This window comes from Bufo bufo, chromosome 3, assembly GCF_905171765.1.
Source record: "Bufo bufo chromosome 3, aBufBuf1.1, whole genome shotgun sequence".
In the NCBI taxonomy this organism is placed as follows: Eukaryota; Metazoa; Chordata; class Amphibia; order Anura; family Bufonidae; genus Bufo; species Bufo bufo.
The window spans coordinates 486,652,053-486,796,231 of NC_053391.1; positions in this window are offsets into that span (position 1 = coordinate 486,652,053).

A 144,179-nucleotide genomic window follows, 5' to 3' on the forward strand; every position below is an offset into this window, starting at 1 on the left:
AAGGGGAAAAGGTCACCACCTAGGGTATCCCTAACCCGAGTCCTGACTACTATAAGTATGAACAGACCTTGATGGTAGGAATTTTCATACGCTGGAACCTAAGGCCCTATCTGACCCTAAAGGGCCCTGGAAATAGTGTCAGGACAAGAGATTACCTATTTCTTCCCAGCTAAAGAAATAGGAGACTCACTCAGGCCTAATACCAAAAGGTTGGGGAAAACCACAAACAAGAAATAGGGAAAAGACACTTAACTCCAAGGTATGCAGAAGAGCAGGAACTCAGAGGAGAACCAGACACCAGCTCTTCCCAACCAAAAAGGAGCTTTCAATTGCATAGCATGATGGGTGAGGCCAGACTAAAAAGAGGAGTAGGAATGGCCACTTAAGCTTCACCTGAGACCAGAGGTGTTGTCATACCCAGCAACAACACAGAAGAGTGAAACCAGAGAGGCTGTCAGATCACATCACATCGCATCTTAGATCTTCTGACCCTTGTCACAGGAGAGACCGTCACAATCCAAAGCGTTTGACCCAAGTCATACAGTTTAGGGGCAATGGTACCAAATATTAATGAAATGTATGTAAACTTTTGACTTTGCAAAAAGTAAGAAAAATGCCTTAAAACATTATCTCTCTCTCTCTCTCTCTCTCTCTCTCTCATAATTCTGGCATTTGTCAAATAATAAATAATAATTATGGTAATCCTAATTGACCAAAAACAGTAAAGGTTTATTCTGATTTCATGTCAGATATTGTGAAAAACATGCATATGTGTCTTTTTATATAATGTATGTAAACTACTGGTTTCAACTGTATAAACCTGATTTATGAATGCTCCAAGTCTGGTAAATCAGCCATATATTTAGACTCATAACACAGGTTAAAAAAAAACACTTCTAAAAAGGAACTGCCATAATAAATGACCCCCAAGATGTTTTATGTGCAAGGGCTTAACATGGTCTTTGCAAAAAGAGTATGTTAATAGTCGCCATTGGTGTGAATTGCCCAGTACTCTATTACTGTATAAAATGTCTAAAAAATCAATACAGCCACCACAGGAGCTGTAACTGCTCATAGGTCAGAGATATAGTCCTACAAGGCTACCACCATATGCGAAACCCAAAATCTAAAATGGCAGTAGTAAAATATAACTTTTAATAATCTAAAAAGTCAAATGGCCCAAATTATAACCATGAAGCCACACTAATTAGGCAATAGACATCACAAAATCCATGTCGGACACATGTATATGGATAGGTATACTGTAGTAAATACACAGCTTACCCAGATAGATGTGTAGGTAAAGGTGGGCAGAACCAGTATCCACACCAAATAAATCTCGTCCTCACACACAGATGAATTTGGCTCCAGTTGTCTTCAATCCTCAAACACGTCACCCCCTAGTCATTTACTTTGATGGTGTATGGTGTATCAGAGGACAGTGAAGAGATAGACCCCTATCTGTACTAATTGAAAGGGTGCTAAGGAAACCTACTCACAGGTGCTCAGATAAAGTGAAAAAATGTGTTGGCCCTACGCGTTTCATTTATTTATATAGCCCAAAACTCATCAGGGGACATAGGGCTAATGCAACCTAGAGTGGGAAGCAAAGAAGAAAGCAAAAAATGAATAAATATATATATCTGTTTAAGATAAGAGGTAATCTAGCCACCCATTATCACCATTCAGGGCAGCCGTTAGACCTCTCACTCACGTCTATATGGGATAGTCCAATCCTAGAATAGTCGTCCTGAGGGGGTGTAAGGTCGCACCTCCAGTTATATTCACCAGTAAAAGATGTAGGTGTTGTAACATAGGGTAAGAAGCCACTATGGATGTGTGGCGTCCCCTATCCGATGTGGCGTCATAGCAATCAGGCGCCGAAACGCGCCTTCTTTTCAATACACTCTCCGCCCACCAGTCCTGACGTCATCCCACGTCCGCATGTCACGTCATCGCGCACGTGGGGAACATCACATGGAATTGCAACATGCGTCCAAGGGGGAGGGCGGGAACCTTTTAGGTCAGTTACGTCTAGTCCCGCCTACTCCTAGGTCCTGAAAGATCATTATGCCACCAACCGTCCGTCAGGTGCCGCCCCCTCCCAGGTCCTGGAAGGTCAACACCTCGCCTGTATACACAGATCATGCCGGTACCAATAAGGGGCATACAAATGGCTACCCATATAAGGGATTAGATACATAAAATGCCTCAAAAGGTTATCGTCCCTCAAAGGGACAAACAATCAATAGATACAAGGAACAATTGTAGATAGACATTTAAGGCTGGCTTTTCACCATGTCATATCAAGAAGCACATGACTAAAGAGATATAATATTTTAAATAAAACAACTAAAATTCAGTTGTTCATTGAGGCCGTGGGGGTTAGACATATCAAGCTCAAAGATCCAACGACATTCTTTCTGCAAAATACGTTTATCCCAGTCACCTCCTCCTTTGGGTTTTTCGACTCGTTCAATACCTGTAAATTTGAGCACTATCAATCGTCCACTATGAACCGTGTTTACATGTCTGGCTATCGGCGTGTCTCTGTTATTCCGGACATCACCGAGATGTTCGCCTCCCCGACGGCGCAGTTATCTACCCGTCTTACCCACATACTGTAATCCACTGATGCAGGTGACCAGGTAGACAACCCCCCCGGGATATGAAATCACCCCCGGGATATGAAATCACGTATAACATGTTGTTTCTGTGTATTCGTGCTAGTAAAGTTTTTTCCTGATCTTATAAATTCACAAAAACTGCAATTCCCACATCTAAAACAACCCCAGATCGGGTTCTCCAGCTAGTTGCATGGTCTCTCAAGTGGGACATAGTGGCTATGTACCATATGATCTCTCAGGTTTTTCCCCCTGTACATAATCGCTGGTCAGGGGCTAAGGACCTCTTTGAGATAAGGGTCCATTAGCAATATCTCCCAATGATGACCAAAAATTCTCCTAACCTCATCTGCTGCAGCATCATAGGTCCCTATTACTCTGATTATGTTAGACCTCTCACTTCTAGACTCACTTCTTGGATGTAGTAGTGTTGTGCACGTTTGTGATGTTAAAACGCGACACGTAAAATTCTGTCTGGGTAACCCCGAGCCCGGAATCTATTTCTCAGGTCCCCAGCTTGTTTTTTAAATTCTCTTAGGTCGGTACAATTCAGTCTCAATCTTAGATACTGTCCAGTTGGGATCCCACGCTTCAGTGAAGTTGGATGGTTACTCTCCCACCTGAGTAATGAATTAGTAGCAGTGGGTTTTCGATAGATGGTGGTATTGAGTCCTCCCCGACTATTTTTTTAAATTAAGACATCAAGAAAAGGTAGTTTGTCCTCCACTATTACAGACGTAAAGTGAAGATTGATCTGATTGACATTAAGTTTTGTCACAAGATCTTCAAAATCAGCCTTGGTCCCGCTCCATATGACAAAAATGTCATCTATGAAGCGGGACCACAGGACAACATTCTCCAGTTCTTTTAACGGGGTCTCACCAAAAACTAAAGTCTCCTCCCACCAGCCCAGGAGCAAATTCGCATACGACGGCGCACACAAACTGCCCATCGCTGTGCCCCATAGCTGCTGGAAGTGTTTCTTATTAAAGAGAAATACGTTTCTGGTGAGAATATATCTTAAGAGTTCCAGTACGAATGCATTGTGGGGCAAAAATTGTTGCCCTCTGGCCCTCAAGAAAAATTCCACGGCCATGATGTCGATATCGTGTGGAATCGATGAATAGAGGGCCTCCACATCTATCGAAGCCAAAAAACATTCTGGTTCGACAGATATGCCCTCCAATTTGGTCAAGAGATCCCCCGTATCTCTAATGTATGAGGGTAAACTCTGTACAAATGCACATAAGATCTTATCAATATAGATGCCACAGTTCTGCGACAAACTTCCCACCCCTGATACAATCGGGCGTCCCCTCAGGGTTGTAATGCCCTTATGTACCTTGGGCAGGCAGTAAAATGTCGCGGTGACTTGGTAGCGTGGATACAAAAATTCAAATTCGTCCTCACTAACTAGGATCTCCCTTAACTCTTTCTGAAACTGTACAGTGGGGTCATTAGGTAAAATCTCATAACCCCCTTTATCCTGCAGTATGTCCAGGCACATACAGTTGCAATAAAAAGTATGTGAACCCTTTGGAATGATATGGATTTCTGCACAAATTGGTCATAAAATGTGATCTGATCTTCATCTAAGTCATAGCAATAGACAATTACAGTCTGCTTAAACTAATAACACACAAATAACTAAATGTTACCATGTTTTTATTGAACACACCATGTAAACATTCACAGTGCAGGTGGAAAAAGTATGTGAACCCCTAGACTAATGACATCTCCAAGAGCTAATTGGAGTGAGGTGTCAGCCAACTGGAGTCTAATCAATGAGATGAGATTGGAGGTGTTGGTTAGAGCTGTCCTGCCCTATAAAAAACACACACCAGTTCTGGGTTTGCTTTTCACAAGAAGCATTGCCTGATGTGACTGATGCCTCGCACAAAAGAGCTCTCAGAAGATCTACGATTAAGAATTGTTGACTTGCATGAAGCTGGAAAGGGTTATAAAAGTAGCTCCAAAAGCCTTGCTGTTCATCAGTCCACCGTAAGACAAAATTAAAGAGTACGTGGGCAAAACAACAAGAGAACTAAGGAGGAGGATAGGTGAACATATAGGTGACGTAAAAAATGCTAGGGACACGTCTGTCTCGCGGCATGTCAGATAGGAACATGGAGGGAGGACAGATTGCATCTCATTTATGGGCATTGAGAAGATTAAGCCAGAGGTGAGACGAGGTGTTTTGGACAGGAAAATCCTCCAGTCTGAGGCAAAATGGATCCTTTATCTCAAGACCAACCATCCCTTAGGACTTAATGAGCAGTTGAATTATAGAAGCTTCATTTAAAATAAGGCTGCCTCATCCCCCTTTTCCCCTTGTAATACTTCTATAGGAACGCCTCTTTGTGACACCTGAATGAATGATTATTGACTAATCCTTAGCTGTATATCACAATTAATCGGTATCTTAAAATGTATTCAGCCATTCTGTTCTGTTAAATCCACTTAAGCAATTCTGCGATTATTTACCAGCTGTCAAAACATCATTGGCGGCATACGTGGGCACTGTCTGTACTAGTCGCATTGTTGCTAAGCGGCGGGCGACGCTCACACACAGGTTCCCACCCCATTTCCGGCAACCCGGGATAACATGACTCCTACTTCTGGCACGGTAAAACGCACGCAGATGGCGTGCATTCCAGACGTGGAGCAAGGTGTTTGCGCCACTTGAGCCAGATGAGGTAGGTAATTGGGGGTTGAACTAGCTGGATACAGAGTATATGTAGGAGGGACTGACCATAAACAGTTTCTCTCCCAAACTACCACCAATTGCGGTGAGACATAGGTCTATATGGGACACTTCCCTATACCTAGCATGGATATGAGCCACTGACTATCCATTCATAGAATACGACGGGAAACTTACCTTGGATTCTAGTAAGTAGATACCAACATATAATTTTAGCATTTGCTGTATATAATCCGTCACTCAGGATTGTAAGTGACCAATATTCAGTGTATTTTGTATTTCCCTTTCTACAGGGTGGGCCATTTATATGGATACACCTTAATAAAATGGGAATGGTTGGTGATATTAACTTCTTGTTTGTGGCACATTAGTATATGTGAAGGGAAACTTTTTAAGATGGGTGGTGACCATGGCGGCCATTTTGAAGTCGGCCATTTTGAATCCAACTTTTGTTTTTTCAATAGGAAGAGGGTCATGTGACACATCAAACTTATTGGGAATTTCACACGAAAAACAATGGTGTGCTTGGTTTTAACGTAACTTTATTCTTTCATGAGTTATTTACATGTTTCTCTTTGTTTACAGCTATTGACATGTCGCCGAGGTTAACACGTGAGGAGCGGATAGAAATTGTGTTGATGTCTGGTGAACGCAGTAACAGGGTCATTGCAGCAGATTTTTAATGCAAGACACCCTACGAGACCACCCATCTCCCATGCTACAGTAGGCAAACTGCTTGCTAAGTTTCCTGAAACTGGTTCAGTGTTGGATTTGCCAAAATGTGGACGCATAAAATCTGTCTCTAATGAAGAAACATCAGTGGCTGTCCTAGCTTCATTCAGCAAGAGCCCACAGCGTAGCACTCGCCGCATGTCACTGGAGAGTGGCATTAGTCGAACATCCCTTCGGCGGATATTAGCTACTCACAAATGGCACCCTTACAAACTCCAGCTACTGCAGCATCTCAACGAGGATGACCCAGATCGGCGCACTGAATTTGCAGAATGGGCAAAACAAAAATTGGAACAGGACCCTCAGTTTACGCAGAAGATTTTGTTCAGTGATGAGGCAAACTTTTATATGAAGGGTGAAGTTAACAAACAAAACCACCACTATTGGTCTGACACTAACCCACATTGGATAGATCCCTCTAAGACTGTTGGAACAAAAAAATTGATGGTATGGTGTGGTATATGGGGTACAAAGATAGTGGGGCCATTCTTCATCAATGGAAACCTCAAGGCCACTGGATATGCGAAATTGCTACATGATGATGTGTTTCCCTCTTTATGCACTGAAGCTGGCACGTTCCCTGAGTTTTTCCAGCAAGATGGTGCACCACCACATTATGGGTGTCAGGTCCGAGCATTCCTAGATGAACAGTTTCCTGGAAAGTGGATTGGTCGTCGTGGGCCAGTTGAATTGCTCCCAAGGTCTCCCGATCTGACCCCCTTAGACTTTTATCTTTGGGGTCATCTGAAGGCAATTGTCTATGCTGTGAAGATACAAGATGTGCAGCACCTAAAACTACGGATACTGGAAGCCTGTGCTAGCATTTCTCCTGCGGTGTTGCTATCAGTGTGTGAAGAGTGGGAGAAGAGGGTTGCATTGACAATCCAACACAATGGGCAGCACATTGAACACATTTTATAAGTGGTCAGAAACTTGTAAATAACTCATGAAAGAATAAAGTTACGTTAAAACCAAGCACACCATTGTTTTTCTTGTGAAATTCCCAATAAGTTTGATGTGTCACATGACCCTCTTCCTATTGAAAAAACAAAAGTTGGATTCAAAATGGCCAACTTCAAAATGGCCGCCATGGTCACCACCCATCTTGAAAAGTTTCCCCCCTACTAATGTGCCACAAACAGGAAGTTAATATCACCAACCATTCCCATTTTTTTAAGGTGTATCCATAAAAATGGCCCACCCTCTAGTTAACCCTGAATGTTCTTTGAAGTCCCCTGATGATTTCTGGTAAATCAGAATGAAACATGGCATGTAGGGCTTTATAAACAGGGTACAATTTAGGATTAGGTCCATACTTAGGGAAAGGTTCCGTATGGGGTCGCCCCTGTCGGGGCGGGTGCTCTGTGTTTGATGGGCAGGTAACCAGTTCAGCCCCCTGCCCTCCTTCTAGGTAGGGATTTGTGTGAGGGACGAACAGGAGAACAAATTTATGCCTTAAACACAAGTGTACCGGTCACCAGTGTCCTTCTGCCACCTTACAAAAGGACCAATCGCCACCAGGTGTGGATCTCCCTACAGGACGTGGTAAGATCCACCCAATTATTCTTTTTTCACTTACTTTGTGACATTAGTTAGTGGCACTTCTGTCAAAGTGCGATTTTTGTCTCACAATAATGTGGTGTATTTTATACTTATTTTAACATTATATAGTAAAAGTTATGTTTTAAGATACCCAGTTCACACAATTTATTGACAATAGTTTGGGTTGTGACATTATACCTCCATACATCCAACGTAGTGTGGAGGTATAACCAATATTTGATTACAGCTGTCCTGCCCTATAAAAAACACACACCAGTTCTGGGTTTGCTTTTCACAAGAAGCATTGCCTGATGTGACTGATGCCTCGCACAAAAGAGCTCTCAGAAGACCTACGATTAAGAATTGTTGACTTGCATAAAGCTGGAAAGGGTTATAAAAGTATCTCCAAAAGCCTTGCTGTTTATCAGTCCACAGTAAGACAAAATGTCTATAAATGGAGAAAGTTCAGCACTGCTGCTACTCTCCCTAGGAGTGGCCGTCCTGTAAAGATGACTGCAAGAGCACAGCGCAGACTGTTCAATGAGGTGAAGAAGAATCCTAGAGTGTCAGCTAAAGACTTACAAAAGTCTCTGGCATATGCTAACATCCTGTTAGCAAATCTACGATACGTAAAACACTAAACAAGAATGGATTTCATGGGAGGATACCACAGAGGAAGCCACTGCTGTCCAAAAAAAACATTGCTGCATGTTTACAGTTTGCACAAGAGCACCTGGATGTTCCACAGCAGTACTGGCAAAATATTCTGTGGACAGATGAAACCAAAGTTGAGTTGTTTGGAAGAAACACACAACACTATGTGTGGAGAAAAAGAGGCACAGCACACCAACATCAAAACCTCATCCCAACTGTGAAGTATGGTGGTGAGGGCATCATGGTTTGGGGCTGCCTTGCTGCGTCAGGGCCTGGACGGATTTCTATCATCGAAGGAAAAATGAATTCCCAAGTTTATTAAGACAATTTTGCAGGAGAACTTAAGGCTATCTGTCCACCAGCTGAAGCTCAAAAGAAGATGGGTGTTGCAACAGGACAACGACCCAAAGCATAGAAGTAAATCAACAACAGAATAACTTAAACAATAGAAAATACGCCTTCTGGAGTGGCACAGTCAGAGTCCTGACCTCAACCCGATTGAGATGCTGTGGCATGACCACAAGAAAGCGATTCACACCAAACATCCCAAGAATATTGCTGAACTGAAACAGTTCTGTGAAGAGGAATGGTCAAAAATTACTCTTACCGTTGTGCACGTCTGATCTGCAACTACAGGAAACGTTTGGTTAAAGTTATTTCTGCCAAAGGAGGTTCAACCAGTTATTAAATCCAAGGGTTCACTTACTTTTTCCACCTGCACTGTGAATGTTTATGTGGTGTTTTCAATAAAAACATGGTAACATTTAATTCTTTGTGTGTTATTAGTTTAAGCAGTTGCCACCCCCAACATGTTGCAAGAAAATTTAGACTAAAACCTTCAGGATCACAGGTGCATATCCATGAGTCAAACATAATTACAAAAAACTAAATGGCTGCACACCATTATATATACAAACAATAGAGCTAGGAAATGGGGGTCATACTAGATAAAAGTGGTACAATACCGACTATAAATGAGTATACATGAATAATGGAAGCTCTTAGCGCACATACGTGTCGGGCCCATCTACCAGGCGTCAAGGTGGCTTCCGCAGATGGGTCCCTATCACTAAAGAAACTGCCTTACATTGGACTTACTTAAGCCTACAATATTCAGGGCAGTGTAGGAACCAGCTACAAACATATTCTGCTCAGAAGTCCCAGGTAGATGTGCGTGTCCAGTCTAATAGGGGTGCCACCCCCAACATGTTGCAAGAAAATTTAGACTAAAACCTTCAGGATCACAGGTGCATATCCATGAGGCAAGCATAATTACAAAAAACTAAATGGCTGCACACCATTATATATACAAACAATAGAGCTAGGAAATGGGGGTCATTCTAGATAAAAGTGGTACAATACCGACTATAAATGAGTCTAAATTTTCTTGCAACATGTTGGGGGTGGCACCCCTTTTAGACTGGACACGCCCATCTACCTGGGACTTCTGAGCAGAATATGTTGTAGCTGGTTCCTACACTGCCCTGAATATTGTATGCTTAAGTAAGTCCAAAGTGAGGCAGTTTCTTTAGTGATAGGGACCCATCTGCGGAAGCCACCTTGACGCCTGGTAGATGGGCCCGACACGTATGTGCGCTAAGAGCTTCCATTATTCATGTATACTCATTTATAGTCGGTATTGTACCACTTTTATCTAGAATGACTCCCATTTCCTAGCTCTATTGTTTGTATATATAATGGTGTGCAGCCATTTAGTTTTTTGTAATTATGTTTGCCTCATGGATATGCACCTGTGATCCTGAAGGTTTTAGTTTAAGCAGACTGTGATTGTCTATTGTTGTGACTCAGATGAAGATCAGATCACATTTTATGACCAATTTGTGCAGAAATCCATATCATTCCAAAGGGTTCACATACTTTTTCTTGCAACTGTATTCTTGTACATAGATGAATCCATCACAACAATGTTGCCCCCCTTATCGGAGGGCTTAATTGTGAAGGATTTATCTGCCTCAAGCGTATGAATTGCCTTCCATTCCTCCCTGCTACAATTGAATCTCTTCAAAGTTGGGTTAGTTAAAGCCAAATCAGAGGTAACTTGTTTTACAAACACATCTACATATGGTACATAGCCACTATGTCCCACTTGAGAGACAACTGGCTGGAGAACCCGATCAGGGGTTGTTTTAGATGTGGGAATTGCAGTTTTTGTGAATTTATAAGATCAGGAAAAAACTTTACTAGCACGAATACACAGAAACAACATGTTATACGTGATTTCATATCCCGGACCCGGGGGGTTGTCTACCTGGTCACCTGCATCGGTGGATTACAGTATGTGGGTAAGATGGGTAGAGAACTGCGCCGTCGGGTAGGCGAACATCTCGGTGATGTCGGGAATAATAGAGACACGCCGATAGCCAGACATGTAAACACGGTTCATAGTGGACGATTGATGGTGCTCAAATTTACAGGTGTTGAACGAGTCGAAAAACCCAAAGGAGGAGGTGACTGGGATAGACGTATTTTAGTTGAACAACCGAATTTTAGTTGTTTTATTTAAAATATTATATCTCTTTAGTCATGTGCTTCTTGATATGACATGGTGAAAAGCCAGCCTTAAATGTCTATCTACAATTGTTCCTTGTATCTATTGATTGTTTGTCCCTTTGAGGGACGATAACCTATTGAGGCATTTTATGTAGCTAATCCCTTATATAGGTAGCCATTTGTATGCCCCTTATTGGTACCGGCATGATCTTTGTATACAGGCGAGGTGTTGACCTTCCAGGACCTGGGAGGGGGCGGCACCTGACGGACGGTTGGTGGCATAATGATCTTTGAGGACCTAGGAGTAGGCAGGACTAGACGTAACTGACCTAATAGGTTCCCGCGCTCCCCTTTGGACGCATGTTGCAATTCCATGTGATGTTCCCCACGTGCGCGATAACGTGACATGCGGACGTGGGATGACGTCAGGACTGGTGGGCGGAGAGTGTATTGAAAAGAAGGCGCGCTTCGGCGCCTGATTGCTATGACGCCACATCGGATAGGGGACGCCACACATCCATAGTGGCTTCTTACCCTATGTTACAACACCCACATCTTTTACGGGTAAATATCACTGGAGGTGCGACCTTACACCCCTTCAGGGCGACTATTCTAGGATTGGACTATCCCATTTAGACGTGAGTGAGAGTTTTAACGGCTGCCCTGAATAGTGATAATGGGTGGCTAGATTACCTCTTATCTTAAACAGATATATATATTTATTTATTTTCTGCTTTCTTCTTTGCTTCCCACTCTAGGTTGCATTAGCCCTATGTCCCCTGATGAGTTTTGGGCTATATAAATAAATGAAACGCGTAGGGACAACACATTTTTTCATTTTATCTGAGCAGATAGGGGTCTATATCTTCACTGTCCTCTGATACACCATACACCATCAAAGTAAATGACTAGGGGGTGACGTGTTTGAGGATTGAAGACAACTGGAGCCGAATTCATCTGTGTGTGAGGACAAGATTTATTTGATGTGGATACTGGTTCTGCCCACCTTTACCTACACATCTATCTGGGTAAGCGGTGTAGCTACTACAGTATACCTATCCATATACATGTGTCCGACATGGATTTTGTGATGTCTATTGCCTAAGTAGTGTGGCTTCATGGTTACAATTTGGGCCATTTGACATTTTAGATTAATTATTAAAAGTTATATTTTACTACTACCCTTTTAGATTTTTGTATAAAATGTCTCCATACAAGTAATGCAGTATTGGCAGCAATCAGGCAGCAGGGGAGGATGTGTGAGTGTGGCCAGATGGGGTTAGTAGTTGTGGTAGTAGTAATGGTTCTGATGCTCCATGGGACGGTGTGCAGTGATGGGAAGGGCACACTTTTTCATATCTTTGGGGCACACTCCGGTTCGAGGGTTCTCCTGCCTGAAAATAGTTGGTGCCCTTTGTGTTCATGGTCTTCAGGCGCAAGGCAGGGTCCTGGTTTATGATGCCAACTGCAGTGTAGTTGTGCAGGAAGCAAGGAGGAGGCAGCTGTGTAGCAGAACTTTTCTTTACTGAAGAATTCAAATGCAAACTGATAAGGACAGTTTGTGGTATGCAATGTACTGTTAGTTGTTCACAAATGCACTTTTCCACAGTTCCTTACAGAAGACACAGCTGCACAGAAGGAGTCTGTGCCAATATTCCGCTGGGCCCAATGCTGTTACAGGAACTCTGTTTCAGAGACTATGGAAGACATTTTAAAGAATAATAAGGAATAAGATGTTTTATATGCAAGGGCTTATCACATAGGCGTGCGCACGGGGTGTGCTGGGTGTACCTGGGCACACCCTAATCACACCTCTGTGCTCCTGCACTGCCGCCTGTTGCAGCTGCCTCTTGAACCCCGGCTGCCCCGCACACTCGCACAGCTTCAATGACATCTGCTCGACTGCTCCTTGGGAGTCCTGTGCTCCGTGTCCCGGCGACCGGCTGAGTAACGTCACTCACTCCGACGTCACGCGCCTGCTCCGCCTGCTTCATTAATAAAGTGGGAGGAGCAGGCGCGTGCGGCGTGACGGAGTGAGTGACGTCACGTTACGCTGCCGCCTGCCTAGTTTGAATGTTTGAGAGCCCACCCAGTGCTTGTGTAAATACTAGCTGGAGGGAGTCCACAGTCCCAGTAAGTTAATAATAGTAGTACAACTACAAGTTTACAACACTTTACATAAGGACACAATCCCCAAAATCTCTAATTTAACTTTTAAACGAGCACAAATTCTTAAGAATATCTTAGCCCCTTCATGCCCCAAACTTGGGATTGATCCACAGGGCCCTCCATCTAAACCTAACAAGCGTCTATGCAAATTGGGCTTGCATAATTGTGGGGTAAAAAGATGTATGTGCTGCGATATCATCAACTGTTGTTGCAAGCAAGTCATCCTACCTCCCCCCAGGGAACCAATAACATTACACCATAAAATGAATTGTAGTACTACAAATGTGGTTTACCTGTTACAATGTCCTTGTAATCTTCTATACGTGGGACGTACTACTCAGTCATTAAAAGAACATATGAATGATCATCGTTCCAATATACGATGTAAAGTATGCACACACAGTGTATCCCGATACTATGCTCTCCACCATAAGGGCGACCCCTCATCATTATCAGTCACACCACTAGAATGGGTCTCTTTATCCTTCCAGACACTTTGCAGAAAATAAATGTTCTGGATTTTTTAACTTAATACTCTTTTCCCTTTTGGCCTTAATGAATCCCTTGAATATACGAACTACTAAGATTTCTAAATACAATCTAATAAAACCTCTCCAATTCTTCTAGTATTTTATACATCCCGCATAAAATTCCAGTACAAACTATAAGGCCCCTTTCACACGGGCGAGATTTCCGCGCGGGTGCAATGCATGAGGTGAATGCATTGCACCCGCACTGAATCCGGACCCATTCATTTCTATGGGGCTGTGCACATGAGCGGTGATTTTCACGCATCACTTGTGCGTTGCGTGAAAATCGGAGCATGCTCCTCTTTGTGCGTTTTGCACGTAACGCAGGCCCGATAGAAATGAATGGTGTTGCGTGAAAATCGCAAGCAAGTGCGGATGCGGTGCGATTTTCACGCACGGTTGCTAGGTGACAATCGGGATGGGGACCCGATAATTATTATTTTCCCTTATAACATGGTTATAAGGGAAAATAATAGCATTCTGAATACAGAATGCATAGTAAAATAGGGCGGGAGGGGTTAAAAAATTTTTTTAAAATATTTTAACTCCCCTTAATCCACTTGTTCACGCAGCCGGCATCTCTTCTGTCCTCTTTCTTCAGGACCTGGGTAAAGGACCTGTGGTGACGTCACTGCGCTCATCACATGGTCCATCACATGATCCATCACCATGGTGATGGATCAGGTGAATGACCATGTGATGAGCGTAGTGACGTCATCAAAGGTCCTTTTCCTCACAGATGAAGACAGAAGAGATGCCGGCTGCGCGAACAAGTCGTATAAGGTGAGTTAAAATATATATATATTTTTTTAAACCCCTCCATCCCTATTGTAGTATGCATTCTGTATTCAGAATGCTATTATTTTCCCTTATAACCATGTTACAAGGGAAAATAATACAATCTACACAACCTTGAACCCAAACCTGAATTTCTGTGAAGAAGTTCGGGTCTGGGTACCAATGTCGGTTTTTTATCACGCGCGTGCAAAACACATTGCACCCGCGCGATGAAAACTGAACAACAGAACGCAATCGCTGTCAAAACTGACTGCAATTCCGTACCTACTCGCGCGGGTTTGCCGCAAAGCATCGGGACACATCCGGACCTAATCCGGACACGCTCGTGTGAAAGAGGCCTAATGGGTCATCCTTTCTTTTGTTTAATGACTATCAATAAACAGCAATTCCACCTATTTAAACACAGTTCTTTCTATTTGTGCATCTGTGCGCTAACCTATATATACACTCACCTAAAGAATTATTAGGAACACCTGTTCTATTTCTCATTAATGCAATTATCTAGTCAACCAATCACATGGCAGTTGCTTCAATGCATTTAGGGGTGTGGTCCTGGTCAAGACAATCTCCTGAACTCCAAACTGAATGTCAGAATGGGAAAGAAAGGTGATTTAGGCAATTTTGAGCGTGGCATGGTTGTTGGTGCCAGACGGGCCGGTCTGAATATTAACCAATCTGCTCGGTTACTGGGATTTTCACGCACAACCATTTCTAGGGTTTACAAAGAATGGTGTGAAAAGGGAAAAACATCCAGTATGCGGCCGTCCTGTGGGCAAAAATGCCTTGTGGCTGCTAGAGGTCAGAGGAGAATGGGCTGACTGATTCAAGCTGATAGAAGAGCAACGTTGACTGAAATAACCACTCGTTACAACCGAGGTATGCAGCAAAGCATTTGTGAAGCCACAACACGCACAACCTTGAGGCGGATGGGCTACAAGAGCAGAAGACCCCACCGGGTACCACTCATCTCCACTACAAATAGGAAAAAGAGGCTACAATTTGCACAAGCTCACCAAAATTGGACTGTTGAAGACTGGAAAAATGTTGCCTGGTCTGATGAGTCTCGATTTCTGTTGAGACATTCAAATGGTAGAGTCCGAATTTGGCGTAAACAGAATGAGAACATGTATCCATCCTCTGATGGCTACTTCCAGCAGGATAATGCACCATGTCACAAAGCTCGAATCATTTCAAATTGGTTTCTTGAACATGACAATGAGTTCACTGTACTAAAATGGCCCCCACAGTCACCAGATCTCAACCCAATAGAGCATCTTTGGGATGTGGTGGAACGGGAGCTTCGTGCCCTGGATGTGCATCCCTCAAATCTCCATCAACTGCAAGATGCTATCCTATCAATATGGGCCAACATTTCTAAAGAATGCTATCAGCACCTTGTTGAATTAATGCCACGTAGAATTAAGGCAGTTCTGAAGGCAAAAGGGGGTCCAACACCGTATTAGTATGGTGTTCCTAATAATTCTTTAGGTGAGTGTATGTGTATATATGTATATACATATGTGTATAGTCTCACCACTGACTATCCAGCGGATTTGGCTCTATCTGGTCTCATCTGGTAGATAGCGTACGATGTAGATAGTCATACATATCTATGACTATATAACTAGTATTATAGATTTTAATATATATGTTTCATTACACCAGAACTAGCCTTTTTTTCTATTTATGAACTATTTATGGATCCACTCTATGTCACATATATATATATATATATATATATATATATATATATATATATAGCAAAAATCGGACTGCACTCCAGACGGTTCTTCAGTAAAACAGTGTGTTTTTATTCACCCATTTGGTGGCAAAGAGCGACGTTTCGGCCCATACATGAGCCTTTCTCAAGCCTTTCTCATGTATGAAGAACTGTCTGGAGTGCAGTCTGATTTTTTCTCTATAAAAGTGGGTAAGCACCTGTTACCATACTTGGACATTGCACCCGCTCTTTTCCCTTATATTCTTTTTTTGGGTGGTGCTGACAGTGTTTTTTTTTTTTTTGCTATATACTATATATATATATATATATATATAATATATATTTTTTATATATATGTTTTATTCATCATTTTATTCATGTTTTTCTTCATTTATTGAGCTATTTATCTTGAGATTTATTTATGTCGTACTGACTGTATTTATTTATTGTAGGCTTGTCTTATATTTTCTTTTCTGAGATATGCGATCGATCTTATCGATTTTGCTATTTGCCATCAGCACTTTATATACAGTACATTGTTCTAATCATGCATCTACTGTAAGTCTTCCGAGTGGAACGCATAGTGCCTGACACATGCGCTCCACAGAAGCAAGATCCTCCCCGTGCGATGTCACCTTCGGTGACGCGGACCCCGTTGTGGTCTGTCAGCCCGCACTGCATTGGACTAGTTGGACTTAGCCTCTTCCTACGACGTCCTTCCAGATGTTGACCTGGTGGAGCGCATCTTGCGTTCCACCGGCCCGAGGTTACCGCTTCCGGTGACGTCTATCCGGATGTAGATCCTGTGGAACGCACTTTGCGTTCCACCGGCCCGAGGATGGCATTTCAGGTCGCAGTTCACGCGACCAGTTGTGATTTAATGTTTCTTATTTATATATTCTACATGCTATTATAAGACCTCTTTCACACGAGCGTGTCCGGATTAGGTCCGGATGCCTCCCGGTGCATTGCGGCAAACCCGCGCGAGTAGGTACGGAATTGCAGTCAGTTTTGACTGCGATTGCGTTCCGATGTTCAGTTTTTATCGTGCAGGTGCAATGTGTTTTGCACGCGCGTGATAAAAATCCGACTGTGGTACCCAGACCCGAACTTCTTCACAGAAGTTCAGGTTTGGGTTCAAGGTTGTGTAGATTGTATTATTTCCCCTTATAACATGGTTATAAGGGAAAATAATAGCATTCTGAATACAGAATGCATAGTACAATAGGGCTGGAGGGGTTAAAAAAATAAAAATAAAAAATTTAACTCACCTTAATCCACTTGTTCGCGCAGCTGGCATCTCTTCTGTCTTCATCTGTTAGGAATAGGACCTTTGATGACATCACTGCGTTCATCACATGGTCCATCACATGATCCATCACCATGGTGATGGATCATGTGATGGACCATGTGATGAGCGTAGTGACGTCATCAAAGGTCCTATTCCTCACAGATGAAGACAGAAGAGATGTCGGCTGCGCGAACAAGTGGATTAAGGTGAGTTACATTTTTATTTAATTTTTAACCCCTCCAGCCCTATTTTACGATGCATTCTGTATTCAGAATGCTATTATTTTCCCTTATAACCATGTTATAAGGGGAAATAATAATGATCGGGTCCCCATCCCGATCGTCACCTAGCAACCGTGCGTGAAAATCGCACCGCATCCGCATTTGCTTGCGATTTTCACGCAACCCCATTCATTTCTATGGGGCCTGCGTTACGTGAAAAACGTACAAAGAGGAGCATGCTGCGATTTTCATGCAACGCACAAGTGATGCGTGAAAATCACCGCTTATGTGCACAGCCCCATAGTAATGAATGGGTTTCCGGATTCAGTGCGGGTGCAATGCGTTCACCTCACGCATTGCACCCGCGTGGAAATCTCGCCCGTGTGAAAGGGGCCTAATAGTGTTCGGCCTATATACATTGGCCTACACACAATATATACTTTTTACTATTTAATTATAAAAAGTCACTACTTCAGCCAATATATTGATGTCACTTCCGGTAATCCCACCCACCGTTCATTTGGCGCCAATTTTGCGCCCCCATATGTATTTAAAGTCATTTATTATGTTTAGTGTGCATTCTGCTCCTGAGGAAGGGGGTGTTGTGACCCCTGAAACGCATTGAGCCGTATATTTGAAAATAAAGAGGATTGATGACGTATTTGTGGATATGTGTGCTGAATTACATCTGAGCTGCACATCCAGTGCGTTGCTTCCAACCTCTACCATTCTACAAGCGATCCCGGCCGGGGGGTGACATGCCCCAGGTGTCATGAGTTTATCCTGGTGGCGACCTTCCAGTGAAGTGAGTGGATCAATAAGATATAATTTATTTTAAATAATTAATTTTATTCCATGTATTGAATGTATTGGATGTTCCATCCAGCATTTTATTTATTTATTCATTGATTGCACCCTACTTCTTCTCACTCTCATATGCACTTACTACCCCACACACTATTTTCTTGTGTCTGTGGGTGATATTATTCCATAAGTAAACTTGCATCCGCACTTTACTAGTTATTCCTGAGATTGGCGCTCACCCTCTCAAAAATAAAAAAATTTCACTGTCAATGGTGTGATACTTGGGGTGGTACCCTGCCCCTTGTTATCCACCTTGCTGCTGATTTTCTGTCACATAAGGAATGCGGCGGGGTCTAACAATAGTTGCCAGCCTGAGGCCTCCACCCCCTGTTGGGGGTCACTGTCAGGGACACTGTTATGGGGGGGGGGGGGGGGAATCTGTGGATGATGACACATATATAGCACAAGATGCTGCTATATATGTGTCATCCACAGATCCCTCCCCCGGCCCCCCATAACAGTGCCATCCACAGAACATACAGTTGTAGTATTAGTAATAGTTCTGATGCTCCCTGGGCCGGTGTACAGTGATTGGAAAGGTGCACTTTTTCTTGCCTTTGGGACACACTCTGGTTTTAGGGTTCTTTTGCCTGATGACAGTTGAGGTGCTCTTTGTGTTGATGGTCTTCAGGTGCAAGGCAGGGTCCTGGTTTGTGTAGTAGTGCAGGAGCAATAAAGAGGCAGTTGTTCAGTAGAACTTTTCAGAGCAGTTTAGAACAGTTTGTAGTATGCAATGTACTGGCAGTTGTTCACAAAGGCACTTTTCCACAGTTCCTTACAAAAGACACAGCTGCACAGGTAGTTAATAAGCCAAAGTGTTTCTTTAAAATAGTCTTCCTTACTCTACACTTCACTAGCTGACTTAACTTAAGCACCCAGGAATTGGGTGTATACTTTACATTAGGCAATGCAATGTAACCACAGGGATGTTCCCCCTAACAGCAAAAACTCTGTTCCTTTTTTGAACTAGTTGCTGTACTTAGAGTTCACGTCCACAAAATCCACCTTGGGATGTGGAGATTTCTCACAGTGGACCAAAATGTTATTTAGTATTCTCAGGCACCAGATGCAACTCCTGAACAGATGTGAAATTGACCAGGTGATAGCAATGCCGCCTCCACGTGGTCATGTCAAGAAAACTGTGCAAGCACTTCAGCCACTCTTATCGTGCAAAACAAGCCCTCCTTGAGCTGCAAAGGCAGAATGGTGTTCTCCTACATCTCTTCATATGCAACATTTCCACATGTTGTATGAGAAAAGGAAACCTGTGATGATCTCTTGATGATGCAGACGGACAGAACTACTCCCCAATGTAACTTTGATGTTAGACAGTGGCAGCTCATACGTGACACCTGCCGTTTGCTCAGGCAGTTTGAGGAGGCCACTTTGTTTGTCTGTCGCCAGGACTATGCGATGAATAATGTCATTTCACTCCTTCATATCCTGGAGGGGATGCTGATAAATCGGACTGGTGAGGGGACAGAAGACATGGCCACCAGCTCAATCAGCAGCAACCTAAGTATTGAGCAGCAGCAGGACATGGAGCAGAACCTGAAACAGCAGGTGGTGGTATACCTTAACTGCACCCTGTTACCCCAGATCAAAATCCCATGGACTACTAGGCAGACAAACTTGAATTGTGGCCGCAACTGGCCGAGTTTGCCCAGGGCAAGCTTTTCTGCCCGGCCAGTAGTGTGGCATCAAAGTGGGTGTTTAGTGTGCCGGGTGGCATAGTTACATCAAAGAGAACTCGCCTTTCAACACAAAATGTTGAGAGACTAACCTTTATAAAGATGAATCAGACCTGGATCAACCAGGATTTCCAGACAGTGGTGCCTAATACAACAGACTAAATAATTCTGCCAGTAATGACATGACTATAGTGTGCTGCTACACCAAAACATTGTGACAAGTGGCCTGTTACTTCTGCCCAGGTCCTGCTGCCACTATTCTGATGCTGTCATCCCCCTGATGCCACACACCTGCCGCCTCTGTTGCCATCTGCCCCTAGTGTGATTTGCTATCATCTTGTGCTGTTACTGCCAATGATGTTGCCCCCTCCCCACTCTGTTCTGGGGCCACTATTGTGACTCTTCATGTTGTTGCCACCCACACTAGTCTGTCTCGGGGCCACTATTGTGACTCTTCATTCCATTGCCACCTTCCCCACTCTGTTTCAGGGGACACTATTGTGAGTCTTCATCCTGTTGCCACCCTCACCAGTCTGTTACAGGGCCACTAGTGTCCCTGTTTGGCCATGTTGACATCACCATTTATTTTTCCTTCTTCTGATCCGTTTGAAAAGCAGAAAAATAACTAAAGAAACAGGTCTTGTCAATTCAGCGTCCGGAAGGCCTCTATCATACGGTCAGTATTTTGCATTAGGATTTGATCATGATTTGGAAGCCAAAAGGAGGAGTGAGTCCAAAACACATGCAAATATTTTCATCACATGTTATCTCTGTTTTGGACCCACTCCTGTTTTTGCTTCACCAATACTGATCAAATACTGATGAAAAAAATGGACCAAATACTGACCGTGTGATAGAGGCCAATATAGTCCTGTATGCAGGACTTCTTTTTTACCTGAATAAAGCCGATTTCAGAGAAAAATAACTAAAACTCACTCAAATTGAGCATGAAGCCTCTATCATACGGTCAGTATTTTGCATCAGGATCTGATCATGATTTGGAAGCCAAAAGCAGGAGTGGGTCCAAAACACAGAGGACATGCAAATATTTCAATCACATGTTATCTGTGTTTTGGACTCACTCCTGTTTTTGCATTACCAAAATACTGATCAAATGCTGACCAAATATTAATGGTATGAAGGCAGATGATCAGAAGAACAGAAAAATAAATACTGATGTGAACACACCGTTACTGCTGACACCCTCCACACTGTCATGTGGCCACTGAATTTTGGGCCACTGCACGGCTAAGGGTGCATTCACATCAACGTTTAGCTTACTGTTCTTCTGATCTGTCAGAAGAAGAGAGAGAGAGAAAAAAAAAACAGGATCCTGTTGTATTAGTTAGGGCTCATTCACATGACTGTGGTTTGGTTCCGCAAAAAATGCGGCTCGGGTGCGGACCCATTCACTTCAATGGGGCCGCAAAAGATGCGGACAGCACACTCCGTACTGTGGCCCCGCAAAAATTATAGATCATGTCATATTCTTGTCCGTTTTGCGGACAAGAATAGGCATTTCTATAATAGGCCGTCTGTTCCATTCCGCAAATTGCGGAAGGCACACGGGCGGCATCCGTGTTTTGCGGATCTGCAATTTGCGGACCCCAAAACATGGCACGGTCGTGTGAATGAGCCCTTATGCATACGATCCGTTTTTTTTTTACAGTATCCTGTTAAAAAAAACAGATCCTGTTGCATTAGTTGTCATCCGTTTGAGCCATTTACATCTGAGATCCATTTTTTAGATCGGGGAAAAAAGTGCTGCATGCAGGACTTTGTTTTGATTTTTTTTTTCTCTCTCTCTCTTCTTCTGACAGATCAAAAGATTGGAAAGCTAAACGGCTATGTGAATGCACCCTAAGTCCACACCAATAAATCAGAGCTAATGCTAACATTGACCTGTAAGGTGGAGTTCACTCTTCTATTATTTGGTCAGTTATTTCGATCACTTAGGGCTCATGCACACAAACGTATTTTCTTTCAGTTTCCGTTCCTTTTTTTTTTGCGGACCGTATGCGGAACCATTTATTTCAATGGGTCCGCAAAAAAAACGGAAGTTACTCCATGTGGATACCATTTCCGTATGTCCGTATTTCCGTTCCGCAAAAAAATAGAACATGTCCTATTATTGTCTGCATTACGGACAAGGATAGTACTTTTCTATTAGGGGCCAGCTGTTCCGTTCCGCAAAATACGGACTGCACACAGACGTCATCCGTATTTTTTGCGGATCCATTTTTTGCGGAGTGCAAAATACATACGGTCGTGGGCATGAGGCCCTATTCTGAAGCAAATGCAAGAACCAAGCCTACTCTTGGATTAGGTATCATGAATAGATCTGCACCTGTTCTGTGGGTTCGACCCACACCTGCTTTGGGCTGACAATTACCGACTAAGTGTGAACTAAGCCTAATAGTGACACACAGTCATTCTACATCTAACAGAAGGGATTCAAACACATGTGTTTGCACTGCCATAACATGGATTTCTTTGCAACCCATAGACTTCTACTATGACGGAATGAATAACGGAAGGCCTCTAAAGGCATTCCGATATGCATTCCGTCAAAGAACTGCGTTATAGTCCGTGGCAACGTAATCCATAGCGCAATTCACCTTTAACCAACGAACGAAGTGTGAACGAATTTCAAAATATGAAATTCGCTCATCTTTAAATATAATCATTAGACACAATTTATAACTTTGGGGGTTAGATACATTGACGACCTTCTGGTACTCTTGTCAGGCACTGATATTGATTTTCGGAACTTTGTTTGTGAGCTAAATGTCAACCATATTGGTCTATGCTTCACCCACGAGATTAACAAGTCATCTATTACTTTTCTGGACACCCAGATTACTAAAGTTGATAATATAATTTAGACCACTCTATTTCATAAGGAGACTGTGACTTCTAAAATGGGATGAGTTTCTTCGCTGTTCCCCTTAATAAATTGTACCAGAGGGGTTACCCTAACCGAGTCAGTGGGATCTTGAGAGGCCAACACTACTTACTCCATGTTTTAAAGAGGTAGATCAGAATTGTATTCGGGTAATGGAGTTTTGACACTAAGGCCAGCGAGGTAAGAGATGTTTTAAATAAATGTTGGTCCCTGTGATCTGGATCTCGGTAATGTTGTGACCATAACGGGGAGGTTCTCTTTCATTCTTGCTCCTTTGCTAACTGTAACAGGGTGGTATGCAGAGAGTTTAAAAAAGAAATATTGGAGCACATTGGTGATGTGACAAACAAGCATGACAAACCAGTCTCCAGACATGTGATATCTGACCATGGGGGAAACCCTTTAGTGCTTTTACTTTTTGTGCTTGAAGTTATTAATGTCTCCATAGGGGGGCTATTGATAAAACCCTTAAACAGAATGAGGCACAGTGGATCTATCGATGAACACTGTTAGTCCCAGTGAATTAAATGAATTGATTGATTTTACTTGCTTTATTGAATCCAGAGGAAAAAAAGCTGTCTGGTTTGAAGCTGTTTGGGAGCTGCACTTATACAAGCAGGCAAACAATGTGGGTTTGTGAGCGTTCGCGTGTTTGATTTCAAGTGTGTGTTTGTATTAAGTGTGTGACTTTAGATTACGTGAGGGAGTATCTGTGAGAGCTAAATTATTTGTGTGCATTGCTGAGTGGCTGTGCCTGACTTTATTGTACTCTATACCAAGTTACAGCAGTGTAGTCTAGTTTATACACTGTGACTTGCTTTTGCTGCCAGGTTTATCGCATAGCAGCTGAGAGTACACTGTGATTCCTTTTTTTCCTCTTCTTTCTCCAGGGTTTTGCACAGGTGAGTAATTAGGATGTGGCTTTCTAATTAGGAGAAGTTAAATAGCCAGTCTTGAGGGCAGCTCAGTCCTTTGAATCCAGAGGAAAAAAGCAGTCTGGTTTGAAGCTGTTTGGGAGCTGCACTTATACAAGCAGGCAAACAACGCGAGTTTGTGAGGCGTTCGCGTGTATGATTTCAAGTGTGTGTTTGTATTAAGTGTGTGACTTGAGATTCAGGGACATGAGAGAGATGACTACAGTAAATCAGTTTCTTATCACTGCACTGTATTGTATTTTTTCTCTTTTCTTGCGTAATCCCCAGTTAGTATGTGTTCCATTATTGACAGCGCAGTCCATTGCGCATCTTGTCTAATGTATGCAGTCCTGAAACAGCCGTTTTAGGATGCATATCTTTGTTCAAAATGTAAACAAATTGCCCATTTAGAATCGCACATTGTGTATTTAACTGGGCGAGTTTCAACACTGAGAAGCGTTGGCAATTTGGAACAGAGTTTGCTGCTACTGAGCAGGCACTCTATGGGGTAGAAGAGGGTGGTAGCATGGATGCTCAGGAAGTGAGGTAGCTAGCTGTATAACAGTTAGAAAGCGGGGTAGAGAGAAGAGTGCCAGGGAAGATAGCCCTGATCTGACAAACCCCAACAAGTTTGCAAGGTTGGCAGATGAGGGGGATGTCTGTTCAGGAAGAGCACTGCTGCAGCTGGACACTTCCTCTGCCAGTCAGGGGAATGTCAGCTCCAGTAAGCAGGGGAACAGGAGAGCAGGGCAGGACAGACAGGTTCTGGTAGTGGGAGACTCAATTATTAGGGGCACAGATAGGGCGATCTGTCGCAAAGACCGGGATTGTCGAACGGTGCGTTGTCTTCCTGGCGCTCGAATTCGACACATCGCGGATCAGGCTGACAGATTACTGTGAGGGACTGGAGAAGATCCAGCAGTCATGGTCCAAATCATAACCAATGACAAATTTAGAGGTAGGTGGAGCGTCCTTAAAAATTATTTTAGGCATTTAGATCACAAGCTTAGGGTAAGGACCTCAAAGGTAGTGTTTTCCGAAATACTACCTGTACCATGAGCCACACATAAAAGGCAGCGAGAGATTATTGAGGTTAACAAGTGGCTCAGAAATTGGTATAGGAAGGAGGGGTTTGGGTTCCTGGAGAACTGGGCCGACTTCACTGATGGCTACAGGCTCTATCGTAGGGATGGGCTGCACCTCAATGGGGAAGGGACAGCTGTTTTGGGGGAGAAGATGGCTAGAAGGTTGGAGGAGTGTTTAAACTAAGGACTAGGGGGAGGGTAATTACGTTATAGGAGGGGAAGATAATGCAGATAGAGACCTGGGGCCAGGTAATAGAACTAGGGGAGGAATGGATGGATGGACTAGAACAGTTCATAAGGAAAGGTGTAGGGTAAACATATACATAAACCTCTTAAATGTATGTATACTAATGCCAGAAGCCTGACTAATAAAACTGGTGAACTGGAATTAGTGATGTGTGAGGAGGACTGTGACATAGTGTTAATAACTGAGACATGGCTGGATGATAGCTATGACTGGTCGGTTAACGTACAGGGTTACAGTCTGTTTAGAAAGGATCGCCAAAACCAGAGAGGGGGAGGGGTTTGCCTTTATGTAAAGTCCTGTCTAAAGCCCAAACTCTGGGAAGATATAAGTGAGTTATGGTGCCCGTACGAGGGCAACATTTCCTTGGTGAAATCCCTCAAACAGCAAGGACCCAGAAAAGATGTAGAATGTGGGAATACAAAATGATACAATTTATCACTGTGCAACCTGCCCTGAAAAACCTGGCCTGTGCATAAAGGATTGGTTCATAGTGTACCACTCATCCATGGTGTCCAAATTTTATCCTTTATGTACCCTGTTTTTTTGCCACCTTAATTACCACTCTGATGAACACTGCACAGCTTAGATATTCACTCTTCATCACTCACTGTTCATTCATTTCTGGAAAAGACCTATGGGGTCCAAATAATGGTCACTAAACCCCATAAAAAATTCCTTGAGGATCGTAGTTTCCAAACTTCGGTCACTTCTTGGGGGCTATTTTTTATTTCACATCACAGCCTCAGCAATTGTAAGCCAGTGCTGTGTAAATCACCATATTAGGCCTCTAATGTGCATGGTGCACTTTAAGTTCAGACCCCTGTCGTATATACAGATTACCGGTTAGGGCCACATTTAGGGTGTGTCTACAATCAGAAAACACAGTATAAAAATTACAGAGCAGACTTTTTACAGTGACATGCACTGGGCACAGAAATGGCGTATCTGTGGAAAAATACCGGTAATTTTCATTGTTTACCACTCACTACACCCCTTGAAAATTCCTTGAGTGGTGTAGTTTTTAAAATAGGGTCACTTCTTGGGGGTTTTCACTGTGGGGTCTCTTTAATGACATAGAACCAGAAAACAAAATAAAAACCTCTAAAAGCCATATAGCGCTCCTTCCCTGCAGTGTGCCCATAGAGCAGTTTACAGTCACATGTTAAACACCCAACATTCTTGAGAAAATGGGTAATTTTGGTGTGCTTATTCTCCTGTTACCCATTGTGAAAATTTAAATATTGTGGCTAAAACATCATTTTATAGGAAAAAAATGTAATTTTTCATTTTCAAAGCCAAGTTTTTAGAAATTCTATGAAACGCCTTTTGGGTGAAGTTCACTACATTACTTAAAGAGTAACTAAACTTTTGAATACATTTTTGTCAAAATGTCCCTAATGTCATAAATAGAGTTGAGCGGACACCTGAATGTTCGGGTTCGACGGGTTCAGGCGAACTTCACAAAAAAGTTTGATTTCGGGACCCGAACTTGACCCAGAACCCCGATGAAGTCAATGGGGACCCGAACTTTTGAGCACTAAAATGGCTGTAAAAATGCCATGGAAAGGGCTAGAGGGCTGCAAATTAGGGATCGTCCGATATTATCGGCCGATATACAGGATTTTGACCGTTATCGGTATCGGCATCTATTTTGCCGATATTCCGATAACGTATGGGGAACACAGATCGCGCTGCTCAGTGCTCTCTGTGTTCCCTCAGCAGCACAGGGGAGAAGAAAGCAGTGTCTCCCTCCCCCTGTGATGCTGCTGCCGCTGCCGCCAATGAGAGGAGAGAAAATGAGAGGAGAGAAGACAAGAGGAGGGGAGGGGCTGTGGCCACTGCGCCACCAATGATGTTGACTTACTCATTCATTCAAATTAAACAGGAGGCAGGATCTGGCTGCAGAATCACATAGCCGGCTCCCGACCTCTATGAGCGGTAGTTAACCCCTCAGGTGCCGCGGATCGCAGCTACCGCTCATAGAGGTCGGGAGCCGGCTATGTGATTCTGCAGCCAGCTCCCGCCTCCTGTATATGAATAAATGAGAGATTTATCTTCATTGGTGGCGCAGTGTGGCCCCCCAGTATTAATCATTGGCGGCGCAGTGCGCCCCCACCCCCACCCCCACCCCCGTATTAAAAACATTGGTGGCGCAGTGCACCCCCCACCCAAGCCCCCCCAGTTTTAATCATTGGTGGCAGTGGCCACAGGGTCCCCTCTCCCCTCCTCCTCCGATCGGAGCCCCAGCAGTGTAAGCCTGGGGCTCCAATCGGTTACCATGGCAGCCAGAACGCTATTGAAGCCCTGGCTGCCATGGTAAGCTCCATGCTGCTGTGTGCACAAAGCACAGAGCAGCAGGGACAGTGTATGCTCCTATTCACCCTGATAGAGATCTATTAATGTGAATAGGACAAGGGCTCTAGTCCCTAAGGGGGTTAAAAGTTAGTAAAAAATAAGTACCAAAATATTAAGTATAAATAAAAAAGAAAGATTTACAAAAAAAACAAAACTACACATTAACAATAAAAATATTCATTTTCAGCAGATGTGTGTAGGAATTTTTTTTTTCAAAAATGAAATTTCACAGAATATCGGTATAAATTATCGGCTATCGGCCTGAAAGTTCACAAATTATCGGTATCGGCCCTAAAAAATCTATATCAGTCGATCCCTACGGCAAATGGCAGCAAAATGTGGTTAAGAGCATGGCAAGTGCTCTGCAAACAAAAGTGGATAGGGAAATGACTTTAAATAACATAAAATACGTAAAAATAAAGAATAATTATCGTGATCTAGGAGGATGAGGTCCATATGGAGTAGGAAGTTGAGGAGGCGGTGGATGTGGCGGTGTAGGTGGAAGCGGCGGTGGAGGAGCAAGAGGTAGCCTACACAGTTTTTGGGTTTTAAATTTATTTTTATTTTTTTAAATTCGGGTACACCCCAAAACATTGGGAAATATAACCTGTGATAACCCCCTCCATTCATGCTAAGCACACGATCAGACAATACACTGGCTGCAGGGCAGGCCAACACCTTCAAGGTGTAAAGGGCAAGCTCAGGCCATGTGCCCAATTTGGAGACCCAGAAGTTGCAGGGGGCAGAACCATCAGTCAGTTTGTGTAGGAGTGTGCAAACATACTGCCCCACCATGTCGCACGTCCCCGTGATGTTCACAATCAAATTGGATATCTGCTCTATCAACTTTCGATGTTCTTTTCTGCGCCTACCATGGTGATCACGGTTATCGGCGAATCAGGGTTCCACCCCGGAGAGGGAGCGTGAGAAAGGGAGACCTCATCCAAGGGAGGTCAATGGTCAATGGGATGAAGCGGAAATGTGGGAGAAGCTATTAAAACTGAAGAATTTTGAGGAAATTAGCGGGCGCGCGGCAATTACCCACTCCCGACTTGGGGGGGGTAGTGACGATAAATAACAATACAGGACTCTTAAGATGCCCTGTTATTGGAATGATTAATAAAAACTTATAGTGAATGTCACTGTGGTATTTTGGATTTGGAAATGTTAGCCAGGAAAGGCCCTGCTGCCGCTTTTTTGACTCTAGATAACTTCTGCCTGATCGCACGTCCCTGTGACGTCCACCATCCATTTGGATATCTTCTCTATCAACTTTCGATGTTCTTTTCTGAGCCTACCATATTGATCACGGTTATCGGCGAATCAGGGTTCCACGCCGGAGAGGTAGCGTGAGAAACAGAGATCACATCCAAGGGAGATAAATGGATTACATTTTTTTTTGATCGAGCGAAAATGTGGGAAAAGCTGTTAAAGCGCAAATGTGGGACAAATTATTGAAGCGCAATTGTGGGACAAATTAGTAAAGCGCAATTGTGGGACAAATTATTGAAGCGCAATTGTGGGATAAATTATTGAAGCGCAAATGTGGTACAACTTGTTAAAGTTTAAGCATTGAATGAAAGTAGGTGGCGTGCATCAATTAAAGAAGAATTTCTGAAATTTTATTCCCTGTCACCTATGCAGAGCAGGGGTTTATTCACGTCCAAAATTGTAAAATGTCAACCCAATAATGTAACAGAAAAATTACAGAAATGTATTAACCTGTCTACTTGGTAGAGCAGGGGTCTATGACAGAAAAAAAAATTTAATTGTCACCCGAAAATGTAAAAGAAGAATTATTGAAATTTATTAAGCTGTCAACTAGGTAGAGGAGGGGTATATCACACCCAAAAATTAGTGAATTTCACCCGAAAATGTAACTGACAATTTATTTATTTTTTTACCTGTCTACTAGGTACAGCAGTGGTACATCACACCCAAACATTGGTGAATTTCACCCAAAAATGTAACAGACAATTTTTTTTAATTTTTTTTTACCTGTCTACTAGGTATAGCAGTGGTACATGACACTCAAAAGTTGGTGAATCTCACCCGAAAATGTAACAGACAAAGTAGTGAAATGACATAAAATAAAATACGTACAAATAAAAAAAAAAAATTGATTTATGAGGTGGAGGTCCATATGGAGTAGGAGTTTGAGGAGGCGAGGTAGCCAACACTGGTTTTTGGTTTTAATTTTTTTTTACTTTTTTAATTAGGGTACACTCCAAAAGAGTGTGAAATATGCAATATACAAGAATGAGCAATTGCGCTGTAGTATAACAATGGCTGGTTAAGGACGATATACATGTCTATTCTGCACAAGGTACGGACATGTCCTGTGGGATCCATGCCTGGTTCATTTTAATGAATGGGAGCTTGTCCACATTGGCTGTAGACAGATGGCTGCGCTTGTCTGTGATGACGCTCCCTGCCGTGCTAAACACACGTTCAGATAATACAGTCGTGGCCAAAAGTTTTGAGAATGACACAAATATTAGTTTTCACAAAGTTTGCTGCTAAACTGCTTTTAGATCTTTGTTTCAGTTGTTTCTGTGATGTAGTGAAATATAATTACATGCACTTCATACGTTTCAAAGGCTTTTATCGACAATTACATGACATTTATGCAGAGTCAGTATTTGCAGTGTTGGCCCTTCTTTTTCAGGACCTCTGCAATTCGACTGGGCATGCTCTCAATCAACTTCTGGGCCAATTCCTGACTGATAGCAACCCATTCTTTCATAATCACTTCTTGGAGTTTGTCAGAATTAGTGGGTTTTTGTTTGTTCACCCGCCTCTTGAGGATTGACCACAAGTTCTCAATGGGATTAAGATCTGGGGAGTTTCCAGGCCATGGACCCAAAATGTCAACGTTTTGGTCCCCGAGCCACTTAGTTATCAGTTTTGCCTTATGGCACGGTGCTCCATCGTGCTGGAAAATGCATTGTTCTTCACCAAACTGTTGTTGGATTGTTGGAAGAAGTTGCTGTTGGAGGGTGTTTTGGTACTATTCTTTATTCATGGCTGTGTTTTTGGGCAAAATTGTGAGTGAGCCCACTCCCTTGGATGAGAAGCAACCCCACACATGAATGGTCTCAGGATGCTTTACTGTTGGCATGACACAGGACTGATGGTAGCGCTCACCTTTTCTTCTCCGGACAAGCCTTTTTCCAGATGCCCCAAACAATCGGAAAGAGGCTTCATCGGAGAATATGACTTTGCCCCAGTCCTCAGCAGTCCATTCACCATACTTTCTGCAGAAGATCAATCTGTCCCTGATGTTTTTTTTGGAGAGAAGTGGCTTCTTTGCTGCCCTTCTTGACACCAGGCGATCTTCCAAAAGTTTTTGCCTCACTGTGCGTGCAGATGCGCTCACACCTGCCTGCTCCCATTCCTGAGCAAGCTCTGCACTGGTGGCACTCCGATCCCGCAGCTGAATCCTCTTTAGGAGACGATTCTGGCGCTTGCTGGACTTTCTTGGACGCCCTGAAGCCTTCTTAACAAGAATTGAACCTCTTTCCTTGAAGTTCTTGATGATCCTATAAATTGTTGATTGAGGTGCAATCTTAGTAGCCACAATATCCTTGCCTGTGAAGCCATTTTTATGCAATGCAATGATGGCTGCACGCGTTTCTTTGCAGGTCACCATGGTTAACAATGGAAGAACAATGATTTCAAGAATCACCCTCCTTTTAACATGTCAAGTTTGCCATTTTAACCCAATCAGCCTGACATAATGATCTCCAGCCTTGTGCTCGTCAATAGTGATGAGCGGCAGGGGTAATATTCGAATTCGCAATATTTCGCGAATATTTGGGCGAATATTCGCCATATATTCGAAAATTCGCGAATTCATGATCTCCAGGCATTATTTTCTTGATTGCGAAAATTCGCATAAAATTCGCCTAAAATTTTCGCATAAAAATTCGCATGAACTGGCATTTTAAAAAAAAATCGAATATTCGCGATTTACGAATATATTTAGCGATATTCTAAATATTCGCTAATTCTCGAAGTGCCGATATTCGCGATTAAAATTCGCAATTCGAATATTCGTGATCAACACTACTCGTCAACATTCTCACCTGAGTTAACAATTACGATTACTGAAATGATCTCAGCAGGTCCTTTAATGACAGCAATGAAATGCAGTGGAAAGGTTTTTTTGGGATTAAGTTAATTTTCATGGCAAAGAAGGACTATGTAATTCATCTGATCACTCTTCAGAACATTCTAGAGTATATGCAAATTGCTATTATAAAAACTTAAGCAGCATAAGCTGCACTTAAGCTCGCATAGTCTGGCCAGCATGTGCAAGGTGGAGTTCCAGCTTGTGGGCACGTCGCATATGAGGCGGTGAGCGGGAAGGCCGAAGTTACGCTGCAGCGCTGACAGGCGAGCATCAGCAAGGTGAGAACGCCGAAAGCGCGCACAGACGGCCCGCACTTTATGCAGCAGCTCTGACATGTCGGGGTCATTTTTAAGGAATCTCTGCACCACCAAATTCAGTACATGCGCCAGGCAAGGGATGTGCATCAAACCAGCTAGTCCCAGAGCTGCTACGAGATTTCGCCCATTATCGCATACCACCAGGCCAGGCTTGAGGCTCACTGGCACCAACCACTCATTGGTCTGTTGTTCAAGGCCCGTCCACAGCTCCTGCGTGGTGTGGGGTTTGTCCCCCCAAACAGATAAGTTTTAAAACTGCCTTCTGTCGTTTACCCCTGGCTGTGCTGAAGTTGGTAGTGAAGGTGTTACGCTGGCCGGATGAGGAGCCGGTAGAGGATGAGGAAGCGGAGTAGGAGGAGGAAGCAACAGGAGGCAAACTGAAGCGCCCTGCAATCCTCGGTGGTGGAAAGACATGCGCCAAACTGCTATCCGCCTCAGGCCCAGCCGCCACTGCATTTACCCAGTGTGCTGTTATGGAGATATAATGTCCCTGACCGTGCTTACTGGTCCACGTATCCGTAGTGAGGTGCACCTTGCCACAGATGGCGTTGCGCAGTGCACACCTGATTTTGTCCCCTACTTGGTTGTGCAGGCAAGGGATGGCTCGCCTGGAAAAGTAGTGGCGGCTGGGCACGACGTACTGTTGGACAGCCCCTGCCATAAGGCCTTTAAAACTATCCGTCTCCACCAGACAGAATGACAGCATTTCAAAGGCCAGTAAATTAGAAATGCTGGCATTCAGGGCTAGGGATCGCAGGTGAGTAGGGAAGTACTTCCTCTTCCTCTCCAGTGTTTGGGAGATGGAGAGCTCAACGCTTCCGTGGGACATTGTGGAGATGCTTGGTGACCCAGGTGTTGGTGTTGCTGGCAGATCCTCTGTTTGCGGGGTGGCAGGTGGCACTGTCACTCCAGAGGTGGATGAAGAGGCCGAGACTGCAGCAGAAGAGGAAGCAGGAGGAGCTAGAGACCTTTCTTGGTTTTTAAGGTGTCTACTCCACTGCAGCTCGTGCTTAGCACTTAAATGCCTGGTCATGCAGGTTGTGCTCAGGTTGAGAACGTTTATGCCTCGCTTCAGGCTCTGATTGCACAAACCACTTGTGTCTTGTCGTCAGCACATTGTCTGAAGAACTGCCACGCCAGTGACCTCCTTGGAGCTGGCTTTGGTGTGTTCGGTCCCTTTCTGTGGTGGGCAGTAGCAGGCGTACTGTCTAGAGGATGGCCGCTCCACTTTTGCACCCTGCTCCCTGTTCTGCTGTGCTGGTGGCTCTGTACGACCACCGCCTTTTCCTCCGAACTACATAGGTCACTCGCATGACCTTGAATCCATGTGGGGTCGAGGACCTCATCGTCCTCCACATCATCTTCCACCCAGTCTTCACCCCTGCCCTCCTTGTCGGTCTGCACACTTTCGAAAGCCCCAGCAGTTGGCACCTGTGTTTCGTCATCATCCGAGACGTGCTGCGATGGTCCTCCCATGTTGAAAAATAAGTGGTTGGGCATCAGTGGATGGCCATGGGAAACCCTGCTAACAGAGTCATCAAAAAGTAGAAGAGTCTGCTGCATGACTTGGGGCTCAGACTGCTTGGCTGATTTGCAAGGGGGTGAGGTGAAAGACTGATGGACATCAGCTGAAGGTGCCAACTCTGATCTTTCAGCAGGAAATTGGGTGGGAGACAATGTGAAGGAACTCCAGGCACTGTCAGCAACCCAATCTACTATCGCCTGTACTTGTTCAGGCCTCACCATTCGTAGAGCCGTATTAGGCCCGACCAAATACCGCTGCAGGTTCTGTCGCCTACTCGCACCTGAGAAAGGGGTTTCACTTGTGCGTGTAGTTGGCACAGATCGACCACGTCCTCTCCCTGCAACAGAAGCTCCACCAGCAGCACCACGACCTGGGCCACGTCCCTTATTTGACACTCTCCTCATATTTCTCAAATTTAGGATCTTGCCCTAAATGGGTGTTTAATTAATAGCAGAATAGAACCACAATATGTAAAGGCTGTATCTCACACGCCCTGATCCAGACTAGGCCGCAATTAAAGATTTGTGCCCAAAATGGGTGTTTGTTTAATAACTGAATAGAACCACACTATGTAAAGGCTGTATCTCACAATGACATATGCAGCAAAGGCTGCAAAATAATTTTTTTTTGCCCAAAACAGGTGTTTGTCTAATAACTCAATATGACAGCAGTATATAACCCTTGAATTTCACACGTGCTGATGCTGCAAGGCCAGAAAAATTGTGTATTTTGCCCAAAAAAGGGTGTTTTATTAATAGAAGAATATAACCCCAGTATATAAAGGGTGTATCTCACACGCCCTGATCCACACTAGGCCGCAATTAAAGATTTGTGCCCAAAATGGGTGTTTGTTTAATAACAGAATATGACAGCAGTATATAACTACTGCCGCTCATCCAGGGCCGGCGCTTCCATAGAGGCAAGGGGGGAAATTGCCCCGGGCCCCCGAGTCCTTAGGGGCCCCCCGCGCCGGCCCACAACTAACTATAGGCAGGACAGTAACACGGAGATGTGGAAGCTTCTCATCTCCAGTCATCTGTATCGCCGTCCTCAGGACAGCGATACAGATGGCTGTGCAGCAGGGGAGGGAGAGGTGTGTCCTTTCCCCTTCCTCTGATACTAGGCACTAGGCCAAGAGCCTATCAGAGGCCGGCGCAGGCGGCGCAATGACTTAATCGCGCCGCCTGAGCTCTGAGCCGTACAGCACGGGACACAGGCCGGAAGAGGCCTGCATCACATCGCTGCCAAGGAGGCAAGTATAAGTGTTTTTTTTTTGTCAATACTGGTGGCTACTGGCACATAATGGAGGGCTCTGGCTACTGGGACATGATAGGGGGGTCCTATGGCTACTGGCACATTATAGGGGGGCCTAGGGCTACTGGCACATTATTAGGGGGCCCTCTGGCTACTGGCACATGTTGATGGGGGGCTCAGGCTACTGGCACATGATAGGGGGGGCTATGGCTACTGGCACATGATAAGGGGGGCTCTGGCTACTGGCACATGTTATGGGGGGGCTCTGGCTACTGGCACATTATAGGGGGGGGCCCTATGGCTACTGGCACATGATAGGGGGGCATATGGCTACTGGCACATGGTAGGGGGGGCCTATGGCTACTGGCACATGTTGATGGGGGGGGCTCAGGCTACTGGCACATGATGGAGGGAGGGCTACTGGCACATGATAGGGGGGCCTATGGCTACTGGCACATGTTGATGGGAGGCTCAGGCTACTGGCACATGATAGGGGGGCCTATGGCTACTGGCACACGATGGGGGGCTCTGGCTACTGGCACATTATAGGGGGGGGCTATGGCTACTGGCACATGATGGGGGGGCTCTGGCTACTGGAACATGATAGGGGGGGGGCTCTGGCTACTGGCACATGATATAGGGGGGGCTCTGGCTACTGGCACATGATATAGGGGGGGCTCTGGCTACTGGCACATGATATAGGGGGGGCTCTGGCTACTGGCACTTGAGGGTGGGGGGGCTCTGGCTACTGGCACATTATTGGGGGACATCTATTGGGGCACTTACGGAGGGGGCACTTACGGAGTCACACGGAGATGTGGAAGCGCTCATCTCCAGTCATCTGTATCGCCGTCCTCAGGACAGCGATACAGACGGCTGTGCAGCAAGGCAGGGGAGGGAGAGGTGTGTCCCTTCCCCTTCCTCTGATAGGCTGCAGGCACTAGGCCGGCAGCCTATCAGAGGCCGGCGCAGGCGGCGCGATGACTTCATCGCGCCGCCTGAGCCGTACAGCGCGGGACACAGTCCGGAAGAGGCCTGCATCACATCGCTGCCAAGGAGGTAAGTAAAAGTGTGTTGTTGTTTTTTTTGTCAATACTGGTGGCTACTGGCACATGATGGAGGGCTCTTGCTACTGGGACATGATAGGGGAGGGTCCTATGGCTACTGGCACATTATAGGGGGGCCTATGGCTACTGGCACATTATAGGGGGGCCTATGGCTACTGGCACATGTTGATGGGGGGCTCAGGCTACTGGCACATGATAGGGGGGGCTATTGGCACATGATAAGGGGGGCTCTGGCTACTGGCACATGATATAGGGGGGGCTCTGGCTACTGGCACATGATATAGGGGGGGGCTCTGGCTACTGGCACATGATATAGGGGGGGCTCTGGCTACTGGCACTTTGATGGTGGGGGGGCTCTGGCTACTGGCACATTATTGGGGGACATCTATGGGGGCACTTACGGAGGGGGCACTTACGGAGTCACACAGAGATGTGGAAGCGCTCATCTCCAGTCATCTGTATCGCCGTCCTCAGGACAGCGATACAGACGGCTGTGCAGCAGGGGAGGGAGAGATGTGTCCCTTCCCCTTCCTCTGATAGGCTGCAGGCACTAGGCCGGCAGCCTATCAGAGGCCGCCGGAGCCCTGAGCCGTACAGCGCGGGACACAGGCCGGAAGAGGCCTGCATCACATCGCTGCCAAGGAGGTAAGTAAAAGTGTTTTTTTTTTTTTGTCAATACTGGTGGCTACTGGCACATGATGGAGGGCTCTGGCTACTGGGACATGATAGGGGGGGGGTCCTATGGCTACTGGCACATTATAGGGGGGCCTATGGCTACTGCCACATTATAGGGGGGCCTATGGCTACTGGCACATGTTGATGGGGGGCTCAGGCTACTGGCACATGATAGAGGGGGCTCTGGCTACTGGCACATGATAGGGGGGGCTCTGGCTACTGGCACATGATAGGGGGGGCCTATGGCTACTGGCACATGATAGGGGGGGCCTATGGCTACTGGCACATGATAGGGGGGGCCTATGGCTACTGGCACATGTTGATGGGGGGCTCAGGCTACTGGCACATGATAGGGGGGCCTATGGCTACTGGCACATGATGGAGGGAGGGCTACTGGCACATGATAGGAGGGCCTATGGCTACTGGCACATGTTGATGGAGGGGATCAGGCTACTGGCACATGATAGGGGGGGCTATGGCTACTGGCACATGATGGGGGCTCTGGCTACTGGCACATGATAGGAAGGGCCTATGGCTACTGGCACATGATAGGGGGGGGCTCTGGCTACTGGCACATGATATAGGGGGGGGCTCTGGCTACTGGCACATGATATAGGGGGGGGCTCTGGCTACTGGCACATGATATAGGGGGGGCTCTGGCTACTGGCACATGATATAGGGGGGCTCTTGCTACTGGCACTTGATGGTGGGGGGGCTCTGGCTACTGGCACATTATTGGGGGACATCTATGGGGGCACTTATTACTGGCACATTGGGGGCACTTCTTACTGGCACATTATTGGTGGGCACTATAGGGGCATCTACTGAGGCCACAAAGAATGGTTATTTTATATGGGGGCTCTGTATAGGGGCATTTTATACTGGGACACATTATGGTGGGTACTATGGGGAAGGTGGGAGAGGAGTAATATGGGGTCATCTACGGGGCACTGAGAAGGGGTATTTTATACTTACAAATCATGGGGGACACTGAGGGCATCTACTGGGGCACTATATATGGGGCATTTTATACTGGTACATTATGGGGGGCACTAGGAGGGATAGGGGAGAGGAGCACTATGGGGGCATTTACTGGGGGCACTTTATAGGGGTATTTTATACTGGCACATTATGGGGGCACTATGGGGACATTAGCTCAACTGGGGGCATTACAAGGGGATATTTTTTGCACTGTCACATTATAAGGCCAAATGCACACGGCCGTGTTCCGCGACCGAGAGCGGTCCGTGGTATGCCGGGCTGGATTCCTGTTCAGAGCAGGAGCGCACGGCATCATTGGTTGCTATGACGCTGTGTGCTTCATGCCGTATAGTGTATTACTGTAGTGCAGCGGCGACATGAAGCACGCGGCGTCATAGCAACCAATAATGCTGTGCGCTCCTGCTCTGAACAGGAATCCAGCCCGGCATACTACAGACCGCTCTCGGCCGCGGAACACGCCCGTGTGCATTCGGCCTAAGGAGAATTATTTCTACTGGGGGGGGGGGGGCATTATGGTGGGCTTTATTACTCCCCCATGGTATGAGCCCCCTAGTAGCAGCACCAGCCTCTCTCTGCTCTGCTATCCCTCTGCCCCTTCTCCAAATCCTTATTATAAAATCTTTCTCATTAGGATAAAACACATCAGCTCCGCCGAGCCCCCGGCCAAAGTCTTGAAGTGGTGTCCGAGATCCCCAAGGGCCAAGCCAAGTAATTGTAAGTTTTCATATGAAATATGTTTATGTTATACACATATAGCATACACCATGCCCCACAATATACAGTTTCTTCTGTAAAAGTCATCAAGTGTCATGGGGGGGGGGGGGGGGGCCTTATTGTTTTTCGCCCCAGGGCCCCATTTCACCTAGAACCGGCCCTGCGCTCATCACTAGCATTTAGTAAACCTCTGGGGGTCACGGGCAGCAGCAGCAATGTGTGCTCCTGCCTAAATTCCATGCGTTGCAGCTACATTGAGAAAAAAGATGGTACAGTCTTAGTAGAAACCTCTGAAAGAGACGCCGTGAGGCAATTCTCTCTGCAAAACTCACTCCAACCATTTATTTGCCTTGCTTGCCAATCAATGGTGGGGTTATGTTTAGTGAGCCAGGGTAGCCCCAACACTAGAGGAGTAGGTAATCCGCTTAGGACGAAACGTGACATATCCTCAATATGAGCGTCACCCACAGTCAAACGGATATTGTGAACTATGCCCTTTAACGATCTTTGAGAAAGCTGAGCGGAATCGATAGCAAAAAACAGGTATATCCTTTTCCAAAGTGCATACCTGGAACCCATGCGTTATTGCAAATTGATTATCAATGAGATTGACAGCTGCTCCACTATCTACAAAAATCTCATAAACAATGTTCTTGCTGTCTAGTGCCACCCTGGCAGGTAGGAGAAAACGGGAACTACAAGCAAACGGCAAACCTTCAAGTTCCGCATCAACCTTGCCAATAGTAGCAAATGGAAAGTTTTTTGATTTTTTTTTGTTTTTTTTTATTGCCCTCAGAAAACTCCATGAATTTCCTAAAGGGGCAAACATTAGCCAAATGATTTATTCCCCCACAAACCCAGCTGCATGGCCTCCTCCTCAGAGGGGATTGAGAGAGACTGAGACCCCTGCGCACTGAATGAGACAGCCCCACTGTCCTTGGGCTGAATATGACAGGATGGAGTAGTCTCCTCTCTCTCTAAGACGCCTGTCAATACGAACAGCTAGAGACATGGCAGATTCTAACGAGGCTGGTCTCTCATGTAAAGCAAATGCATCTTTCAATCTTTCTGAAAGACCATGGCAAAATTGACTTCGGAGTGCAGCATCATTCCAACCAGTATCAGATGCCCATCTCCGAAATTCAGAATAATATATCTCTGCGGACTGTTTACCCTGGCATAAAAGATGCAGTTTAGATTCAGCCAGAGCAATACGATCCGGGTCATCATATATCTGCCCCAGGGCTACAAAAAATGAATCCACCGATCGGAGGGGCCGTGCCCCCACCGGCAGCAAAAAGGCCCAAGACTGAGCATTATCCCTGAGCAGCGAGATGATGATCCCCACCCTCTGCTCCTCATCACCAGAGGGATGGGGAAGTAGGCGAAAATGGAGTTTGCAAGCCTCGCTAAAGCGAACAAAATTCTCACTACCCCCGGAGAACGTATCCGGAAGCGAGATCTTAGGCTCGGAACAAACTCCATGAACACCAGCAAAACCGGTCACCTGAAACTGAGACACAGTTTTACGGAGATCTGCTACATCCAGCGAAAGACCTTGCATGCGGTCAATCAAGGCTGAAACCGGATCCATGCTTAAGACGGTTACGGCGGTTTATAATGTCACAGATAATGTTGCAGATAGCTGGAACTTATGAATAAACGTCCAACTGGCTTGATCCCAAACTAAAGAGCATATAGGTGAGCCCTATAAAACCCTAAGAGCTCTCCCTGACTGCTATGCGCATGCAAGGGTCTCAATTGTAGACGATTGCATGCCTACGTACCTAAGACTGTGCGACACCTGAAAACCCTTTAATGAGGGGACACGACCACCGGCTCCCTGCACTTAATACGGACGGAGTCAGGGTCACCTAGAATCAAGCCAGCAAGAAAACACAATACATGAAAAGACTTATCTGAGTAAACAGCAGCAGCAGTCTCCAGCAGTGAACACTTCATCCCGGAAGTAGTATAAACCGCAAAGTGAGACAGTATGGGAGGGAATATAAAGGGAGACGATTAGTCTAAATAGGTGACACCTGGGAGAAGGAAAGGAGATGACAAAGTGAAACCAAAACTAAGAACATCATGCAAGAGGTAGAGAAGGACGTCTGCCAGATCTTCTCACAGAACTGGCGGTGACAAAGCCTCTTTACATGGGTCAGTGATCAGGGCTATTATTCAAAAGGAGTTTTCCCAGAAACGCTCATTGCCAATTGCCCTGTTTAAAGATGCCACTGACCACATGATAAGGGACCAAATGTTTTGGGTGAAAGCATACCTGCTTCAGTCACCTTAAGGCCTCTTTATTTGGGCCAACACAGCAAGCAATTATTGAAATGAACTAATAATTTCCTTTTCATCACAATAATCTCTGTATACGGACGAAAAATTGCTAGAGTGATCATTTGTCCCCATTCACATTCATTGTTTCTGGTCAGCAGATTGCTGTTTTCGCAACACGAGCTGCTGCCCAAAAATGATGTTTTAGGTGACTATAACCAGCAATGCCTTCACTCAGTGAACTAGCATCGGTGGCAAATTTGAACAGGGCAATTATCAGAAATGCGTTTTCATTGGAATGCTCCTTTCTGATAATTTCCCTGATCAATGGCCCGTGTAAAGTAGCCTTAAAGGGGTTGCCTAAGTTATTAAAAACATGGGAAATTCCTGGGCTAAAAAAACTAATGAATGGATACTCACCAGTTTTTTCTGCTGTTTGTTCGAGCTCTGTGCTCCAGTGCTCCTGCTGCTGACGTCATCTTTTTGTCTGCAGTGGAGACTTTAGTGTACACAAGTCACCGCTGCAGCTAATCTCTGGCCTCAGCAGTGCATGGGATGTCTCTGCTGAGACCAGTGATTGGCTGCAGTGGTGACCTTTGTGCACAGAACGGCACCCCAGAAAAGACAGTGGTGACTGTTGACCAGAGCGCATCACAGGTAAAAACTATGGTGAAATCAGTTGGGTATCCATTCATTTGTTATTTTAGGCCATTTACAGGGGTTGCCCGACTTTCTATATAACTTGGACAACACCTTTAAATCATCATTTCTAGGCAGCAGATCATACTGTCTAAACAGCAATCTGCTGTTTAGAAACAAAGATTCCCTATGGGGATGAATGATCATAGCAGCAATCCCTTGTCCCCATACTGCGGAGGTGATAGCAGGTAAATGCAGCTCTCACCTCCTCTGATGAGCAAGCAGTTATTGGGAACAAATGGATTGTGCCTGATAACTGCCTGCTGTGTTATGTAAATGGACCTTAAGGCCTTATTCATACCTGCGTATGTTGCCTCAATATGCAGTCCTATAAATAAAGCCTGGCATCAGAGTCAATGTAATTCTATATGGATATCCACACATTCATATTTCTGAACATTCATATTTCTTCATGCATTCTGCATGTTTCACTATGTAGCATGCTGTAGGATAGTCTGCATCTCCTAGCTGTATTTGCAAACCATCGTGTTTGATGTGGCCTCAGACAGGGCAGCCCAATGTATGATACCCGAAGCTGCTTTGTCCTTTAGGAACCATTCTGATCCCAGCTTCCATATAAAAAAAATGGTAAATGACTGCAACAGCTTGAATTGTTGCTGGGGCACCTTCCACGCTTTTCATCTTTATTAGTCTTGTTAAAAGGGTTGTCCCACTCAAGTTTTGATGTTTCTTGTAAAAAAAAAATGGGCAAGCTTTGCAGAACTTAGACATCGCTTGACTCCAGAGTGGCACTCCATTCTGCTTACTAGAAGAAGCAGCCATAAACAGAGAACTTGCCTCTTTTACATTGATAGGTCCGGAAGGCAAGAGGCCTAAGGGCTGTTTCACACGAGCGGATGCCGTGTGTGACATCCGCTCCGTGAATGATATCCAAGACCCGATGCAGACTGCAGAAGCACGGAGCATTAACATGATTGATAATGCTCCGTGCCTCTCTGTGATCTCTTTACTACGAAATCACAGTGAGATAAAGTTGTCATTGTGATTTCGTAGTAAAGAGGTCACAGAGAGGCACGGAGCATTATCAATCATGTTAATGCTCCGTGCTTCTGCAGTCTGCATCGGGTCTTGGCTGTCATTCACGGAGCGGATGTCACGCACGGCATCCGCTTGTGTAAAACAGCCCTAACTCAGTTGTTAGCATTACAGCGATGGGGTCTTGGGTGCAAATCTTACCAAGGTGAACATCTGCATGGTGTTTGTATGTTCTCTCTGTGCTTGTGTTGGTTTCCTCCAGGTACTCCGGTTTCCTCCCAGACTTCAAAAATATACAACTGGGAGGAAACAACTGTGATTTCGTAGTAAAGAGGTCACAGAGAGGCACGGAGCATTATCAGTCATGTTAATGCTCCGTGCCTCTGCAGTCTGCATCGGGTCTTGGCACTCTTTCACGGAGCGGATGCCACGCACGGCATCCGCTCGTGTGAACCCAGCCTAATAGGTAGATTGACCCTAGTGTGTCTTGCAGTTGAGCACCTACAGTATATGACAGCCACTGACTCCCCAGGGAGTTTCCCCAGCTACACAACTATCCCTGCACTTTAAGTGCCCTTTGTGAAAAAAGCACATTACAAATGTCTGTCATTGTCAAAGGAGTCTACCCTTCACTTATCATAAAGTGATGGTATATCACTTTAAAATATAGAAAACCCTTTTGAATGTCTTTTTCCATTGTGATTAGAGATGAGCGAATCGAAGCTGACAAAGTGAAATTCGATCCGAATTTCAGGAAAAATTTAATTTGCACCGAATCTGAATTTCCTCATGTTTCGTGGTAACGAATCGCATTTTTCCAAAAATGGCTGCTGCACGTGTGAGGGCATGGAGCAAGGAACTCTGGGAAAGGCGGGATCACCCATAATGCCATGCATGCAGCAAATCAGCAGCCAGCCAGCCGTGTGATATCACAGCCCTATAAATAGCCTCAGCCATCTTGGATTCTGCCATTTTCCAGTGTACTTAGTGCAGGGATAGATGTCAGCAGGCACTAGCGACAGTGCTAGAAAAAACTTCATTGTGCTACAAAAACAATTTAGAAGTGCAGGGAAAGATTATTCAAGGTGTAGGGAAAGGATAGGGAGGAATCATTCTACAACATTTATTTTGAACAGGGTTCAGTAGGGGAGGTTACAGCCTGGGTAATAGGAACAATTCTATACAGCTATGTAATTCCAGCAAACCATTCTTGTTATTGGGGTGTCATAGCCATTAACAGGGTTTATTACAAGAAAATATTTCTATGTCTTATTTGCCCTTATGCGGCACAGTTATATGTTCTAAAGCATTTTTTGGCTTGTATTAGTGGGAAAAAAGAGCTTATTCGCCGTTTTGTGGTGAAGTGCTAAAATTACAGCACTTTTTGTCGTGTATAAGTGGCAAAAGAAAAATATATTTGCCGTTCAGCAGAGTAGTTATATGTTCTAAAGCCTTTTGTGGCATGTATTAGTGACAAAAGAAAAATATATTTGCTGTTCAGCGGTGCAGTTATATGTTCTAAAGCCCTTTTTGTCATGTAATAGTGGCAAAAGGAAAATATATTTGCCGTTCAGCAGTCCAGTTATATGTTCTAAAGCCTTTTGTGGTGTTTATTAGTGGCAAAAGAAAAATATATTTGCAGTTCAGCGGTGCAGTTATATGTTCTAAAGCCCTTTTTGTCATGTAATAGTGGCAAAAGGAAAATATATTTGCCGTTTAGCGGTGCAGTTATATGTTCTAAAGCCTTTTGTGACGTGTATTAGTGGTAAAAGAAAAATATATTTTCCGTTCAGCGGTGCAGTTATATGTTCTAAAGCCAATTTTGCTGTGTATTAGAGGCTAAAGTAAAATATATTTGCCATTCAGCGGTGCAGTTATATGTTCTAAAGCCCTTTTTGCTGTGTATTAGTGGCAAAAGTAAAATATATTTGCCGTTCAGCGGTGCAGTTATATGGTCTAAAGCCTTCAGTGGTGTTTCTAAGTGGAAAAAAATAAGGGCCTATTTGCCGTTCAGCGGTGCAGTTATATATTATAAAGCCCTTTTTTGTATGTATTAGTGGAATAAAAGGGCTTATTAGCCTTTGTGTGGTGAAGTGAGAAAATGACAGACTTTTTTGGGGTGTTTTAATTTCCTTTTCATTTATTTATTTATTTATTTGATCTAACAGTATGTCAGACACAGAAAAGTGCTAGGCCCTGCACAGGGGAGTGGCAGAGGCCTAAATGTTTCTGGCACAGGCAGAGGTCACTTTGTGTCGTGTATTAGTGGCAAAAGAAAAATATATTTGCCGTTCAGCAGTGCAGTTATATGTTCTAAACCCTTTTTGTCATGTATTAATGGCAAAATAAAAATATATTTGCCATTCAGCGGTGCAGTTATATGTTCTAAAGCCTTCTGTGGCGTGTATAAGTGGAATAAAATAATGGCCTTTTTGCCATTCAGCGGTGCAGTTATATGTTCTAAAGCCCTTTTTGCTGTGTATTAGTGTCAAAATAAAAATATATTTGCCATTCAGCAGTGCAATTATATGTTCTAAATTCTTTTTGTCATGTATTAGTGGCAAAATAAAAATATATTTGCCATTCAGCGGTGCAGTTATATGTTCTAAAGCCCTTTTTGCAATGTATTAGTGGCAAAAATAAAAATATATTTGCCGTTCAGCGGTGCAGTTATATGTTCTAAAGCTCTTTTTGTTGTGTATTAGTGGCAAAAAATATATATATTTGCCGTTCAGCGGTGCAGTTATATGTTCTAAAGCACTTTTTTGTGTGTATTAGTGTGAAAAAAGGGCTTATTAGCCGTTGTGTGAAAAATTACAGACTTTTTTGGGGTGTTTTAATTTCCTTTTTATTTATTTATTTGATCTAACAGTATGTGAGACAGAGAAGTGCCAAACCCTGCACTGGGGAGTGGCAGAGGCCTACATATTTCTGGTGCAGGCAAAGGTCACAGCAGAGTAAGGGGCCGTGGCAGCAAGGCTCACTTCAAGAGGCCTGAGCTCCCGGTGTCAGCTAGCAGTCGTGTCTTGACCAGCAACTCAGCGGTTCTTGAATGGTTGACTCGATCATCTCTGTTTTGGATCCACTCCTGTTTTTTTTGGCATTAGAAATACTGATGGATTACTGACAGACAGGATTCGTTTTTTGGGGGTTATTGTTCTGATGGATCATAGGAAGGGCAAAATAATCAGTGACATTAACACAAACTTACTGCTGACACCCTGTCCACTCTGTCGGGGGGCTCTACTTGTATAAGCGTTTAATAGAACAGGTCCTGTAGACATCTACGTGGAATGAGCTGATGACGGTTTAAAAGGAGTGCGCTTCTTCTTGTAAGGCCTCATGAACACGACCGTTGTGTGCATCCGTGGCCGTTGTTCCGTTTTCCGCGATTTTCTGCGGACCCATTGACTTTCAATGGGTCCGTTGAAAACTCGGAAATTGCACCGTTGTTCATCCGCGGCCATGATCCGTGTCCGTCAAAAAAATCTGACCTGTCCTATTTTTTTGACAGACAACGGTTCACGGACCCATTCAAGTCAATGGGTCCGTGAAAAAACACGGATGCACACAAGATTGGCATCCGCGTCCGTGATCCGTGGCCGTTGGCAACTTTCACACAGACTGATCGCAGATCCGTCTGCATAAAAGCTTTTTCAGATATGAGTTTTCACTTCGTGAAAACTCATATCCGACAGTATATTCTAACACAGAGGCGTTCCCATAGTGACGGGGACGCTTCAAGTTAGAATATACTGAGAACTGTGTACATGACTGCCCCCTGCTGCCTGCCAGCACCCGATCTTTTACAGGGGGCTGTGATCCGCACAATTAACCCCTCAGGTGCCGCACCTAAAGGGTTAATTGTGTTTATCATAGCCCCCTGTAAGAGATCAGGTGCTGCCAGGCAGGAGGGGGCAGACCCCCTCCCTCCCCAATATTATATTCATTGGTGGCCAGTGCGGCCTCCCCTCTCCCCCCCCTTGTTAAAATCACGTTCCGAATCCCCCATCATTGGTGGCCAGTGCGGCCTCACATCTCCCCCTCCCTTGTTGAAATCACGTTCCGAATCCCCCATCATTGGTGGCCAGTGCGGCCTCACATCTCCCCCCCTTGTTAAAATCACGTTTTGAATCCCCCATCATTGGTGGCCAGTGCGGCCTCACCTCTCCCCCCCCCCCCCCAGTTAAAATCACGTTCCCCCATCATTGGTGGCAGTGGAGAGTTCCGATCGGAGTCCCAGTTTAATCTCTGGGGCTCCGATCGGTAACCATGGCAACCAGCACGCTATTGCAGTCCTGGTTGCCATGGTTACTTAGCCATGGCTACTTATAGTGCACAATACTCGCAGATCTGTAATATAGTTAGAAAACACTTACCTGTACTGTCAACAGATGACCAATGGCGCAGTGTCTTGAAGGGTGGCATCTTGTGCTCAGCCCGTAGAGCGCCCACACTGGGCAACAGACTCTGCCCCTCTTTGTAATCTGAGGGGGCACGAGCTTCTCCAGTGTGGTTGCGGTTTCTCGGAAGCTACAAATGTGGGCATAAAATTTGTACGTGTTGCTCTTATATGCGACCTGGCAAGGAAGTTTTTTCCTATGCCATGAATCAAAGTTTTTCCATCAAACAATACATCAACTGTAACACCACTCATGTGTATTTCATGTACTCTCTGTTCCCTCCAGTATATTGGTTGCACCACCAATGGCCTTAAGGTTAGACTACGCAGGCACCTCTCTGACATTCCTTATTCACATGCCAGGAATGTGTCTGCAGTTAGCCTGCATTTTTCAGTGGTGCATGGTGGCAACACAGAGGGTTTAACAGTGCAAGGCCTGGAAAGGGTTACTCCACCACCTAGGGTGGTAATTACAAGAAGAAGCTTTTGAATCGTGAGTCTTTTTGGATCTTTAAAATGGGGTCCACAACACCTAGTGGACTCAATCGGAAATATTACATTATTGAATTTTTGATCCATGACTTGTGTGTGTTCTTTTGTTTTAATCAACCATGCTTTTTAGCACATGTTGTCAGTTTCATTTGAAGGAGGGGATTGTAGTTAGTGCGTCCACCTGCTTTCAAGTGGAGGCGCTATATATCCAACCCCTTCCTCAGTATGTGTATGTCATGAGGAAGGATCGCTATTGTCTCTGATCCGAAACATGTAGACTGCATTGTAACTGGCTTTTATCTGCACTGAAAAATAAAGGTAACCTTTTTCTCTTTCATCAGGAGCATGCACGCTCCCACCTTCCGGGCGCGCACGGCAGTACGAAGCTACGCCTACCTTCCGGGCGGGAAAGACATTGTGGAGCCGGAGCAAGAAGAAGAGCCGCCCGCAGTGTGCCGGCCGCTTCAGGACTCCACAACCACAGGCAGCCTGAATGAATGAGCGAGAGCGACACTAACACAGTGAGTGACAGTCAGTGTCACAGACCAGTCAGTGTGACAGTCCTCCCTGAGTGTTAGGTGTGGGGTGACCAGGTGGTATATGAAGGGGCAATACTGCCTGGTATTATATGGACAGCAGATATGGCATCCTCTGGGCAGTACTGTCCATGGTCAGTTCATCCTTCACAAGCACCCTGACTGCCACCTGCTTGGCTATCAGTGAGTGACAGTCAGTGTCACAGTGTGACTACTGAGTCACTCCCTGACCCTGAGTGTTAGGTGTGGGGTGAGTCACTGATAGCCAAGCAGCAGGCAGTGAAGTGCCATGAGAGCCAGGCCAAGCAGGTGGCAGTCAGGGTGCTGGTGAAGGATGACCATAGACAGTACTGCCCAGAGGTTGCCATCTCTGCTGTCCATATACCAGGCAGTATTGCCCCTTTAATCATATACCGCCTGCCTGGTCAGGGTGACCAGGCAGGCAGGCGGTATATGAAGGGGTAATACTGGTGGTAGGCCTGGTATTCTGCAGACCATCTGCTTGTAAGTTACATATGACAAAAGCCTGGAAGCGTTCAGGTACAGAACACAACATTTCATTTGTTGGTGACAAAATGCAAATTAACATATTGCTGAATGCTGAGACTATAATAAAGGGGTGCAAAAATAATATAGAATTAATAGACATTCAAGTGAAATAAGAAGAATTGGTCTTTCCTTTTGTGGTGGCTTCCTATTTTAAAGTTTAGTCCACAAACGGGGTTCCGTTCCACCCTCTTATATCTGCAGTTAGGCTTCATACATGTGCCTGTTTTATAATTCCATGTAGGAGGTTGCATTCTGCATGAAAGTTTTTTTCCCCCCAAAGCTCGTTTTTGGAAACCATTTTTTGGTTCCACTTACAGTATAGGAAAGCATTATCGGTAATTAAGAAATATCTACTGTAGCTGTCTATCAAATAAATTATGGAAAATGATCATGGGTGTATGACTAATGTGGTGCATTGAATAATGTTTACATTAAAGGCACACTATAGTCACCAGGTCCAGAACAACTACAGCTTATTATATTAGTTCTGGTGAGTATAATCAGCCCCTTCAAGCTTTTTGCAGTAAACCCTGTGTTTTCAGAGAAAATCCAGCGTTTACATTACTGCCTAGGAATACATCCACTGACCACTCCTCATATGGCAGCTAGAGGTACTTCCTAGGGCAGTGCTGCACATTGTGACTGCAGACTGGAATAAAAGTACGATTTTATCATATATGAGGGGGCAAGGAGGGAGAGGGGAGGCAGAGGAAGCTATAGAGCCAGGGATACAACTTTGTATTCCTGGCACTTATAATATACATTTAAGCTTTTCCATCACGTTGCACAGCTCATGCGTTATTATACTTTGTGATAATGAATATGCCCCTCCCCTTCATTACATTCTCAGAAACAAGCAGAGCATGGATGTCAATAAAATTATGCCCCCCACTGGAAAAATTTCTGCGGACGCCCATGATCAAATCTATGGGTTTGTGCCACAATTAATGGTTTTGATTTAGGCATCAGCCATAGCTTAAATTTGAACAGATGTAATTATAGTACCCCAAACCTGGGGGTACTATTATTGTATTTCTTTAATTGCTGCATATTTTCTTTGATTGCTGCATTCTTGCATGTATTTCAGTGCAATGCTATGTAATGTGAGATGCACTATGTCATTTGATTCAGCAGGGGAGTTAATGGTTGGCAATGGCTGGCTGTAGAGAAAGAAATGAGGGTTAGCACTCTTAGTGTGCAGGTGCACATCGCCAAGCCCCCACTATATTTTACCTCTTTTGGTACCACAATGGCCTCCATTAAAATCAGGGAATGCAGGTTCTTCTTTTATTTACTTTATTATTTGTGCTGTTGCATTGTTTGTTTTTGCTAATTGCTGGTTTTAGCCACCCTGTTCCACCACTCCTGGTAGAGTGGGCTGGTCAGACTTCCTGCCAGGAGGGAGAAATCTAGAGCTAGTTAGTGCAGTCTATAAGTGCAGGACGGAGAAGGGACATGAGAGATCCTATCCTAATAGTGGAGGGCAATTGAGAGGCAGCTTATAAAGCACCAACTCCAGAGTATGGAAGCTGCTCACGGAGCACCAACTCTCGGTAAACACTTTTGTGAGTCAGGATCCAAATACCCCTCTCCTGCCAGAGAGTGGGGAAGTAGCTCTTAGAGAACTGACTCTCAAAAACTGAAGGAAAGACTCAGGTGAAGCTTTGAGATTCCAGACTGCAGAGTGAACTGCAACATCGTTCTTACAGACACAGCTGTGAGGTGAGGGACTACACACCAGACACCCATCACCAGAATACCACTAGGCCAGCAAAATCTAATTGCAGAACTGTAGCCATCCAATCTGCCAACATACCTCCTCAACTGGTGCCAGAGAAGAATTTAATTAAAAGCCTGCTGCTACTGTTATGTGCTTCAAGATCTATGTTGCACTTAGTGAAAAGGACTTTGTTAATTTTAGCTCTTGCCTCATTCTTCAGTACTATAACGTTTACTACAACGGACCCCAGGGAGTAAAAGCCTGGGGTAGGACATTGTGACACTACAACACTACATCAGGGCTATTACCACTCCCATTTATACACCTTTCTTTGGGGGCTGCATAAGCAGCGTATATATTTTTTTTTTACCACCTGACATCCGCCCATAGGATATAAACGTCCTATGGGTGGATGTTTATCTCTGAATGGACGTTCTGGAACGTCCATTCAGAGATGGCAGCTGCACGCTAATTGTGCAGCTGCCGAGTGGGGGGCCGCTGTCAGTGACAGCAGGGCACCCTAGGGAGAAGGCAGGGAAAGTTTCTAGGTGTCCCTGCCTTCTAGATCGCTGTATACACAACGCTATGCTTCCTGTCCCGGCCAGGTGAGTGCAGGAGCTGTAGGGTCTTCCACAGACCTCGATCAGCCCTGCACTGAGGCTGTACAGCATTGTATTCTGCTGTACAGCCTCTCTGGGGGCTGTATTTCTACTGTAACTGGGGCTACTATGTCAGCCCCAGTTACAGGAGAAATCAATAAATAGAGAAAAAAAAGTGAAGTTAAAATTCCCCCAGAGGTCTTGTATGACCTTATGGGGGACCCAAAGTGTAAAATATAAAAAAATAAAATATAAAAAAGTGTTAAAAAATAAAAAAAAAAGGTTTCATATGTAAAAAAAATAATTAAGTAATAAAAAAAAGTTAAAAATAGAAAAAAAAAATAGACATGTTTGGTATTGACGCATCCGTAACGACCAGCTCTATAAATATATAACAAGATCCACCCTGTCCGATAAACACCATAAAAATAAAAAATAAAAACTGTGTCATAAAAAGCAATTTTTGTCACCTTACATCACAAAAAGTGCAACACCAAGTGATCAAAAAGGCGTATGTCCCACAAAATGGTACCAATAAAACTGTCACCTCATCCCACAAAACATTAGCCCCTACATAAGAAAATCGATTAAAGAATAAAAAAACTATAGCTCTCAGAACATGGAGACATTAAAACATCATTTGGTAAAGTGAAATAAAAAAAAAACGTATACATATTAGGTATCACCGTGTCCGTAACAACCAGCTCTATAAAAATATCACATGACCTAACCCCTCAGGTGAACACAGTAATAAATAAAAATAAAAACAGTGCCAAAAAAGCCATTTTTTGTCACTTAACATCACATAAAGTGCAACACCAAGCGATCAAAAAGGTGTATGCCCCCAATATAGTACCAATCAAACTGTCACCTCATACTGCAAAAAATGAGACTAACTAAGACAATCGGTAAAAAAAAAAAAGCTATGGTTCAAAAATGCTATTATTGTGTAAAACTTAAATAAATAAGAAGTATACATATTAAGTATTGCCACGTCCGTAAGGATATGCTCTATAAAAATGTCACATGACCTAACTCCTCAGGTGAATGCTGTAAAAATAAACAAATAAAAAATGTGCTAAAAAAACCGATTTTTTGGTCACCTTGCCCCATAAAGTGTAATAATGAATATTAAAATAATCATATGTATCCAAAAATGGCACCAATAAAAACGTCAACTCTTCCTGCAAAAAACGAGCCACTGCATTTTCTGAACGCCAAATTTTTTTATTTTTCAAAAATGCTTTATTATGTAAAACTGAAACAAAGAAAGTAGACATATTTGATATCATTGCGTCCGTAACAACCTGCTCTATAAAAATAGCACATGATCTACGCTGTCAGATGAATGTTGTAAAAAATAGAAAATAAACAGTGCCAAAACAGCCATTTTTTGGTTATCTTGCCTCACAAAAAACTTACAATAGAACAATTAAAAATCATATATATCCCAAAATAGTACCAATAAAACTGGCACCTTATTTCCTATTTTCCAAAATGGGGTCACTTTTTGGGAGTTTCTACTGTAAGGGTGCATCGGGGGGCTTCAAATGGGACATGGCATCTAAAAACCAGTTCAGCAAAACCTGCCTTTCAAAATCCATACGGTGCTCCTTTTCTTCTGCTCCCTGCCGTGTTCCCTTACATCAGTTTACGTCCACATGTGGGGTGTTTCTGTAAACCGCAGAATCAGGGTAATAAATATTGATTTTTGTTTGGCTGTTAATCCTTGATTCCTTTAATTCTTGTGGAACACCTAATGGGTTAACAAAGTTTGTAAAATCAGTTTTGAGTAACTTTAGGGGTGTAGTTTCTACAATGGGGTTATTTATAGGGGGTTTCTACTATGTAAGCCTCACAAAGTGATTTCAGACCTCAACTGGTCCATAAAAAGTGGGTTTTGGAAGAATTGCTTCTAAAATTCTAAGCCTTCTAACGTCCTAAAAAAATAAAATGACATTTACAAAATGATGCCAACATAAAGTAGACATATGGGGAATGTTAAGTAATAAATATTTTTATTGAAATTTAGAAAATTGCTAATTTTTCAAAAGTTTTTGGAAATTTTTGATTATTTTATAAATAAAGGTGAAATATATCAACTCAAATTTACTACTGTCACAAAGTACAATGTGTCACAAGAAAACTATCCCAGAATGGCTTGGATAAGTAAAAGTGTTCCAAAGTTATTACCACATAAAGTGACACATGTCAGATTTGCAAAATTAGAATCTGTCAGGAAGGGGGTAAATCGCCCGGATATGAAGTAGTTAAAGTGAACATTATTTATGGCATGTCCTGAACAAATTTTCCAGTATGCAGATAAATCAAGCATATTGTCCTGCATTAAGACTACTCAGATACTTCAATTAATACTTGTGTTTCTGCAAAAATACATTCTTGAACAACAATCGGGACAGAAAATCTGTCAGGTCTCTGCTAGGGTAGTTTCAAATTTCTGCTAGCCTAAATAAACTCTCTGTTAGTAGAATAATGTTTAGAATCTGTACTAAGATCTTGTGCTGTGTGCCGATCTGTCACAAATATATTTCTTTCAGAGCTCTATATTGGCAAATAGTCAAACCCCAAGGAGTACCTATTATGTTCATCAACCTCCATACCCTATTGCACACATTAAGGCTCAATTCACACCTGAGCGTTTTACAGCGCGTTCCTACGCGCTGTAAAACGCTCAACAAGGAGAAACCAATGCTTCCCTATGGGAATGGTTCTCACCTGGGCGTTTTACAGCGCGTACGATCGCGCTGTAAAACGCCCGACGCTCACACAAGTACAGGAGCGTTTTTTTGGGCGCTTGTCGCGCGTTCCCGTACATAGACTTTCGGGAACGCGCGACACTGTGTGCACACTTGTCTCTGTATGCGCGCTTGTAAACGTCCGTACAATCGCGCATACAGAGCGCTCCTTTCAGAACGCTCAGGTGTGAATTGAGCCTTAGTGAGTACTTGAGGAAAGCTATAATTTGAGATGAATGAATTTCTTAAAGAGAACCTTTAACCAGTCCTGACATGATCATATAACTAGCTGGCTGTGCAGGGCATAGTGAAGTCATGTTACAGCACTTACTATGTTTCCTATTCGGTGCTACGTTCATCCGCTGTGCCCCCTGTAGTGGTTTCCCTCCTGGTATGGCTGTGATGCTCTCTGCTGCGATTGGGCAGCTCACAGCCAGGGAGAAGGAGACGCCCCTTGAGAAACAGGGCCGTCTGCTCCTCCCTGTACCGATTTTAAGAATTTACATACCAGACAGGAAACCCATACAGGGGGCAGAGTGGGCAAACAGAGCAGTGCATAGATAACATAGTAAGCTCTGTAACATGACTTCACTATGCCCTACCCAGCCAGCTAGTTATATGATCATGTTAGGACCGGTGAAAGATCCTCTTTGAAATTCAATTTTGGTTCTAATTGGCTAAACTGGCCATCCAATTTGATTGGGATCTGAATAAATTTGACCAGAATCACAATCACAAGGGGTAAAGGAAACAGGATACCAATTGGGACCTGTGCATTCACACTTATGTGAAATTAAGAAACCCAGCTTGCCAATCACTGCCAATTAAAGGGATTTTCCGAGTGTTAAAGGGGTTGGCCACTTTCTGGCTACTTTTGACCAATATGTAAGTAGGATAATTATATGACACTTACTAATATAGTCTGTGTTGAGAATCTGTGCCGTTTTCTACATGTCATAAGCCATGTCCCCTTGTTAGGCAGATCTTCCTTGTTGTCCACACAGAAGTGCTGTCCATAAGATGGGCATTGATGCAGAGTCATGTAACCAGGAAAATCACCTCCATGTGATGTCTCCTGCATTCAAACACACTGCACCTGCACTAAAAACCCAACACTGCAAGTACAGATGGCAGGTGCAGTATATTTGAACAGAGGAGACATCACATGGAAGTGATTTGCCTGGTCACACGATCCTCCATCAGCAGCCATTTTATGGACAAGACCTCTATATGGACGGCACAAAAGGTGGCATGCCTTACCAAATATAGAAAATGGTGCAGAATTTCAATTAGTAAGTGCCATATAATCATCTTACAAAGACACTGGTCAACAGTAACCAGAAACTGGTCAACCCCTTTAAATACATATAACCTATTCTCCATACAGTGAATGGCAGAAAGTTTGTGGGTGGTTCATTGTCAACCCACAGCTGGCTTGGTCCCCTTACTTTCTGGGCTCCTAATAGCAGTACCAATGGCACTTTCCTAATAAAGAGTCCAGTGCTTTTCTTAATAAACATACATGAATTGTGAGCATAAAGACAGGCATAGATTATAATATTGTTACCAATGTCATTACAACTAGAGATGGCCTTGCAGTTCGTCCGGCGGTCGTTTTGCAGCAAACTTTGCGCGTTCGAAATTCGCCGAACATGCGAACATATGGCGATGTCCGCCGGCGCCATATTCTTTTGCATTTCGCCGAACTTTGACCCATGACACATCCATCAGGTGGGATAGGACAGCCAATTGAGATGTTTCAGCACATGGACACACCCCCACCCTATAGAAGAACCCGATCTGGCAGCCATTTTACATTCTGTGTTTTCGCAGTGTAGGGAGAGGTTGCCCCAAATAAACAGGGTGGTGTGATAACTGTTGTAACAAAAAAAAAAAATTGAGGGGTTTGATATACCTGCTTCCACAAAATACTGATTAATGGGTTCGATATACCTGTTTCCACCAAATATTGATTGAGGGGTGCGATATACCTGCTTCCAAAAAATACTGATTAAGGGGTTTGATATACCTGCTTCCACAAAATACTGATTGAGGAATGCGATATACCTGCTTCCACAAAATGCTGATTAAGGGGTTTGATATACCTGTTTCCACCAAATATTTATTGAGTCCTGCAATATACCTGCTTTCACAAAATACTGATTAAGGGGTTCGATATACCTGTTTCCACCAAATATTGATTGAGGGGTGCGATATGCCTGCTTCCACAATAATACTTATTAAGGGGTTCGATATGCCTGTTTCCACCAAATATTGATTGAGGCCTGCGATATACCTGCTTCCACAAAATATCGATTAAGTGGTTCGATATATACCTGTTTTTACCAAATATTGATTGAGGCCTGCAATATACCTGCTTCCACAAAATACTGATTAAGGGGTTTGACATACCTGCTTCCACCAAATATTAATTGAAGCCTGCGATATACCTGCTTCCACAAAATACTGATTAAGCGGTTCGATATACCTGTTTCCACTAAATATTAGAAACATAGAATGTGTCGGCAGATAAGAATCATTTGTCCCATCTAGTCTGCCCAATATACTGAGTACTATGGATAGCCCCTGGCCCTATCTTATATGAAGGATGGCCTTATACCTATCCCATGCATGCTTAAACTCCTTCACTGTATTTGCAGCTACCACTTCTGCAGGAAGGCTATTCCACGCATCCACTACTCTTTCAGTAAAGTAATAGTTCCTGATATTACTTTTAAACTTTTGCCCCTCTAATTTAAAACTATGTCCTCTTATAGCAGTTTTTCTTTTAAATATTCTCTCCTCTTTTACCTTGTTGATTCCCTTTATGTATTTAAAAGTTTCTATCATATCCCCTCTGTCTCGTCTTTCTTCCAAGCTATACATGTTAAGGTCCTTTAATCTTTCCTGAGGGCTGCGATAAGTGGTTCGATATATACCTGTTTTTACCAAATATTGATTGAGGCCTGCAATATACCTGCTTCCACAAAATACTGATTAAGGGGTTTGACATACCTGCTTCCACCAAATATTAATCGAGGCATGCGATATACCTGCTTCCACAAAATATTGATTAAGGGGTTTGATATACCTGCTTCCACAAAATACTGACGGAGGGCTGCGATTTACCTGCTTCCACAAAATACTGATTAAGGGGTTTGATATACCTGTTTCTACCAAATATTGATTGAGGCCTGTGATATACCTGCTTACACAAAATACTGATTAAGGGGTTTGATATATCTGCTTCCACAAAATACTGATTGAGGGCTCAGTGGGAGCAACGCCGTCAGAACCCACAAAGCCACACTCCCGGTGCTCCACTTCCTGCCTCTTCTCCTTCTCCTCCCATATGTCCTCCACTCCACCTTCCACCGTGACGTTGTCGCATTCATCTGGCAGAAGGCAGTCTTCCGTGGCCAAAATATTCGAGCGTAAAAAGTTGATGACGTCGGATAACCCTCTTGCCCAACGGCTGACCGCTGGCTTGCCGTAACTGCTAGCCCACCAACTACTGCCATATAAACTGGTGGACTCAGAGGTCTTTGGAAGGTCCCCGGAAGGAAATATTTCTCCCAGAAGGGCATCCCAGAGCTATATGGCCATGTTCATCGACAAGTGAATATATCTCTGGTGTGCGACAACAGTGCCAATCTGCTGAGCGGGCGTTGATAAATACCCTGGGGTCCAGGACGTCTTGGGCCAGGCCAGGAAAATCTCTGGCCATTTTAGAAGATCTTACACGGCCATGGCTCGCCTTGCTGACGTTCAGCGGCGACACCACTTGCCCATCAGACGTCTGATTTGTGACAGACCGACGCGCTGGAACTGCAACTTGTATATGCTTGATAGGCTACTCCAGCAGTTAATGACTACCTGTACGAACTCTGCAGCAGGACAGGTTCTGGGGAGCTTGGTTTCTTTTCACCGTGCCAGTGGCTGCTCATGCGCGACGCATGCAGACTTTTGTGGCCATTTGATGAGATCACCAAACTGGTCAGTCGCAGCCAGGGTGCCATCAGTGACATCGTACCTTATGCCTTTTTTCTGGAGCGTGCTTTGCATCGTGTCATTGATCAAGCCATTGAGGAGCAGGAGCTGGAAGATGAGGAAGTCGCAATGCTGAATGAATTCCCAGGAAGGGCTACTCCATCTGAGACAAGTCAGCAAAAGTCTGGAGGAGTCAGAGGAGAATGGTGGCTGGGGGAGATGGAGGAGGAGCAAGAAGAGCAGGGTTTGAGGGGATCCCTAGTGTTGTCTGTGGCTGGGGGGAGGGGACCGAGGACGACATTCTCCTGGGCGATGAGCAGGAGTCAGGGCACTCCACAGCTTGCAATTTTGTGCAAATGGGGGCCTTCATGCTCCAGTGTTTGAAGAGGGACCCCCGTATAAAAAGCATAATGGGCAAGGACTAGTACTGGGTGGCAACATACTTAGACCCCCATATCAAACACAAAATGGCGGACATGTTACCAGCATCACAGAGGGCTGTCAGAATGCAGCATTTCCAGGCCTTGCTGTGAGAGTTGCTGCATTCTGCTGTTGCGGGCGCTGGCAGAGGAATTTCCACCCACAGCAAAACAGCTCTGAGAAGTGAGGAACCCCTGGTCTACTGGGTGTGCAGGCTTGACCTGTGGTCAGAGCTGGCAAAATTTGCCATGGAACTCTTGGCTTGCCCGTCGAGTGTCCTGTCCGAAAGGACGTTCAGCGCAGCAGGGGGGATCGTGATCGATAAGCGCACTGGCCTAGCTCACGACAGTGTGGACTACCTCACATTTCTAAAAATGAATGAGGCATGAATCTCGTAGAAATTCAACACCTGTGACGACCAAGTGTAATTGAATTTCCTCATGCCTGCCCACACATATCCGCCACCACACAGAACAAAGAATTGTCCTTGTCTTATGTATATACAGCGGCATAAAAGCCTTTTCTGTCAGGTGAATGCCTAATTTTTAGGGCCTGTACTGGCCTACAGTAAAGTTTTTATCCAGTTACTGCCTAATGTACCTCCAGCCACATAATCACAATTTCTTTTCTGTCGGGTGAATGCCTAAATTTTGGGGCCTGTACTCCAGTGGCCTACAGTAAAAATTTTATCCAGTGACCGCCTAATGTACCTCCAGCTACATCATCACAAGTTCTTTTCTGTCAGGTGAATGCCTAATTTTTGTGGCCTGTACTCCCGTGCCTAAAATAAAAAATTTCTAGGCTCCAGCAGGGCACATTTTTGAGAGTTTCCCTTTAAGACGCATAAAAATGGCCCCTGATTAAAATACATATTTTTTGTAGGAATTTTTGCCAATGATCCCCCTCTGGTATGTCGCTGTCCATGTTGTGGTTCAATTTGTGCACTTCTAGTAAGTATTTGGTGGCTGCAAATATGACCTGAAGGTTTTTCAGGTTTGCCTGCCATTAAAGTCAATGGGGGCCCACCGCGAACACACTGTTCGCGAACATTTGATTGTCCCGGCCGATGTTTGTCCATCACTTATTACAACAAAAGAAAATGAGCGAGTCTTATTAGCAGAGGAAAGAGGCATTATAATGTGCTTGTGTGTAATTATGAGAAGCATTTTAATACATAGCTTGCTAAACCATTGCAGACAAATATTATTGTCATTTTACTGACAGCTTAGTTTCCATGGAAATGGCATTTTATATTGGCTGAAATTGACTACAGAAAACACTATTTCTGCTTCTGGTAGATTAGCAGTCCATTAGTAAGATTATCAATCACTGACTGTTAGTAATAGTGACTAGGTTATTAGTTTATCTAGGTAAACCTGCTTTCTCTTGTCTGCATTAAACGGCAACATTTCCCTAACATATTCCCTATTGCCCCATCTATGAGCAGTAGGTCTTGTTACCTCTTGAGTCAAACTGAAGATTTCCATATTCTTGACATTAGAAGAAAATAACAACCAAAAAAACCCCAAAAACTCTGACCACATAAAGCTGTGAATTTATACTGCACATGAAAATAGTCCCCATATTGTGCATTAATATTGGGAGTCATTTACTATACTGAAATATGCCTAAATTAGGCCTGCGCCTCGTCATGATTTCAGATGATCCAACGCCAGCTATGGTCCTTTATTAGGACGGGCGTTTAAAACATCGGACTTAATAAATGTGCCCTATTGTTTTTAAATTCTTTTTTATTTATTACATGATTTTCTTAGACTTTCTACATGAAATATTCTACCTAATTCTAATGTATGAATACAAATTGAAGAATTGAAATAGTACATGCAATGTCCAGATAATGCACAATAATGACCATATAGCTTGATATGCATACAGTACAGTGCCTGAATGTGCTAGTGACCAGAAAATAGCACATACTGTACAGTATCTAGATTATGCCTAGGTGGGGGGGCAGAGCCTGCGCCTGTTCTGAATGGACGTCTGAAGCAGCAGCTCCGTCTGTAAAAACGCCCTGCTAGCCTGTTTTCTTTGCCTGTTCGGTCTCAAAATGGTGAAAATCGGAGGCTCAAAACCTGGAGACACTGGGGGCAAGCCTAAATATTCAACAAATTGCAGTGATATGGAGAAATTCATCCAAAAAGCCGCATCAGCCTACGTGCACAGAGAAACTAAGATGGCGCCGTCCTCACCGCACACAGCCGCCTACAAATCAACAGAGAACCTGTCGGGAGCGCAGGGAGGCGAAGAAGATATAGAGTGCCTAGGTATCTAGATATATATTAAGTTGCCCTAATCTTACCAAATACAATACTCAAAGCATTCGAAGAGGAGTTTGGTCCGAAGTTTAGGAAAACTTTGATTGGCAATGAAACCGAATTTCCTTGCGCTTCATGGTTATGAATCAGGTTTTCCTAAAATGGTGGCTGTACGTGTTAAAAAATTAAAGTATGAATCCCAGGAACGCAAGATCACCCATAATTCCTTGCAGCCAGCCAATCTGCAGGTAGCCATCCCCTGTGATGTCACAGCCCTATAAGTCTCATCCCACGCAGTCTCTGCCATTGTCCTGTGAGCTGAGCATAGGGAGAGACGTGACAAGTACTCATGGGCTAGGGACAGTGTTGCTGCAATGATCCAGTGGCCATGTTTGATCCACCCACCATGTTCTGCCATTTTGTCTTAACCCTAATAATTTAAAAGCAAACCACTAGGTTCATAGTAGCGAGGGATCTAGATGGGATTATAGTCATCCCTGTTATGGATTTCTCTTTTTTTGCTTTGAGGAAGGTTTTCCCGCCTCAATGCTATGTACCATCTCTAGTACCATCACGCAGGAGAACAGGGGCTGCTGCATGCACGCTCCTGGAGGAAGTGGGGGGGATGGAGAACACCCAGATGACCATGGCATCTGAAGTGATAAAATTAGTTTATTAATTAACATTAGTGCTGGGTGTCTGCTCTTTAAAACAACAGAACCCAGCGGCCATGGCGCCCACTGCATGCGCCAGCGGGCACCATTTTTAAATGCCTGTCTGCTGATGTAAATTTACTGTCGGCAGTCAGGAAAGGGTTAACTTCAGAATGAGATTGGGCCACCAAGTGGGAAAAATATGATTAGGCAGGGTGGCCTGGGTATGACTGGTTTATAGATATTCGTGATTAATTTGTAACACATCAAATTTCTTGGCAAACTTAGGTGATGCTGCCAAATCAAATTTTTCAAAACTTCGCTGATCTCTACTTATGACATCCAAATGATGTTATCCAGTGTAAATATTACTTGCAGTTCCTACATAAAAATTGCATGCAGTGTTCACATAGTGGATACTGTGTCCATATATACCGTATAGTGTGCATACAGTGGACATACTGTATAAGCAGTGCATACAGTTCCTATATAAACAGTGCATACAATGTCCATTTGTGCGCCTATATAGTTCCATTCACTGTTCCATTATTCCTATATAGTAGCATTAGGTACCACTAACTTTCCTGTGCTATCTGGATGTGCTGACTGTGGAAAAATATCTGAAAATAATGCACAATAGATGCAAACATTATTTTTGATCAAAATTTGGAGTATATTTTGGGATTATCATTTTTGTGCATTTTTTCCACGCCTATACCACAGGCGACTTTGATTAGGTAGTACATATAGCTGTGCGGGCTCCTCCCCTTATTGGATACTCGATTTCACACAGAGGTAACAAGAAGCCGCACACTAATTGTGCAAGGTCTGCTCTCCTGAGTGTAGATGCCCAATGGCATAGGTAGGTATAGAGTAGGACCTGCCTGACTGAGACCACCTTGGCCCTGGCAGGTGGGCATACATGTGTTTTGATCAAAATATATTGGCTAAGAGTCTCAGATTTTATCATATCAGAAATGAGGGCTTAGTCCATATACAGTCCTGATCAAAAGTTTAAGACCACTTGAAAATGGCAAAAAATCATATTTAGCATGGCTGGATCTTAACAAGGTTACAAGTAGAGCTTCAACATGCAACAAGAAGAAATGGGAATGAGACAAAACATTTTTTGAGCATTCAATTTAATGAAAACAATGAATAAACTGAAACAGGCTGTTTTTCAGCTGATCAAAATTTTAGGACCACATGCGTTTAAAAGGCCAAATCTGTGCAAAGATGTGGATTCATTGTCATTTTCTGTCAGGTAGTCACACGTTGTGATGGCAAAGGCAAAAATACTCTCCCTTTTTGAATGTGGTCGTGTTGTTGAACTGCATAAGCAGGGTCTCTCACAGTGCGCCATCGCTGCTGAGGTGGGACGCAGTAAGACAGTCATTTGGAATTTCTTAAATGATCCTGAGGGTTATGGAACAAAAAAGTCAAGGGGAAGACCCCAAAAAATTTCATCAGCACTGAGCCGGTGGATCCAATTGGCTGTCCGTCAAGACACTGGACGATCCTCGACCCAAATTAAGGCCCTTACTGGTGCTGACTGCAGCCCCATAACCATCAGACGGCATCTGAAACTGAAGGGCTTCAAAAACAAAAAACGTCTTCAAAAACCTCGTCTCCTTGAACGCCACAGAACTGCTCGTTTGGACTTTGCAAGAGAGCACCAAACATGGGACATTCAAAGGTGGAAGAAAGCTTTATTCTCTGATGAGAAAAAATGTAACCTTGATGGTCCTGATGGTTTCCAACGTTACTGGCATGACAAGCAGATCCCACCTGAGATGTTTTCTATGCGCCATAATGGTCTGGGGTACTTTTTCCTTCAGTGGAACAATGGAGCTTCAGGAAGTGCAGGGGCGTCAATCGGCAGCTGGCTATGTCCAGATATTGCAGAGAGCATTACTCATGACTGAGGGCTCTCGTCTGTGTGGTAACGACTGGGTTTTTCAACAGAACAACGCTACAGTACACAATGCCTGCAGGACAAGGGACTTCTTACAGGAGAATAAAATCACTCTTTTGGCCCATCCTGCGTGTTCCCCTGATCTAAATCCAATTGAGAACCTTTGGGGATGGATGGCAAGGGAAGTTTACAAAAATGGACAACAGTTCCAGACAGTAGATGGCCTTCGTGCGGCCGTCTTCACCACGGAGATATGTTCCCACTCACCTCATGGAAACACTTGCATCAAGCATGCCGAAACAAATTTTTGAAGTGATAAACAATAACGGCGGAGCTACTCATTACTGAGTTCATGTTTGGAAGTTGGATTTCTGTTTTGTGGGGGTTTAGTTTTTTTTTGGAGGTGTGGTCCTAAACTTTTGATCAGCTGAAAAACAGCCTGTTTCAGTTTATTCGTTGTTTTCATTAAATTAAATGCTCAAAAAATGTTTTGTCTCACTCCTATTTCTTCTTGTTGCATGTTGAAGCTCTACTTGGAACCCTGTTAAGATCCAGCCATGCTAAATATGATTTTTTGCCATTTTTCAAGTGGTCTTAAACTTTTGATCAGGACTGTATAATGTTTGCATCTATTGTGTTAGTGCATTATTTTCTGTGATTTTTTTCTTTCATAAATGTAGCCATGCACATCTGCATATTCACTTATCATATCATGCAGGATGTTTTGTATCTTTTTCTGTGATTTTTTAGTTTTTTCCTCTACTACTGGACCTATAAAACTAATGCTCAAAAATATGTTTATTTTACATAATGATCTGTGGCTTTTGAGTGCTAAAACATCAGAAATCATTATGTAAAACCAACATATTTATTAGAGTCAGTGGCATAGCGTGGGTTGCCAGCTCCCGGGGCAAGCCATGTATTGCGCACCCCCCCAAACTTGTAAACACGCCCCTTTTTACAGATAATGTAGTAGATATCACTTGTGTCACGGGGTTCCGAAGGTGCACTCGGTCCCCCATTGCCCGCAGAACTGTTGCTTAGCTTTTGGAATGAGGTTCTGTGTTTGACCTCATTCCCAGGGCGGCTTTACTAGCTGGGTGGCTCCCTGCTCCTAGTCTGCCTTGAGCGCCGAGCTGATCACTCGGTGCTCGACTGGTTGGTCTGTCGGTCATGTGACGCTGGCCACGTCACATGACCCTCACTCCCCACTATAAATACAGGCAGCCTGCTGGCTACAGGTTGCCTGTTAATTTCTAGGTTCCTGGCTATTTGTTGGACTACTGAATATTTACCTGATCCTGTTCCCTGACGATCCTCTGCCTGCTCCTCCTGTACTGCGCATACATCCTGGTATTGTGACCTCGGCTCCCACCTGACTACTCTCTTAGGACTCCTCTTGTACTTCGCTACTCTCCTGGTATTTGACCCCGGCTTCTCCTGACCATTCTTTGCTTAATCCGTTGTACTGCGTAGCTCTCTTGGTTCTGACCCGGTCCGTTCATGTTCCGTATTTTGTCTTGTCTGTCTTCCCTGCACATATCCTAAGTTAGGGACTGCCGTCCAGTTGTCCCCTGTCATCAGGACTCGTGAGGCAAGTAGGCAGGGCCAGGGGTGAGGGTGGAGCGCAGTGGTCACTACCCTTCCCCCTGTGTGTGTGTGGACGTGACCGTTACAGATTAACAGGCCCAATAACCACTGTATCATGAATCCTCTTACTACCCTGACTGACCATGTCTCTAACTTGACACAGACGGTGCAGGAGCTAGGAGAGAAACTCCGTTCTTATGAGTTAGGGCAAGGTTCTTCGACTCCTCTGTCCTCCAGTCCATATTTTGAACCCCAGATCAAGCTCCCAGAACCCTTTTCTGGAGACCGGAAGAGGTTTCTCTCCTTTAAGGAGAATTGCAAACTCTACTTCCGTTTGCGCCCCGTGTCCTCCGGTCCCGAGAGCCAACGCGTGGGGATTATCATTTCTCTACTACAGGGTGATCCCCAGGACTGGGCATTTTCGTTACCTCCTGGGGCCAGTTGTCTAACTTCTGTGGAGGGGTTTTTTCAGGCCCTGGGTACCCTCTATGACGAACCAGACAGGGCCCTGGTAGCCGAGACAGCTCTTAGGGCACTGGTTCAGGGCCATCTCCCTGCGGAGGAGTATTGCACCCAATTCAGACGGTGGTGTGTCCCCTCAGGATGGAATGAACCAGCCCTGAAGAGTCAGTTTAGGTCTGGTCTATCTGGTAATTTAAAAAATCTATTGGTCAATTACCAAATACCTGAGACCTTAGAGGAGATGATGACCCTAGTTGTCCGACTTGACAGACGAGTTAGAGAGAGATGACAAGAACGACAGTTCTGTTCTCAGATGGTGGTCCAGCCAGAGGCCTTTTCCAGGGACAACACTGAGGTCTCCACCGAGGAACCCATGCAGGTTGGCATGACCCGGGGTAATCTTCGTCGCAGACGCGGAGAGTGCTTCTACTGTGGAGATCCTGGCCATTGGATCAACAAGTGTCCTAAGAGGGACCTCTCTGACAAGTCTTCTAAGGCAAGACAACCTAAAGACCAGGTACACCCTGATTTTTCTAAAGGTAAGCTTTTGGTACCCATAACAATTTCTCTGGGGGTTAATAAGTGGCCGGGTAAGGCCTTTATTGACTCCGGTTCAGCGGCCAGCTTTATTGACTTTGAGTTTGCTTGTAAATTGGGTATTCCAATGTTTGCTTTACCTACACCTATCCATGTCATGGCTATTGATGCTACTCTCCTGAGTGGTGGTACGGTGAGGTCATGTACCTCTGAAATTTCTCTGTCCGTGGGTGTGTGCCACTCTGAGAGATGTTCTCTTCTAGTCCTGGAGAACCTACCGGTTGAGGTGGTACTAGGGTTGCCTTGGCTCCGTTTACATAACCCCACAATTGATTGGTCCAAAGGAGAGTGTCACGGGTGTATGTGAGCAACGATAGTAATTCACAGTACAGAGCAACTGACTGGACCCAGAACTAGGGAGGATAAAGGGTGACCCCTGTCCGACCCTCAACGCTTTCCCTATTCTGCTAAAGCACATGCCCGGATCCAAAAGGTGGAACGAGGCATGCCCACGTGCCTAAGACTAATGACCCCTGTAACCCCTACAATAGTGGAAGGGGCACGGCCACCAGTGCCCTACTCAGTATATGGAGGGAACCGTGGCCACCTCAGATCCAGTCAGAAAACAAACAGGAATACAACAATGTCTGCAGACTTAGCTGAAGGTGTTGTAGCCGCAGAGAAGACGGATCCAAGGACAGGCTGGCAAAATCCGGAGTGCTAGCTGCAGCAGAAGACAGGTCCAGTGGACTGATAGCTACAAGTGAAGAAACCAAAGCAAGAGCCACAACTGAAGTGAGAACTATAATCCACATCCTATCATAGGAGGAGGGGTGATATAAAGAGAGGGAAATCAAACACATGAAGGACAGCTGTGGTGAAAGAAACCAGAAGTAAACAGAGTAGTGAGAACGCCTCCCAGCTCTAGTAGTGACATCATCACAGGGGTGGAGAAAAAGAGCTGTGAGAACGTCCCAAAGCTCTGGTAGTGACAGTACCCCCCCCTCTACGGGTGGACTCCGGACACCCAGGACCCACCTTCTCAGGATGAGCCCTATGAAATGCCCTGATGAGGCGAGTGGCTTTAATGTCCGACACCGGAACCCACATCCTCTCCTCAGGACCATAACCCTTCCAATGAACGAGGTACTGAAGAGAACCGCGGACCATGCGAGAGTCCACAATTCTGGAAACCTCAAACTCCAGATTGCCATCAACCAAAATCGGAGGAGGAGGCAAAGAGGAGGGTACCGTGGGCTGGACATATGGTTTTAAGAGAGATCTGTGAAATACATTATGTATCTTCCAAACCCGTGGAAGATCAAGACGGAAGGCAACAGGATTGATGACTGACAAGATTTTATAAGGCCCAATAAACTTGGGACCCAATTTCCAGGAGGGAACCTTCAACTTAATGTTTCTAGTAGACAACCACACCAGATCACCCACATTCAGGTCCGGACCAGGCACACGTCTCTTATCAGCCACACGCTTATACCTCTCACTCATCTTTTTAAGATTACTCTGAATCTTTTGCCAAATGGTAGACAAAGACGAGGAAAATCTCTCCTCCTCAGGTAAACCAGAAAGAGCCCCTCCCGAGAATGTACCAAACTGCGGATGGAACCCATATGCACCAAAGAATGGTGACTTATCAGAAGATTCCTGACGACGGTTGTTCAGAGCAAACTCAGCAAGAGGGAGAAATGAACACCAATCCTCCTGGTTCTCTGAAACAAAACAGCGCAAATATGTCTCCAGATTCTGATTGAGGCGCTCAGTCTGACCATTCGACTGCGGATGAAAAGCAGAAGAGAAGGATAGCCGAACCCCCAGGCGAGAACAGAAAGCCTTCCAGAACCTGGACACAAACTGCGTGCCTCTATCGGAAACAATATCAGAGGGAATGCCGTGCAATTTAACAATATGGTCGACAAAAGCTTGCGCCAACGTTTTAGCATTGGGTAAACCAGGGAAAGGTACGAAATGAGCCATCTTGCTAAAACGGTCCACCACCACCAGGATCACCGACTTCCCCGAGGAACGAGGAAGATCCGTGATAAAGTCCATGGACAGGTGTGTCCAAGGACGGGAAGGAATGGGTAACGGGAGAAGGGAACCTGAAGGCCGTGAACGAGGGACCTTAGCGCGAGCGCACGTCTCACAAGCAGCCACAAAACCCTCCACCGACTTACGAAGAGCCGGCCACCAAAATCTCCGAGCAATGAGATCCACCGTGGCTCTACTCCCGGGGTGACCAGCAAGAACCGTATCATGATGCTCCTTAAAGAGTTTGTGACGTAGCTCAGGAGGCACGAACAACTTCCCAGAAGGACAACGGGCAGGTGTCTCAGTCTGGGCAGCCTGGACCTCGGCCTCCAAATCGGAATATAGAGCAGAAACAACTACCCCCTCCGCCAAAATGGGACCCGGGTCCTCGGAGTTTCCTCCTCCCGGAAAACAGCGAGAGAGAGCATCAGCCTTCACATTTTTTATCCCAGGTCGGAATGTAACAACAAAATTGAATCTGGAGAAGAACAGAGACCATCTGGCCTGTCTCGGATTCATACGCCTGGCCGACTCCAAGTATGCCAGATTCTTATGGTCGGTAAAAACGGTGATAGGGTGCCTGGCCCCCTCCAACCAATGGCGCCATTCCTCGAAAGCCAACTTGATGGCCAACAACTCCCTATCTCCCACATCATAGTTTCTCTCTGCCGGGGAGAGTTTTTTAGAGAAAAAGGCACAGGGTCGCCACTTGGCAGGGGAAGGGCCCTGGGACAAAACCGCACCCACACCCACCTCGGAAGCATCCACCTCAACAATAAAAGGTAAGGAAACATCGGGATGCACCAAGACGGGAGCAGACGCAAAATTCTCTTTAATCTTAGAAAAGGCTGCAAGCGCCTCCTCCGACCAAGAGGAAAAATCCGCCCCCTTTTTTGTCATGTCAGTGAGGGGTTTGACAACAGAGGAATAATTCAAAATGAACTTTCTGTAATAGTTCGCAAAACCCAGAAAGCGCATCAATGCCTTCTGATTCTCAGGAAGCTCCCACTCAAGTACAGCACGGACCTTCTCGGGATCCATGCGAAAACCAGAAGCAGAGAGGAGAAAACCCAGAAATTGAATCTCCGATACCATAAAAAGACATTTCTCCAGCTTGGCGTACAATTTATTTTCCCGCAGAATCTGCAGAACCTGAAAAAGATGATCCTGATGGGTCTGAACATCAGGGGAAAAAATCTAAATATCATCAAGATATACCAATACGAATTTCCCCATTAAATGATAGAAAATACTATTAACAAAATGCTGAAAGACGGCCGGAGCATTCATCAGGCCGAAAGGCATAACGAGATTCTCGAAATGCCCGTCAGGGGTATTAAAGGCCGTTTTCCATTCATCCCCCTCTCTGACCCTGACCAGGTTGTACGCGCCTCTCAAATCCAATTTGGAAAACACCTTGGCCCCAACAATTTGATTGAAGAGGTCCGGGATCAGAGGAAGGGGATAGGGATCGCGAATCGTGATACGGTTCAGCTCCCTAAAATCTAGGCAAGGTCTCAGAGAGCCATCTTTCTTTTTAACAAAAAAAAAACCCGCGGCCACAGGTGACTTTGAGGGACGAATATGCCCCTTTTCGAGACTCTCGGAGATGTAAGTTCGCATTGCGATTCTTTCCGGTTGTGAGAGATTGTAGAGGCGTGCTTTTGGCAGCTTGGCGCCGGGAATGAGGTTAATGGGACAGTCAAACTCCCGGTGAGGAGGTAGCTCCTGAACACCGCTCTCGGAAAACACGTCCGAGAAATCAGAGAGAAATGATGGCACCGTTTTAGTAGACACCTCTGCAAAAGTCGCTGTGAGACAATTCTCTCTACAAAAATCACTCCACTCATTTATTTGCCTTCCTTGCCAATCAATAGTGGGGTTATGTCTAGTGAGCCAGGGTAACCCCAAAACTAGAGGAGACGGCAATCCGTTAAGGACAAAACAAGATATATCCTCCACATGAGTGTCACCTACAGCTAGCCGGATATTGTGAACAATGCCCTTCAGAGATCTCTGTGAGAGTGGAGCAGAGTCAATAGCAAAAACAGGTATATCTTTATCTAATGTGCAAACCTGAAAACCATGCATGGCTACAAATTGAGTGTCAATAAGATTGACGGCCGCTCCACTATCGACAAAAATCTCGCAAGAAATGACTTTGCTCTCTAGCGCCACCCTGGCAGACAGGAGAAAACGGGAACTGCAGGTCAGAGGAAAAGCATCAAATCCTACATCAACTTTGCCCAAAGTAGCAGATGAAGCAGAACTTGATGATTTACCTTTTGAGATTTTTCTCTTATTATCGCTCTTAGTACGGTTCAAGAATCTCCTAGACGGACAAACATTAGCCAAATGACCTATGCCCCCACAACAAAAACATACCATACTCTGAGGACTAAATCCTCTTTTATCAGGGGCAAGTCGACCTAGCTGCATGGGCTCCTCCTCAGAGGGGAGCGAGACAGGATGAGGCCCCTGCACACTGAATGAGTCCGCACCACTGCCCCTAGACTGACAATGGCTGGACAGAGAGGTCTCGTTTCTTTCTCTTAGACGCCTGTCAAGGCGTACCGCCAATGACATGGCAGACTCTAAGGACGTTGGTCTCTCATGGAAAGCAAACGCATCTTTTAATCTCTCCGAGAGACCATGACAGAACTGACTCCGGAGTGCAGCATCATTCCAACCCGAATCAGCTGCCCATCTCCGAAATTCAGAACAATAAAGCTCCGCAGACCGTTTGTTCTGGCATAAAACACGTAGGTTAGATTCGGCCAGAGCAACACGATCCGGGTCATCATAAATCTGCCCCAGGGCCACAAAAAATCCCTCCACGGATCGAAGGGAGGGATCCCCTGATGGCAGCGAAAAAGCCCAAGTCTGAGCATTACCCCTGAGCAGGGAGATGACAATCCTCACCCTCTGCTCTTGATTACCAGAAGAGTGAGGACACAAGCAAAAATGGAGTTTGCATGCCTCTCTGAAACGAACAAAATTCTCACTGCCCCCGGAGAACGTCTCCGGAAGTGAGACTTTTGGCTCGCAACAGACTCCATGAGCCGGAGCAGGGCCCAATGCTTGAAGCTGGGTCATAGATTGACGGAGATCCGCTACTTCCAAAGAAAGACCCTGCATGCGGTCAACCAGGTCAGAAAGCGGATCCATGTCAAAAAAGGACGGTTTTGGTGGATTATAATGTCACGGGTGTATGTGAGCAACGATAGTAATTCACAGTACAGAGCAACTGACTGGACCCAGAACTAGGGAGGATAAAGGGTGACCCCTGTCCGACCCTCAACGCTTTCCCTATTCTGCTAAAGCACATGCCCGGATCCAAAAGGTGGAACGAGGCATGCCCACGTGCCTAAGACTAATGACCCCTGTAACCCCTACAATAGTGGAAGGGGCACGGCCACCAGTGCCCTACTCAGTATATGGAGGGAACCGTGGCCACCTCAGATCCAGTCAGAAAACAAACAGGAATACAACAATGTCTGCAGACTTAGCTGAAGGTGTTGTAGCCGCAGAGAAGACGGATCCAAGGACAGGCTGGCAAAATCCGGAGTGCTAGCTGCAGCAGAAGACAGGTCCAGTGGACTGATAGCTACAAGTGAAGAAACCAAAGCAAGAGCCACAACTGAAGTGAGAACTATAATCCACATCCTATCATAGGAGGAGGGGTGATATAAAGAGAGGGAAATCAAACACATGAAGGACAGCTGTGGTGAAAGAAACCAGAAGTAAACAGAGTAGTGAGAACGCCTCCCAGCTCTAGTAGTGACATCATCACAGGGGTGGAGAAACAGAGCTGTGAGAACGTCCCAAAGCTCTGGTAGTGACAGAGAGTTGGTGAAATAGGGACCTAAGTGTGACTCATGCTTGTCCGTGGTCCAGGCTGGGGTTTCAGTAAGGACTAATACATTACCCTCTGTTATTAAGGAATATTCTGATGTGTTCTCGTCCCTTTCTCCGGTTCTACCCCCCCATAGACCTTATGATTGCGCCATAGAGCTAATTGAGGGTGCCGAATTTCCTAAAGGTCGAATTTATAATCTTTCAGGGCCCGAACGCAAGGCTATGGAAGATTATATTAAGGAGAGCCTTGCTAAAGAGCATATTAGACCTTCAGTCTCTCCTATGGGAGCAGGGTTTTTCTTTGTTAAAAAGAAGGATGGTGGTCTTAGGCCTTGTATTGATTACCGGAGATTAAATAAAATCACTGTCCAAAATAGATACTCTCTACCATTGATTCCGGATTTATTTAACCAGGTTTTGGGGTCAACCTGGTTTTCCAAGATTGACCTGAAAGGGGCATACAATCTAATCCGAATCAAGGAGGGAGACGAATGGAAGACAGCGTTCAATACTCCGATAGGACACTTTGAATATCAGGTGATGCCTTTTGGACTCAGCAATGCCCCAGCTGTGTTCCAAAACTTAATGAACGATATTCTTAGGGAGTTCTTAGGTAAATTTATTATTGTCTATCTTGACGACATTTTGATATTCTCTCCTGATTTTGAATCTCATGTGTCCCATGTCAAACAAGTATTAGAGGTGTTGAGGGAGAACCAGCTATCCGCTAAGCAAGAGAAATGTGTCTTTGGTGTACAGGAGATACTGTTTCTAGGGCATGTTTTGACTCCTCACGCCTTTAAGATGGATCCTGGTAAGGTTTTAGCAATTAAGGAATGGGTAAGGCCTTCATCCTTAAAGGCTTTACAACGGTTTTTGGGTTTCGCTAATTACTACCGTAAATTTATCATGAATTTTTCTGTAATTGCTAAGCCATTGACCGACCTTACTAAGAAAGGGGCGGATTTGGAGAATTGGTCTACCAAGGCCATTTCTTCATTTGAAACATTAAAAAAGGCATTTAGTAGCGGTCCCATTCTGATCCAGCCTGATCAGGAGAGACCCTTTATTGTGGAGGTGGATGCGTCCGAGGACGGCGCAGGAGCAGTCCTTTCACAAGGTCCTGCTAGCCTCACTAACCTGAGACCGTGTGCCTTCTTCTCTAGGAAATTCTCTCCCACGGAGAGAAACTACGACATAGGGAATAGGGAGCTGTTGGCCATTAAATGGGCATTTGAGGAGTGGAGACATTTTTTGGAGGGGGCAAGGCATCGAGTAACTGTTGTCACTGACCATAAAAACCTAATGTTTCTCGAGTCCGCTAAGAGGTTGAATCCCCGACAAGCCCGATGGGCTCTGTTTTTTACCCGTTTTGATTTCTCCATTACGTTCAGGCCGGGAAGTAAAAATGTGAAGGCAGACGCATTATCTCGGAGCTTCCATGCTTTTCAACCCACTGAGACGCCGCCTGAATCCATCCTACCAGCAAACATCTTCTTAGCGGCTCTAACCCAGGATATCTCGGCTCGCATTAAGGCTGAACAACATCTGGCACCGGCATCCACCCCAACAGATAAGTCTTTTGTTCCCGTACAATTTCGTCTCCAGCTGTTGGGTGAGTGTCACGATTCTGCCTTTTGTGGACATCCGGGTATTGAGGGCACTAAGGATCTGGTTTCTAGATCTTATTGGTGGCCCACTCTGACCAGGGATGTCAAGTCCTACGTGTCAGCCTGTGAGGTTTGTGCCAGGTCTAAGACACCTAGGACTCGCCCTGCTGGTAACCTACGACCCCTACCCATTCCCAGTAGACCCTGGTCCCATATCTCGATGAACTTTATAACTGACCTACCGCTGGCCTACCACAGGGTAAGACTGTGGTTTGGGTAGTGGTCGATAGGTTTAGCAAGATGGTTCATTTCATTCCCCTGTCTAAACTTCCGAATGCTAAAACCCTGGCGTCTATTTTTGTGAGAGAGATTGTTCGTTTACATGGCATCCCGGAAAATATTGTTTCGGACAGGGGTGTGCAGTTTGTGTCCAAATTCTGGAGGGCCTTCTGTCAAAGATGTAAAATTTCGTTGTCTTTTTCTTCCGCCTACCATCCTGAGAGTAATGGGCAGACTGAACGCCTTAATCAGTCTGTGGAACAATTCCTGAGGTTGTATGTTGCTGATGACCAGCAATTATGGGTCAAATTCCTTCCGTTGGCTGAATTTGCTCTGAATAACCGTGTCAATTCTTCTGCTGGGGTCTCCCCTTTCTTTTGTAACCATGGTTTTCATCCCCGTTTTCATTCTGGGTCGTCCGTCTCCTCCTCTAACCATGAAGCTGATAAACTCTCCTCCGAACTGTGCACAGTTTGGGCCCGGGTTCAATCGAACCTAGAAAAGGCTCAAAGTTCTCAAAAACTCAAGGCCGATAGGAGACGTTCAAGGGGGGTGAACTTTCAGGTTGGGGATAAAGTATGGTTGTCCTCCAAGAATCTATCTCTCAAGGTAGCTTCTAGAAAATTTGCTCCTCGTTTTATTGGTCCATATAAGATCACGGAGGTGATTAACCCGGTATCATTTAGGTTGGAGCTGCCCGAGTCATTCCACATTCATAATGTGTTCCATAAATCTCTACTTAAAAAATATTTTGAACCGGTAGTACCATCGAAAGCCTCGCCTCCGCCGGTTCTTGTTAATGATGCTGTCGAGTATGTCGTGTCTAAAATAGTGGATGTCAGGGAGGTGCGCAACTCCTTGCAGTATCTGATTCACTGGAAGGGGTATGGACCTGAAGAGAGATCTTGGGTACCTGCCAGGGAGGTTCATGCTCCTAGACTGGTTTGTAAATTTCATTTAGAACACCCTGAAAAGCCATCGCCTGAAGTCTTGGGTCCGGTGGCCCCTCGTAAATGGGGGGTACTGTCACGGGGTTCCGAAGGTGCACTTGGTCCCCCATTGCCCGCAGAACTGTTGCTTAGCTTTTGGAATGAGGTTCTGTGTTTGACCTCATTCCCAGGGCGGCTTTACTAGCTGGGTGGCTCCCTGCTCCTAGTCTGCCTTGAGCGCCGAGCTGATCACTCGGTGCTCGACTGGTTGGTCTGTCGGTCATGTGACGCTGGCCACGTCACATGACCCTCACTCCCCACTATAAATACAGGCAGCCTGCTGGCTACAGGTTGCCTGTTAATTTCTAGGTTCCTGGCTATTTGTTGGACTACTGAATATTTACCTGATCCTGTTCCCTGACGATCCTCTGCCTGCTCCTCCTGTACTGCGCATACATCCTGGTATTGTGACCTCGGCTCCCACCTGACTACTCTCTTAGGACTCCTCTTGTACTTCGCTACTCTCCTGGTATTTGACCCCGGCTTCTCCTGACCATTCTTTGCTTAATCCGTTGTACTGCGTAGCTCTCTTGGTTCTGACCCGGTCCGTTCATGTTCCGTATTTTGTCTTGTCTGTCTTCCCTGCACATATCCTAAGTTAGGGACTGCCATCCAGTTGTCCCCTGTCATCAGGACTCGTGAGGCAAGTAGGCAGGGCCAGGGGTGAGGGTGGAGCGCAGTGGTCACTACCCTTCCCCCTGTGTGTGTGTGGACGTGACCGTTACAACTTGCAGTCATACGTAACACCACGTATAACACAGTGATAACTCTCTGAGTACAGATATTGTAGTAGATGTCACCAGCAGTCCTATGTAACACCACAGATAACATAGTGATAACTCTCTGAGTACAGATATTCGAGTAGATGTCACCTGCAGTCCTATGTAACACCACAGATAACATAGTGATAACTCTCTGAGTACAGATATTGGAGTAGATGTCACCCGCAGTCCTATGTAACACCACAGATAATATAGTGATAACTATCTGAGTACAGATATTGAGTAGATGTCACCCGCAGTTCTATGTAACACCACAGATAACATAGTGATAACTCTGAGTACAGATATTGGAGTAGATGTCACCCGCAGTCCTCTGTAACACCACAGATAACATAGTGATAACTATCTGAGTACAGATATCTGAGAAATGTCACCCGCAGTCCTATGTAAGACTACAGATAACAGTGATAACTCTGAGTACAGATATTGTAGTACATGCATGCTCAACCTGCGGCCCTCCAGCTGTTGCAAAACTACAACTCCCAGCATGCCTGAACAGCCTACAGCTATCAGCCTACAGCAGGGCTTTGTGAGAGTTGTAATTTTACAACAGCTGGAGGGCCGCAGGTTGAGCATGCTTGTTGTAGTAGATGGGTGTGAGACCCCAGAATTCAGAAAATCCAGCAGTGTTGGCCAAATTCTATATCCCCCCCTCCCCCCCAACCCTACAATGATCACTACAAAATGTACAGGAGAATACAGCACCATATACCTGTTACATCTAGTGACGTCTCCTGTGATGTAGACTTTCTTTAACATCTTCATTCAGAGATAAGACCGTCATGACACCTTCTTTCAGCCGCGTCTCGTCTATGCAGAGTTTCACAGAAAAAATGTTTAAATTCCTCACTTTAATATTATCCTCCCCCTCCTGGTGCCTCAATACTGTCATCCTGTTGCTACCCCCAATACTGTGGAAGAGCCAGACAGATAGTCCCCCATAATAACCTGCTCCAAAACTGTCCTCCATGGTAAAAGCGTTCCCTACAGCAGGGTTACTCAACTCCAGTCCTCAGGGCCCACCAGACGGTCATGATTTCATGATTTCTTTAGCACTGAGTAGGTGATATACAGTAATTAGTGTCAGTGCATCAGGAATTACCACAGGTATTGATATGTGGGATATTCTGAAATCATGACTGGTTGGTGGGCCATGAGGACTGGAGTTGAGACACACTACCCTACAGTATCTCCAATAGCAACCCCATTAATATGTGCTCAATAATAATGCCCCATAGGGCCCCTAGTAGACATAAGGCCTCCAATAGTGCCCCCAGCAGTAATTGAAGGGGCCATTATATATATATACAGTATATATATATATATACAGTCGTGGCCAAAAGTTTTGAGAATTACATAAATATTGGAAATTGGAAAAGTTGCTGCTTACGTTTTTATAATAGCAATTTGCATATACTCCAGAATGTTATGAAGAGTGATCAGATGAATTGCATAGTCCTTCTTTGCCATGAAAATTAACTTAATCCCAAAAAAAACTTTCCACTGCATTTCATTGCTGTCATTAAAGGACCTGCTGAGATCATTTCAGTAATCGTCTTGTTAACTCAGGTGAGAATGTTGACGAGCACAAGGCTGGAGATCATTATGTCAGGCTGATTGGGTTAAAATGGCAGACTTGACATGTTAAAAGGAGGGTGATGCTTGAAATCATTGTTCTTCCATTGTTAACCATGGTGACCTGCAAAGAAACGCGTGCAGCCATCATTGCATTGCATAAAAATGGCTTCACAGGCAAGGATATTGTGGCTACTAAGATTGCACCTCAATCAACAATTTATAGGATCATCAAGAACTTCAAGGAAAGAGGTTCAATTCTTGTTAAGAAGGCTTCAGGGCGTCCAAGAAAGTCCAGCAAGCGCCAGGATCGTCTCCTAAAGAGGATTCAGCTGCGGGATCAGAGTGCCACCAGTGCAGAGCTTGCTCAGGAATGGCAGCAGGTAGGTGTGAGCGCATCTGCACGCACAGTGAGGTGAAGACTTTTGGAAGATGGCCTGGTGTCAAGAAGGGCAGCAAAGAAGCCACTTCTCTCCAAGAAAAAAATCAGGGACAGATTGATCTTCTGCAGAAAGTATGGTGAATGGACTGCTGAGGACTGGGGCAAAACATATACTCCGATGAAGCCTCTTTCCGATTGTTTGGGGCATCTGGAAAAAAGCTTGTCCGGAGAAGAAAAGGTGAGCACTACCATCAGTCCTGTGTCATGCCAACAGTAAAGCATCCTGAGACCATTCATGTGTGGGGTTGCTTCTCATCCAAGGGAGTGGGCTTACTCACAATTTTGCCCAAAAACACAGCCATGAATAAAGAATAGTACCAAAACACCCTCCAACAGCAACTTCTTCCAACAATCCAACAACAGTTTGGTGAAGAACAATGCATTTTCCAGCACGATGGAGCACCGTGCCATAAGGCAAAAGTGATAACTAAGTGGCTCGGGGACCAAAACGTTGACATTTTGGGTCCATGGCCTGGAAAATCCCCAGATCTTAATCCCATTGAGAACTTGTGGTCAATCCTCAAGAGGCGGGTGGACAAACAAAAACCCACTAATTCTGACAAACTCCAAGAAGTGATTATGAACGAATGGGTTGCTATCAGTCAGGAATTGGCCCAGAAGTTGATTGAGAGCATGCACAGTCGAATTGCAGAGGTCCTGAAAAAGAAGGGCCAACACTGCAAATACTGACTCTTTGCATAAATGTCATGTAATTGTCGATAAAAGCCTTTGAAACGTATGAAGTGCGTGTAATTATATTTCACTACATCACAGAAACAACTGAAACAAAGATCTAAAAGCAGTTTAGCAGCAAACTTTGTGAAAACTAATATTTTTGTCATTCTCAAAACTTTTGGCCACGACTGTATATATATATATATATATATATATTTATTTTACAGAGGGGGGCATTATATATGCTAATAATAATACAGAGGGGTCCATTATATATCCTAATATTACAGAGGGGCCACTATATATATAATAATTATATCGGGGGACCATTATATATTATACAAAGGGGCCATTATATACACTAATACAGAGGGGGCCCATTATATATAATTATACAGGGGGCCATTATATATACTAATAATAATACTGTCACGGAACCATGAACCAGACGTACAACAAGAGATAAGTGAAAATAAGAAGGCTTTATTGAAAATAAAGCTGTAAAGCAAAAGTCCAAACGGATGGTGAAACCGAGCAGAGTCTTTGCGAAGCCAGAGGTCAGGAACCAGAAGGGTAGTCAGACGAAGCCAGGATCAGGAACCAGCAGGGTAGTCAGACGAAGCCAGGATCAGGAACCAGCAGGGTAGTCAGACGAAGCCAGGATCAGGAACCAGCAGGGTAGTCAGACGAAGCCAGGATCAGGAACCAGAAGGGTAGTCAGACGAAGCCAGAATCAGGAACCAGAAGCAGCAGCAGTCTTAGAAGCATGTGAACACAAGAGGACCAAGCAAGGAACTGAAGCCACAGACCTCCTATATATATGAGCTAGGCATCCAGCTCCTCCCAGGGGAAGGAGGAGCCGCAGGGTGGAAGGCTACAAGAAACCCAGAAACCAAGATGGCCACCAGCACATGTCAAACGAAGGAGAGCAGCAAGCAGGTAAGACCATGACAGTACCTCCCCCTCAAGGGCCCCTCCTCCGCGGAGCACAAAACGGTTTCTGAGGGAAGTGTGCGTGGAAGGCTCGGAGCAAGGCAGGAGCATGGACATCTGCGGAGGGAACCCAGGAACGCTCCTCTGGACCATAACCACGCCAATGGACCAAAAACTGCAACCGACCGCGGACCAGGCGTGAGTCCAGGATATTGCTCACCTCATATTCCTCACGATTGCCCACTTGGACCGGACGAGGCCGAGGAACCGAGGAAGTGAAACGATTACACACCAGTGGCTTCAACAGGGAGACATGAAACACGTTGGAGATCCGCATGCCAGGAGGAAGCGCAAGGGCATAGGCTACCGGGTTTACCCTGCGAAGCACTCGGAAGGGACCAACAAAGCGAGGCGCCAGCTTGGGAGTGGGCACTCGAAGGTTGAGGTTGCGGGTGGACAACCATACACGGTCTCCGACCTGGTAGGAAGGAGCAGGCGCTCGTCTGCGATCAGCCTGGAGTCTCTGGCGCTGCGCAGAGACCTCAAGGGACTTCTGGATCTGTACCCAAGAAGCACGTAGGACGGAAAGGTGATCCTCCACAGCCGGAATATCCTGGGGAGAGAATACCTCCGGTAACACGGCAGGTTGGAACCCATAATTGGCCATGAAGGGAGACGTCCCAGAGGAAGAGTTCACCGCCGTGTTCCTGGCAAACTCAGCCCAAGGCAGGAGGTCAACCCAATTGTCTTGGTGATCGGAGACATAGCAACGAAGGAATTGCTCCAAGGCCTGATTGGATCGTTCTGCGGCCCCATTGGACTGAGGGTGGTAGGCCGAGGAGAAGGAGAGATGAATCCCCAACTGGGAGCAAAAGGCGCGCCAGAACCTGGACACAAACTGACTCCCCCGATCCGACACAATCTCCTTAGGCAAACCGTGCAACCGGAAGACCTCCCTGGCAAAAATCGTGGCCAACTCTTGTGCAGAGGGTAACTTCTTGAGAGGAACACAGTGGCACATTTTGGAAAATCGATCCACAATCATGAGAATGACCGTATGGCCTCGGGATGCAGGGAGGTCCACAATGAAATCCATCCCCAGGTGTGACCATGGACGCTCCCCGGTGGCTATGGGTTGCAGAAGGCCCAACGGAAGGTGCCGAGGGGACTTACTCTGGGCACAAACGGAGCATGCCGCTACATATGCGGCGATGTCGGAACGTAGGGAAGGCCACCAGAACAGACGTGAAACAGCCCAGGACAGCTGATTCTTTCCAGGATGCCCCGCGGTCTTGGAGTTATGGTAGGTTCGCAACAACCGAGTGCGCAACTCCTCAGGCACAAAACATCTGCCGTTGGGTCTCCCAGAGGGAGCACCAGATTGAGCCGCCAAAATCTGCTCACCCAGGGGAGAGGTCAGGCTGGTGCGAATGGCGGCCAGGATCTGATTCGGAGGTATGACCGAAGTCGGAATCGACTCCTCCCTGGACAGCTCGGAGTACTGCCGTGATAAGGCATCCGCCCTGATGTTCTTGGAACCGGGTAGGTAGGAGACCACGTAATTAAAACGTGACAAGAACAGAGCCCATCTGGCCTGACGTGGTGTCAATCTCTTGGCCTCAGAAAGGTAGGTCAGATTCTTGTGGTCCGTCAGGATGAGAACCGGAACCACCGAACCCTCGAGCAAGTGCCTCCATTCTTTAAGGGCCTGCACGATGGCCAATAACTCCCTGTCACCAATCTGATAGTTGCACTCCGCGGAAGACAGTTTCCGGGAGTAAAACCCACAAGGAAGCAGAGGACCCTCTGGTGTTCTACGCTGAGACAGAAGGGCGCCTACTCCCGTCTCAGACGCGTCCACCTCGAGGACAAAGGGCAACCCAGGGTTGGGATGCGACAGAATCGGAGCCGACACAAAGGCGGACTTTAGGGCCTCAAAAGCTCGGATGGCCTCGAGCGGCCAGACCTGGGAATTACTGCCCTTCCTGGTCAGATCCGTGAGAGGCTTGGCCAGCATGGAAAAGTCCCTGATGAACTTCCGATAATAATTGGCGAAGCCCAAAAAGCGCTGCAGGGAACGAAGACCACTGGGCTGGGGCCACTGTAAGACAGCCGAAACCTTCTCAGGATCCATGGAGAACCCCTCAGCGGAAATGATGTAACCTAAGAAGGTTACCTGGGATCGGTGAAATTCGCATTTCTCAAGCTTACCGAACAGCTTGTTCTCTCGTAACCGTTGCAACACTCGTCTGACATCCAGAATGTGGGCCTCCATGGATTCAGAATATACCAAGATGTCATCCAAATAGACTACCACACACTGCTGCAACAGGTCACGGAAAACATCGTTGATGAATTCCTGAAAGACTGCGGGCGCATTGCACAACCCAAAGGGCATAACCAAGGATTCGTAATGACCGGTCCTGGTGTTAAACGCGGTCTTCCACTCATCGCCCGCCTTGATCCTTACCAGGTTATATGCCGCCCTCAGGTCGAGTTTGGTAAAGACCGTGGCCCCTTTAAGGCGATCGAACAGCTCGGAAATCAAGGGTATCGGGTAAGCGTTCTTGATCGTGATGCGATTGAGACCCCTGTAATCGATGCAAGGCCTCAACTCACCGCCCTTCTTTTTCACAAAGAAAAATCCAGCCCCTGCCGGGGACGAAGATTTGCGAATGTGTCCGCGTGAAAGCGCCTCCCTCACGTACTCCTCCATGGCCTCATTCTCCGCTACCGACAGTGGATAGACTTTGCCACGAGGAGGAACGGCACCAGATTGTAACTCTATGGCACAATCATATGGGCGGTGTGGAGGTAGGGCAACCGCGCGCACCTTATCGAATACATCCCGGTACTCCTCATATTCAGGAGGCAACAGAGAGTCCGAGGAAGTACACAGCAACTTGACAGACCCATGGATGCAACTAGCCCCACACTGCGGTGACCACGAGAGGATCTCGACCGATCTCCAATCGAAAGTCGGATTATGCTTCTGGAGCCAGGGGTACCCCAAGACCACCGAGTAGTGTGGAGACGAAATAACCTGGAGGCAGACCGACTCTCTGTGAATGGCACCAATGGCTATCCCCACTGGAAGGGTCTCATGAGTCACGTGTGGCGGCAGAAGGGGTCTGCCGTCTATCGCCTCAAGAGCCAGTGGGGAACCTCGAGCCTGCAGAGGAATGGAATTGGCGGCAGCGAACACACTATCAATGAACAAACCACCAGCACCAGAGTCCACCAACGCCTGGGTCGTCACCGAGCCCCCGACCCAAGAGAGGACATCAGTGATCAGTGGTTTGTCAACACGGGAAACCGGGGACGAGGAGACTCCACCCAAGATCTGCCCCCGACAGGATCTCAGGGTACAAGCGTTTCCCGGACGGTTTGGACATGCCAACCGAAAATGCCCACCGAGACCACAGTACATGCATCGGCCCTCACGTCTCCGGAGTGCCCTCTCCCCCTCGGACAGGCGAGCAAACCCCAGCTGCATGGGTTCACCCCCAGACAAGTCATCCCCAGGAGGCGTGGGAGGAGAGGGAGGCACGGGTGGGACAGCAAACGTAGGCACCAATCTGTTAGAAGACCTCCGCAGGTTCTCCTTAAAGGAAGGTCTCTCCCTGAGTCTGGTGTCAATCAAAATCAGGAAAGAAATAAGAGACTCGAGCTCAACTGGTAGGTCCTTAGCTGCAACCTCATCCTTCAAGGCATCCGAGAGACCATGAGAGAAAGCAGCGACCAGAGCCTCATTATTCCAGCCCACCTCTGCTGCCAGGGTACGAAACTCAATGGCGTATTCAGCTACGGATCGTGAACCCTGTCTGATGGACATAAGGAGCTTCGCAGCAGAGGCAGCACGAGCCGGCACATCGAATACCTTCCGAAGAGAAGCAACAAAACCGGAAAACTCGGCAACCACCGGATTGTTGTTCTCCCATAAAGGGCTGGCCCAGGCCAAGGCCTTGTCCGAGAGCAGCGAGATCAAGAAGCCCACCTTTGATCTCTCAGTAGGAAAGGCATGTGGCAGCAACTCGAAATAAATGCCCACCTGGTTAAGGAAACCTCGGCACTGAGTTGGCTCTCCCCCAAAGCGCTGTGGAAGAGGGGCAGAACCGGTCATACCCCGAAACACCGCAGGCGCAACAACAGGTGTCGGGGTAGACTCTGGCGCAACAACCGGAGCGGCAGTAGGAGCGAGCCCAGGAGCGACAACCGACCCATCGGCAACGGGAGCGAAATGAGCCGTGCGTTCAAGCAGGGTTTGCAACGCCACAGCGAACCGACCCAACAGGTGATCCTGCTGATCAAGTCTGGCAACCAGCGTGGGTAGCGAGGATGGCCCTGTACCGTCAGAATTCATGGCTTGGTCCTAATGTCACGGAACCATGAACCAGACGTACAACAAGAGATAAGTGAAAATAAGAAGGCTTTATTGAAAATAAAGCTGTAAAGCAAAAGTCCAAACGGATGGTGAAACCGAGCAGAGTCTTTGCGAAGCCAGAGGTCAGGAACCAGAAGGGTAGTCAGACGAAGCCAGGATCAGGAACCAGCAGGGTAGTCAGACGAAGCCAGGATCAGGAACCAGCAGGGTAGTCAGACGAAGCCAGGATCAGGAACCAGCAGGGTAGTCAGACGAAGCCAGGATCAGGAACCAGAAGGGTAGTCAGACGAAGCCAGGATCAGGAACCAGAAGCAGCAGCAGTCTTAGAAGCATGTGAACACAAGAGGACCAAGCAAGGAACTGAAGCCACAGACCTCCTATATATATGAGCTAGGCATCCAGCTCCTCCCAGGGGAAGGAGGAGCCGCAGGGTGGAAGGCTACAAGAAACCCAGAAACCAAGATGGCCACCAGCACATGTCAAACGAAGGAGAGCAGCAAGCAGGTAAGACCATGACAAATACAGAGGGGCCATTATCTATAATTATGTTTCAAATGCTTTATTGAAAAGTAAAATACCATCGAGTAAAAGCATCTTGACATAGCAATGTGGTATACATTTTAAATATACATAAAATGTAGAAAAAATAAAATAGTAAGAACAATATTAATCGTCAAATGGAGATCCAATAGTGCAAAAGCGTTTGACATACGAACACATGTAGTCAACATAATTAGAATATCCTTATACAATATTGCCATCATTATAATGAAAGGCTTCGTTGTATGTTAGCGGAGTAGGAGGATGAAACCCAGGGTTCCCAAAGTTTTTCAAATGCTTCAAAAGTATCCATACGAATGGCTGAAAGCTTCTCATACAACAGAATCCTATTAATTCTATCCAAGACTGCTTGATAGCTTAATAAACTAGTCTTCCACTTGTACGCTATATGGATTCTGGCGGCCATTAAGATATAATGAGACAGCCTAAACTTGGCAAATGTCAGCCAAGGGGGTTTATCTCCTAAGAGACAATAAATGGGGTTTGGTTGGTAGTTACAATCTAGAACTGATGAAAGCAATCTACATACTTTAGACCATAATAACTGGACATGAGGACACGTCCACCAGATATGATAGACTGTTCCGTTCTCAGCACATCCCCTGAAGCATAGTGGTGATACCTCTGGATAAATGTGATGTAACCTGTAAGGAACTAGATGAGTTCTATGAAGAACTTTCACAGAGGTTTCTGCCAATGTGGTTTGCCAAGAACTTTTGGTTATAGTTTGGGAACGAGAGAACCAATCTGAAAGAGGGTATTCTTCCTGTGTATCCTTCTCCCACTCCACCATATACGGGAGGCGAACCCCATCTGGTGAGGGATCTAGCATTCCGTATAGTCTAGACAATAGTCCTTGCCTACACAAAGAAAAATTAGCATAACGTTCAAAGGGGGTAAAGTCTAGATTCACATTGTTGAGCCTTAAAGAGTGAAAGAATGAGAATATCTGATTAGCCCTGAATGATTCACTCCTAGGGAGGACACATTTATCTTTAAAATCACTCAAGGCAATCAGTTTCCCTCTGACCAAGAATCTATGTAGAGTCACATAGTTGTTATCAATCCACCAACTAAAATCGGAGGCTTTCATTCCTGGGGGGAATGCGGGATTGCCTATAAGGTGAAGGAGGGGAGAGATTTTCGATTGTAGGGCCAGCTTAAACCTGACAGATCTCCACAATAATAGAGCCTGATAGGACAGTGGTGAATTGGAGCGTATCCTAATAGGTAGAGATAGTGATGTCCATAGTAGGGCTCTCCACGACCAAGGCGAGATGAGGGACTGTTCTATTGAAACCCATAAGGGGTGTGTCTCCGACTTAGTATGCGTCAGAAAAATTTGGGCCAATCTATTATCTATAATTATACAGGGGGCCATTATTTATTATACAGAGGGGCCATTATATATTATAATTATACAGACGGGCCATTAATAATTGTTGCTTCCAGTCACATTGCAGAATATGTGTGAGATCAAAGCTTAGAAGTTTTGTGGTAAAGTATTCAAAAGAAATTCCCACTGGAGGTTGGTTGGAGGTGGTATAAATGGTGTATGAACCCCCCACTGACAACCGTCACCTATTGCATCAGGTACACGGGTGTACACGTGTAGAGCCCTGGTACAGACTATGCAGTATAGGGATTGTTTTCACGTCCAGCGCCGGCTGCAGCACCGAGGACGCGCCCCCTCTCTCTCTCTGTGTTAGGTGTCGCATGGCTACAAGTCGTGGCCAAGTCTCGGTGAGCGGTGACCAGCAGAACCGGGCACCCGGCACAGTACAGCAGGTACGATCATGAATTGCTCTTTACCAGGAGGGTAACTTAGTCTACACTGTGAGGGACAAATAGACAGTGTGCGCAGTGTACATGTTAGGGGTCCCTCCTTTTTAACCAAAATGCCTGTGTCTCTCCTTGGTCGGATCTACCGGTAATTTAGGACTGAATATGTAGACTAAAGTGTAAGTAAGTTTGCAGTCACAGCAGCATCTGGAGATCATGCCTGGCATCAAAGGAGGCCCCGGGATCGCCGCTGCGCTTGGTCCTGAAGCGGCAGCCATCTTCTCTTAGTTATTCTTGCTCCGCAGTGTCTGGAATGTGGGCAGAGCCTATATCAGTGCAAGTTGCGTACAGCCGTGCACACCCTGGTGATTCATCAGGGCGCACGCTCCTTCTGCTGGGCTGAGAGATTACTGCTCCTCACTCACTCTCTGCGCAGTGCAGCAGAGGAGAAGAACGAAAACATTAGTGATTTTGCGCCAGTGGCAAGCCAGCGCCCCCCTGCAGTCTGGCGCCCGGGGCCCCCTCGGCCCCCCCACGCTACGCCACTGATTAAAGTATATCAATAATGTGCATATTAAAAATTAGCCTCACAAGCAGAACAAGACAGCATTCCCAAGTCATACGTACATGATTGTAGAAGCTAAATGACTATTTTGACATAATCCTAATAAAAAATTCATGCAATGCAATAATTAACATAAAGTACTATGGTGCAAAGAAAAGTGTAAAATATATCAATTTTTTGTACATACTGTACTTTATGTAAATAATGAACCCGTAATGAGGAGACTACAGGGACATCATCTAGCATGACACACAATTCGTCAGGAAGCCATGTGTATTCCTTCTAGTCTGGCATCACTCAACCCAGAAATCTGGCATAATGATGCAAACCAAAAGAGGGTTTCCAGGGACACATGTGCATGCATACAGGATCAAGGATTTGTACTATACAGTATCAAAGACAAGGATCAGGGGATCATGATTGTGCATAGCTATAAACATATACAATGATAGCCAAAAAAACTCTTAAAAACTGTCCACATTACCTCGCAGGGCATATGACTAAGCCCCTTCATGACAAAGCCAATTTCGACCAACTGCAGGACCCCCATTTGTCATTCTGACATGTCATGTGGGAAGAACTTTAGAATGCTTTTACTTATTCAAGGGATTCTGAATAAGTTTTTTTTCATGACACATTATACTTCATGTTAGTGGTAAATATGTAGATATTAGCAGATATTTTGGTAGTTATGTTTTGCAGTTTTATGAAATAATTTAATATTTTCAAAATAAGACATTTTCTGCATGTAAAAGAGTCATACCACACAAATTCATAATTTACATTTACTATGTGTCTAATTTATGCTGGCATCATTTTCTAAACGTCCTTTGTTTAGCAGCAATTCTTAAATATTTGGGGAAAAAAATGCCAGAACCTAGTTTTTAGGGACCAATTCCCTTGGTATAAGAAAAAAAAAAGTGGCTTGAGGGACAAAGTGTCCAAAAATTATGCCTTAACAGGGTCAGATTGCCTGCCATTACAATACGCAGAAGTTTTGTTTGTCAGAAGAAAACATGGCTCGTTGTGAACAAGCTTAAAAAAATGATGCCTTTTATTTGGGAGCAGCAGCAGTGTGGATGTGGAAAGGGTACAGATATAATATCATGTATACATGGATATAATAGTAGCGGCAAGAGAAGCAGCATAGAATGGGGCATACAAGTCAGTAAGTTGGCTGTCTATGGGTAGTACTAGTAATAGTATCAGTAGTGCTGGCAATGGTAGTGGTGGCAGATGCTTTGCATTAATGGCGGTGGCAGTAGGGGATTAGCAGTGAGGAGGAGCAGCAGCTGAGGCAGGGGTGACAGCAGCCACATAATACATGTTGGCAGGCAGAAGCATGATGGAGTCACTGGACCTGAACCCAATCGAGATGGTTTGGGGTGAGCTGGACCGCAGAGTGAAGGCAAAAGGGCCAACAAGTGCTAAGCATCTCTGGGAACTCCTTCAAGACTGTTGGAAGACCATTTCAGGTGACTACCTCTTGAAGCTCATCAAGAGAATGCCAAGAGTGTGCAAAGCAGTAATCAAAGCAAAAGGTGGCTACTTTGAAGAACCTAGAATATGACATATTTTCAGTTGTTTCACACTTGTTTGTTATGTATATAATTCCACATGTGTTAATTCATAGTTTTGATGCCTTCATAGTCATGAAAATAAAGAAAACTCTTTGAATGAGGTGTGTCCAAACTTTTGGTCTGTACTGCATATACAAACCGTATCATTTTATACAAAATACATAGCCATATATAACCCTAAAACATGAAAGTGATCAATCATATAAATGCACTAAAGCTACAAATTTCATTAACCCATTTAGGTATTAAAGACTGCAGTTTCACTATCCAAAAGGTATCCCTTTGTTATCCTGCTCATTGTCTCCACTTTTCTCTACCTCCAGGACCTGCCACCTAATGGACACGATCATAAAAATGTTGGGTAAAAATAGAACATTTCCTATTTTTGTCTGCATTATGGACAAGGATAGGACTGTTAGATTAGGGGCCAACTGTTCGGTTCCGCAAAATACGGAATACACACGGACATCATCTGTATTTTTTGGGGATCTGTGTTTTGCGGACAGCAAAATACATACGGTCGTATGCATGAGCCCTAACTCTCCCTTCTCAGTTCCTTCCTAATGCTGGACTTATGTTAATTGATTCTTATCCTTATAGCCCGAGACATTGGCCCAATATAAATCTTACCACATGGGCATTGGATAGAGGCAGCAGCAGCCATACAGAAAATGATGGTCAGCAGGCTGCAGAAGTGACATGATGGCAGCGGTGGCATGATGGAGTCAGGAAGGCATCAACAGTAGCAAGATGGGACACAAAAAAACAACAACTTTGATTGCAAGCATGTGGAGATAGAAATAAATGGAAAAAGATTGAGGCCTGCCTCCTAACATCAAGTTATCACTCACAGATAATTCTGTTCGCTAGCCTGTTTATTGGTGTAGTAATTACCTACATATATGCTAGTTGGAATTAATTCAATAACCCTTCCCCCCAAAAATTGGAACCGCGTGGAGACAGAAATAAAACCCTAATATTACATTATCACTCACTGATGTTTTCGTCCGCTATCCTGTGTAACAGCGGCTGCTGTGCGCCGCTGTTCCCCTGATTACCGCAGCGGTCCCAGGCGCCGTGTTCAGCGGTGATCTACGGCCAGTGCTTTCCATTCACCACTGCAGTCCTGGGCTCTTTCTGTGTGAGTGCTGTTGTTCTGGGATCCACTCCACAGTTTGCTCTCAGCCCTGGCCACAGCATGCTTGCTGTTTGTTTCCTGGAGCACTTAAGGGCCGGCGTGCGTCACTTCCTGGGCTTTATGGGTTAGGTCATGTGACCTTGCTGACATATCTTAACCCTCCTGCACATATAAAAGTGGCTCAGCCCCCTTCCCAGATGCCTCAGTGTCAAGGTCCTTGTGTCCTGCTAACGGTCCTGGTTTCCGCTAGTGTTCCTGACTTGTATCTGTATTACTGGACTTTGCTACCTATTAGATCCCTTTCTGCTTGCCTTGACTCTCCTGTTGCCGCCTGCCCTGACCTTTTGCCTGTCTGGAATCTCTGGCTCCTTTCTCAGGTACCTCCTGGTCCGGCTGGACCAGCTGCCTTGTGTGCCTAACCTCCTCAAGATGTAGCGACCTGGTGTTCCCCTTGGGAAAGTCTATCCCCACCATCAGGGGTACTGTGAAGATCCCAGGGTTCACTTAGACAACACCCTTAGAGAAGGTAGGACACGTGGCACAGTGGGTTCACACCCGCTGGTTCGTGACACCCTGCATATTTTATAGAGTTTTTAAAACTTAAAAAAATATATAAATGAACTATGTGAGTTCAGAGTAGTATCGATGGCAGAACACGTGTTGTACAGTTTTGCGCTTATTCTACTCCTACCCCCCCCCCCCAAAATAAAGGATTTCTATTAAAATTGGAAAATAATGAATGTCCTTGCAGATAGCTGCTTTTGAGGTTTGCAGCAGCTGCAGTTGTACTAGGAGGCAAAGCCATCCTCAACTCTTCACTTCTCACTCCCTGGCTGACAGCTTTCCCTGCCTGTCCCTATTCTTCACACACAATATCCAGAATTCCGCTAACTAGCTTACCGACAACCACCAAATTTGAGGAATATTCTGATCATAAGTACATAGCCATGTACCACACAAAAATGAACCCATTCCTGTAATATAAGAAGATGCAAGATCTGGATCCCCAACACACAGCAGGACTATAAGATCTCTGGGACATTCACATGTTCCACATCTACCGTTCTGTATCTGATTATCTGCCCTAAATGTCCTGTTGGGGGCCTCTATGTTGGAGAAACAGGACAGAAACTTAAGCAAGGATGAGGTCCCACCGCTACACATTTAAAGAGAAGAAGCTACACTTTCCTGTTGCTAAGCATTTCTGTAGCCTGGGACACAATGGGGAACACATGAAAGCTCTCATACAGTATTAAAAGATAATTTCAAATCTGAAAGAGCCAGAAGGATTTGGAATTACAAATTTATAACACTGCTTGCTTGCCTGCCGGATCCATACTAGCGCTAGCCTATGTGTGCCGCCGGAAGTCTGCTATAATGGGGATGGGCGGGTGATGCGGCTGCAGCACGGCAAACATGCCGAGAGGCGGCCAGACAAAAACTGCAGCATGTGGACAGTGGAGCGTTGCTAAGGCTCAAAATGGGCAACTTTAGAGTGATTTTTCTCATAGAAATGTACGATTCCAGTAAATAAAGTATATTACAAAAATGCATAGTATCCCTGCCCCTATACATTGCAAAAATAAAAAAAGAATAACAGTTACACTTTAAATGGTCACTAACTTTCTAGACAACTTTGCATAAATCAGTTGTACAAACAACCACAATAAACTTTGTAATATGTCTTTATCAGTGAGAAATGTCTAGTTATTATGTTATCAGCTGTTTACCTCCCTCTATTGCTTATTACTTTGAAAAATGCCTTAATCCTGTCCTAGACTGGAGCAGCTTCAAAGGAGGATCATAATACACATGTAGGTGCAAGTCTAAGGAGGGGTGAGCAGGAGTACACAGACAAGCAGACTGCTGGAGCTACATGGGCTGAGATATAAACCTCTTGAGTTCTTTATTCAGAAACATACAGGTCAGTAGTTCTCAGTAATGCCCTCTATGATCCTGGGGCTGAGTCTGAGTGTGTGAGAGAAGGTTAGGGAGCCTATTCTCCTCTTTCTGTATGCAGTGGATGGCTGCTAGTCTCCACCCACCATGTCTGAGAGAACTACAAACTAGAGATTCACTAAAAAAGGTTAACAGTTATGATGGGCACTTCCTTCCACCCTGGCTGTGAAGCAGGAGCCTGTGCTAGGAGCTGAAGCTGTTAGTTTGAGGTCCTACACTGTCTGCCATCAAAAGACATTGGACAGTTTATAAAGGGTTAATGATGTAATATTTTTATTTTCTTCAGTAATAATTACAGAAAAATACAGTTGAACAGTGCTAAAAGGACAAAAAATGTGCCAAGAACATAGAAAAGGTGAGCACAGCTCATATACTAATGCCATAAATAATACCATAGTTTCTACGTTAACATATATGATAGCATTAAGTCCAACACTGTATACACAAACATAGTACCCTTAAACCCCTCTATTCCCCCTCTTACCCTTAGCTGCCGTCGCTGATTCCCCAGACCCCATATCCCCCCCGATGCCGGTCCATCTACTCGACCCTTCAAGCTAAGCCATTCAATACACCTCACTACTGCAGAGCTGCGCAATTACGCGTACCGCGCCTATTTCGCCTCTCCACCTCCTCATATAGCGTTATCTGAGTCATGATCCGTCTCCACTCATCAAATACTGGGGAAATGGGGGAACCCCATCTCTTGACTATCAAAACCTTTGCCATCAAACAGCCCTTCATCCAGGCTAATCGATGATCAGAAGGATTAGGGTTGTCAGGTGTATAATAGCCCAAAATTACGGAACTCATATCTGGTACGCTAACTTGAGGAAATTCCACCTGCAATGCTGTAAATACCTGCTCCCAAAAGCTCTATCACAATGCATTTCCATAGGAGGTGAATATATCCAACATTGGGTCTACCGCACTTTTGGCAGGGAAAATCTCATCCTCGGTTTTTAACAAACTTAGCCTGCATTTGTGGTGTATAATATAGCCGGTGTATGATGTTAAACTGGATCAGTCTATAGCTAGCTGCCAATGATACCTTTTTTATACTTTGAAAAATCTGTGGCCAGGGAAGGGGGAAGATTTTGAAATCCTGTTCCCATTTACGTGTGCTTTTAAAGGGATGTACCATAGAAAGTGAGTTTCGCATTTTGGAGTAGATCTGTGCCATTTTAATCTTTTTCCCTACGTGAAGAAAAACATAATCAAAGAACGGATGTTGTTGTGTAATCATATATGTTTTGTTAAGTGTAGCTTCATAGGCGTGGTGTAGACGTGAGTACATAAATTGATCTAAAAAAGTGTTTGTGTAATTGAATTCCCCTAAACATTGAGCATGGACTCCCATATTGTTGAGTGGATTAGGCAGTGGCTGAGTGACAGACAACACAGGGTTGTAGTCAATGGAGAACATTCAAAACAAGGTAATGTTACCAGTGGGGTTCCACAGGGATCTGTACTGGGACCGATTTTGTTTAATATCTTCATAAGTGATATTGCAAAAGGCCTCGCTGGTAAGGTTTGTCTTTTTGCTGATGACACAAAGATATGTAACAGGGTTGATGTTCCTGGAGGGAAACGCCAAATGGAAAAGGATTTAGGAAAACTAGAAGAATGGTCAGAACTCTGGAAACTGAAATTTAATGTGGATAAGTGCAAGATAATGCACCTGGGGCGTAAAAACCCAAGGGCAGAATATAGAATATTTGACACAGTCCTGACCTCAGTATCTGAGGAAAGGGATTTAGGAGTAATTATTTCAGAAGACTTAAAGGTGGGAAGACAATGTAATAGAGCAGCACGAAATGCCAGCAGAATGCTTGGATGTATAGGGAGAGGTATAAGCAGTAGAAAGAGTGAAGTGCTTATGCCGCTGTACAGAACACTGGTGAGACCTCACTTGGAGTATTGTGCGCAGTACTGGAGGCCATATCTCCAGAAGGATATAGATACTCTAGAGAGAGTTCAGAGAAGAGCTACTAAACTAGTACATGGATTGCAGGATAAAACTTACCAGGAAAGGTTAAAGGACCTTAATATGTATAGCTTGGAAGAAAGAAGAGACAGAGGGGATATGATAGAAACTTTTAAATACATAAAGGGAATCAACTCGGTAAAGGAAGAGAGCATATTTAAAAGAAGAAAAACTACCACAAGAGGACACAGTTTTAAATTAGAGGGGCAAAGGTTTAAAAGTAATATCAGGAAGTATTACTTTACTGAGAGAGTAGTGGATGCATGGAATAGCCTTCCTGCAGAAGTGGTAGCTGCAAATACAGTGAAGGGGTTTAAGCATGCATGGGATAGGCATAAGGCCATCCTTCATATAAGATAGGGCCGGGGGCTATCCATAGTATTCAGTATATTGGGCAGACTAGATGGGCCAAATGGTTCTTATCTGCCGACACATTCTATGTTTCTATGTAAACCTTTAAAGCGATCTGCAACAAACAGATGTGCCACTCTAGTAGTGCCTTTACTACTCCAATAAGTATGATCAGTTATTTTCGAAAATTCCCCTAAATTCCGATTCTGCCACAACGGGGTAAACTGGAAAATCGTTTTCAATGTGTCTCAGACCCTCTGTAGTGTTGTCGCAATTAAACATCTAATATCCAAAGTGAGAAAATGTGCAGTTTCTAAATGCGTAAAAATATTACCTAGTGACCTACCTGATACCCTATTTAAATACTGCCCTAGTGCATTCTGACCAGCATTACAACATCTTTGTATCTGCGCGGATAAAAAATAGCCTTGGAAAAAAGGGAGTGATAGTCCCCCGTCTGATTCGGCCAGGCACAAATACCTCTGCTTTATGCGGACCCTCTTCCTCCCCCAAATTAAGTCATTTATTAGAACCTCCAGTCTATAAAAAAAGGCATCTTCTATCCAGATGGGGGAAGCACAGATCGGGTACAGAACCAGCGGTAATATGATCATTTTTATTAATGCCAGACGGTCAGTTTGCGATATTGCTAATTTTTGCCAAGCTCTAATTTTCCCCTTTACTTTATCAATCACCGGGGCAAGGTTTAACTCATAAAATCTACCTATAGGAAGGCCTATCCTTATCCCCAGATATTCCAGGGAATCATCCCTGGACAATATCCGAACCCGGGAGCCTCCGTCGGGGACCTTTCAATTTAGCGGGAGGAGTGAGGATTTGTCCCATCTTGGATGTTGGGGGCATATCTCTAGGGTATGCCCCCAATGTCTGGTAGGTGTGAGTCCCAGAACCGAGCAAACAAAGTGACGCAGGGCATGCTCAGCTATTTTCAGAAGTTCCATTAAAATGAATCAGAAGCGCACTGCGCAAGACCGGCACTGCTCCGTTCACTTCTATGGGGCTTATGGAAATAGCCAAGTGCGCCACTTGGGCACTTTCGGCACCCACATAGAAATTAAAGGGAACCTGTCATCGACTTTATGCTGACCTCACTGAGAGCAGCAGAAATTGGTAACATAAATGCTGATTTCAGCAGTGTGTCACTCATGAGCTTTTAGCTTTAGTAAATGGTTGCTGAGAACCAGCATCATAATCATTGCAGCACAGGCCTTGAAAAGAGTCAAATCTACTTGAGAAAAGTCATGTTTATTCATGATCTTCTGCTCTCCCGTCCATCTGCTGATGATTGGCCGTTCTCTCTTAGAGAGAAAGGGAGAAAACTAGGTAGCAGACTGTCAGTCATCAGCAGGTGGGAAGGGAGAGCAGGAATTTGACTCTTCTCAGGTGGCCATGACTCTTTTCCAGGCCCAGTATGCAATGATTGTGATGTTGGTTCTCGGAAACCATTTACTTTTAACTTTTAAATGACAGACTGCTGAAATCAACTCACCTGTCTCTACTTTATTCTGCTGTTAGTATGGGCAGCATAAAGTTGATTACAAATTCCCTTTAATGGATAGCAGCCTCACATGCACAGTGCACCCTCCATCACTTTGCGGACTCCGCACTAAGAATAGGTGCGGGTCCCAGCTGTGTCAGAGACACTGGTGAAAAGCACTGCACATGAACCCATACATATGGACACAGAAACCCATTCACAATCGGTAGGTGCTCCAAGAACCCAAATATACCCACTATCAGCTGCAGGGACCTGTTGTCACGGCTGTATGTGAGCAACAATAGTATACACCGTAAAAGAGCTACTGACCGGACCCAAACTAGGGAGGATAAAGGGTGACCCCTGTCCGACCCTCAAAGCTCTCCCTATTCTGCTAAAGCACATGCCCGGATCCAAATGGCGGAATGAGGCATGCCCACGTGCCTAAGACTGATGACCACTGTAACCCCTACAATAGTGGAAGGGGCACGGCCACCGGTGCCCTACTCAGTATATGGAGGGAACCGTGGCCACCTCAGATCCAGTCAGAAATTAATCAGGTACACAACAATGTCTGTACACTTAGCTGAAGGTGTTGCAGCCGCAGAGAAGATGGATCCAACGACAGCTGGCAATATCCGGAGTGCTTGCTGCAGCAGAACACAGGTCCAGTGAACTGATAGCTACAAGTGAAGATACTAAAGCAAGAGCTACAACTGAAATGAGAACTATAATCCACGCCCTACAATAGGAGGAGGGGTGATATAAAGAGAGGGAAATCAAACGCATGAGGAACAGCTGGGAGGAAGGAAACCAAAAGTAAACAGAGCAGTGAGAACTCCTCCCAGCTCTAGTAGTGAAATCATCACAGGGGTGGAGAAACAGAGCTGTGAGAACGTCCCAAAGCTCTGGTAGTGACACCCGTTCACTCTCTGTAAGAGTTGCATACTGGTGAGCGGACACAGAATGCACAAGAGTCAGAGATACAGACTTTGGTAATATGGACACAAGGACTTCAGGAACAGACTTCTGATACCCAGACATGCATAGCTGATACTGGACCGCAGTGGTCAAGACATATTGGCGGAAGGAAGCAAACACTCTGTTAATGAACTGGTTAAAAAAAGTCTCTTTATTATGATTTCAAGTATTCTATGGTGTCAACTTAATTTAATCAATAAGATTCTTTTTTTTTTATTTAATGTAAATACAGAAACACTAACAAATCTTGGTAGTTCTTATATTTGTGCAAGAAGTGATTAGTTATTGTAAGAAATGAAGTGTTATTAAATCAAATTGACACCAAGTTTCAAACAGTCAGAGCGGTCTGTTTATAGTTCCATGGAACAGACAAGGAACCTTTCAAACACTGCTTGTCCTTTTAACAACAATGCATCAACATTGTAGCAGAGCATTGTAAATGCAGGGAAGCAGAAAATGGGGTGAAACTAGAGCTTTGGCAAAGTACTGCAGACAAAGTCAGGGAATGAAATGTCCTCCCATCTCAACAACCCAGATTTATCATAAGTGACCCATGGAATACTCCTGTCATTCGTAATGCCTTTTGATAAGCTGTTGGTACAGTACGTTCTGCCAACTCATGTGTGCTGGTGCAGAAATTACACTGCAGGATTTTTATTGCCCTGTACTAACTTTAGTATATAACAAATCAGCATGTCTCATATTATCTTTTCACTGCTCACATTGCTGCTTCCAAATATTCACTCCTAATATAAATTACGATGCCATTAGAGCATTACCTGTTATAATATAAGTCTAAGTTTAAGAATTTCAATAAAATTTAAGCAGACCTTTGTCTTACTGTATACACAATTTAAAGAGCATCTGTCAGCAGGATCAATCCTATTAAGCAAGTAATACAATATGGTAGAGTTGATCCTGCTGATTAAAATACCTGTTTTGTAGAAATCAATTGCGGCATTCCGTGGAAAAAAATACTTTTATGCAAATAAGGGTTTCACTGCACTGAGGGGCAAGGCCTAGTTCCTTGGTGCGCCTCAACTCCTCAGCTTCTCAGTGCTGGCCATGCCCTTTGGTGCACTGAAACCCTCATTTGCATAAAGAATAAAAGTTTTTTTTTCTCAGGAATGCCTCAACTGATTTTCCCAAGACATTAATTATTTTAATCAGTATGATTCGTTCTACCAAGGTAGTAGGTCTGATTCTATAGGATTGATCCTGCTGACAGGAGATTTTTAAACAAATCTAAATATGTAGGTTCAAACTTGCTCTTCTGTTCTGTTTCATTTCTTTATATTCTTACAGTACTGGAGCAACACATCCTCTTCACAGACATTAGTGACCACTAAAGGGAGTTTATGAGCTTATTGTATACATTTAAAGGAGTGTTCCCATCTGGGCAGTTATGGAATAACTGGGGCCAAGCACATAGCTGCCATGAATGGGCAACTCAACTTGCATGCAGAGCATTCTCCACTAACTTCTATGAGAGGAACAAAAATACACATGGGTACTCGGCTAATTTTGGAACTCAGATAGCCGTGAACGGTGAGAGCTGCGTATGTGCGGCCAATCCTCTGTTCACAGTGGCTGCAAGATGGGGCCCCGTTTTTTTTTATATAGGGTTGGGTCCCAGAGGTGCCATATGTGTCCAGATGGGAATAACCCTTTAATACATTGAACAGTATGCAGTAAACTCTTACATTCCCCCTATTGGCAGCTGCACTGCACACAATCAGAATTTTGTCAGATCACTTATCAGGTAATTTTAATATCCTAATTAGAAAAACAGGGCTCTGAATGTTCTAGATATATGATGAGATATGCTGAAACTAAAAATATTACATAGTGTTTATAACAAAATTAAATTGGTTAGGGTCAGACACCCGGCACTCCCACCAATGAGCTGTTTTGGTCAGCCACCTGTACAGTAGATAGAATGCTTCATCCACTGTGTAGATTCCGGTGCTGACACACTGCAGCTCAGCTTTCATTGACTTGAATGGGAGCTGACCTGAAGTACCCCAGCATGACCACTACACAGTGGATGCAACCTTTTGCTTTCAGTGCTGCCAGCTGCCCAGAAGCTGAACAGCGGTTGGTGCCGGGCTTTGAACCACCACCAATCTGAAGATACGTCAACAATGTCTAAATTCCATATCAAAAGGCCTTCTCAATTATGCAAGTCCACACACAGTTGTGCATAGAGAAAAATGCTCTCTACTCTAGTCAAGTGTGGTACCAATATGATATGTACTGTATATACATATAATGCAAATGCAACCAATGGCACAGCCTGTATCAGAATATTAAGTTTGTTACCCCATATGGTAAGATTAATATTAAAAATACTCTAAAAATTTGTTGAGCTCAAAGTTTGCAATATTATCAATATACCAATCTTATTCTCTTAACCAAATCTTAAAGACCATGACAACAGGCACTTCTATACTTGTATACATGGATAACATCCATAGGGGAGGAATGCATACTTGGGATTCAGTCGCTATAGATAGTTGCATCCCTTTGACTGTTGTGTCGAGATTAATTTTTATGTCAGATGGTGGTGATGGTAAAATCTAAGTCCTCATATTTTATGCAAGAGCCCTTCATTATTTATGTATCTATAAGCTATTCAACTTTAGTGTCACATAATGCAGAAATCTGTAGTCCCTGGTGACTGCTGTAACCCTTGCCAAATCATGCAGTTATATTTGGTTTCTGTTAGGTAAAAAGTAAGCTAACAGAGCCCACATACAGTGCTTTCATTTACAAAGGTCTTTAAGTGATAATCAGACTAATGGGTCAAGCCTCTCGCTTTTCATTTCATATTAGAAATATAATAAATAAAACATAAAATACAATGTTTCTTTTATCGTTACTCAAAAAACCCTTTTCAGTGCTTTTCATTTTCACACTGCTGTGAGAAAGGTTACTTATGACTCAGGCTTGGCTTTTGATATATTAGATATAGCGGTTTCTCAATACCTTTTGCTTTATTATGTGTCCATACACCAGCTCTTAAACTTAAATATGTGTTATTTAAATGGGGCTGTTGCCATAGCAAATATTCAAGTCATTCTACGAGGTGATGATTAGAGTTTGTTGAATAAAGGTTTATGTCCAAGTTTGAATGGGGGGGAATCTCTTATAAAACGTTGAATGGAGTATTTCAGTTGAAATGATTTATTATGTTTACTTTGGATCCACATGTTTAAAATTACATGGAGCTATTATATTTTTTAGATAATGTTATAGAATGGTACATGTATCAGTACACTGAATGGTCCCTATATCATTGTGTAATACAATGAAGGGAGCACATGGTGGCATGGTTCCGTTAATTGTATTAATGTTATTAAAGTTATCTTACCTGGTGATAGGTGTCATCCACGAGGATCAACTGTATTTCTGGTCAGTTATCTTCAACTTTATCTTTATTGGACGGCAGCCTAACAGTCAAGGTGGGAGGACACCTGTAAAAGAAGAAGTTAAACATTAATTTTGCATTCACGGCACAAAGAAGCATCTGTGAGGACTAGTGTAGGGCGCAAATATTCGAATAGCGAATATTAATCACGAATATCGGCACGTCGAGAATTCGTGAATATTTAGAATATAGTGATATATACAGCCTATCCCAAAAAAAAGTTGCCATTTGGATTTAACTAAGCAATTAGTTATGAGCCTTCTATTGGATAATTACTGCATGGGCGATTATCTTTCAGCTGGCAATAAGTTATTTAACCCCAACTGGTGCAATGAGTTGCTTCTCATTTCTTGAACAACCATGTCGAAAGATGCATCTTGTGGTCGTGGAAAAGATGTTAGTCTGTTTGAGAAGGGTCAAATCATTGGCATGCATCAAGCAGAGAAAACGTCTAAGGAGATTGCAGAAACTACTAAAATTGGGTTAAGAACTGTCCAATGCATTATTAAAAACTGCAAGGATAGTGGGGACCCATCGTATTTGAGGAAGAAATGTGGCGGGAAAAAGATCCCGAATGATCGTGATCGGCGATCACTTAACGTTTGGTGAAATCAAATCAAAGAAAAACAACAGTAGAAATCAGGGCTATGTTTAATAGAGAAAGTAAGATAATTTCCACATGCACAATGCGAAGGGAACTCAAGGGATTGGGACTGAACAGCTGTGTAGCCGTAAGAAAACCACTAATCAGTGAGGCAAACCTGAAAAAAAGGCTTCAATTTGCTAGGCAGCATAAAGATTGGACTCTGGAGCTATGGAAGAAGGTCATGTGGTCTGATGAGTCCAGATTTACCCTGTTCCAGAGTGATGGGCGCATCAGGGTAAGAAGAGAGGCAGATGAAGTGATGCACCCATCATGCCTAGTGCCTACTGTACAAGCCTGTGGAGGCAGTGCTATAATCTGGGGTTGCTGCAGTTGGTCAGGTCTAGGTTCAGCAACAGTATGTGCTCCAAGAATGAGGTCAGCTGACTACCTGAACATACTGAATGACCAGGTTATTTCATCAATGGATTTTTTCTTTCCTGATGGCACGGGCATATTCCAAGATGACAATGCCAGGATTCATCGGGCTCAAATTGTGAAAGGGTGGTTCAGGGAGCATGAGACTTCATTTTCACACATGGATTGGCCACCACAGAGTCCAGACCTTCACCCCATTGAGAATCTTTGGTATGTGCTGGAGAAGGCTTTGCGCAGCAGTCAGACACTACCATCATCAATGCAAGATCTTGGTGAAAAATGAATGCAACACTGGATGGAAATAAATCTTGTGACATTGCAGAAGCTTATCGAAAAACAATGCCACAGCGAATGCGTGCCGTAATCAAAGCTAAAGGCTTTTTTTTGGTGGCGACTTTTCTTTTGGACAGGCAGTGTATATTTCTAATTTCGAATGTTCTAGATTTTTTTTTCATCAGTAACCTCCCTTCTTGCTTGTGGGCCAATGAGAAGGCTGCAATGTCTTTGTCTGAGCTTAGCAACATCCCTAGCAACCAATAGGAAAGTTGCCTACCCCTTATTATATAAGAACCTCCCCAGCAGCCCTTATATGCAGTATTTTGCAGATCTGAGAGAGACAGCAGTGTTATTGCTGTGCTCTCTGGTTTCCTGTGTCATTACATTAGATAGTTAGTTAGTTAGCTTATATATATATATATATAGGCTTGAGAAATGTTCATATGTGAGCCGAAACGTCGCTTGTGCCACCTTATGGGTGAATAAATCCTTTTTTCACTGAAAATTCATCTGGAGTGCAGTCCGATTTCTTTATTTATATATATATATATATATACCTTATGAAAATGAGAATGCAGCACACTGAAAAAGAGATGGGTGCACGTCCGGCCAATGTGGACCAGCACCTAGGTCCAATGTACTAAAAAAAGAAAGAAGGCCAACAGCACTCCAAATTATCAAAGAATGCGTGTGGTTTATTGACCCAGAGTCACAGCGACGTTTCAACAGCTTGTTGCTGTCTTTCTCAAGCCTTGAGAAAGACAGCAACAAGCTGTTGAAACGTCGCTGTGACTCTGGGTCAATAAACCACACGCTTTCTTTGATAATTTGGAGTGCTGCTGGCCTTCTTCCCTTTATATATATATATATATATATATATATATATTACAGATAGTTAGTGGGAAATAGTCAGTGTAGGTTAGATAGTGATATAGTGTAGCTGATAGGTTCTGCTGTCCATACATACATGCTACATACATAGTGCTGTATGCCGATTTCGCAATCGCGAATATATTGGAGCACTCTATCTGCATATAAAGCTATTGTAATGTTATGCCATGCCAACCATTTTCTCCAGTCTCAGGAAACTTCTAGCAGCTTGAAAAATTTAGCTATAGTGACCCACGCCTGTATTTTGCGCATATTACGCGAATATTACATTGCTGATTTTTGCGATCAAGAAAATAATCTCGAATTCGCAAATATATGACGAATATTCTAACAAATATTCGCAAAAAATTGCGAATTCGAATATTATCCCTGCCGCTCATCACTAGTGAGGACCTGCTACACTCACCCGATGGAAGACTCACTAAAAGAGCTAATCTATAAAGCTGAAGCTAATGGGGGAGAAGATTGGCTAAGAAAATGCTTGTCCCTATCCTACTTACCTTCCGATGACGTTCCGGCATCCTCTGATTCAGTCTTCTGCGCAGTCCCCTGCACGAGCCACGAGCTGATCGATCCTTCTCTGGTCGATGCAGCGCGCACGCGCAGTAAAGATCCAATCGTATTGGAGGTTAGTAAGAGGAATCATAGGGACAGAGTAATCTACTCACCTCAGCCTCCACCAGCTAAGAAAGCCAGAAGCAGGAATAGATCTCCGGAGCCACATAAAGCAACTTCTAAGAAGAATCACATATAATCTTTAACCCCCCCTCCTTCAACTGACACAGGATCGCGCCAGGAGGGTGAGACATTTATTTCTCATTGTGAGAATATTTCTTTGTACACCACACCAATTACATCAAACACGTCCATTTCAGTAGATAAAATCAATTTATTTAACAATTTTATTAACTTTTTGTCAGTGAGAGTTAAAAAAGAAAATATTGCTAATCTTTAAGAACAATCAAAAATTCTAAACAATGACAAATTGCCTAATTCAAATATTCATCAATCGTCTACATCTCCTATACCCGTATCTGACATACCAATAAAAGTATTTCTGGTACATGCTTTAAGGAAGCCATTGTCTGTCACATATCACCTTTAGGTTTTCATCTCCCTTTATCCACTAAGGAAAAAATATGGAAGAGAGAATATATAGATTTATTTTCTTTTCTTCAGTCAGTTAAAGATAAACCTGACAAAAAAGATTCTAAGAATGAAGAAGAAGCTAAATTTTCAAAAAATAGATCTATATTTAATTGGATTCAAGCATTTTCTATCTATTCAGCAGTGCTAGGAGAAAAACACTCAGAACTCTGTAGTAAACTATTTTATCATATGGATTCTGAATTGGAAGCCTACCGGAATTTGGGTGGCAATGCTTGGAATTCATATTATTAAATGTTTTGTCAAAAATTGGCGGTTTACCCAAATCTTCAATGGGGAAATAAAGATGTAGGTGTCACGACCGCTATCCCAGCAGCAGTCGTGTCGCACCAGACGGAGGGGAAGGGGGAACCTTATCTAAGGATGGGAAATAGAATGGCCACCCCTGACTAACCCTAAGCTGGCACCTGTCTGCCCTGATACCCTAGACGGGGTGTGAACCCGTGCGGCGAGCAGGATGCCTAAACCCTCAGTCGCCCTAACAAGACTGGACTGGGGAAAGGCCGATGGGAGCGCTAGTCACCATCACTCACGTCTAGGAAAACAACAGGGGAAGACAGCAACAAACAAACAACAGCAGAGATAGACTTATCCAGTCACGAGCAGAGAAGGCAAAACACGACAGTCCACGCCGAACAAGAGCTCCACAGCAACACCATCAAACGATCTCCTTCAAAGGTCAGAGTAGCACTGGAAGTAAGGACTATATCTGGCAATGACTGCAAGTGAAACTGAAACTAATATAGTATCTGGGAGTGGCAGACAGGACTCACCTGAGAAGGATGCCTACAAACTCCCAGTCAGGACAAAAAGGTTCACAAGGCAAAACCTGGATGACATACCCTGAACCACGGAGCAAACTCACAAGCTATCGCGAGTAGCAAGTCGATGCGACCTTCTCCTCCCAGACCTGTCTGGATCAGTCACAGTCGTGACAGTACCCCCCTTTCTACGAGGGGCCCCCGGACCCTCAAGACCAGGCCTCTCCGGATGGGAGCTATGAAAAGCCCGAATGAGTCTGTCCGCTTTTATCTCTGATGCTGGAACCCACATTCTCTCTTCGGAACCATAACCTTTCCAGTACAGCAGGTACTGAAGAGAGCGGCGAACATATCGTGAATCAACAATCTTTTCTACCTGAAACTCAAGACTGCCATCATCAACCACCGGTGGAGGCGGTAGCGGCAATGGTTCAGGAGGTTCTACATATCTCTTAAGCAGAGACCTGTGGAAGACATTATGGATCCTTAGAGTCTGAAGTAGCTCCAGACGAAAAGCCACCGGGTTAATGATCTTAATTACCCTATAAGGACCAATAAATCTCGGACCTAATTTCCACGAGGGAACCTTCAACTTGATATTTCTGGTAGACAACCACACCAAGTCATTCACCCCAAGGTCCGGACCTTCAGAGCGCTTCCTATCAGCCACACGTTTGTATCTACCACCCATTCTCTTCAAACTTTCTTGCACACTCTGCCACACTGAAGAAAGTGAAGACGCAAATCGTTCCTCCTCGGGAATCCCAGACGGCCCCCCCCTCACTAAACGTACAAAATTGAGGATGGAAACCATACGCACCAAAAAATGGTGACTTATCGGTAGATTCTTGACGACGATTATTAATGGCAAACTCGGCTAACGGTAAATAAGATGACCATTCCTCCTGATTTTCGGAAACAAAGCATCTCAAATATGTCTCTAGGTTTTGATTGGTACGTTCAGTCTGACCGTTGGACTGTGGATGGAAAGATGAAGAAAACGACAGATGAACCCCTAAACGAGAACAAAAAGCTTTCCAAAATTTAGAAACAAATTGGGTACCACGATCCGAAACAATATCGGAAGGGACCCCGTGAAGCTTCACGATGTGGTCAATAAAAACCTGAGCCAGTGTGCGGCAAGAGCATTAAAGTGCACCATTTTACTGAATCTGTCAACAACTACAAGAATAACAGTCTTCCCCGCTGATACTGGTAGATCCGTAATGAAATCCATTGATAGGTGCGTCCAAGGCCTGTTGGGGATGGCCAGAGGTAAAAGACGCCCTGCCGGACGAGTATGATCTACCTTAGAACGAGCACAGGTAGCACATGCAGACACAAAATTCAACACCTCCTGGCGCCATTTAGGCCACCAGAACCGACGAGACACTAACTCAGAGGTTGCCCTACTACCTGGGTGTCCTGCCAGTGTGGAGTTATGGTGTTCTTTTAGTATCTCCAGTCGTAAATTTTCTGGCACAAACAGTTTACCCGAGGGGCAGGAGGCCGGGGCGTCCCCCTGAGCTTCCAACACCCTCCCCTCCAAACCTGAGTGTAATGCAGAGACCACCACCCCCTTTTGCAAAATGGGCTCTGGTACATGAACATCACCCCCTCCAGGAAAACTTCGGGACAATGCATCCGCCTTAGTATTTTTTGCCTCCGGGCGATAGGTTATTACAAAATTATACCTAGTAAAAAATAACGACCACCGAGCCTGTCTAGGACTAGCAGACTCCAGATATAATAAGTTTTTGTGATCAGTAATCACCGTGATGGGATGAACCGCCCCCTCCAAAAAATGACGCCACTCCTCAAAGGCCAACTTAATAGCCAAAAGTTCCCTGTTGCCAATATCATAGTTCCTTTCTGCAGTAGACAACTTCTTCGAAAAGAAAGCACACGGTCGCCATTCACCAGGGGACGGGCCCTGAGATAGTACCGCTCCCACCCCCACCTCTGATGCGTCAACCTCTACAATAAAAGGAAGCGAGACATCTGGCTGTACGAGAATAGGGGCCGAGATGAATCTCTCCTTCAGAGATGTAAAGGCAGTTTTGGCTGCATGTGACCATTTGGAAAAATCGGATCCCTTTCGGGTCATGTCCGTCAGTGGTTTGACCACCAAGGAATAGTTCTTTATAAACTTTCTATAAAAATTGGCAAACCCCAGGAAGCGTTGCAATGCCTTCAGGTTCTCAGGCAGATCCCAGTCCATAATCGCCCGGACGTTCTCTGGATCCATGCGGAAACCTGAATCTGACAACACATACCCCAGAAATGGCAGTTCCTTTACGGCGAACACACATTTCTCTAATTTAGCAAACAATTTGTTGGCCCTTAATATCTGCAGCACTTGTCTCACATGGATCTTATGTGTATCCAGATCCGGGGAATAGACCAGGATGTCATCAAGATATATCACAACAAATCAGGTGACTAAAAATATCGTTGACAAAATGTTGGAACACCGCAGGCGCATTTGTAAGACCAAATGGCATGACCAGATTTTCATAATGCCCTTCCGGAGTATTAAAAGCCGTTTTCCACTCATCCCCCTCTTTGATGCGAACCAGGTTATAGGCTCCTCTGAGATCCATTTTGGAGAACCATTTAGCACCAGCAACCTGATTAAAGAGGTCGGGAATGAGAGGAAGAGGATAGGGATCTCGGATAGTTATCCGGTTTAATTCCCGGAAATCCAGGCAAGGACGCAGGCCCCCATCTTTCTTTTAAACGAAAAAGAACCCTGCAGCCACGGGTGAAGAGGGTCTGATGTGTCCTTTAGCCAAACTCTCCGAAATATAATCTTGCATAGCCTTCCTCTCCGGGCCGGAAAGATTGTATAACCGGGTTTTAGGTAGTTTTGCCCCAGGTAATAGATTAATCGGGCAATCATATGGACGATGAGGTGGTAACCCCTGACAACCCTTCTCAGAGAACACATCCATAAAATCTGACAGAAAGGCAGGTAAAGATGTTACAGAGAGTGTAGAGCACCTACTACTCAAGCAGTTGTCCTTACAATGTTCACTCCACTCCACAATCTCCCCGGCCTGCCAATCCACCACTGGATTGTGAGTCACCAGCCAGGGAAGCCCCAATACCATAGGAGCCGGAAGACCGTCCAGGACATAACAAGAGATATGCTCTTTATGGAGGTCCCCTACCTACAGATGGATATTATGGATGATCTGAGTTAACTCTCTGAGTAAGAGGGGAGGAGTCGATGGCAAAAACAGGAATAGTTCTGCATACCGGTTCCGGAGTAAAACCCAGAGCCTGAGCAAACCGTGAATCCACCAAGTTGACCCCCACCCCACTGTCCAAAAAGACGGAACAGATCTCAGTTTTATTGCCCGCCTCAACGGTAGCGGACAACAAAAACTGAGACATGCGTATGGAGGAAACGAATACGCTCAGACTGTTCTCCTCCGCACAATCTGGGGACTCTAGTTTTCCGGCGGCTCCTTTGTTTGTGGTCTCTTGGGTTCTGAGGGACAAACCTTTACAAAATGACCCCTCCCCCCACAATGAAAACAAACCTCTGACCTACGGCGGAACTTAGGAGGATTCACCCGTCTAGTGGCGCCCCCTATTTGCATTGGTTCGACTGGACCATAACAGACCGATCCCTGCCCTATAGAGGCCTCCGTAAAATTTAATAGTCTCTCCCTGAGTCGTCTGTCGATTCTTATGGACAGAGACATAGCAGCCTCAAGAGACCCAGGGACCTCGTATACCGCCAGCGCGTCTTTTAATTTTTCAGACAACCCCTGGCAGAACTGACTCCTAAGGGCCGAGTCGTTCCATAACGTATCAGTAGCCCACCTACGGAATTCGGAACAATATAGTTCAGCAGACCGGTTCTCTTGCCGAAGTCTACGTAGCTTAGACTCAGCCAGTGAGACCCTGTCCGGGTCATCATATACGAGACCCAGGGCTTCAAAAAACTCCTCCACTGATCGTAAGGCCGGAGAGTCTGATGGTAGGGAGAAAGCCCAAGCCTGCGGATCTCCTTGCAGGAGAGAAATTACAATGCCCACCCGTTGTTCCTCATCGCCGGAGGATCTAGGGCGTAACCTGAAGAACAATTTGCAAGCTTCTCTGAAGGTTACAAATTGGTCTCTCCCTCCTGAGAACCTATCAGGTAAAGCCACTTTTGGCTCAGGAGTACCTTGGTTTCCCGTAGCAACGGTGGAACCCAAGGATTGCTGCTGCAGCACTGTTGCTTTTAATCCTGCCACTTCAAGGGATAACCCCTGTAATTGTTTCGCCAAAACCGAAACCGGATCCATAGTGGAACAGACAAAATACAAAGCAAAACAGCAAGCAAAAAAAAAAAGAAATGTCACTTTTTTTTTTTTTAAAAAGGCTAGATATACTGTCACGACCGCTATCCCAGCAGCAGTCGTGTCACACCAGACGGAGGGGAAGGGGGACCCTTATCTACGGATGGGAAATAGAATGGCCACCCCTGACTAACCCTAAGCTGGCACCTGTCTGCCCTGATACCCTAGACGGGGTGTGAACCGGTGCGGCGAACAGGATGCCTAAACCCTCAGTCGCCCTAACAAGACTGGACTGGGGAAAGGCCGATGGGAGCGCTAGTCACCATCACTCACGTCTAGGAAAACAACAGGGGAAGACAGCAACAAACAAACAACAGCAGAGATAGACTTATCCAGTCACGAGCAGAGAAGGCGATCCCAAACACGACAGCCCACGCCGGACAAGAGCTCCACAGCAACACCATCAACCGATCTCCTTCAAAGGTCAGAGTAGCACTGGAAGTAAGGACTATATCTGGCAATGACTGCAAGTGAAACTGAAACTAATATAGTATCTGGGAGTGGCAGACAGGACTCACCTGAGAAGGATGCCTACAAACTCCCAGTCAGGACAAAAAGGTTCACAAGGCAAAACCTGGATGACATACCCTGAACCACGGAGCAAACTCACAAGCTATCGCGAGTAGCAAGTCGCTGCGACCTTCTCCTCCCAGACCTGTCTGGATCAGTCACAGTCGTGACAGTAGGCCTTTGGATTAATCTTATGTTGCCTAATAAAACACATCTTTTTTGTCCAACAACAAACAGCCAATTATATTCAAAAAGAGGTATCTGCTTTGCTTTTAACGAGAACCAGTGCAAGTGGGCAACCAATTGTAAATATCACCACGAGTGCACCTTCTGTAATGGATCCCATCCAGTATTCAAATGTTTTAAATTGATCGGAATGGCGGAACACTCTAACCCAAAAGATGCTCACGGAAAAAGCAGTGAATATCCAAGAATTAATCCCTTGGCTAAGCTTGTATCCAAACAAACAGATGGCTGATATGTTAAAATTCGTTTTTTTGGAAGGTTTCTTTGTTCCAAAATACAAAGGAATAGGTTGTAAGTTAATGAAAAAAACTTAAAATCAGTTAACATTAATCCGGTAATAGTAAAAGAAAAAATTTACAAAGATATACAAGAAGGTAGGGTAGCGGGTCCTTTTTCCGCTCCCCCCTTCTTTAATTTCCGTTTATCCCCTTTTGGTTTTGTACCAAAAAAGGAAATTAATTCTTTCCATTTAATTCATCACTTGTCCTATCTAAAAATTACTCATTAAATGATGAAATTGAAAAAAAAAAGTTCATACGCATGTTTTGACTCGGCTCAAAAAATTCGGAATGAGTTTGGTCAAAATACATTATTAGCCAAAACAGACATAAAATCTGCTTTCAGATTATTGCCTTTGCCCCCAAGTGGTTTAATTCTCTAGGATTTCAATTTAAGGATCGTATTTCTTTGATAAGGCTGTACCGATGGGTTTTATACTATTATGCTTCTATTTTGAAGCCTTCTACACTTTTTTAAATTGGATTTTAGTTCAACCTCCATCTAAAGGAAAAGTAATTCATTATCTCAATGATTTATTTTTTTTAAAAAGGTGATTCTGATGACTGCATGTTTATACTTAGAAAATTTGTAAATATGTCAAAACAATTCAATAATCCCAATAGCTGTGGAAAAAACGGTTCTTCCAACAACATATCTAACTTTCTTGGGTATTGATATTGACACAAAAAACATGCAATTTAGCATTTCATCCGAAAAAATAAAAGACACTAGAATCGCTACTTCAAATTTACTTATTCGAAAAAAGACCACCCTGAAGGATCTTCAATCTTTACTGAGTTCTTTGAATTTTATTTCACGTGTGATTCCAATAGGTAGTCTTTTCAAATAGGTTATATAGGACTACTAAAGGTAAAACATCACCTTTCTCACACGTACGTATAAATAAACAATTAACCAGATTTTTAGATCTTCTTTTATTATTTTTGGACAATTTTAATGGTCATACTATATGGCAACAGGACATTATTGATTCAGTCGCATTAAAATCAGATGCAGCAGGATCGATTGGGTTTGGAGTGATTTTTCAAAATATGTAGTCTGCTGAATGCTGGCCTAAAAAATGGTTTTCAAACGTTTTGACAAAAAATTCAGTTTTTATTGAACTGTTTCCAGTACTGGTTGCCTTAAAAGTTTGGAAAACTCATTTAATAACCACCTCAGCCCCTATGGCTTAAACACCCTGAAAGACCAGGCCACTTTTTACACTTCTGACCTACACTACTTTCACCGTTTATTGCTCGGTCATGCAACTTACCACCCAAATGAATTTTACCTCCTTTTCTTCTCACTAATAGAGCTTTCATTTGGTGGTATTTCATTGCTGCTGACATTTTTACTTTTTTTGTTATTAATCGAAATTTTACGATTTTTTTGCAAAAAAATGACATTTTTCACTTTCAGTTGTAAAATTTTGCAAAAAAAACGACATCCATATATAAATTTTGCTCTAAATTTATTGTTCTACATGTCTTTGATAAAAAAAAATGTTTGGGTAAAAAAAAAATGGTTTGGGTAAAAGTTATAGCGTTTACAAACTATGGTACAAAAATGTGAATTTCCGCTTTTTGAAGCAGCTCTGACTTTCTGAGCACCTGTTATGTTTCCTGAGGTTCTACAATGGCCAGACAGTACAAACACCCCACAAATGACCCCATTTCGGAAAGTAGACACCCTAAGGTATTCACTGATGGGCATAGTGAGTTCATAGAACTTTTTATTTTTTGTCACAAGTTAGCGGAAAATGATGATTTTTTTTTTTCTTACAAAGTCTCATATTCCACTAACTTGTGACAAAAAATAAAAAGTTCTATGAACTCACTATGCCCATCAGTGAATACCTTGGGGTGTCTTCTTTCCAAAATGGGGTCACTTGTGGGGTAGCTATACTGCCCTGGCATTCTAGGGGCCCAAATGTGTGGTAAGGAGTTTGAAATTAAATTCTGTAATAAATGGCCGGTGAAATCCGAAAGGTGCTCGTTGGAATGTGGGCCCCTTTGCCCACCTAGGCTGCAAAAAAGTGTCACACATGTGGTATCTCCGTATTCAGGAGAAGTTGGGGAATGTGTTTTGGGGTGTCATTTTACATATACCCATGCTGGGTGAGATAAATATCTTGGTCAAATGCCAACTTTGTATAAAAAAATGGGAAAAGTTGTCTTTTGCCATGATATTTCTCTCACCCAGCATGGGTATTTGTAAAATGACACCCCAAAACACATTCCCCAACTTCTCCTGAATACGGAGATACCACATGTGTGACACTTTTTTGCAGCCTAGGTGGGCAAAGGGGCCCATATTCCAAAGAGCACCTTTCGGATTTCACCGGTCATTTTTTACAGAATTTGATTTCAAACTCCTTACCACACATTTGGACCCCTAGAATGCCAGGGCAGTATAACTACCCCACAAGTGACCCCATTTTGGAAAGAAGACACCCCAAGGTATTCGCTGATGGGCATAGTGAGTTCATGGAAGTTTTTATTTTTTGTCACAAGTTAGTGGAATATGAGACTTTGTAAGAAAAAAAAAATCATCATTTTCCACTAACTTGTGACAAAAAATAAAAAATTCTAGGAACTCGCCATGCCCCTCACGGAATACCTTGGGGTGTCTTCTTTCCAAAATGGGGTCACTTGTGGGGTAGTTATACTGCCCTGGCCCAAATGAGTGGTAAGTAGGTAAATGACCTGTGAAATCCGAAAGGTGCTCTTTGGAATGTGGGCCCCTTTGCCCACCTAGGCTGCAAAAAAGTGTCACACATCTGGTATCTCCGTATTCAGGAGAAGTTGGGTAATGTGTTTTGTGGTGTCATTTTACATATACCCATGCTGGGTGAGAGAAATATCTTGGCAAAAGACAACTTTTCCCATTTTTTTATACAAAGTTGGCATTTGACCAAGATATTTATCTCACCCAGCATGGGTATATGTAAAATGACACCCCAAAACACATTCCCCAACTTCTCCTGAATACGGAGATACCACATGTGTGACACTTTTTTGCAGCCTAGGTGGGCAAAGGGGCCCAAATTCCTTTTAGGAGGGCATTTTTAGACATTTGGATACCAGACTTCTTCTCACGCTTTGGGGCCCCTAAAATGCCAGGGCAGTATAAATACCCCACATGTGACCCCATTTTGGAAAGAAGACACCCCAAGGTATTCAATGAGGGGCATGGCGAGTTCATAGAAAAAAAAAAAAAATTGGCACAAGTTAGCGGAAATTGATTTTTTTGATTTTTTTCTCACAAAGTCTCCCTTTCCGCTAACTTGGGACAAAAATTTCAATCTTTCATGGACTCAATATGCCCCTCAGCAAATACCTTGGGGTGTCTTCTTTCCAAAATGGTGTTATTTGTGGTGTGTTTGTACTGCCCGGGCATTTGAGGGTCTCCGCAATCATTACATGTATGCCCAGCATTAGGAGTTTCTGCTATTCTCCTTATATTGAGCATACGGGTAATGAGATTTTTTTTTTCCGTTCAGCCTCTGGGCTGAAAGAAAAAAATTAACGGCACAGATTTCTTCATTCGCATCGATCAATGTGGATGAAAAAATCTCTGCCAAAAAAAGAAAAAGGAGGGGAAAGGCGTCTGCCAGGACATAGGAGCTCCGCCCAACATCCATACGCACTTAGCTCGTATGCCCTGGCAAACCAGATTTATCCATTCACATCAATCGATGTGGATGAATAAATCATTGCCGGGATTATTTTTTTTTTATATATACAAAGTGTTTGCCAAAGTATATGAACACCGCCACCTCCTCAGCTCATATGCCTCGGCAAACGTATCTTTTACTGCAGAGGAGAAATCTCGTCTTGCAGCGCCGCATACACCGACTTGCGTGTAATCTGACAGCAGCGCAATGCTTCTGTCAGAATGCACATCAGTGCTGCAGCTAGTCGATCGGTTGGTCCACCTGGAAGGTAAAAAAAACAAAACAAAAAAGAAAAAACCAGGCCGCAACGCAATAAATTTATTAACTTTAGAACAGAACATATTAACTTTTTTTTCACTTTTTTTACATACCGGTAATTTTTTTTTTGTTTAGTTTTTTTTACCTTTATAGAACAAACCTCTCCTTACCCATGGGACAATGTGCAAAGCGCAAATCGCCCAAAGATGTGGCGAAGTACGTTATGCACTTTATCCCAGGTGAAAGGAGAGGTTTGCAGCAGCTGTGAGTAAAAGTGCCCTAATAGCCCTGTGTGCCTGTCCTGTGAGATGCAATCCCTATGCTAGGTGTACCTGTGTGTGGTACTTCCGGAAACACTCTCCTAAGCATAGGGCAGGGTGGTCAGGACAGTCAGGACAGAAATAGCGGGTGTCACGCCTTATTCCACTCCTGCTACAGACACAACATTTTTTTCGGGGTGGCGGTTGGGTTGAGGTACCAGCAACGACACTGGGGAAATGTCGCTCGTGTAGACGGCTAACTACACTGGTGGATGGGGCCACGGAACCTTCTGGATACAGGAGGTTCTCGATGATCTCTTCCTGGAATTTGAGGAAGGATCGTGTTCTCCCAGCCTTACTGTAGACAACAAAATTATACAGCGCCAATTGAATTAAATATACAGACACCTTCTTATACCAGCATCTGGTTCTGAGGGAAACTAAATAGGGAGCCAACATTTGGTCATTGAAGTCCACCCCTCCCATGAGCGCATTATAGTCGTGGACTGAGAGGGGCTTTTCAATGACACAGGTTGCCCTTACAATTTGGATTGTCGTGTCTGCGTGAATGGAGGAGAGCATGTAAACGTCACGCTTGTCTCTCCATTTCACCGCGAGCAGTTCTTTATTACACAAGGCAGCCCTCTCCCCCCTTGCAAGACGGGTGGTAACGAGCCATTGGGGGAAGCCCACGCGACTAGTTCGCGTGGTGCCACAGGCGCAAATCCGTTCTAGAAACAAATGCCTAAAGAGGGCCACACTTGTGTAAAAATTGTCCACATAAAGATGGTACCCCTTGCCGAATAAGGGTGACACCAAGTCCCAGACTGTCTTCCCACTGCTCCCCAGGTAGTCAGGGCAACCGACCGGCTCCAGGGTCTGATCTTTTCCCTTATAGATCCGAAATTTGTGGGTATAGCCTGTGGCCCTTTCACAGAGCTTATACAATTTGACCCCATACCGGGCACGCTTGCTTGGGATGTATTGTTTGAAGCCAAGGCGCCCGGTAAAATGTATTAGGGACTCGTCTACGCAGATGTTTTGCTCAGGGGTATACAAATCTGCAAATTTCTGGTTGAAATGGTCTATGAGGGGCCGAATTTTGTGGAGCCGGTCAAAAGCTGGGTGGCCTCTGGGACGGGAGGTGGTGTTGTCGCTAAAATGCAGAAAACGCAGGATGGTCTCAAATCGTGTCCTGGACATAGCAGCAGAGAACATGGGCATGTGATGAATTGGGTTCGTGGACCAATATGACCGCAATTCATGCTTTTTAGTTAGACCCATGTTGAGGAGAAGGCCCAGAAAAATTTTAAGTTCGGAAACTTGGACTGGTTTCCACCGGAAAGGCTGGGCATAATAGCTTCCCGGGTTTGCGGTTATAAATTGTGTGGCATACCGGTTTATCTCTGCCACGACTAAGTCCAAGAGCTCCGCAGTCAAGAACAGCTCAAAAAATCCCAGGGCCGAACCGATCTGAGCTGTCTCAACCCGAACTCCAGACTGGGCGGTGAAAGGGGGAACTAATGGTGCGGCTGAAGTTGGTGACTGCCAATCAGGGTTTGTCAGCACCTCAGGGATTCTAGGGGCTCTACGGGCCTGTCTGCGCGGTGGATGCGACGGGGTAACTACTGCACGTGCCACCGTACCAGCTTCAACTGCCCTTCTGGTGCTCGCTACTTCACCAGGTTGTACGGCAGTGCTGGTACTAGGTCCAGGAAGGGCTGCGCTGCTGGTGTATGCCTCACCACGTGATCCGGCAGCGACAGCCCCACTCTGCTGCTCTTGAAGCGGATCCTGCGCAACCTGTGGTCTAACGACACGGGGCCGGGTACGCCTGGTTCTATCAGGGACCTCCACCTCCTCGTCCGAACTTTGGGTCAGAGAGCCACTGCTTTCTACAGGTTCATATTCTGACCCGCTAGATTCGTCAGATGAGGGTTCCCATTCCTCATCCGACTGGGTCAGAATCCTGTAGGCCTCTTCAGAAGAATACCCCCTGTTTGACATTTTGGACTACTAAATTTAGGGGTATTCCCTGAGAGTACCCAAGAAAAAAAGCAAGCCTGTCTTACAAAGGGGAGGCTAGCGAAGTACCGGAGGCCGCTGCGGTTGATAAAAAATATCAAAACTGATTTTTTTATCGCCGCAGTGCGCGTAAAGTGAATGTGCAGTGATCAAAAAATAATAATTTTTTGTCACTGCGGTGGGGCGGGCGTGGGTGAACGCACGTGTGGGCGACCGATCAGGCCTGATCGGGCAAACACTGCGTTTTGGGTGGAGGGCGAGCTAAGGTGACACTAATACAGTTATAGATCTGACCGTGATCAGTTTTGATCACTTACAGATACTATAAAAGTACAAATGCTGATTAGCGATACGCTAATCAGCGAATAAAAGTGACTGCGGTGCGGTGGGCTGGGCGCTAACTGACGCTAACTACCTAACCAAGGGGCCTAAACTATTCCTAAAACCTAACAGCCAATACTAGTGAAAAAAAAATGTGACAGTTTACACTGATCACTTTTTGTCTTTCACTAGTGATTGACAGGGGCGATCAAAGGGGTGATCAAAGGATAATTGGGGTGCAGGGGGGTGATCTGGGGCTAAGGTGTAGTGTTGGTGCTACTCACTGTGAAGTCTGCTCCTCTGCTGGATCCAACCGACGAAAAGGACCAGCAGAGGAGCAGAGAAGCCATATAACAGATCATATTTACTAATATGATCTGTTAAGCGGCTTGTGATTCGATTTTTTAAAAATCAGCAACCTGCCAGCGACGATCATTGGCTGGCAGGTTGCTGATGCAATTCTCCTCGAACTTTTGCCGGCCCACGATGCGCATGCGCGGGCCGGCTGTGACCGAAATCTCGCGTCTCGCGAGAGGACGCACCGGCGCGTCCAGGCGGAATGAAACAACCACCTCCAGGACGCGTCGCTGCGTTCGGCGGTCCGGAGGTGGTTAAACAAAATTATTTTACTCCATTCTGATAATCAAGGAGTGGTCTACGCAATAAACTGCATGTCATCTAAATCAAAACCAGTCATTAAATTGCTAAGGGAATTAGCATTAACCTGCTTATGTAACATAATTTGGATTAAAGCCAAACATATACATGGCAAAAGTAATTTATTGGCTGATTCTTTATCCCGACAGAACATACAGACCTTCAAAAAGCTGCAGAAAGCACCCCATGTCCGGATTACCTCTGGGACATTATTTAGTTTCAATTGAAGATCTTTTGAGAAATTCTCTAGCCGAAAATACTTGGTCTTCTTACACCTCATCCTGGACAATGTAAACAGCTTTTTGTTACCAACAAAAAATAGATAAGTTCCAATATAATACACTAAATATGTTTCACTTCATAATGGAACTGGTTAAGAAAAAATTAGCAGTCAGTTCCATTCAAAAAATATTAGCTAGTATTTCTTTCTTCTTGAGCGTTAACGGTTTCAATCCTATTAGTTCAAATTTCTTGTTGAACCAAATACTAAAAGGTTTGAAAAAACAATTTACTCAAAAAGAAAGAATAAGACCAATTGCGATAAACAAAAAACAACCATCACCCATTTTACAATCTGACATACAGTATGTTTAATCGATTCACAATTAAAAATCTTTATAAAAAGTCTAAAACAGATCAATATAATAGAGGACACTGGATAGTTTTGAACTCATGTAGTAATCCTTTATTCTGTCCAGTTTTGGCTATGAAAAGATGGCTGGATATAAGACATAAATTACCTTTATGTGGGTTTTTATTTATCCATATGGGCTTGTCACCAGTTATAAAATACCAATTTAACTTCATATTAAAGAAATGCATTACTCAACTTGGCTTCTCTAGCTTAACATTTTCCTCTCATTTCGAATAGGAGCTGCAACATTGGCAGCTCAACTTAAGTTAAATGAAAAGACAATAAAAAATATTGTTAGATGGCAATCGCACAGATTAAAAATTTATATTAGACCATCTTTAATAGTAGCTTAGTTTTCTTTATTTTTTAGGTTCACCCCGCATAATTTGGATTGTTGGAAACTCCATTGCAGTTCGAGCGGAAAAATGTGCAGCAACATTAGGATTAAAAATAAAGATTAACATCTGCTGGAATGGAAAAAAGGACTTAAAAATAAAGGACTTTCTATTTGAATGTAACAAAATGTTAGCTGTAACGGTCACGTACACACAAACACAGGGGGGAGGATAGTGACCACTGCGCTCCACCCTCACCCCTGGCCCTGCCTACTTGCCTCACGAGTCCTGATGACAGGGGACAACTGGACGGCAGTCCCTAACTTAGTATACATGCAGGAAGGACAGACAAGACAAATAACGGATAGTGAACGGACCGGGTCAAAACCAAGAGGACAACGCAGTACAGAGGGATAAGCAAAGAAAGGTCAGGAGAAGCCGGGGTCATAAATACCAGGAGAGTTGAGAAGTACCAAAGGAGTCCGCAAAGAATAGTCAGGTGGAAGCCGAGGTCAATATACCAGGAATGATGCGCAGTACAGGAGGAGCAGACAAAGGATCGTCAGGGAACAGGATCAGGTAAGTACACAGGTATCCAACAACTGCCAGGAACCTAAATTAACAGGCAACCTGTGGCCAGCAGGCTGCCTGTATTTATAGTGGGGAGTGAGGGTCATGTGACGTGGCCAGCGTCACATGACCGACAGACCAACCAGTCGAGCACCGAGTGATCAGCTCGGCGCTCAAGGCAGACCAAGGAGCAGGGAGCCTCCGAGCTAGCAAAGCCACCCTGGGAACGAGGTCAAACAAAGATCCTCGCTCCCGAAGCAAAGCAGCAGGTCTGCGGCTGATGGGAGACCGAGTGCACCTTCGGAACCCCGTTACATTAGCTCCCTGAGTTTCATTTCTGAATTCAAGCAAATTTGGTCACAAATAAGATCGAATTTCCCAAAAGCTATCCTTATATTTTCAGAAATGATCCCCAGGCTCATCTGGTCTCACAAAGAACTACATTTTGTAGAGAAAATAATATGAAAAATGAATAAGCATTTAGAATTTTTTTTATTTAACTCAGGTTTTTGTTCGTACAGACACATTGAAATGGAAGGATTTACAAGAGGCCTTTACTCTAATAATTCCTTATGTCTGTCTGACATTGGAAACTATATTTTTAATGTAGGTTTCCAAAACATTATAGAGTCAGGCTTGCGATGTTTGGGGATGCCATGTAATATTACATGGCGTATGGCAGGCATCCTCAAACTGTGGCCCTCCAGCTGTTGTAAAACTACAACTCCCACAATGCCCTGCTGTAGGCTGATACCTGTAGGCTGTTCGGGCATGCTGGGAGTTGTAGTTTTTGCAACAGCTGTTTGCAACAGTTTGAGGATGCCTGGCGTATGGGGTAAGTCATATGTTTGATTGGACATGAGTTATTAATTGTACTAATTTATTGGATTGGTAAATATAAAATGGTAAATAATCGAACATCGCGGCCTATATAATCCACAAATAAATATGTTTTATTATACACAAATAAATTGGTTTAGTTAATATTATTTAAGGGTTGTTGTCTGTTATTCAAGGGAATCTCTGGAACCTAGGCCACCATGAATGGGCCCTATATCACTGTGTAATACAATGAAGGGAACACATGGTGGCATGGTTCCGTTCATTGTATATTGTGATAGGTGTCATCCACGAGGATCAACTGTATTTCTCGTCAGTTATCTTCAACTTTATCTTCATTGGACGGCAGCCTAACAGTCAAGGCAAGAGGACATCTGTAAAAGAAGAAGTTAAATGTTAATTGTACATTCACAGCACAGAGAAGCATCTGTCGCTCCCACCCGCCCAAACATTTTTGTTTCATCGTGATGTTTCATTATGGGGTAAGTCGCTCATATGTTTGAGTGGACATGAGTTATTAATTGTACTAATTTATTGGATTGGTAAATATAAAATGGCAAATAATTGAACAACGCGGCCTATATAATCCGCAAATAAATATGTTTTATTGTACACAAATAAATTGGTTTAGTTAATATTATTTAACGGTTGTCTGTAATTCAAGGGAATCTCTGGAACCTAGGCCACCATGTACACAATGATGTATGTACTGATTAGAGCTTTAGGAGCTAATCTCTTATATTATAAAAATTAGTTTCTGTCTCTGTCTGTCTAGACGTCTGTCTGGACGTTCTTTATGCGCGACCAAACGACTGGACCGATCTTCACTAAATTTTGGCATACGTCCCTTATCAGCCAATAGAAGCTCGCAGGCTCTTAGTCTCCACATACACACAGGTTTCCATAACAACCCAGCCATTTGTCTTCACTGCTATAAGTCAGCTTTAGGCTAGGGCTACACGACAACATGCACAGCTCAGCAGACAGTGTCACACAATAGACTTAGATACAGAGCAGACAGTATCACACATGATAGGATTAGATATACAGCTCAACAGATAGTATCACACATGATAGTATTAGATACACAGCTCAAGAGACAGTATCACACAGGATAGGATTAGATACACAGCTCAGCAGACAGTATCACACAGGATAGGATTAGATACACAGCTCAGCAGACAGTATCACACAGGATAGGATTAGATACACAGCTCAGCAGACAGTATCACACAGGATCGGATTAGATACACAGCTCTGCAGACAGTATCACACAGGATAGGATTATATACACAGCTCAGCATACAGTATCACACAGGATAGGATTAGATACACAGTTCAGTAGACAGTATCCCACAGGATAGGATTAGATACAGAGCTCAGCAGACAGTATCACACAGGATAGGATTAGATACACAGCTCAGCAAGGATTAGATACACAGCTCAGCAGACAGTATCACACAGGATAGGATTAGATACACAGCTCAGCAGACAGTATCACACAACATAAGATTAGATACACAGCTCAGCAGACATTATCACATAGGATAGGATTATATTCACAGCTCAGCAGACAGTATCACTCAGGATAGAATTAGATACACAGCTCAGCAGACAGTATCACACAGATTAGATACACAGATTAGATACACAGCTCAGCAGACAGTATCACACAGGATAGGATTAGATACACAGCTCAGCAGAAAGTATCACACAGGATAGGATTAGATATACAGCTCAGCATACAGTATCACACAGGATAGGATTAGATACACAGTTCAGTAGACAGTATCACACAGGATAGGATTAGATACAGAGCTCAGCAGACAGTATCACACAGGATAGGATTAGATACACAGCTCAGCAAGGATTAGATACACAGCTCAGCAGACAGTATCACACAGGATAGGATTAGATACACAGCTCAGCAGACAGTATCACACAACATAAGATTAGATACACAGCTCAGCAGACATTATCACATAGGATAGGATTATATTCACAGCTCAGCAGACAGTATCACTCAGGATAGAATTAGATACACAGCTCAGCAGACAGTATCACACAGATTAGATACACAGATTAGATACACAGCTCAGCAGAAAGTATCACACAGGATAGGATTAGATATACAGCTCAGCAGACAATAGAAAGAGAGAATCCAGCTTCTTGTGGAGTAAAAAATGGTTCTTTATTGGCTCATCATATAAAATCCACCAAAATCACAGGAAAAAGGTGTAGTAACATGTTTCGGGCTGCAGAATCCAACCCTTCATCAAGACATAACACACATATTAAAACCATTCCTTTTTATGTAGCATATGTGTGTTATGTCTTGATGAAGGGTTGGATTCTGTAGCCCGAAAAACATGTTACTACACCTTTTTCCTGTGATTTTGGTGGATTTTATATGATGAGCCAATAAAGAACCATTTTTTACTCCACAAGAAGCTGGATTCTCTCTTTCTATTGGATATTCTATTGGGCCCAGTTCTGGCCTTTTTTCTGTGCTTCGTGGATTAAAGTCAGAGGTGAGAGCTGCAGCCATTTTTATCATTGTTTTGGACAGCTCAGCAGACAGTATCACACAGGATAGGATTAGATACACGGCTCAGCAAGGATTAGATACACAGCTCAGAAGACAATATCAAACAGGATAGGATTAGATACACAGCTCAGCAAGGATTAGATACACAGCTCAGCAGACAATATCAAACAGGATAGGATTAGATACACAGGTCAGCAGACAGTATCACACATGATAGGATTAGATACACAGCTCAGCAGACAGTATCACACAGGATAAGATTAGATACACAGCTCAGCAGGCAGTATCACACAACATATGATTAGATACACAGTTCAACAGACATTATCACACAGGATAGGATAAGATATACAGCTCAGCAGACAGTATCACACAGGATAGGATTAGATACAGAGCTCAGCAGACAGTATCACACAGGATAGGATTAGATACACAGCTCAGCAGACAGTATCACACAACATAAGATTAGATACACAGCTCAGCAGACAGTAGCACACAGGATAGGATTAGATACACAGCTCAGCAGACAGTATCACACATGATAGGATTAGATACACAGCTCAGCAGACAGTATCACACAACATAAGATTAGATACACAGCTCAGCAGACAGTATCACACAGGATAGGATTAGATACATAGCTCAGCAGACAGTATCACATAGGATAGGATTAGATACACAGCTCAGCAGACAGTATCACACAGGATAGGATTAGATACACAGCTCAGCAGACAGTATCACACAGGATAGGATTAGATACACAGCTCAGCAGACAGTATCACACAACATAAGATTAGATACACAGCTCAGCAGACAGTATCACACAGGATAGGATTAGATACATAGCTCAGCAGACAGTATCACATAGGATAGGATTAGATACACAGCTCAGCAGACAGTATCACACAGGATAGGATTAGATACACAGCTCAGCAGACAGTGGAGCAGCGTGCTTTAGAGGTCACTGTTATGGAGGAAACTGTCGATATCTTTTAACCACACACAGAAACTTTAAATGAAATAGATTAAATATACCCATCCTATGTCCTTCTGTTAGTCGCTTTATATATATATATATATATAAGAATGAGTTTCTGTCTGTCTAGACGTCTGTCTGTCTGTTTGGAAGTTCTTTATGCGAGACCAAACGACTGGACCGATCTTCACCAAATTTGGCACACAGGTACATCAGGTGTCCGGGAAGGTTTTAGACCGGGTCTCAGCCCTCTAGGACTTACAGCTCCTGAGATATTCCCAAAAAATGACCTGCATTAGCCAATAGAAGCCAGTAAGCCTTTCACTTAAATCCGAACTGCCATTTACACGGTCACATGTCTCTTATTAGCCAATAGAAGCTCGCAGGTCCTACTCCAGGTTGCCATAACAACTGACCACAGGTTTTAGCAGTTTGCATGTCCTTAAATATTCAGTCATATGACGTATGACGGCACAACTACACTGTTACATGCATGAGGGCAGGGGCCATTATTAAACGGACGGGCGCTGTGGAGTTCACTGTTAAAGGGGCAGGCACTGTGGAGGTCACTGTTAAAAGGGCATGCACTGCAGAGGTCACTGTTAAAGGGGCGGGTACTGTGAAGGTAACTGTTAAAGAGGCGGCCACTATGAAGGTCACTGTTAAAGGGGTGGTCAATGTTAAAGGGGCGGGCATTGTGGAGGTCACTGTTAAAGGGGCGGGCACAGTGGAGGTCACTATTAAATGGGCGGGCACAGTGGAGATCACTGTTAAAGGGGCAGGCATTGTGGAGGTCACTGTTAAAGGGGCGAACACTGTGGAGGTCACTATTAAAGGGGTGGGCACAGTGGAGGTCACAGTTAAAGGGGCAGGCACTGTGGAGATCACTGTTAAAGTGTCGGGCACTGTGGAAGTCACTGTTAAAGGGGCGGGCACTGTGAAGTTCACTGTTAAAGGGGTGGGCACTGTGGAGGTCACTGTTAAAGGGGCAGGCACAGTGCAGGTCACTGTTAAAAATGCGGTCACTGTTAAAGGGGTGGGCACTGTTATGGGGGAAACTGTTGATATTTTTTTACGACACACGGAAACAAAATGAAATAGATGAAATATACCCATGCGAAGCCGGGTTTTTCTGCAAGTCTCTTATCTCATATATATATATAAAAATGAATTTCTGTCTGTCTGTCTGCCTAGACATCTGTCTGGACGTTCTTTATGCGCCAAACGACTGGACTGATCTTCACCAAATTTGGCACACAGGTACATCAGGTGTCCAGGAAGGTTTTAGACTAGGTCTCAGCTCTCTAGGATGTACCGTTCCTGAGATATTCCCAGAAAATAACCCACATTAGCCAATACAAGCCTGCAAGTCTTTCTCTTCAAATCCCAACTGCCATAAACACAGTTTTACTCCAGGTTTCCATAACAACCCAGCCATTTTTTTTACTGCTTAAAGGGGCGGGCACTGTGGAGGTCACTGTTTTTAAAGGGGCGGGCACAGTGGAGGTCACTGTTATTAAAAGGGCGGGCACAGTGGAGGTCACTGTTATTAAATGGGCGGGCACTGTGGAGGTCACTGTTATTAAAGGGGCAGGCGCTATGAAGGTCCCTGTTAAAGGGGCAGGCACTGTGAAAGTCACTGTTAAAGGGGACCTTTACTGTGGAAGTCACTGTTAAAGGGGCCGTCACTGTGAAAGTCACTGTTAAAGGGGCGGTCACTGTGAATGTCACTGTTAAAGGGGCGGTCACTGTGAAAGTCACTGTTAATGGGGCGGTCACTGCGAAAGTCATTGTTAAAGGGGCAGTCACTGTGAAAGTCACTGTTAAAGTGGCAGTCAATGTTAAAGGGGCGATCACTGTGAAAGTCACTGTTGAAGGGGCGGTCACTGTGAAAGTCACTGTTAAAGGGGTGGTCACTGTTAAAAGGGCGGTCACTGTGAAAGTCACTGTTATAGGGGCGGTCACTGTGAATGTCACTGTTAAAGGGGCGGTCACTGTGAAAGTACCTGTTAAAAGGGCGGTCACTGTGAAAGTCACTTTTAAAGGGGCGGTCACTGTGGAGATCTCTGTTAAAGGGGCGGACACTGTTAAAGTCACTGTTAAAGGGGCGGGCATTGTGAAAGTCAAAGTTAAAGGGGCAGCCACTGTGAAGGTCACTGTTAAAGGGGTGGTCAATGCTAAAACGGCGGTCACTGTTAAATGGGGCGGGCACTGTGGAGGTCACTGTTAAAGGTTCAGGCCCTGTTAAAGCAGTGGGCACTGTGAAGGTTATTGTTAAAGGGGCGGGCACTGTGGAGGTCAATGTTAAAGGGGTGGGCACTGTTCAGGTCATTGTTAAAGGGGCGTGTACTGTAGAGGTCACTGTTATGGGGGAAACTGTCGGTTTCTTTTTGCGACACACGAAAACATAAAATGAAATAGATTAAATATACTCGTGCGAAGCTGGGTCCTTTTTCCTGTAATATATATAAAAATGAGTTTGTGTCTGGGCATCTGTCTGTCTGTCTTGACGTTCTTTATGCGCTAGCAAACGACTGGACTCATCTTCACCAAATTTGGCACATAGGTGTATCAGGTGTCTGGGAATGTTTTAGACCGGGTCTCCGCTCTCTAGGATGTACCGTTCCTGAGATATTCCCAAAAAATGACCTGCATTAGCCAATAGAAGCCAGCAAGCCTTTCACTTAAATCCGAACTGCCATTTACACGGTCACATGTCCCTTATTAGATAATAGAAGCTTGCAGGTCCTACTCCAGGTTGCCATAACAACTGATCACAGGTTTTAGCAGTTCGTAGGTCCTTAAATATTCAGTTATATGACGTATGACTGCACAACTACACTGCTACATGCATGGGGGACAGGGGCCACTATTAATTGGACGAGCGCTGTGGAGTTCACTGTTAAAGGGGCGGGCACTGTGGAGGTCACTGTTAAAGGGGCAGGCACTGCGGAGGTCACTGTTAAAGGGGCGGGAACTGTGGAGGTCACTGTTAAAGGGGCAGACACTGTGGAAATCACTGTTAAAGGAGCAGGCATTGTGGAGGTCACTGTTAAAGGGGCAGGCAGTGTGGAGGTCAATGTTAAAGGGGCAGGCACTGCTGAGGTCACTGTTAAAGGGGCGGGCACTGTGGGCATCACTGTTAAAGGGGCAGCCACTATGAAGGTCACTGTTAAAGAGGCGGCCATTGTGGAGGTCAATGTTAAAGGGGCGGGCACTGTGGAGATCACTGTTAAAGGGGCGGGCACTGTGGAGGTTATTGTTAAAGGGGCGGGTACTGTAGAGGTCACTGTTATGGGGGAAACTGTTTATATCTTTTTACGACACACGGAAACATAAAATGAAATAGATGAAATATACCCGTGCAAAGCCGGGTCTTTCTGCTAGTGATATATAAAGTGTAGAAAAGTATCTAGTGTGGATAAAACTATGAGGCAGAAAGTATTTACATTTTGATATATATTGTTACAACTGTAGGTAGGAACAGACAAGGACAGTGAGTTCTAAGGCTAGAACCTAGCCCACTTTTCCTACCTGATTCCTGTACAAGCTTTAGATAGCCAATCCACAGCTTGTTGATGGTCCCTAGGCTATTTAAGTGCAGAGACGGACAAACAACAAACATGCTTGCTGTGGGGAGAAACAGAACATTGCATCCTGTTGCTAAGTATGCTGTTGCGTCACCAGGGGGCATGGCTTAGCAGCATGTCTCTCCCGGGGTTACATTACCCCACCTCTTAGGAGGGCTACCAGACCCTCAACATAGGGAGCAGGCTTCAATGGGAAATAAAGGTGAAACTTTCTAATAAGACGAAGAGCATGAATATCCAGAGCCGCAACCCATGTTCTTTTCTCAGCACCACACCCCTGTAGGTACTGCAGAGATCCCTTAACCCTCTGGGAGTCAAGAATTTTCTCTACCTTGTACTCCAGTTGACCTTAAGTCTGGGCCCAAAGTGTGCACAGATCATTCATGATGGCATGCACCGCAGGACTTCTCCTGGGTACCTTGGCCCTAGCTCAAACATCACATGCTGAGACATCACGTCATCTGAGACGCTCTGTAAACCAGAAGTTTAGTCCCAGCAACTACCAGATGCACTAAGCAATGAGACTCCTTCAAAACTTTAGGACGAAGATTTGGAGGCACAAACAATTTACCAAAAGGAATATTACTGAGAGCTAAATCCTGACAGCATTGAATTTCGGAGGCAAGATCAGTATTAATGGCAGAAATGACAATACCAGCGGGAAGAATTTTAACAGGTTTAGTATCAATATACTCACAGGTCCCAAAACTACATGACAAGGCATCTGCTTTCACATTACCCATTGTACCCCGTTTTACTAAATCCACAGTACTCTAGTTAAAGACAGGACTATGTACCCTCAACCAAGGTAATTTCCGGACAAATCTTTCATGACATGGCACACCTCTCAGAATGAATGGAACTGACCTTCCTTACCAAATCTGGAGTCTAATACTCAATAATTTCTCTGGCCAAAGGAGTAGTATACACCCCAGATACCGGAATCGGTTCAGGTAACCTAAGTAATTTGAGTCCTAAAGCAATCACTAAATAAAAATTAACAAAGCTAGCTGCAGCCCACGAATCCAGGTCCAAGTCCCAAAACTACGTGACAAGGCATCTGCTTTCACAATACCAGACCCAGGACCCAAAGGGGACTTAGCAGGAGCTACTACTATTGCACAGTTATAATTACGATGCGGAAGCAAGGACTCAGATGCTTCTTTGGAAAAAACATCCTGACAATCCTTAATACATTCAGGTAACGAACCTTTCTCTAATTCCAGATCATTAAACTGGATAGAAATGCAATGATTAGAGCACTGGAGACCCCATTTTACTAATTCCACAGTGCTCCAATTTAGGACAGGACTATGTACCCTCAACCAAATTAATTTCAGGATGACGTTAGCAGACAAATCTTTCATGACATATAAGGCACACCTCTCAGAATGAATGGAACCGATCTTCCTTTCCAAATCTGGAGTTTTATACTCAATAATTCCTCCAGCCAAAGCAGTAGTATTCACCCTAAATACCAGAATCAGTTCAGGTAACTAAAGTTATTTGAGACCCAAAGCAATCACAAAGTCTAAATGATCAAAGTTAGCTGCAGCTTCCGAATCCACAAAAGCTAAGCCAGAAACAGATCTCCCTTGTAAAAAGAAATTTACAGGCAATAGAACACTGTCAATATTTTCAGGAAATACTTGTGTGTCTGAGTGACGTCCCCGATTATCACTCAGACTCTTGAAGTTTTCTGCCTCCGGCCTAGTTGGACATGATCGCATTAGATATGCAGGACTGCCACAGTAGAAGCAAAGGCCATTCTTGAAGCGGTGTTCCTTCCTTTGTTGCAAAGACATGGTACCCACTTGCATGGGCTCTTCGGACTCCACTTGCACCTTCACCACATTAGACTGAGACACAAAGGAAGGGAGAAGGACAGACAGAGACAGGACGTACACACTAATGTTCCTTTAAACGTCAATCTAGTCGAATAGCAAGAGACATCACCTTGTCTGAGGACCCTGGGGTTGAATCACTAACTAACAGGTCCTTCAGAGTGTCTGAGAGGTCAGACTTGTGATATAAGGGTCAGATTGTTCCAGACTAACAAAGACTTGGTATGACGGTATACGTCCCTTATTAAAATAATACGGTTATCTAAGCCTGAGAGGAACGTTAAAATACAAAATAATAAATGCTTATTGATTATAATTATTTAAAAATAGGGTGTGCAACCCCAACTCATTTGCACAACAGACTTAAAGAGGTGTTCACACTATATGGTTGGTAATATTATATCAAGCACCATATATAAAAAACAATGGACCAGTGGAGTGCTGGTATAGAAAATGCACCCTCACTTTATTGTTCACGGTCCAGTTGTACCTCTACTGACAAAGATAGTGTCTGATGTTTGGCTCATACAGGCCTATTATATACCAACAGACAAACCGTCACAGGGCTAATTAGCGTATATGAAGCCTATGACTAACAATGGAAGTCTCCTAGATACCCTCACTTATGGCTACTGCCACCATTAATAGTATCTATCCCTAATGTTTGGGACACATTATCGTGTGTGTAACTCTAGCTCAATGCGTCTCTGTGCCCGGATATCACCGGCACTTCATCAGGAGCCTACAATAAAGATACGCTGCTACATGTAAGTCACTGCCTGGTGCGATCAGTGACACTCCGGTTAGAGTATCGGCGCTAGGATGGCAGCGTGCGGCCACAGGAACGCTAGGATTTAAAGGGCTAACACCCCACCCCCATAGGTGTGGCTACGAACAGCCTGCCAACCGCATGGGAGACAAGCTCCATACTAATCCACTAGCAGGAACACCCGGAAAGACGGTCCAGGCCACAGGGAAGAGTGCCAATGGCACTTAAAGATATAATGGGGGAACATTTGCGGCGGCCACAGTAAGGAAATTATTTATATAGGCGATAGCAGGGTAAGCAGGGTAATACAGGGAAAGAACCTCTACAATAACAACCCCATGTGCTCCTCTGCAATAAAGGAGCCATATCGCCCACTGCAAGCTGCATGTACAGTACAGACCAAAAGTTTGGACACACCTTCTCATTCAAAGAGTTTTCTTTATTTTCATGACTATGAAAATTGTAGATTCACACTGAAGGCATCAAAACTATGAATTAACACATGTGGAATTATATACATAACAAACAAGTGTGAAACAGAAAATATGTCATATTCTAGGTTCTTCAAAGTAGCCACCTTTTGCTTTGATTACTGCTTTGCACACTCTTGGCATTCTCTTGATGAGCTTCAAGAGGCAGTCCCCTGAAATGGTTTTCACTTCACAGGTGTGCCCTGTCAGGTTTAATAAGTGGGATTTCTTGCCTTATAAATGGGGTTGGGACCATCAGTTGCGTTGAGGAGAAGTCAGGTGGATACACAGCTGATAGTCCTACTGAATAGACTGTTAGAATTTGTATTATGGCAAGAAAAAAGCAGCTAAGTAAAGAAAAACGAGTGGCCATCATTACTTTAACCCCTTAAGGACCGGGCTCATTTTCACCTTAAGGACCAGGCCATTTTTTGCAAATCTGACCAGTGTCACTTTAAGTGCTCATAACTTTAAAACGCTTTGACTTATCCAGGCCGTTCTGAGATTGTTTTTTCATCACATATTGTACTTCATGACACTGGTAAAATGAAGTCAAAAAAATTATTTTTTTTTCACAAAAGAAATACCTAATTTACCAAAAATTTGGAAAAATTTGCAAATTTCAAAGTTTCAGTTTCTCTACTTCTGTAATACATAGTAATACCCCAAAAAATTGTGATGACTTTACATTCCCCATATGTCTACTTCATGTTTGAATTGTTTTGGGAATGATATTTTATTTTTTGCGGATGTTACAAGGCTTAGAAGCAAATCTTGAAATTTTTCAGAAATTTACAAAAACTCAATTTTTAGGGACCACTACAGCTCTGAAGTCACTTTGCGAGGCTTCCATAATAGAAACCACCCAAAAATGACCCCATCTAAGAAACTATACCCCTCAAGGTATTCAAAACTGATTTTGCATACATTGTTAACCCTTTAGGTGTTGCACAAGAGTTATTGGCAAATGGGGAGGAAATTTGAGAATTTCATTTTTTTGTCTAATTTTTCATTTTAACCCATTTTTTCCACTAACAAAGCAAGGGTTAACAGCCAAACAAGACTGTATCTTTATTGCCCTGACTCTGCCGTTTACAGAAACACCCAATATGTGGCCGTAAACTACTGTACGGCCACACAGCGGGGCGTAGAGTGAAAGGTGCGCCGTATGGTTTTTGGAAGGCTGATTTTTATGGACTGGTTTTTTGACACCATGTTCCATTTGAAGCCCTCTGATGCACCCCTAGAGGAGAAACTCCCTAAAAGTGACCCCATCTAAGAAACTACACCCCTCAAGGTATTCAAAACTGATTTTACATACGTCGTTAACCCTTTAGGTGTTGCACAAGAGTTATTGGCAAATGGGGATGAAATTTGAGAATTTCATTTTTTTGCCTAATTTTCAATTTTAACCCATTTTTTCCACTAACAAAGCAAGGGTTAACAGCCAAACAAGACTGTATCTTTATTGCCCTGACTCTGCTGTTTACAGAAACACCCCATATGTGGCCGTAAACTACTGTACGGCCACACAGTAGGGCGTAGAGTGAAAGGTGCGCGGTTTGGTTTTTGGAAGGCAGGTTTTGCTGGACTGGTTTTTTGACACCATGTCCCATTTGAAGCCCCCTGATGCACCCCTAGAGTAGAAATTCCATAAAAGTGACCCCATCTAAGAAACTACACCCCTCAAGCTATTCAAAACTGATTTTACAAAAGTTGTTAACCCTTTAGGTATTGCACAAGATTTAATGGAATATAGAGACACAATTTCAAAATTTCACATTTTTGGCAGATTTTCCATTTTAATATTTTTTTCCAGTTACAAAGCAAGGGTTAACAGCCAAACAAAACTCATTATTTATGGCCCTTATTCTGTAGTTTACAGAAACACCCCATATGTGGTCGTAAACCGCTGTACGGGCACACGGCAGGGCGCAGAAGGAAAGGAATGCCATACGGTTTTTGGAAGGCAGATTTTGCTGGACTGTTTTTTTGACACCATGTCCCATTTGAAGCCCCCTGATGCAAGCCTAGAGTAGAAACTCCAAAAAAGTGACTCCATTTTAGAAACTACGGGATAGGGTGGCAGTTTTGCTGGTACTAGTTTAGGGTACATATGATTTTTGGTTGCTCTATATTACACTTTTTGTGCAGCAAGGTAACAAGAAATAGCTTTTTTGGCACTTTTTTTTTTTGTTATTTACAACATTCATCTGACAGGTTTTATCATGTGGTAATTTTATAGAGCAGGTTGTGACGGACGCGGCGATACCTAATATGTATACTATTTTTTTTATTTATGTAAGTTTTATACAATAACTTCATTTTTAAAACCCAAAAAATGTTTTAGTGTCTCCATAGTCTAAGAGCCATAGTTTTTTCAGTTTTTGGGCGATTATCTTGAGTAGGGTTTCATTTTTTGCGGGATGAGATGACGGTTTGATTGGCACTATTTTGGGGTGCATATGACTTTTTGATCGCTCGCTATTACACTTTTTGTGACATAAGATGGCAAAAAATTGCTTTTTTTACACCGTTTTTGTTTTTATTTTTTTACGGTGGTCACCTGAGGGGTTAGGTCATGTGATATTTTTATAGAGTCGGTCGATACGGACGCGGCGATACCTAATATGTATACTTTTTTTTATTTATGTACGTTTTACACAATGATTTCATTTTTGAAACAAAAAAAATCATGTTTTAGTGTTTCCATAGTCTAAGAGCCATAGTTTTTTCAGTTTTTGGGCGATTATCTTGAGTAGGGTCTCATTTTTTGCGGGATGAGATGACGGTTTGATTGGTACTATTTTGGCGTACATGCAACTTTTTTGATCACTTTTATTACCTTTTTTGGGAAGTAAGGTGGGCAAAATTTCAATTTTCTCATAGTTTTTATTTTTTTATTTTTATGGAGTTCACCGTGCGGGGAAAGTAACATGACCGTTTTATAGATCAGGTCGTTACGGACGCGGCGATACCTAATATGTGTAGTGTATTTTATTTTTTTAATTTTTATTCAGTGATAAATGTTTTTTTTTTTATCTTAACTTTTTTCACTTTTTTTTTACATTTTTGGGACCCAGACCCACTTGGTTCTTGAAGATCCAGTGGGTCTGATGTCTGTATAATACAGTACAGTACAATATATATTGTTCTGTACTGTATTTTACTTACACTGAACAGATCTATGCTTTTAGCACAGATCTGTTCAGCACCATGGACAGCAGGACGCCTGAGCAGGCGTCCTGTTGCCATGGGAACCTTCCCCGTCTGCTCAGAACTTCGCAGACGGGGAAGGGTAAGCACAGGGCTGAGGGGGGCTCTCTGGGGGCTCTCTCCCTCTCCATCGGGGGGCTGCATAGGCACAGCAGCCCCCCGATGGAGAGGGAGGGAGCTCCCTGACCGATGACAGTTAACTTTTTCCATACAGCGGTCCGTACGGACCGCGGTATGGAAAGGGTTAAACGGCTGACATCTACACAGATGTCAGCCGTTTATACCAGGGTGCCAGCAATGTGCTGGCACCCTGGTATAACCACTAGAAGCCAACGATCATTCATGGGGAGGCGGGCGGGGGATCGCGATCCCGCCTGCCGCACCGCCCGCCTCCCGCAATGCCCCCACCGCATGCGACACCCCCCCCCCCCCGCACCACCCGCCGGCATAAAATCGTGCAGGGGTGCAGGGGGGGTGAAAAATAATGATTTTAGGCACTCAAAAGTTTCTGATCACCGCGGTCAGGGCCCGCGGGGATCGCCGATACGAGGGGGTCAAATGACCCCCCCCTGCATTGTTACGGGATGCCGGCTGAATGATTTCAGCCGAAATCCCGTTCCGATTAACCCCTGGGGCGCCGGAATACAGATTTTAAGTCAGGACGTACCGGTACGTCCTGGGTCCTTAAGGACTCGGGAAATAGGGCGTACCGGTACGTCCTGGGTCCTTAAGGGGTTAAGAAATGAAGGTCAGTCAGTCAGCCGAAAAATTGGGAAAACTTTGAAAGTAAGGGCTATTTGACCATGAAGGAGAGTGATGGGGTGCTGCGCCAGATGACCTGGCTTCCACAGTCACCGGACCTGAACCCAATCGAGATGGTTTGGGGTGAGCTGGACCGCAGAGTGAAGGCAAAAGGGCCAACAAGTGCTAAGCATCTCTGGGAACTCCTTCAAGACTGTTGGAAGACCATTTCAGGGGACTACCTCTTGAAGCTCATCAAGAGAATGCCAAGAGTGTGCAAAGCAGTAATCAAAGCAAAAGGTGGCTACTTTGAAGAACCTAGAATATGACATATTTTCAGTTGTTTCACACTTGTTTGTTATGTATATAATTCCACATGTGTTAATTCATAGTTTTGATGCCTTCATAGTCATGAAAATAAAGAAAACTCTTTGAATGAGAAGGTGTGTCCAAACTTTTGGTCTGTACTGTACATAAAACTAATGACATGCCAATCATGACATTAGTAGGTGGAGCATGTGTCACTACCCAAACACTCGTGACACATCTCGCTCGCACAGTATTGACAGAACACAATGTATTTGATGACAAATACCAATAAATCCCCAACTGCACAGAAGTAATGCATGATAAGCGGGGGACATTCAAATGAAAGATGCAAACGAAATAGCATCATTGAGTTCCAGCCAGACACAGTACACCACCTGTGAAACTCGGAACAATACTCCTCGACAGGCTGCCTGCCTTGACGCAAAGAGAGGAGCTGAATTTTGGCGTAGGCTGCCCTGTCATTCTCATCATACAGAAGAAAAAACGGTCTACAGAATACAGCTTGGGGGAATTAGCCAGAAGTGCAAATGTCCACTCCTGGTTGTCACCTTGCCAAAAAATCAGCAATTAAATATGCGCATTAATCGAATCGCGTAAGGGCGTTAAGCAACTTTCCTATTGGGTTGGCTTGGTAAATTACGACCTTACGCGATTCGATTAATGCACATATTAAATTGCCGATTTTTGGCATAAGATAAACTATATTAAAGAATATTTTAATTCAGTACTGACTAAGGTATTTTAGCCTTCTCACATTAGCCCAGAAGCAAAAAACAGTCCAGTAATGGACCATTACTTGTGGGCCAATGTGAGAAGGCTAAAATATCTTAGTCAGTACGTACTGAATTAGAATATTCTTCATTATTTAATATAGTTTATCTTATGCCAAAAATCAGCAATTAAATATGCGCATTAATCGAATCGCGTAAGAGCGTTAAGCAACTTTCCTATTGGGTTGGCTTGGTAGAATTGTCGAATATGTAGACTATAGTGCTATATTCTACATATTCAGTCAGTACTGAATAAGAATATTCTTCATTATTTAATATAGTTTATGTTATGCCAAAAATCGTCAATTAAATATGCTCATTAATCGAATCGCGTAAGGGCATTAAGCAATTTTCCTATTGGGTTGGCTTGGTAGAATTGTCAAATATGTAGAATATAGCGCTATATTAATGGGTTCAGATGAAAAAAAGAATACTAATATTCATTTTAACGAATATATATCAATATTTTCAAAATATTCGCTAATTATCGAAGTGCCGATATTCGCAAAAATTTGCTATTCGAATATTCGCGTAGAGTATTAATAGAATAAGTATATGTACATTTATCATTCTGCCATATATTCTATATGTTTTACTATGTAACATGGATGTCAAAAAGGTCTGGCTGGATGCAGATTCACTTTACAAAAAGCTGTAGGCTGGACATGACGACAGCTGGACCCGCTGATTGCTACCATAGCACCTGTCTGAAATGCATTGTCTCTACTGGGACAATCCTTTTATATATGGTATCGTATAGTTCATTTGGTAACATTTTTCAATTGGATTTGGCAACACTCAGACACATCTTGAAGTCAGAAAGTCCAACATGTTAACAGTGATTTGAATAAAATGTAATATGGATCCTAACATATGTTGGCTGATGCTTATGATTTTATTACAAAAATCATAAGCCCCAGTGAAAAGATCTGTCTGGGGTGACGTCTGATATACAAACAGGTATTTAGAGTGCTTTTCCTTGGTTGTTTTGTTGTAGAAATATTAATATTAGAAATCCGCTCGCATCAGGCTTTGTGTAAGGACAGGCAAATCCCTCAACCGCAGTCAGACAAAGGTGCTACCATCTTGAGTTCTTCTGAGCAACTGCCCCTCCTCCACAGTCTGCTCACCTTTTATTTAGTCACAGTAACAATAGAAAGGGGCTGGCCACTCACCTGACCACTTACTTCATGTAAGAAGGATACAGGAAGTGATGACACAGGAAGATGAGATAGTTCAGGTACTTGTCAAAGGACAGGGGAGGGCATCAACGTGGCTGGACAGTGCAATGCACACACCCCATCCCTGTATAAGGAAGGATGAGTCATGTCCGTTGTCTGACCAGCCAGGTGGCCGCCCATCCCCCATCACTTTGAGCAGTATTGAATGGGATCCATGCTGACAGTGATGGGGGATGGGCGGCCACCTGGCTGGTCAGACAATGGACATGACTCATCCTTCCTTATACAGGGATGGGGTGTGTGCATTGCACTGTCCAGACATCTTGGTGAGTTGGTGCTGCAGGTTTTAACAAGGAATTCATTTAAGTTTGAGCTGGATCATTTTTAGTTTTAGCGTCTATGGAAAGCGATTTGGTTGTTTTTGCCTCAAATGTAAGTTTTGTCCAGAATAATTATATTGTCTTTTCGTAACTTTCTATGTACAGTTTGATTTTGTTTTGATAAGTTTTGTGCTGGATATCATTGAGTGTTTGGTTATGTTATAGCTCAGTAACCAGTCTGATACAGGAATCATTGTGTGAGCATTAGTGGCAGTTTAGCGGTGAAATCGTCCTATAGTTGATGATTCTGCTTAATGTTTGTATATCTGTGGCTGTTACACTGAATTGTAGACTTGTTTGGCATAATTAATACGAAAACTACAGTGTAGAAAAGAGGTGCTTGTAGTTCTGTGCCAAAAGTATTGGGACAACTCCTAGAAATTGGTACCAGTGTTTTGTTTTCTTGTGCAATGGAAAGTATTTTTAAAGAAGTTGCAAAGTTGAAGGACACGGCGGCCATTCTTCAAGCTATGCAGGGATCTACTGATCCATGGCTGCAGGCTCAGGATTGTGTAGCAAACCTGATCGGTACCAAAAAATGGCGCAAAAGCAAAGGCAAGTATGCTCTGATTTTTGCTGCTGGGTGGATAGCGGATAAATATCAGGAGTCTTGTAGACTGAAGCTGAGTTTGGAAGGAGAAGTTGAAAATTTAAAAGTGGAAATTGTTAAATTGAGAACTCTTGTCCTGCAGGCAGCTGAAGCTAGCGCTAATTATAAATGTACTGTGAGGTGTAATACTGAGCTGCGCAAAGAGAATGAATGGTTACCTGAAAGCCTGATGCATGCACAGGGTGCTGTAAGGGAATTGTCTGCTCTCTGCAGGAGGACAGAGGATGAGCATTCTCGGTGCTTAGTGCAGCCAGAGTCATTGAAACAACCGTTGGAGAGTAATGTGTCTAGGATTAGAGGAAATGTATGGGCTGTAAGCATGGAGAAGTCTGAGGACTGTGGGTCGCATAGTGGATACGACTCAGATATGGAGATGGACAATGTGTCTGACCCTGGAGTTGGAAGTGTTAACACAATGCCAGAAGATTCCTCAGATGAGTCCGTGGTAAGTGGACTCAATACAGATAGTAGTGTGGGATCTAGTCATGCTAGGATGATTAATGTTGTGCACCAAGTCAAATCACCATGTGCCCAGACAAGGTATTGTGCAGGGAGACAAGCTATTTGTTGTTTTGCATGCAGGGAATACGGGCACATTCCACGATATTGTAATGTTGCTAATGGCAACAGACACAGGTATGTTAAGTACCCCAGAACCACACCTAGAAGTAAAGTGGTTTATTCAGCAAGGTGGGGTAATGGTCCCAGACATAGTTTTTTGCAAAGGCAGAGAACCCAGGGACAGCCAAGGTCATTGATCAATGAAGCAGATTTTAAATCCCAATATGAACGGTGAAAATGTGAAAATTTGAAGCTCAGAGAGGAAAGAGATCGGTTCCTGGAATTCAGTAGAGTTTCTAATTTTTGTGTGCCAGAGAAGGGTAAATTAAAGTCTTTATAAACCATTTGAACTCTGAGACCTAATTTAAATAGATTTTTCCCTTCCCCTAGAAAAAAAACAGTTTTGGGAACTTGTAATGTTAAATCCTGCTTCTTTGGGAAAAATAATCTAAAGCTGGTTTGGGGCTGGGCAAATTAACATTTCAATGACTGGGTGGGTAGAAATTCTCCTGCTATTTTTCACGGTTTGAGGTGAACCCTCCAAGACATTGATGTGTTAATTCAGTCCTATACAGTTGTATGTGTTCCTAAGGTTTTTGTTTTTGTATTTGAGTTTCGGTTTTTAAGTTAAAATTTACTTTTTACTTAAACACAATGTATATAGCAAGACTTTCTGTAACTGAAGTTTTCTATGTTGTTTTTTTCTCTCCTTTTTACAGGTCTTCTTTTACTAATCTATTTCTATTTTTTAGGTTTTTATTGATATAATCAAGTTTTTTTCAGTTTTTCCTTTTTACTAACCCATTTTTATTTTTAGTCTATTATTCCGTTTTTCCTTTTTCATATTTGGCGCTTTTTTCTTTCTTTCTTTCTCTTTCTTTCTTTCTTTCTTTCTTTCTTTCCCTCTCTCTTCTCTGTAGATTTGGTTAGGAGTACTGGGGGTCTCATTATATAGTGTGGGAACTACTGTCTGAATTCAAGGGTTGCTGCTGAGCGAGAGGTTTTTGATCAGTCACTGCAAAAAGGGCTTTGTGTGCTGTTCAGCCTGACTATATAGAATCATATAGGCAAAGGAAAGTGAGTTGATGAGCTTTTTTTGTTAAGTAGACAAGGTGATATATATCACCCGGGCATACCAATAGCTGTGTGAGTAACCCCTTTCCCCACAGGAGTACTGTGTGTTTGTTTCCTGTGCGCACATTCCACTCCAGGTCAATTGGAAGCCCTATCCCGTGGTCAGGTCACTATTTATAGCCAAAACCGAGGCTGGTATATCTCATTAGGAGACTCAGAGGGCCGCCGTGTGTCGGCGAGAGCCCTTTTCCTCACACTGTTACTCCTTTTCCTGAGGTCTAACTAGGGTGAACGGAGTCCGTGTGTCGGTGCCAGAAACCCTAGCCTAGGGCAACTCAGAGGCGAACAAAGGGGAGTAGCAGCCGTCCAGGCGTGTGTCGGGACACTGTAGGTGGACACACCTACTTTTAGAAGGCTCGAGCATGGGTTTAGGGAAATCTAGGGAACAGAAGGGTACCACTTCTGACTATAGGACAGCCAAGCAGTACATGAAATCCATCTGAGGAGGAGGTGTTAAGCCCCTCAAAGATTGGCACCAAGGGACTGTAGGTACAGAGTGGACCATCCCCAAAGAAGGGACCTTTGAGGTCTGGATTGGGAAAAAGTTTGTCCGTGAATTCCCCGCTAGACTCCAAAGCCATGGTTCCCTCCAGAAAGCAGAACTGTGGCTGCATGAATCCATCAATCTCCAGTAACCGGGCATTCAAAAGTCAGAGACAGTGCGAACTAACACTGTCATGTACTCCCATCGAGCTAAAGCTACAGAGTCCAAGAGAAGCGCTTTTCTCTTTCTCTCTCTCTCTCCCTCTCTCTCTCTCATCCCTCCCTCATCTCTCCATCTAACCTTGAGACGATGCACCATGGTGAATCCAGCTTCTCTTCGTCCTGTTTTTAAGGACAATGAAAAGGGGGGAAAGTGGTGCCGAAAACAATGATCTTCAAACTTTTTACTAACCATTCTAACCTCTCAACTGTCAATCAATTTTGTAACCTAGTGGGGAATTATGTTGAGAACCATCATGACTGCCTTTTCTTTGATGGTACTTGGGTCAGATTTTTGAAAAGAAGGTAAAAATCACGGCCGATCCATGGCGTGAATGTTCCGCTGTAACCCTTTTATTCCATCAGGTATGCCCCCAGGCAGCCCCATGGGTTATCACCCGATGTCCACCACCGGGTTCGGGAGTTTCTCCCGGACCCAGACTCAATAACCAGTGTTCATTCTAGTCAACCAGGTGATTGGGTCGTGCTAAAGAAACATCCGAGGACGGGACTACAGCCAAGATATCTTGGGCCATTCCAGGTGCTGCTGATGACGCCACCCTCTCTGAAATTCGAGGGACGAGACAACTGGATCCACACCAGTCATTGCATGAAGCTGCTCAACTAAGTCAAAGAATGAAGAGTATCACTGTTGCTTATTTGTTACTAGGAGACATTTGTTGATAGCACATAACGATACATTCCTAGAGGGTAATATCAGCTAAAGGTTTAATATTATCTCTGGCTCCTGCTCCTCGCTTGTTAATCCTGTATGGGTGTCCAGGCAGCTAGGCGACCCGTAGATGTGGTATGGTTATGCCTGGCTAGCAGATACCATTGACAAGGGTCAGGCCCATACTGACAGGAGCAGGGCAGAGGCGGAGCTATGACTAGTGAGGGTCGGAATCCTTTTTAAAGCTTTGTGAGATCTTGGGGCTCACTGGTTTTCAATTGGATCCGGGCGAAAGGAAATAGGACATGTACTTATGTTTTTTTGTTTCCATTCCTTCTATACGCCGGAGTGAGATTTTCCTGATGTCTAATCGACCGAGTTACCGAAGCCCGAACAGACAAGACGCCCTGAAGACCAAACCATGGACCAGATGCAGAGGATTCCAAACCAGCCGGCGACCAAGGCGAAACGCCACCTCCTGAGTCACCTCCCGAAGAAATTAAGCTACATGTCAAGATTGACTTTCTGTTTTCCATTATCTGTTTTGTTTTCTGGATTCAGGACTTTTCGTAGACAAGACAGTTTTTTTCAAAGAAGAAGAACGAGATTCATCGAGGAACACTGGGGAGCATATGACAAAGAGGAGGGACTGTTGTGGGAATTTTATTATGCAGACATTTTATTTTAGGATGCGTGTGTTTTTATAGATTGTCATCTGTCTCCCTGTGTCGGATTTAACCAAAGAACGCTCTAGCAGAGGGAACTTGGGTTGAATCGAGACCAGTGGTAAAACCGTCAGTATGAAAACCTTCTCATGGGCTTGGAGACGTGTTCTCAGTGTGTAGGGGGCGTTTGCCGGTTTGTGAGCACTAAGTGCAATGCACTGGGCTTCTTCCCTTCAAATGTCTATACACATTAGAGAAGTGAAGTCTGCATCCCCCATCACTTTGAGCAGTATTAAATGGGATCCATGCTGACAGTGATGGGGGATGGGCGGCCACCTGGCTGGTCAGACAATGGACATGACTCATCCTTCCTTATACAGGGATGGGGTGTGTGCATTGCACTGTCCAGCCACGTTGATGCCCTCCCCTGTCCTTTGACAAGTACCTGAACTATCTCATCTTCCTGTGTCGTCACTTCCTGTATCCTTCTTACATGAAGTAAGTGGTCAGGTGAGTGGCCAGCCCCTTTCTATTGTTACTGTGACTAAATAAAAGGCGAGCAGACTGTGGAGGAGGGGCAGTTGCTCAGAAGAACTCAAGATGGTAGCACCTTTGTCTGACTGCGGTTGAGGGATTTGCCTGTCCTTACACAAAGCCTGATGCGAGCGGATTTATAATATTAATATTTTTATAACAGTATATACAGTGCCAATCTAGTGGTTTATATTGTAGTCACACCTTCATATAAACAATAGCATGTTAAAGGGATTCCAAGTCAATCAAAAAGAGTTGGGTTGCAAATGGTATAAAAACTTCCCTGTGTTCTATGGCAGCTTGGTTGTGATTTCCTTTCTGCCCATGATATCTTCAGAAAGAAAATAAATTATAAAAATAAATCTCTGGTCAGATGACAGCACCTTTGTTTTATGTGTTTAGGCAAGAGCTCCTCTCTAAACCAAATTAAAGTCTTGTTAGATTAAAGGATAACTGTCGCATTTTTTTTTGGAGTATTGGATTGTGGTGATTGATATCACCTTGGTGGCCCTATTTCAACTTTTCACTGTGTATTCAATTACCCCTTAATTCCACATTTTTGTTCCCTGTACTGCCTACTTTTACCTGTGCTCAAAATAGGGTTGCTAGGCATGGTCCGTCTATCTGTTGATAGACGGAGCAGGCAGCGTGCAGGGTCAGATTACTGACAGCCAGGGACTGTAAGTAAATGATTAAAGCAAGGTCCTACCCAGCAGCTGATAACAGTGCCTGGGCTGTGTGCACTTCTCCCTGTCCCTACGCTTGGCAGACGCTCCCTCACTCAGCAGAGCTGGAGAAGTAGAGCTGAAGCAGTGCACAACAGGGAAGGGAGATCTGCCGTCTGCTCAGTGTATAAATGAAAGCAACATGTGGTAAGAGGACCCCTTTGTGCTGCAGGAGATTAACCCTTTAGGGGGGAGGGCTCTGGTTACTGGCACTTTTGGGGGGCTATTGTTACTGGCTAGTGAGGGCAGGCGGGATTAGCCTCAGGGTGAGGGCAGTGGCGGCCATCTTAACTGAATAGTGAAATTGCAGTTTTATGCAGACTGGTTGCTAAGGGCTGAATCTTATTAAATATGGGGTAAGTCAGTCTAATAGTAACTGATTCTGCAATATCATGTTATTAGTAACTACATATATGAAAATTGAAATTAGGGTCTAAATGTGACAGTTATCCTTTAATATATCCTATTGCTTATGTGAAACAGCTATACCCTAGCATATCGTTACTTGAGACTAAAAGCATATGACATAAGCAGTACACATGATCCTACTGAATTTGGCAAAGGTCCTCTGTCTTAGTAAGCACTTAAACCAGAGTATGTGGTACCCAACAGCCTATAATGGTCAAGTTATAACCACATGCTATATCTGACAACTAAATCTAATAATACGAATGCCCTGGGGTCAGGGGTCTATAAGCTCTTAGTTTAATAGCAGAAATTAAGTAGAATTAAGTCAAAAGCCCACTTTCCCACATGAGATGAGACTAGTGTTATAAATAGCACATGGTAATAATGTAGGTTTTTGTGTGTTGACTTGTTAGGAGGCTTCAATGCTAAAAGTATAACCATCAACAGATTAGAATACTTACATTTGATAGTTACAGTTCTATCTGCCAGCCATAGAGTATTAAATGAACAAGTCATAAGTTATTTGTTCACCAATAATAGATGTATATGTCTTCTGTATGCCTTGACCTTTTACTGTAAAACGGGAGTTTATGGTCTTCTGTATAATGTCAGCCATACTTTGTATGATAATGTTTCTTATTCCTAGCCGGCAGCATCCTAGAAATGAGAAATCTGTGCTGTTTCCAGGAGACACGATTAATGTTAATGTACTGTATACATATTCATTGGTTGATGAACTGCAAACAAGTAATTTTCTAAGCAGACATGGCTTCCAGGTGCAGTCCATAAACAGTTCTCACTGTCTCAGTTTCTTAATTGGTTATCAAAACAGTTCTCAGGTTGGAAGGGCTTTAACAATTCACTTCATTCCAAGTGGGAAGTCCAAAAATAAATAACCTGTGAACTTGAGGCTTGGTTTATGTTATGGCCAGACATTACAGCCAAGCCATTTCCATCTGTGGCCAATTGGCTGCTGTGGGTAGGTGGGCAGCCGCACTATCTGGTTGTACCCTCTGACCATTGAAAGATTAAAGAGAATCTGTCACCGCCTGCAAGTCCTATGAAGTACAGTAATACATACAGTACAGACCAAAAGTTTGGACACACCTTCTCATTCAAAGAGTTTTCTTTATTTTCATGACTATGAAGGCATCAAAACTATGAATTAACAGATGTGGAATTATATACATAACAAACAAGTGTGAAACAACTGAAAATATGTCATATTCTAGGTTCTTCAAAGTAGCCACCTTTTGCTTTGATTACTGCTTTGCACACTCTTGGCATTCTCTTGATGAGCTTTAAGAGGTAGTCCCCTAAAATGGTCTTCCAACAGTCTTGAAGGAGTTCCCAGAGATGCTTAGCACTTGTTGGCCCTTTTGCCTTCACTCTGTGGTCCAGCTCACCCCAAACCATCTCGATTGGGTTCAGGTCCGGTGACTGTGGAGGCCAGGTCATCTGGCGCAGCACCCCATCACTCTCCTTCATGGTCAAATAGCCCTTACTTTCAAAGTTTTCCCAATTTTTCGGCTGACTGACTGACCTTAATTTCTTAAAGTAATGATGGCCACTCGTTTTTCTTAGCTGCTTTTTTCTTGCCATAATACAAATTCTAACAGTCTATTCAGTAGGACTATCAGCTGTGTATCCACCTGACTTCTCCTCAACACCACTGATGGTCCCAACCCCATTTATAAGGCAAGAAATCCCACTTATTAAACCTGACAGGGCACACCTGTGAAGTGAAAACCATTTCAGGGGACTGCCTCTTGAAGCTCATCAAGAGAATGCCAAGAGTGTGCAAAGCAGTAATCAAAGCAAAAGGTGGCTACTTTGAAGAACCTAGAATATGATATATTTTCAGTTGTTTCACACTTGTTTGTTATGTATATAATTCCACATGTGTTAATTCATAGTTTTGATGCCTTCAGTGTGAATTTACAATTTTCATAGTCATGAAAATAAAGAAAACTCTTTGAATGAGAAGGTGTGTCCAAACTTTTGGTCTGTACTGTATATAGATCTGCTGCTGACCTTGGATCAGTAATTTGTACTCACCATTGTTCGCGGTGTGTGCCTACAAACTGGCCCTGGAATGCATTGAGAGGAATTCTCCTGGAGTCTTATGCATGCTCATGAGTCCTCTAAATGCATTCAATGGTGGCTTGCAGGCACACAGCTATAAAATGGGGGTGAGTATTGACATAGAAATTGCTGATCTTAGGTCAGAGGATGTATTACTGTATGATAGGGCTTGTAGGTGGTGACAGATTCCCTTGAATATCCACACTACCTATGTGGGGGTTCTGTTTGGACCCCTGTTGTCAATTCTGATGCTTGATGACAAGAATAGCACAGCTTCACTTGTACTTTTCAAAATGAAGGGAACTTTGAAGGAACCCAGACATTTTAATATCAGCACTAAAGTGACACATACAGGAAACCAATGTAGAATAAATAAAATGTGACACCCCTATGACTCTCTCTTATTCAGATGTATTTATAGAACTTTAGAAAACAGGAAACTACTAAAGCAGCCTCCACCAGCTTTTTTGGTGTATTAGTCACCATGCTAGTTTTACATAGTCCACACCCTCACATCCTCTTGGATTCGCATCAAGTACTTGTCAAAATTATGGTTTTCATACATGTGGTGCATTTTTTTTACAATGTTCTTAGAATATTGCATTTGAAAACTGTAGTGAAACAATTATACAGAACAACGTTTTAAGAAAAGTAAAGAAAATTTGGTAAAAACATTTAACTTAAGGAAGAAAAGATGAAAAGTGATTTGAAAGGGCAATGAAGCATTTACAACCATATTTTTCTCCAATGCATCTGAAAAAGAAATTCAATACCTGGTCTTGATGTCTTCATTAAAAGGTCATATTATCATAACTCTCAACCATCTCGGATCCGGCAGGACAGTCCTGGATTTTAGTGGCTGTCCTGCGGTCCCAGTACAGGGGAGGTATGTCCCGCTCTCCCTTCCATAGGACGTATAGACAGCTGCCTGCAATGATGAAGCAGAGAGACATCGTCAGCTCCCTGCTCCATCATTCCTCCCCCCTGCCGGCGCTCCACACTGCTGGTCTGGACAGGGCGAGGGGCTGACTAGCAGTTCTATGTATGCTGCTGCTGCCTGGTGTTGTCCCTTGTAGTGCTGAGATCCTGGCTTTGCACTCCAAAAATATGCAAATTGGCTTTCTACAAAATTGACCCTAGTGTGTGTTGGGGTTGAGTGCCCATATGGCAGCCATTGACTTCTCAGGGTGTTGCCACAGCCACTCAACAATTCCTATACTTTAAGTCCCTGTGAGAAAAGAGCATTGTCATATCACAAATAGGAATGATTGTAGACAACCATGTTATTGTGAGAGCCACTGTGGAAATGAACAGATAAGCTACCTGGTCTGTCTTCCAAAGGCAAGGAAAAACTGTGGATTTTGCTGAGAGAATTGGACATCATCTATTAAAGGGGAATGCATTACTGCATGTGGACATTTGAATTAATGGTCATTCATGTAAAACATAGGTGACCTGAATTTACTAGGGAGGACCATACTGGACAGATGGACAAGATGGACAGGTGTCCTGATGGGGCAATCCAAATAACTCAAAGCCAAAAACGGGAATATTAAACTTCATAAAGAGGTTGTCTCATAAAGACAAACCATATTCTATATGTTTTACTATGTAACATGTCAAAAAGGTCTGGCTGGATGCAGCTTCACT